This window comes from Caloenas nicobarica, chromosome 3 (assembly GCF_036013445.1).
Source record: "Caloenas nicobarica isolate bCalNic1 chromosome 3, bCalNic1.hap1, whole genome shotgun sequence".
Classification (NCBI taxonomy): Eukaryota; Metazoa; Chordata; class Aves; order Columbiformes; family Columbidae; genus Caloenas; species Caloenas nicobarica.
The window spans coordinates 87,804,683-87,948,243 of record NC_088247.1 but is presented as its reverse complement, the minus strand read 5'-3'; the positions used below and the strand labels follow the sequence as shown (position 1 = coordinate 87,948,243).

Here is a 143,561-nt window from a genome sequence, read left to right as displayed (position 1 = left end):
TCAGAGCAGCAGGAGAAAGAGCTTAAAGAACATGCTAAAGAACTAAAGAGTGAAAAAAATGTGCCCTACTTATTTCTTAGCCAATTTTAACTTGGCGGAACTGGCACACATGCTGTACTGCACATCTGAACCTGTCCTGGAATCTCTTTGTGGACATCACTTCTTAAAGGTAAGGTTTTCTTGTTCACAGCCTCCCTCCTAGTCTTGCAGAGCCACATTTCAGTGATCCCTGAAGTTGTTTCCAGGGCTCAGAGACAGAAAAAAGTGCAGTATTAGGAAGCAAAGAGGAGTCTCATCTGATAGCACTTCATGCCCTTCCTTCTTTCCTTCTGGGTCTGGGCTTCTCCTTTCCATCATATGCAGGTCTTAATCTCCTCTTTTTGTCTCTGGCCTCCACTGCTCAAACCTCTCTTGGCTGTTCTCCCTGCACAGCTGTGGGTTCTTCCATATTTCATGCTAACAGCAAATTTGATCCTGAGATCACTTGCACCAACAGCTTGTTGAAAAGAAAGAAAAGAAGGAAAACAGAGGGTGGGGTGGCTAATAGTTTGTGGGGTAGCTGATAAAAAAGCTTTTAGAACAAGCTTGGATCAAGATTTTCACCAAGAAGGAGAGACAGGTGTCCTGACCGATGACAGGAAACATCTCCTTTCTGTTACTTAAACTAATGATTCGGAAATTCTAGATGGTCTAATTTGTTGTTGGTTTTGCTGTTCAGATGAATGAGAGAAACAGGATGTCTCCAAATATGTTCACAAACCGTTTCAAAGAATGACAGCCAAACCCAAGCCCTCCTAAGGTCCTGCATGTCTATCAGTCAACACGCATTGACAATGGTGCACAGTGGGGTCCTTTGCAAAACCTCATTCCTATCTTAGCAAACCAACAGAGTTCAGCTTCGAGGTGGAAATGGATCTGCAGACAAGGGGAATACTTTGTGTCCCTGAACAGCTCTAAACAGTTCAGCAAAGTAGTCTTGATGTTCCCTGTGCCTTTCAGCATAACTGTTGCTGTCACCTTGGTATTGCCTGAGAGTTTGAAAGAAAAATGAGAGACATTATTTTGCAGAAACCATCTTTGAAAAAGCCACAATGGTTTTCTTGTCATCTTGCAAGTGAGAAAAGAAGTAACTCATTCTTTGGTCTTAAAATTCGAAAATTAAATATGAAAGATAATTTAAGTGCTTGTAAAAAGCCAGATCACAAGGTGTCTTGCCATCATCAGGTACTTCAGTCTTTCATCATTCTAAATGTCTTTTTCAGTTCCAGAAGAACAACAAATTTTACCAAAAATCTAGGAAGCTCCAGATAATCATTGACCATGCCATGTACCTACAAAAAGTACAAGACTGCCATGATCAGCTCTCTGCTATCTGACAGAACTCATTGTACAAACAACCATCGAGGATTTACTGTTTCTCACATACATTCACCTGAAGTACCTGTTTGTGGTCACCTGGATGAATTTTGTTTGCATCCACACAGCTCAAGGGAGGCCCTTTCAGGATGTGTTCTAAACCCCAGCGAGCTTGCCGAGCCCTGCTCCGTGCAGCCCTGCTTCACCCGTAGGTGCAGAGCATCTGCATGTCAGCACACATGTGGCCACACATAGAACACCCCACAGTCACTGAAACCACACCGAGGGCATGAGGAAAACCAGATGGACACCAGACAAGATGGGTCATAACTGCAGGCTCAGGCCCAGACACAAATTCAGGGGACATATCCCTAATGAAACCATGGAAGATGCAGCAGCTACCTCGACAGCAGCAATCAAAGCCCAAGTTTCCATCAGGCTTTTAAAATTGTCAGACCTCCTGTACTAGCCCAGAGACGAAGGCACATTCAGAAGCTATTTATTGCACTTCAGGTACTGTTTTCACTCCATAAAGAAAATAAATGTTTTGGCCGTGAACACAGTCAGTTGTTTGGCTTTTGCTATGCATATGCAGGGAAACTTCCTACTAATGTCTTGCACTGTCATCAAATACCATGAATTTGTTCCTTTCCACTGAGCTAGGCTCAGGCTTGAATTCTCAATTCAGAGACTTTGAACTTGACTCAGGGTAACCTTGTTTTAGCTGAGGTTCACAGCCTCTTAAGGCCACAGAGGGCCAGCCAGAACATCTCGTCTGCCCCTAGGACACAGACTTCAGCAGTTCAAGAGCTGTACTTGGTTTCAGCAAATCTCTGCTGACAGTACCAGGAAGATAGCCCAAGATTTTTGTGTTTTGGAAAAGAGAAGGGAAGATATTTATTAGGTGTTTTTTGCTAATGCAGCTTTGACAGAAGGAGCCACACAAGGACAGAAGTATGGTAAAATCTCCATCGCTCTAGTCCTTACACCACATCTGGGTGAGGACAGACCAGACCATTTCCAGTTGTTCTCCTGGATGTCAATACAGGGCTCAGGACGAGGCCTCTCAAGCCAGCAATTCTGCCATTTCTGGTGCATAGTCATTGGACCACTTCCCTGCCTCTTGCCTCCACCCTCTCCATCCTATCTTTTCCCGCTGGTGAACACACAAGCAAAAAATCGCACCTGAAAAAACATTATTTCTGAAGGCCAGTTACCCACCCCTATTAAAAAAAAACTAAGATCTCTGTGTAATTGCAACCAAGAAGCTGTGTTGTAAAAGCTGGGCTCATTCATAAAGAGGAAGAAATGGGGAAGCTGTATGCAAGGAACAACTCACAGACCACAGCTCCGTTAGCTCTGGCCCTTCAAACACTTCATGGACCTTTGCTTTGGTACCCGTTTATACAGGTTGTTCCCAGGAAACCTACATGGGAGAACAAAGAGAAAGCTGAGATGATCTCCTCTGCTCACAGGCATGAAACAAAGACTACGTGAGGATTTATGAGATACTTTTCTCTTGCTTTCGTCATCTTCAGAGATTCATACAAACTGTCTAGCTAGTATGAATGCTCATGGCCAAATTCCTGTGGGAAAACTTCTTGCTGAGTCAAGCTGGTGTAAAAACAGAAATTCTGTTTTGTGGGAAATTCCAGGACCCTAAATTAATCATAGAAGTCAGAAATCAAAACTTTCTGCAGAATGACATTTTCAGTATTTTTCTTGAATATTTGTAAGAAAAGATAGTCAAGTCTAAGTTGTACAAGCCACAGCTCTGTGAGATGGGTGCCAAGTATAAAACCTTTTGGACATTTCTGTGGTACAATTCCAAAAGCCACACCACACTGCAGTAAACAAGCACAGCATCAAAGACAGTGCTCCTAGCAGCATCAGATCGCTCCGTAGAAAGTGCAGTGTCTGTGCAGGCAACATCTGTAGAAAACGCAGTGTCTGTGCAGGCAACATCTGTGACCTCCCCCTAGCAGACATATCAGGTTGGAAGGAGATTCTCTTCCTTGCAGGGCCATTTGTTGGGCTGTCTTCTGATATCTGTGCAAGGTGAAAGTATGTTTACATTGTGAGTACTTTCTCCTTTCACTGTCATTACCTCTCCCACACACTGTGTGTGTTCCAGTGACGTGCAAAGGAAGTTACAGCTGACATAGGAGAGGGACAGACTTTTAAGAAGTTCCCCAGAGCCGTGAAAGAAAGGCTATTACAAGGAACTGTCTGTGCTTCTTCCAGTGCGGAAGAGTGCATGCACACCCACGTGTCAGCTCCTGAAGCCTGAATTGTGCAATCCTGTGCAGCACCAGTGAGGCTTCGAGCAAACAGTCTCTTACAGCATACGCTGAACTGAGCTCATAAGGCTGAGTAAGGGTGACTTCAACCCTGCATCTGTTCTCTGTATCAAGAAAATGGAGTAATAGTCAGCAGCAGGTGGCTTCGTGATGTGGTGCTCAGAGGATGGACCATTTCCAGCACAGTAGCACATGAGACCACAGCCTCCAAAGCCCAGGCTGTAACTGAGGTGGGAAGAGGGGCAGGAACAGACCAAGGCCTGTGGCTGTTCCTCTGTGCCAGAGCTGCACGGGATTTCTCTAAGTCAAGCCAGAATCAAGCGGAGATTTTATTAAATAAGGCAGTCCCGGAACAAGATTTCTCCAAGTGTCTGGGCACCACAGACAAAAGATGGTTTAACAGAAGAAGGATGTAAGTATTGTTCTGTTAAATCCAGCCAGCACCTCCTGCTTCAATACTGCTCTGTGGCATATTTGTAACAGCAGTATGCCAGCAGAATGCAAACCCAGGTGTTAAGAGTTGCACTACATGGTACCAGAGAACTTTAGTTAGTTTAGGCAGTGAATTTACCAAGAAATGGCTGCAGCACAAAGGAAGTGGTGTGGGGGAGCTCCTCGCTGGCAGACAGAAACAAAAAGCACTGCAAATTCCTAATGGGAATCAGAGGACAGAAGGGCTGCAAGGTATATAGATGGAGCACATAAAAAATAAGAAGCAGAACCTAGGAAACCAGTAGCTGGATTATTCCTGAGTTGGAGCATGAAATACCTGTCTTGTAAAGGTGCTGTATCCTTCACACAGCTCACACACCAGGAGAGCAACCTGGGGCCTCTTCAGTGGGCTATAAGAGGAAAAAACACAACTACAAGAAGGAATTTCAAATTGCAGATATTGCTGTCAAAGTGCTGCAGGGTTACAATCACAAGCCCTGATTCACACTTGCTATGTGTTCCTCCCAGGTCCCTGCCCCTGCTCCACCTCCAGACCTGGTTAACTCAAAGGTCCGCTCACAAATTGCTCCTTCCAGGACTAGGGCCAGAGTTGTACAAGCAAATTTGGTTTTGGGGAGTGACTTTTAGTGAGGTTTAAAAGGTCTGGAAAAGAGGTGTGAAACTTCCTAAAAGCTTCATCATTCTCACTAATTCCCCTAGACAGGAGAATCAAAGGCCAAGTGTCTTGATAATATCCGTCCTTCTTTATTGCCAGACCAGGAACCAGAAACGGCAGCATGACACAGAGGTGAGAGTGACCCGTGGCTGCAAGGTTACAGGGAGCACTGAATACCCAGGAAGATTTCACAGAGCTATTTCTAAGGGGGTTCTAGCAGCAATACCCTGCCAAACTGAAATCAGGCAATATTAAGAGAATAAGAGGCTGGGAGGAATATACTAGAATGACAATTATGTGGTGCAAAGGACTAGGACTAGGCCAATTTGACATTTTTGCTCTCTTTAAATACATTGGGAATAGTTTGGGCATAAGTGAGACTCCAGCGGACTCCAGCCTGATGCATAGGAGTGAATTCTCATCAATACAACCACCTGAAAACAGACCATTATAGAAGTTTCTTAGCTCAACTACCAAACCTTACGAGGAGGAGAAATGAAAAAGAGCAGGCTTGGCAACACACTGCGAGACTCTCTCCAGGTCTTCTACTGCAAGAGCCAGTCTTTAGGACAAGCAGAGTTTACACCAGCAAGGGTTCATCCGCATGGTGGAATTAACTTGCACGGTTTACAATTCAGTCCCACTCTCCAGTTAGCTGACTTTGCAGAAAAGCAGCTGTGCCTCACAGGCAACTCTCCGTGCTTTTGAGGGCTTATCCCACAGCCCCAAGTGCTGTGCAGAAAATGGTATGGCTCTACGAACCTTTTCCCAGGGAACCCTTGGGAGGAGAGATGTCTGTCTGACCCAGGGCAATGGAGGGATTATAGGAAGACCCTGGAGGATTTAGCAGCACTGGAGAGGGGCCAGCCTGCACCCCAGTTGCAGAGCAGTTATGTCAGCAGCCTTGGGGTTGCACTGTAGCCCATATCCTGGGCTGGCCAGCCAGCTCAAGGCAAAAAGCATCCCTGATTTATAGGGATGTGGGTGTGGATAAGACAGAAGCTATCAGCAACACTGGAGTTATAATCTTATTAACCCTGCAGTGAAGGCGGGCAGGGTGACTCCAAAAGAGAAACAGGGCAGCCAGACTTGTAGTTCTGGTCCAGTGGTAGCCATCCCACTCCCATTCCCTTCACTCCACGCACCCAGCAGTCCCAGTGCCACCTGCACAAGATGAGGGGAGGACATGGCTTTCCTTTCAGTCTCCAGGGCATGGGATCTCAGCAGCAGGACCTCCTCCCCCCATCCACACTGCAGCCATTCATCCTTCCTCCACCCCGAGACCCTGCAGCTGGGCCCAGAGCACGCAGCCAGAAATGGGAGCTGTCAGTGCAATCACTGTGTCTTTCACAACCTCCTATTACTGCAGATTTAGTTTATTTTCTCTGTGTGCCAACATATGTGGACACATGCTCTGTTTCTGTACATGCACCTATGTGTCATGTTACCCACCTCCTAAAGCACTGGGGAAAGTCAGGCCTGTGAAAAGGTGATGTCCATGTTTTGGCAGCTTCATGTTTTGTGGTCGCTCTGTGTATCAGATGGGCATAGGAAATTCCTGCTGGACTCTGGCAACAAGTTTCTCCCTTGGCTAATTTTTAATGGCAAAGGTTTTGTAATCACAACTTGAGCCTGAGGAGCAGGAATTCCTGAGGGGTAATTGGCTTTGCCGGTCTGTTGGACACACTCAGCCTTGATCTCTTCAATTAGTGTATGCATATACCTCTTCTCACACTGACAGGCCAGTGAGGACAAGCCTGACGGCTCCATGGATGGGTGCGTGTCTTCAAGCAGCACAACTGCCCTGGTAGCTAATGCAGCGCACAAGACATGGGGCAAGGCTAGCAAGCAACACCAGCCTCAGCTTGGTGGCAGCCACTTCATGAAAAAGATCAGACAGGAAAGGACCTGTGGGACAGGAGGACAAACGAAGCGGGCCACCAGTTGGTCCTCTTCTACCAGTTCACTCAGGTTGCTGACCACAAAATTCTCCACCTGCCGCCAGACAAGGCACCTCCTTCTCCTTGTCAGCAAGGCCTTCTCCACACATAAAACTGGTCAGTCACTGTAGCAAACCCTCCCAATGGAGACTCAGCATCCACTGGCAAAAAGTCTGCACATGCCAGGGTGGCTTATCCCAGATGAATTCGCTGCCAGCAGAGCAGCACATCGTCTTAAGACTCTTGCCAGCATAGCTGTACAGATGGGAGGAACAGGATGACTTTTCCGTTCCTTAATTAATGAGGTTATGCAAGCAAAAAATTGTTGGGAATGCACCAGGCTGATGAACCCTTAGTGCTGCCTTGTCAGCATGCAGCATTTAAAGGATTTGTATGACATCGAAGTGTGCTTTGAAGCCCCTCCGTGGGACTAGAGAGGGCTACACATAGGCACAAATCTTCAGGCCCAACATGTGTTACACCAGATTACAGGCACAACAAATGAGGTCAGGACACACATGCACCATCCTCCTCACCACACCTCAAGCCTTCATCATGGTCTGACCAGCACGTTCCTTCACACATCACCCATCCGCATCTGTCCCACTCATATCCCACCTGTCCCATGTGCTGCACTTCATCCTCTCAACCTCCTCCCCACGGTAAACACACTACTACCACCTTCCCCGCTCCAGCCCTCAGGTTTGCCACCATTTCCCGGCTTGCCCCCTGGAGCTGCCGCCCCTCTGCCAGCAGCCGGAGGGTTGTGCCCCGGCTCTGCTGTCCCCAGAGTTGACCGCAGACAACTTTCACTCCCTCATCTCCTCTAATTGCGGTCAGCAGCCCCCGGGCTGGGGGAACTCATAAATACCGCGGACTTGTGAGGGAGTCTTCCAGCCAGTAATTGACTAAACTTTCCAGATGCACTTCCAGCAAGAAATTAAAAAGCAATGTGACCCTTGTCAAGGGCACAGGCACCCCCCGCAACGCAAACACCCTGTCCCAGGAAAGCCCTGTCCCCGCAGACATGGGGCTGGTGGGGCCAGCAGGAGCCACAGTGGCAGGAGGCATTAGGGAGGGGGCCGTAAATCAGGCCTCTCCTGGCCCCTGCTCCCCCAGACCCTTATCAGCACTACTCGGCATGGTGGGCGCTACAGGAGGGATGTGAGCAGGACAGGCACAGCCGCCAGGGGAGATAAGGGCCCACCAGGGCAGACCCCACTCCCCTGGGAGCGTCCAGACCCTGCAGGCACATGGGCCTCGCTGGTGGTCGCCCATCCAGCACCTCTGGGGCAGAGGACCTAGCTGTGCATGGAGGTTCCCAGCGCAAATGTGCCTCTTCCTCCTCCCTGCTCTCGGCCCCTGGCAGCACCGGGTGGCCTCACAGTCCAGCTCTTCCCTCTGCTATAACAGGCTGCCGTTCGCAGGCCCAGTGCCTTAACTCTGTCAGGCTGTCACTTCCCTGTACCATCTCCCCTTTGTCACAAAAGAAACAGCCTTGGGTCTTAATGAAAGATAAACAAGTCAGGAGCTTTACATTCAGAGAGCGAAATGGTGTGCACCTCTGGCAAGGCACCCCCTTTCCCTCTGAGTTACAGAGGGCCTGTCTTGCCAGGGGCCATCCCAGCTGCACAACCCTTTCCCCCAGCACCCCAGTGACGCCATCCCTTTCCAGACGAGCTTCTGGTCCCTCCAGCAACGCTGCGATGGGAGAGGAGGCGTAGCAGAGTCTATCTCCCGCTGGAGGCCTGGCTCTCGACTCAGGCTCCAAAAAACATGGCACCACCCAGCAGAGCTGCCAGCTCGCTGGGCTCTGCGGGAGGCCAAGGAATCGGGACAACACGGGGTGCAGTGCAGAGAGACGTGGGACAGAACCCCGGTGGGGAAGTGCAGGGGAAGGCAAGAGGTCCTGGGCAGGGCTGCCTGTGACCAGCAGGGCCTGGAGAGGTGCAGGGCCAGGGCCCAAGGGACCAGAGGAGGCTTTGAGAGGGAAACGTGTCCTTTGTGTGCGGGGCTCCTTCGGCCCCTCGCTCCCCCAGCATGATTACCCCCCGGAGAAAAAATGATGGTGTCCATCTGCAGGGCTTGCAGGCAGGGGAGGGGGATCCAGTCTGAGGGAGGGTGTCCTCCAGCACTGGCATGGGGTGGAGAGGCAAAACCATGTGTGCTGCGGCTCACTCATGGGCAGCCATGGCTGGTGGCTGGGAAGCAGAGGCGAGGGTCAGCGCAGGGAGAGCAGCCAAGAGGTCCCTGCGAGGCAGGACGGGGCTCTCTGGAGAGGGCACGGAGGGAAGTGCCTGGGGAGTGCCAGTGATTCACAGCATTGCGGGCAGGCACAGATAAGTGGTTGAAAGGTCTCTTGCCCTGCTAATCCTGCTTCCCTCCGATAGCTTTAAATCCATCACTTAAAAATTCAGTGTTTCTCTGTTGGAGAGCTGGGTGGCCTACAGGATGAATGAAGCTCTTCACCCCTGGGGCAGCAGGGAGACTCCAGAAAACAGGGCCAGGAAGGTGCTGGCATGTTAGCACGTAGCTGTGTTATAATTTACACACATACGCCATACGCTTACTCCCATTAGCATCTTGGCTTGGAAGGCACCCAGTCTCCTTTCACCCCTGAAGGAATGGGCCTCATTAGAAAGCACTCGGAGGCCTGCGTGGCTATATTTGCCTGCAAAATAGAGGCAGCTACGCCAAGACCAAAGGCAAGCCTTGAACATCAGACTCACTCTCCTTTGATGGAGTTAGAAAGATGGCACTTTTCACGGCGAGCAATCTGAAGCTGGCCATTTTCCCTGAGGGGACGCAGCACACAAAGACATCCCTGCTATAATTTCAGTGACCTCAGGTGGCATGCAATAGGGATCATTTGAGTTTGCATATTTAAAACAATGCTTATGAGAGATTGCCCAAGGGTCCAGTAAAGATCAATTAGCTGGTAGGAGAGAAGTCTGTAACTGAATGGCTAGTCCACACAAGCCAGGACCTTGAGGGCAATTAAAATGTGTTTGAGTCCATGCTTAAGTATGGTTTTATTATTGTCACTAGCATTATTCATGCTGAGTGTGACAAATGTTGTACCCCTCCTGAACTCCTCTAGGAAAGATGTGACCATTTCAGAAGCCCCAAATAAGCCTCAGAGGGAGGTGAGATCCTCAAGGGTCGAACCAGCACTCCCAGCTACACAGGAGTGCTTTGTCTTCAGGTGGACTTCAGGTCTCCAAGCAGCTTTGTCGTGGTTGAGATGGACAAACAACACAGCTTACCCAGTCTCCCACCACTCTGGAAGGCCACAGCCCCACACCATCCCCTCCTGTCCTTTCCCACCATGTCTTTATCATCTTCACTCAATGACTGCTGTAAAGCCAGTTCCCTGCAGGCAGGCCCAGCGCAGGGTCCCAGATGGAGGGCTGGAGGGGGAGGAGGGGTGCTGAGTCTGTATATTCTTCCAGATCTCCCCCTGCGCACTCCTCCACGCAGAAATATCCATGCTCCTATCAGCGGTTTTGGAGCTGACGTCCATTGTGACGCAGGTAATGTGCCGCAGGGGCTGCAAGGAATGTTCTCCCCTGGGCTGGGCTCCTGGACCCTGCCCACTCCAGCTGAGGAGACCTCACACTCGCCCCATCGCTGTTGCCCACAGGACGCTGCTGGGTCATGTTGGCTCGCTGAAGGTCAGGCCTGGTGACATGGTGGAGCAACATTGATTTAGACTAACCCAGAGAGCTGCCCTTTTAAATTCTGCTCCCTGGCTCCCAGCAGCCAGTGTTTTCCTTACTTTGGGCTGTTAAAAGGCCAGACTGATGAAAGCCCTTGCATGCCCTCTTGATCAGCATTTCCAAGCGCTGAAACCAGGACTGCGAGTGTTGAAAGCGCTGGAGCTGGAGCCCACTCCCTGACTGGCGCCTCCATCGTGTTGTCACAAGGGGGACTTGGATCACATACAGGAGCGATGGATTGTATGCAGTAGTAGCGCCAGGCAAGGAACAAGACCCCCAGGGAATGACCTTAAAGGCAGGGTCACCGTCACACCAGCATATACCTACTGTGGAAAGGTGTTTCCAGAGACCCTGTCTCCTTCCCTGTCCTGATTTGACCACATGGGAACCTTTGCAGTAGTAAGAAGTGTGACCAGGCACCGTGGGGCGAGGACAAAGGGAGTTCACATAGTGAATGCCTAAAGCAAGGTGCTGAAATATTGTCATGCCTTGATGCACAGGGTCAGTGCTCTCTGACTAGCTGAAGAGCTAAATTCGCTCATCAGCGCCAAGATATAGCCTCAGGTCAAATGCAATCTCCACCACAGTGAGAGAAGCAGCCTCTGCCCCTCTTTAAACTCCTTCTTTTCTTCCCTCCTTCCTTCCCTCCTTCCTTCCCCAGCATACCCTTCACTCTGTCCCCAGAGCTCTTCCCTGTCTTGCATTGGCAGTCACAGGAGGGGACGAACAGGGGACGGGACACAAGGGAGAGCTCTGCTTATCTCTCCCAGAGGGAATTTTTCACCTCCACTCCGTTCTGCTCAGCTGCCCAGGAGGCAGCCCTGTCGCCAGAGGCAGCGTCTGGCCTGCTGTGTTGACAAAGTCACAAGAGATGTGGACTGCACATGGAGATCAAGGCAGGGCTGACACAGAATTTAAGCTCATTCCCACTGCTCTGCTCATCAGAGGAAGGAGGTGGGTGGGGGGTGGAAAGGGGAGAAGGGTTGTCTTTTGCACTGCACTGAGAGCCAGGAGCAAACTTTGGCTCCTCTGTTCCCCCTGCCCAGCTTCTCTCACTCACACTTCCCTGCCTGATCCCAGCTGGAGTCAGCACAGGGTTGACAGCCAGAGGCATCACTCCCTGACCTTCCCAGACAGGACAGAACATTTTTTCCTCATATGCAAGTAGTTCCCATATCAAACACACCAAGTTTTTGCTCCCAGACTCAACAGTGAAGCAGGCTCTTCTGGACTGGCCTCCACAGCGCAAGTTGTCTCCTTCCTACTCCTCTCTTCTCCTCTCCTCTCCATCTGGATGATTCCTCATTCAGATGCTTATCTGCCGAATTTGGCATCAACCCTTAGATCTGAGCAGTCTGCCCACGATCCTGCTGCACCCCTGTTTGCAAAGAATCCTGATGATGTACACTGTAACTGCCTGGCACAGGAGGGCAAGTTAGCATTTGCCTGGCAGTTTTCACACACACCGCTCAACCGACTGTGAGTGCCCATCCGTGCCTCTGTTTAGCACAGAGTTCACTTGCCAGGAGGGGTTTGTTCAAGTCAGGAGGCTGGGACCAGAACTATTGCCAACACCTCCAGCAGCAAGAGCAAAGCCCTGCTCCAAGTGCCCCCTCCCTGCATCATCCCAGACATCCAGGCTCTTTTGCCTCCCCCTCACAACCCCCCCAGCTCCTCTCAACACCTGCTCCTTCCATTCCCCAATCTGCCCTTACGACTCACTTCAGCTAGGTGGGAAGCTCAGGTGTATTTTCCCCTCTTTAGCACACTCAGAAAAAGCCTCCTGATTGCATTGCGGTGCTCCCAGCCACTTTGTGCTCTGGGTGCTGGGGCCTGATAAGAGGTCAGAGGAGCCTGGTGGTTCCCCAGGACTGAGCACACATCCTTAACCCTGAATGACCGCACTGGGAGCGAGTCAGTATCAGGCCCAGGGTAGCTGGCCTTACAAAGCTCATTCATCACGCTTTGCAGAAAAGTGTTGTGGAGTGTTGTCTTTGCTGCTTTGGCAGGTGGAATAAGTTAGCAATAGCACCTCAGTGCTGGTGCAACAGTGGTCATGCTTCCCAGTATGGAAATACTGCTTTTAAACAAGCACCCCAAACCCTTACGTGTCTCAATTCCACTGTGAGGCTGGCAATAATAAAGGCCAGCTTAGCCTGAAATAGCTGGATTTTAATGGTGCTCAACTCCCACTGAGGACAATAGTGAATCCCACGCCCGAGGGGCAGCAGAAGCGGTGGTGGAGAACTGGCTGGAAGCACTGCCGGGAGCCCCAGACACGCAGCGGTGTGGCTGCAGGACTGCTCACCAGGAGAGAACGAGTAGGACTTCCCCTTCCCTGACACACCGCCTCCACCTTTGTGCTGCCAAAACAAAGAGGTTTGGGTGTGATCCTATTCTGTGCCCAGCAGCAGCTTCGGTGGTTGCGTGCACAACGTGCCCGCTCCCAGTGCTGCTCATGGAGGAGGAGGGCGTCTGTGCCCTGGGCACGTTCCTCGGCCCCTGAGGCACCATGCTTCTTCCTCTCCAAAGTACACATGCCTGCACCACCGCACCCTTGCTGGAGAGTTTTCCATGCTGCAAGCCAGGTTGGATGAGGAAAACCAGGCTCTTCCCAAGGTGCCCAGTCACCTCCTAACACAAAATCATGGAGCAATTGATGCAGACGAGCACGTAGGGCAGTGGGAGGGACAGTGTGTGCTGTCCCAGCCTGACTAAAAGAGCTTATAGTTTGCAGCCAAACCTGGCTTGACCTCATCCAGGGTTGCCCCAGGGAGCCGAACTCTTCTTGTCCAGTTTTCCTTTTCTCACTTTCTTGTTTTGACCTTTATAGCAATATCCAAGTAAATCCTTTGGGCTAGAAATCAAGGGGCTGCAGTTTTCCTTAGTGGTCAGTGGATGTCAAGAACAAGGAGAGACACATCCTAATTCACTCTGCCACATCAGGCAGCACATATAGGTTCCAGGATCCCACCACCAAAAACTAGAGGGAGGGTCACATCTGTATGATGCAGGGCATTAGGTGTCAGAAGGAAAAAAGGAGCACGGAAGGAGAAATCCCCTGATGCTACACACAAACGTGTCTGCAACTAAAAGTCACTACCAGAGCAAACGGTGAAGACCCCAGGCCAGAAGGAACAGAGTTACAATAGTGTCTCTATGCAGTTTCGCTCCCATGTCAAGAAGAGAAGCCTGTGGTAAGCAAGCTGTCAAAGCCTGCCAGAGCCAAGCTATACAGTCATATTAGTTGCCAGGAGCAGAGTCTTTGGGCTATTCCGTTTATGATTTTTATTTTTTTTAAAGCTTAACTTTGCTTTTTCCAAACTCCAGTCTCTGGCAATCATTCTGGACAGCGTGGTAACTGTGTGCTAAGTTTGGCCTGAAAGTATATAATCCTAATGAGAATAGAAAGACTTGACTTTGTCCGGGAGCTCCTGCTAGGCTTCAAAGGATCCAGGACTTACCAAGCGGTTTTGAAACCCATCCATGACTTCTGTCCCACTTTCTGATTGCTGCTTAGGAGGGAAGGCTGTGTGCACGCCTGTGAAGGGGCACGGGGCTGGAAGAAGAAAGCAGGGAATGTTCAAAGGGAGAAGGGTGGGAGAGGCAGGGGTCTGCACACAGTGGGGGACGGGCTGGGGGGCTTTGTGTGCCAAGAGGGGACCAGGAGGAGCAGGAGGGATGTGCACAAGTTTTATTACTGTTGCTGAAGAGGGTGCAGATGGCATGGTGGAGATGAAGGGCTGAGAGAGGAAGGGGAGATTCCCATTAGTGTCCAAGAGGGAGAGCAGGGCAATAGAGGAGCAGGGCTGGGTGTTGAGGGAGGTGAACAGACAGAAGGTGGCTAGAAAAGACAGTCTAGGAGCATGCGTTAGCCTGCGTGGATGACCACATGCGTGCTGAGTTGGGGGTCCCATTTCTTCATCTGCTAAACCCCTGGACCTTGTAATGCTGTAAACACCTGCCCCAAAGGAAAGTGCTTACTAGGGCTGGAGAGGCTCCAGGAGAGCAGGCTCTCTCATCACAAACACCTTCCACCTTACACTGGTTTTGCCGCGTATGTCAGAAGGGAACAAATATGTGTTTGTTTCAGCAGGGACACTGCTCTGTGCACAGATAAGTAGGGGGTGAAAATGTCCACAGCCACTACCAGCAAAACACAGAGGCCCTTGAAACTTTTAGAGGGTTTCCCTCCACCACCACCCTGGCAGAGAAGAGGAATGCTGTGTGCTTTAGCAGAGAGGCCATGAACAATGAAAAACTAACACTGCCATACGGTTGTTAGTACTAGCTCAGCATATCACATGAACTGAGGCAAAGGGGAAACTGGAGACTTGGGAATGCAAGTCCAATCTAGACACTGAAGAGAAAACAGCAGAGCCCCTCTGTGTATCCCTCCTTTCTTGTTAGATCTAAGATTGCCCAAGTTAGGGCTGCACACGGACATGCTGCTGATGGAGCTCTCTACAGGCAAAAGCCTGATGCTACACCAACAAGTATGTATGCCACATCGTTAATGTAAAGGGCAGCTATCACCCCCATAGGCACCACTGGCACTTCAATGCCTGATTTCTCATGGGTTAATAAGCATCTGGCCATCCCGTTGCTGGAGTGCCTCACATGGAAAGCCAACTGCAATGCATTTAGCAGATGGCAGAGATGCTCACCTGCCTGCCAGCTGCTTCCTGCTGCTCTGCCGACTTGCTTCATCGCTCCCTCCTTGTGAACATCAGCCTTTTCGACACCAGTCAGCAGCAGTCATAGCTGTTACTTAATGACTTACTTCACAGCAGCTGCTTGCCCAGAAATACAGGGGCAACAGCCTGTCTTCCCTGTGGGTCCCAGGCTGCATCCCTGGGGAAGACCCAGCCCCATCACTCACTCCCCACCTCCTGGCAGCAGCGAGGTGGGTGGCAGCATCTCATCCCACGCACAAGTGCTGCTGCAGTCAGTGCTCAGAGCTGGCGAGGCCAGGGCGTACCTTCGGTCTGTACCCCAGATTGTAGCACCCCAGCCCTTTTAGCAGCCCCAAGAGTGCATACACACATGCACACACACAGAGCACACAGGCTGGGCCCAAGCAGAGCCTCCGATGCAGACGTGCTCTCCTTCCCAGCAGTCATAGACAATGGAAATGGTCTTATTGAAAAAGCTGTAGACAGAATGAATCACAGCCTCCTGCAGCCCTAGTCTCTGGGATCTTCCCAAAGAGACGAGGTTGGCAAAAAGCAGCTAGCCCATCGCCCAGAGCTACTTTCTAGCTTCATGCAGCACCAGGAGGAAACACCCTGCTCGCCACTCTGGGGACCAGGCTCACCCCAGGAAAGGAGTGGAAAGGAAAAGCGCTCCAGCAAGATGGTGAAGAAGCCCCAGGTCCATAGCGGTGCCTGCCAGGGAACAGCATTTCTGGAGTCACAGCCCATGCAAGGAGCGTTAAACATTGAGGGATGCAGGCAAAATCAATGTTGTAGCAGCGAGAGAAAACAGAACTCCACCAAGGAAAGCATCTCCAACGTTCTCCCCAGGACATGGAGGTGACTGCATCTTGCTCTGGGCTGGTCTGCTCTGTCCTAGAAAATGTAAGAACTAGCACCTATTTGACTTGTCTTTCTCAGTCCTGGTTTCAATTGCTTGTAACTTGCCACTTTCACCACTTGGGCTGACATTTTCCAGACCAGGCGTCTGCCTTAGCCTGTTAAAAGAAAAAGAAGGAGGGTGAAAAAAAAAAAGACCCACACACATTTAGAGACTTTTATCATTTTCAGAATACAAGGAAGAAAAAGAGATTATTCTGCCCATGCTAAAAAAAGTCAGTGCTTACAAGTGGTTAACTTCGAGTTTATAGTCTAAAGCAAGAACTTGAAATTAGGCAAGAATATGTCTCTGCTGTCCCCAAGAAAAATATCCCTGAATTTTGATCCAGTTATGAGCTCGATACACAGAACTGATTTGGCAGAGTTGGTGGCTCCATGTTGCAAAGTTTCTGCCCGAAGTGAGCGTGCTGTTTGTCCACATGTACCTCCCAAGTGCCGAACCAAACTGGTCCTACACTGGAACATCTGCATCTCTCCATGTCCATGTGTTCGGGTGGAGAGCGTTGATGGACATTACACTTTCTCTACAGAACATAAGCATTTAACTTGTAAAATCTTGCTGAATCACCCAGTCCCAATTGCCACACATAACTGAAAACACTTTCCAGGCCTGCCCTAACTTCATTCGCTTCACACACTGTTTGATTTCTGCCATAACCAAGACTGTGTCCCACAAAGAGCTCTGGTTTCCTTCCCTAGAGACGCCTAATTTACATCCACCAATCCTGTGATCCATTCAAGTCAGAAAAACCCATAGAAAAAATAGAACATGATGATATAACTATAGTATCTGATTGCCTTACGCACCAGGGAGTTAAATCCTAGATGCAAAGGCAAACTTACTGCCGTCGTTTCCTCACTGGGGAGGTTTGACAATACTGCTATGTAGACTCTTACAGCACCTTCACCTCTGCTAGTCCTAAGCAATGTTGATCCTGCCTCTGATTCTTTTACCTTGCACCCAGGAGGGGAATCAAGGTATTTTGAAGCTTCTCTCAGGGCATTATGCTTTCGGGTAGTCATGGCAGAGCAGGGAGCACAGCCTGCAGATATCCTCTCCTAGAAGATCTGGCCGTACCACAGCAAGCCCAGACACCCTTGGCGCTCCTCAGCTCTACAGAGGGAAGCTGGCTAAAGGAAGGCCACGGCACTTTTTGCCACGGGCTACTGAGCTGCATCTTTAAGCTTATTTGGAGGTCCAGTTTTCCAGATTCAGCTGTCACATCAGTGGTCCGGAAAGCAGAAAGCAGAGTAAACCACAGTGTAAAACCACATAGCACCCTTCATACCAGGACCCCTGGGCACTTTGTGAGTTCAGTTTTACCTCTCAACAGACCAGAAAAGCTGGGTAATAATTATTACTTTTTCCTATTGCAGAGAAGAAAACAGACACTGAACATGAGGCAAATTTCGCACAGAAAACGGATAAGCCATATGCAGATTTATGAGAAGAACCCAGGTGTCCTGACTCCCTTCTCCCTGCTCTGATCATGACAGTGAGCTGGAATAGCAAATGCCGCTTACAGAAAATAATAACACAGGGCTGTTGTCTTAGAGAAATGTTGCACCCTCTGATTTTAGCCTAAACATTTGTGCCCATGTCTTCCTTATTCTGCTAAATATTTATTCATAGCTATGCCTAGCCACACTGATATTGACGGGTATAGCAAAGAGAGATGGAGGTGAAAAGAATCATGACCCAAAGTGATGGGTATTCATGGAGTGGGAGATGGAATAGGAATATTTTCCTCTCCTGCATTCTTTATTAGGATGGCAAGGTTTGTATGGAGAGTAGTGGGGTTTTCTAATTAGACCAACTGATGTATTTGGGAAAAGACAGACAAGGTGTCAGGAGCTTGAGCTCTTCTTCAGGTCTGAAAGAGACACATCAAACCTCAAGCTAAGTACAGACTGCAAACAAGCATTCCAAGTTTAACTTCAGTGTGTCAATCAGCTAGCTGTTTTGAAGGAAAGGGGGTTGTTAGTGCATCCACAGTAGTAGGAAATATTAGCAAGGGAGAGGGGTAAAGGCTATTAGTTTCCATGTAGTAAGTAGAGGCAGAAGTTCTTGATGGGGGAATAGCAAGGAATTAGTGGAAGAGTGGAAATCTGGGGATAATTGTAAAACCAGTATTGGTGCTGCATCCTTGGTTTCTAGCATCCATTAAAGCCTCACATTTTTATTCTCTTCCCATCTTTTGAAAGTGTTTCCTAGTTTCGCCATAAGGATCAGGATCAAGTCTGTGATACCATGGCTGCTTGTTCTGTGAACAGGTCTCTCCTGCCTTTGTCAGCCTGTTCCTGTCATGTACTAATGACCCATGTGAGTTCATTCATGGCACAGGAGTGGTTTGGTCTCCCCCTCAGTTTCCTTGAACACACACGGCATGCTGGAGGACGTGTGCCACATTCTGCACGCCACTGCAATGGCTTTGGGACATCTTAGTGATTTTATCCTCTGTTACTCAGAGTCTGACTCCAGTGTGACAATGCCTTGTTGTGCCATGTAAAATCCCCAGCATGAACTGTTTCTTCCTAGCCTGAGTTAACACTAACACCATCCAATGCTTCATCCCTCTCTTTTGATGACTGCTCTCCTCTGTGTATGTCTTCTGCTGAGATCTGGCACAGGACTGGGATCTCCCTGCAATGCAAGCCTTGCACTGTGCTGACTGCCCAGCCTCTCTGCAAGGGTTACAAGTGGTCATCCCGAGGCAGACAGCACTATCTCATCCTCAGCCTGCCCCGAGTGCTGGGGGTTGCCATCACAGCAATCACACTTTGTTACACTGGACGCTGTAAATCTGGATGACTGTCTAGGAGGCGTGGGACAATTTCTGAGGATGAAAGAGGTGGGACCAGAAGAGCCTTCCCTCCAGCCTGGGGGACATGGCCTGAAAAATACTCTTTGCTGAGTCCCCATCACATAATTCATTGCAGAGTAATTTCTTCCTGCTGCATCTCGCCCCGTTTTAGACATCCCTCTTTTGACTCTCTCATCCCTCTCTCTCTTTCAATCCCTGCTGTTTGTTCTATGAAACTATTCATCAGATAATTCCCACGGATGGCTCCCAGGCATCAGTTCACTCATGAACAGCTCTGTGTAAGTCTGCTTGAAATACCAGCTACTCTGAGTGGACGGGCAAGTGCCATGGGATCCTTCTGCCCCTTGACATGAGGGGAATCCTTTGGATGGTGCAGATGTGCTCAACTACAAATTCCAAAACGGTTTCCTGAGGCTGCTCTCTCTGATGTTCATGTCCCTTTGGAGCACAGGGAATGCTCAAGGTGGAATGACCACGTCCAAAAGGAGCTTGCTAAATTAATAGCTACAGATCAGCTTAACCAGACGTACAAACAGCTCTGGGAAGTATTGACAGCAGGACCAGCATTAGCCAGCTGTCCAGCAGGCTTTTACAAAGTTTCCATGTCCCTGCTAAATTAAAGGAGTGTAGAGGTTGATACATCCCTATCCACTGCTTGCTCTATCCTTTTTCCATGCTTTCCTCTGTGAGCAAAAACCAACCAAAGCTTTTTCTTGGGTGCATCCCCAACACCACAGCTGAACCCTTCTCCAGCTGAGATCATGTTGGAAAGCATTTCTCAGGGTGATGGACTGAAGAGGGACTTAAAAGAAAACAACCAAAGCCACTCAATTAGAGTTTGCGGCTTAGAAGGCCCTTTATCTAATGAAAAAGAAAAATGTATTAAAGCCCTCTGATAATTTACAAAGTGCTTAAAAGTTTAAAGGAGAATTGGGCTTTTATCTCAACTATCAGATAGCATGAGGCACGCAAAGGCCGCGCACAAGGCAGCCCCAGGGTGCAGTCACTTCATTGCAGAGAGCTTGAGCTTCCAACCATGGATCTGATCCCAGTCACTGAAATTAATAGGCAGACTCTCAGGCTCTCATGGACTAGTAGCCAGGCCAGTCTGACATGTCCCCTTGGCTCAGATGTGCAGTCACGTAACTCTCGCTTAGGAAGTCCTTGGGCGTCCTCACTTAGTGGTGCCTGACAGCTCCTGTGGTGAGATGGGCTGGATGTCCCGGATGCCTTTGAGTGAACATCCTGGCATTGAGGGCTTCTCCCACCACACCAATGGCCAGTGCTTACTTAATGAATGTGTATGGTGTGCTGAGCATGCCCTAAGCAATGTATAGTTGGCCCAAGTGCTCTCAGAACCTTGCCCGACCTGTTTTTATTTGAGCTGGTATTTCAAGCAGCCAGTTATTATCTGGGTGGTTGAGGCCATCATTCATTATTCTCCTGGTAGACTTTTTCTGTCTTCCCAGCTCTCTTTCTGCTCATTATCCACTTTGGCCACCGCTGACAATGGTGTCCCAGCAGGCTGAGACCACCATCGAACAATGGAGGGAGGAACATGTGTGGGACACAGATCGTGCCCTGGAGCTGGCCCTGGATACTGGAACTCCCTCCTGCAGGAAACAGGGACTCTCAGGCTCACGTCGAAATGCCAAGCTCAGCACTGCCTTCACATAAAGGAAATGAGTTGCCCTTTGAGCAACAGGGCTAACAAAGCCCAGGGTTCCTGGGGAAAAGCGGGTGTCCTTTGTCCCTAGATGCCTTCTCTTCACCCTTTGCATTAACCCTTCCCCTACAATGTGCAAGAGACAATAGCAGTGTGCATAATCTAGAGCTAGATACCTGCTGGTGGGCAGGTCATGTTCACATGTGGTGATGGTGTGGCCAGCTGATGTATAACAGAAGGTACAACAGCTGGGTTCTCTCTCTCTTTCCCACAGAAATCACTGGTTTGCATCATTTCATCTACTCTGGCAGTCACCAAGTTAGTGGTTTTTAAACTTCTACTGCTCTTTCAGATGTGGTTGAAACTGGGTGACATGTTGCAGAGCTACTTGAAGAGGGAAGGATGGACAGCCAAACAGGCATTGTTTCCTTTGGAGAATGAGTTTTAAAAATATCCTGCAAACAAACAAGACTTTCTTCCTTTGTGCTGACCCTCAGTTAAAGCGTGTACTTCACCCAGCAGAAACTCCCAGCCTCATTCATCCTAGCATGCAGACAGAGCCACCTGGGCAGGCCCATCCTTACTTGACCAAACTCTTCACTCTCTCATGAGTGAACGAATCAAAAACTCCACCTTGTATCTGCTTTGCTGGCAGCCCATAAGAGGATCAAAATGTTTCCAAAGAAACGTATTTTGCGAATCATTTGCCAAATACTCAACTTGTTTCAAAGGGCCTTTTTGCAGACTTTCAAGGCCAAGTTGAAGATGAAGCTCACCTCTGGAGATTCTGGTGGATCACTCAGGGAGATAGGGCTTTGTCAAGTAGCTAAAGCTCTGGTCTGAGGGTCAGAAGACCTGAGTCCCCTTCCCAGCTCTCTCCAGGAACTTCTGCATTATCTTAGACAAACAATTTGGGTTTTATTATTTTCTCTCTCAGGATTTGTCCATCTACTTCACATAAACTGTTCTCTCTTTGGGGTGGAGGCTGACATTAGTGAAGATTTGTTTCATATTTCCAGAATGGGGATCTGAACTTGACAGGTGGGCCACTGCAACACTAATAGCACAAGATGATAGATCAGGACTTCGCAAGCCTTCATTTCTGGAGAAATATCTGAGAAAAAAAAGTACATAATGTATCTCTAATAGAATATATACATATATATATGCACATATATAATGCTCACATTTATAAAGACCCCAATAAAAAAGGATGGGAATTGATTTATTTAAACCTTAAGAAGTCTCTCTTTGAAAATGTTTGGAAGTGTTTAGTCAGGTCACTGGTACTGACAACATGCACGGGACATGGGAAACTACTAGCAATTGGTGAGATGTGCCACATAGCCAGGCCTGTCTGACACCTTCCATGAAGCCAGGTGAGGCTTCCTCCAGGTGTCACCGACTGTCAGTACTCAGTAGCCAACAGCTCCCATCTGCTGGAGAGGCTTTTGTCTGTACATCAGACACGGGGCCTCTGCGGTGCTGAGCGTGGGAGCCACTACGAGATGGAAGCATTCAAAACACCTCAGGACTTGTGAAGCATCAGAAGAACATTTTTGAGGGTTGTGCTGTGGTTTGTCCTTTGGTTTAGGACACCACCAGAACCGGCCAAGAATACTTTAGCATGCCAAAGTTCTCATTTGCATGGCTGACATGCTAACATCCTCATTCTTACCTTGCATGTCTGTCAACTGTAAGCAAAGTATCTATTAATTGTGTCTGACTGAATTTCAGCTGTTCTTTTTAAAGGTCATTGATTAAGGTTTAGACAATAGGTCAAGAAGAGGCTGAATCCCTGTGAAGAACATGCAAGGCATTCTCCGGTGTCACTGATTTTAATAAGGAAGAGTTCAATATACTCCTGTTTAGAAGGCCCAAATACTTTGAAGGTTTCTGTTTGAATGGAAATTGGAATTCACCTTGGCTGCACTCTCACCTTCTGTGTGCTCACCTCCCTGGTCTCACCTCCAGCCAAGGACTTTTACTGTGGGGCACATCTGCAAGAATAGCAAGGGATGCTGTTAGCTTTTTGTGGGAAATCCTGTTTCCAGTAGGTACCTCTTTCCAAGAGTGAGGCTCATCCTCCAAGGTCAGCAACAAGAGGTGGTGCACGAGACTCAACATCCAAGACCATAAATGAGGTGATAAACATGTCTAAAGAAAGTGATGTTAACTCTCATTTTGAAGCATTGAGGATTTGCAAGAAATAAACTGCTGAGAGTTCATCAGGAGGCAAGACATAAATGTATCACTTGAGATGACAAATAATCAGTCATAAACTCTTGGGCTGCTTAAAAACATGACCAAGGCTGAACTGTCCCAGATACATGATTGGAAGTGTTACTCACTTGGTTGCAGGCGTGACTCCTCAGGTCCACACAGCAACCAGAAACTCAGCCAAGATCTCACCAAGTTGGTTTTAGCTGCCAACTCTGAGGCCCCTTGGCTTAGTTGAGTCTTCTGTGCAATACCTGCTTCCTGCCCTGTCCCTTGGCAAAGTCCCACTCATTACAGCTCACCACCAGCAGCAGATGGAAAATATCCACGGCAAGAAGAAATACCAGCTCTGGTTGGTTCCTTACCCCTCAGTACACTCTGAAATCGGTGAGCTGTGCTGGCTCCCTGTCCCAGAGAGCGCTGACATCTCTCCTTTTCTTTTTTTTTTTAATTACCTCACATAAGGAGTGGAAAATTCTGCGAGGGAATTAAGCTCCTGGGAACGCTGGTGGGCGCCGAGCTGTGAATAACCTCTCACTCACCTGAGCCACAAGAAATGCATTACTGAGAGAAGCAGGGCAGACTCGTGCCACCATGGGACAGGGGCATAGATGCCCGATCATAATCACTCCGTGCCTCAGATGCCATAAAAAACAATACCCTGTGCATTGTATTTATTACATATCTTGATAAGAGCCCCAAGCAGCAACCAGGGCCAGAGTCTGCGCCACGTTACAACTTTGCAGCAGCTCCAGACACAAGGCACAACTAGGCACCATTTTCACTCCCTGGTAGAGTATCTCATGGAGCAGCGTGCTAAAATTTCCTAAGCGCTGTGCGTCTCTGGCACATCAACATGAACAAATACCGTGTGCCGAACGCACCCAAGCAGGGAAGCTGTGCATTATTGCAATGGCTACAATCACAGCTTCATATCTCCAGCGTGATAACAGACGTACCGTTTCTTTTACGCAAACTGCGCCAGGTAGAGCCAAGCAGCCTGCAGCGTGGCATTGCTGGCATTCTAGGAATGGCTCCGCTGCTCTGCTGCCAAGACACGCCGCCCACAGCATGTCCCAGCACGGTGGCATGCAGACGGAGAGCTACAACCACAGGGAAACGTCTTCCTGCAGCAACATGGGGTGCCTCTCAGGGCTGGCTAGGAGCATGTTTTGGGGGGATACCACGAAGCCCTGCTGGAGAAGGCCAGCGGCCGGGCGGCTGTGGAGCATCTCCAGAAAGATCCAGCACCACCCAGGGTGGCTGTTGCGTATATAAAACAGCTAGTAAAGCTGGTTATCATCCAGGCAACTCCTGCATTAGGTGTCAATGGCCATGTGGAGGATTCCCAAAAACAGTATACATGCCAGCTTTGCTGCTCAAGGAGAGGAATGTGAAGTAGGAACTCAGCAGTTGGGCTTTGTTGGTCCTTTAGCAGACATCTAGCAACAAACACAGAGCAAAGCTGTATTCAAAAGGCACTTAAGCATGTGTGGATTAAAGTTAAGCATGTGTTTGTGTGCTGTCCTAGATCATATCCATTGCAGTCTCAGGGCCAGTGTCTGGGGACACTTTGTTGGCAGAAGCTGTCTTCTGATACAAAATGCCACCTACTGAGAACAGGCTTTCACTGGAGTCTCCATACCTAATGGGAAGACATACCGAACCACTATGCAGAGACAGGGAATTACCCCTCTAGGTGTTGAGCCTCCGAGCATTTTTGTTCATGCGCACCAGGGAAAAAAAAAAAAAGCTTGTACCAGCTGCGTTGTGCTCCCAGGTTTTTATGAAGGAGCCTAGAAGGCACATAAAAGAGGAGGAGACGGACTCACACCTCTGCCTGATGAGGACACATCCTTCCATTCCTCAGGGTGAGAATAGACCGCAGTGTATTTATTTGCAACCAAAAGCATGAGAGGCAGGTAGGCCTCAGTGAAAACTCATCTGAGGAAATTGTTAACATGCATTACAAGAACCAGGGGCATCAAATGAAAGCTGCAAGCAAAACAAGCGGTAGGAGGTGTCCGTTTACACAACAGATAGTTACACTGTGGATATCTTTGCCGCAGGATTCTCTGGGTACTAGAAGTTTACAGGGTTTCAAAAAACAGCAACACGAACACATGGAAAAAAAACCAACGCACACACAAAAACGCCACCTCAACAACCATACTAGGTCTGCCTCAGAAAGTCCCCAAAGTACAAACTGAGGGAGGCTGGGGAACGTTTGGGAGACTTATGACTATACATTTGCCTTCAAATTATGCTCTTTGTTGTGCATGCACTATCAGCCACCGTTGGAGACAGGCTGCTGGGCTCCAGGAACCCTTGGTGTGACACAGCACAGCTGTTCCTCCCCTGTGCACAGGCACTTTTTTGCTTGGTGGGGGCAGAAAGGAGCAGCAGACTCCCAGTGGTCAGTGCCAGAGGGAACACCCAAGCCTCCATCCCATAGCTGATTGTGCTTGATCAGGGATAGATATTTTGCTCAAAATGAGATTGCGCAGAGGCTCAAATCCAGGCATGTCTCGAGCCATTTCCCTAGGCACAAACACTAGCATGCACCCCTCATATTCCAGCTCTGAAAAATGCAAGTTTCAGTCTGAAAATCACATTTCACACACAAAAAAAATGGAAATTTGACACAGCACACTCTCTGCCAGAATAGCTGAAATATTGTGGCTTTGTCCCAACACAGACTGAGAGCTAATTAGGAAGCTGTAAAAGTCGTTCCCAAACAGAACCACTTTCCTCTGGTTATCTACCATGGCAGTCTCACTCCAGAAATACACAAATATGTCAAAAAAAGACAAGGACGTGTATCAGCAATTCATAAATCTGGAATAGAATGGCACGGTCTGTTTTACACAGAAGTAAGAGCATGGCCATGGTTAGAAGTTGAAGCTCTGAAAAGTGCTCGAGCTCTCTTTTTCCAATGCCACGATAGGAAATGCCAAAGGCCAAGGGAATGGGCAATGCTGTGGGGAAGCCGGCGAAGGGTCTGGGCTCCCCTCCCCATGTCAGCAGCAGAAGGAAATGTCACTGATTAAAAAGCACTCCAGAAAGAGAGTAAAGCATGATTCTAACACAGTAACGACAATCCCAGGCATTGAAAAGCACAAATCAAGCTCAAAAAACTTCTTGAGCTTTGTTTAAAAATAAAAAAAGTAAAATCCAGCATGGTTAAGGCGAAGCTTCCATGTCTGCCACTGAGTCTTTAAGTCTCCAGAGTTCACAGTCGCACACTTTTCTTGGTGACTCTTTGGGCTGGATTTTTGTTTGTTTGTTTGTTTTTTAAAAATGTGAAAAATAAACTGATTTAGGTTTTTTTAGATTTAGTTTTTGCCATGGCCATTTTGAAATCCTTGCTGTTAAATGCAAAGCAGCTTCTGCCTAAGTAAGAATTTGGCCTAAATATTTACCCTAAAAAGATTTCCAAAAATAGCAAGGTCAAAGAAGAATAGGGCCAAGGATCCATCCATGACTATCAACACTAGAATAAAATTTTTTAAAAATAGAAGAAAAACTTGATAATGTCTCTTTAAAAAAAAAATCAGCAGTAGTACGAAAACAGTGGGGCCAAATTTTCTGGATTAATTGGTGAGAAAATCCACCCAAGTCAGGAGGCTTATGAGCAGAATAGCTTGCAGTGTTAGGACAACTAAGAAACAAAGATGTTAGCTGGTTTTGCAACACAGAAAAAAAACCCCAAAAAACCAAAAAACAAACTTACAAGGAGCTGCTTCTCTGTGTGGAAAGTTCCTGACATTGGAACTAATTACTGAATGATTAAGCTACTAACTTATTAGGGGTTATTTACATTGTTTACAAGCATGTGACTAATTACACAATGAAGATACCGAAACATAATCACCTAATAACAGCATATGGTTGTGGCATAGATGAACTGGGTGAGCGGGGAGATCCTGCCCAAGTGCCGCCAGCAAGCCTAGGCCCGCCCTGCTCATGGGGCACTTGGAGCTCCTTCCCCATCTCCCACCAGCAGCAAGCCCAGAAGAGGCAAAAAATATTTCCAGGGACACTTGCTTTAGAGGGACCACGGCCTGGAGGGAAAGTGAGGAGAGCTGCATGTACATCCTCGCAGGGAAACACGGGCGAGAGGCCTCCCAAAAAATATTTTAGTGATGCTTCTCATGGGGGAACTGGCTTCTCCTTATACAGCTTTTATATTCAGGTTACACATCTTTACTTACTATGTAAAATGACGTTAAATTAACAAATTGACTTCTTAGAATATCATGTCTCACATTTCAGACAGGCTTCCCCTAACCACTTTGCCATTTAAAAACAAAAAGGCTGACATGGACCTGACGTAACCAAAACTGATGTCTCAGGCTAAAGGGTGGTCTCAAGGATGGTAAGAAGAAACAGTGCTGCTGAAGGCCTAGCTCCACGCTGATATCAAGTTATGGCACAGAAGCTCTGCAAATGTAAGATATTCCCTTCATAGAAAACCCACATGCGGGAGGAACATCCATCAGGAGCTCACACTGTTGTGAGCAATTCTAGCCCTGCTGAGCTGAATCTCCTGTGCACGGCAGAATGCCCGGGGCACCCAGCCCCGCGGTCCGGCCAGGGCTCCCACATGGACTGGATTTTCAGATGCCCTTACAGGGACAGGGACACCTCAGCACAGCCAGGCAAGGGGAATGTGAGGCTGGATGTTTACCCACCAGTGGCCAAGAAAGCCAGAGACCCCAGGGAGCTGTTTGTTAACCTCCACAGCAGCGATGCCTTGGATAAGGTTCCTCCAGAAGAAAGTGCTTTGTGGGCAGTGGCAAATCAGCCCGACTTATAATATCACTTATGAATATATGCCGCCTCCTAGATGCCATCCTGTCTGATGCCGTTGTGGCATCTGGACATATTAGAAAGCTGCCTGGCATCCCCTGCAGTGCCCTGCAGATCGGTAGCGCCTGGCTGTGGCACCCTCACCCCCTGTGCCTCCAGCACTGGGGTCCAAAGCTCTGACCCCTCACAGACCGATATGCTCCCAGTCACAAAGCATAGCGGTGGCAGAGCCACAGACATGGCTATCTGAAGGCACTTGCAAGGAGCTCGGTTTGCTGCCAGACTAATATCTGTTCTCAGTGGTGCTTTTTCCATTCCTCTTCCTCACCCAAATATTTTTGCTGTGGTTTGAAGGCACTGTGATGCAGAGGGCAAGAGTGAATTGCACCTAGAATGGAAACTGGAACTCTAACAGCACCTCTTAATTTTGGGTACGGCATACCCAGAAGGACCCAGGACATTCTGGGGGGGAATCACCCACTGCATTACTGGAAGTGCTGGACAGTCACACATGGAGCACTCTCATCATGACACAGGGAGAGGCAGAAGGAGAAGAGCCCTTGTCCTGTCTGGGTATTTTTTGTTCCATGACAGTGTTCAGAAAGGGCATGAATGTTTCATTGGTGGGGCAGACAGGCAAGAAGGACGTAGATTAACTCCAACACCAGTTTCTGCAGGCAAGCTGGTGGCAGCACCACTGTGATCTATAGCTGCCTGTGCCTGCAAGCTCTTCATGCCACTCTTATTCCAGCCACCCCAATGCCAACCATTAGCTCCAGCTTCTCATCCACTGACAGCTTCATCCCAGCCTCATGCCTCCGAAGCTGCCAGGGATTTATAGCCTGAAGCCCAGGGAGCAGCCACAGCTCCTGCTCTTTGGCCTGGCTCTTTTGGCACAAACGCAAACTGAAGCTCCAGTAGGAACTACACTGTCTCTGAAGGAACTGCGGGGAAATCCCATCCTGACTCTGAACCCGTGAGGGAGAGGCAAAGGACCTAGGTCCCTGAGTTACCCTCTCATCTTCTCTCCCCTCCTGCCCTAAACAGGATGGTCAAGAGGGAACATGCTGATTTATTAAAGCAGCTCTCATGCTGAAAAGAGGCCCTCCGTGCAGGAGTGCTGAGCTCAGCAGAAATTGGGTATCTCCCACGAGCAGTGGGACAGGGAAATTTGTGTCAGCTGAGGAGTGACCCTGCTGCAAGGCATCCAGCTGTTTCCCTTCCCGCCTGGGTCTGAGACAGCGCCAGCCTGCCCGTTTCCCTCCCCCAAAACCAACGGTCGCATTTGTCACATTGGCCTACATAGTTAGGTGTCACGTAGCCAGCAGCCCATACGGGAAGATCTTACATAACTCTGATAAATGGGACAAGGTCAACACCAAGCCCGAGCTCCCCTTGCAGAAGACCCCACACCCACTGGTCCTCCCAGCCCTCCCACAGCATGGGGGGGCTGCCAGGGATGGGGAGAAGCAGGGGCTGCCCGGGACCCCCAGCTGCTCTGTCCGCAGGCAGATCAAAGAGCACTGCTGATATGTACTAGAAGAAATTCCTGGTAGGATTTGAAGGGCTGGAATTTGACATCATTGGTTGGTAACTAGCGATGCCAGATCAGGTGAGACAGTTTAGTGAAACCGCAGGTGTGGCCCTTTGTCTGTGCCCAGCGCCCAGCATGGTGGAAAAGTTTTACCTGGGTTACCTCACATCCCCTGCCCGTGCTGATTCAGGCTCCCCTCTCTATTTTTAAATAAGGCCTTCAGTGTCACCCAGCTGGGAAAATTACTGTGCACCTCCAGAAATAGATGCTATACCTTATGCCTGCTTTGCCCTGTCCCAGGGGAGTCCCTTACAGGTGATACCATTTAGCAGTGATTAGCACTGCTGCTTCATGCAAAGGCATTTCTGCAGCGTCTGCTCTGAGACTGTGCAAAACCTGCATTTATGGGAAACACTGTGAAAGAAGCAAAAAGGGGTTGAGTTGCAGGACACCACAGCAGGCAGAGGTGAGGGAGTGGGGCTGTGTTTTGCATTTTCATGGAAAAGAGGAGGGAGGATAAAAACCACAAGCTGGGGAGGGGGGTTGGAGAGGCTGGATGCTGCAGGCAGCACTGGGAGGGGTCAACAGCCGGCCAGAGCTGGGCCACAGTTTGGGAGCAGTGGCCTCAGGAACAGATACCAGCTGGGGAGGACAGATGTGGAGAGGAGCCTGCCCTGTGCAACAGGGAGAGAAGAGGCAGGGGGCAGAGGCGCTCAAATTAGGATGGGTTTTGTGACAGCGTGGGTTTTCCTTAAAGCCTCTGCTTTCACTGACAAAAGAAATTTTTCAGGGCTTGTCCAAAAAAGAAAGGCAGTTTCTAGTCTTGGTGGTGTCAGAGAAAAGCTTAGAGTTGTGTCCCAAGAGGAATTTTAAGGGTAAGCAGTTGGAAGTGGGGGAGGAGGGAAAGGGCTGTTAAATAGGGATGCTTTTCTTTACTGTTATTTTTTCTTACTCTGTCAATTTGTTGCGCACTTCAGTCCGGCCGTGTGGGATTTTAAGGGCCAGTACGCAGGGTGGCTGCTCTCTGTTTTACTCCTGCCTTGCTGGAAAATGCAACAGGGCTGCAGCACTGCTCTGGCTACCCAGCCCTTGCTGCTCCAGGAGGGACTGGCCCTGCAGCAAGCCCATCTCCCTTTCCTCTCCTACATCCCCATGTCCTCCTCATTTCAGAGAGCGCTGCCTCCTTTATGCAAAGCCCCTTTCATACCCCCATGCATTGGCCTGTCATGCTCTGCAGAGAGCCCAGGAAGCATCGAAGCAAGCCTGCAGTGCAGTGCCGGCTTCGTGACCCAGCGCCACCAACCCTGACCCGTCTAGGGACACAGGGCCAGCTACAGGTGTCCATCACCTGGAGCAGGCAGCCGGCGAGCAGTGTTTGCATCACGTGCTGGAGAAGGAAAACCACAGAGTCAGCCAGAGGCCAAAAACAACAGCCGGGAGAGGAGGAATTCATTAAGAGAAAAGGCAAGGGAAGCAAAGCTTGTTTGTGTAAGGGCAGAGCCAGCAGCAAGCCATCCTGCAACCCGCAGCCACAGAGGGTCAGAGCTGGAGCCGTGCCCACCCAGCCACCCCCATGCTGGCTGTCTCCTCAGCTGAGCTGTCCCAGCAAGAGGTGTTTGGGGACCCTCCTTCCCCCTCCCAGTGGGGCTGGGGGGGTCTGGCATAGGGGTTTCACCAAGCTTGATGCTTTCAGCCCCCAGCAGCATCATTTTTTGCTGCTTTTGGGACACTTGGGTAGCAGTGGCCCCTGGGGTCAGCGGGTGTTTTTTTGGAGCCCAAGACCCTGCGGGGGGGCACACCCCTGGTCCTCGTGGCTCCCTGGCTTAGCATCCCCTCCGGCATGCAGGCCAGCGAGTTCCCAGCAAAAGAGTTGGAACCGACTTCAAAAGGATTTACAGCAAGCAACCTTTCTATCTCTTGATCCTCTCAGCTGTACACTGGATTAGGGGCTGGCTGAAGCCTGGAGTCCCCAGTCTGGGGCTCATTCCCCTCCTCGGTCTCCGGGGATGCACCAGGGACCTGCATGTTCCCAAGTCCCAAATTCACTGTTTCCCGTGCTGACCTGGCAGTCAGCAAGGGTGACGTTCTGTCCGGCATCAGTGGCGTTTCCTGGACACTGGCTAGTGGGGGCACAGGAGCCCTCCCGAGGACATGGCATGGGTTTGCCCACTGCAACACCATCCAGCAAAACTCAGTAAGGCCACGGTGTCTCCTGCATCTCAGGATTCTACTGTAGGGCTGCCCCGGGCAGAGAGAACCCTGTATTCAAGAGGAGGGAATGCTGAATTATCCCAAACCCTGACTTCCCCAATTGCATTTGCCAAGGCAGCCATCCCCACAAAACTTGCATCGCTCTGGGGCTGAGCCAGTCTGATTTTTTAACTGGGCCTGCCTCTCCCTGGGAAATGTATTGGGTCCTTCCATAGCATGCCCATGCCATGGGGCTGACACATCCCCTCAGGTCCCAGGGAGAAGGGAATGGTGCTGGAGTAACACCACGAGGACTCAGAGGAAGGATAATTTCCCACTATGGAGGGAAGAGTGGGTGAGGAGAGAAGAAACACTTCAGGGGCTGCAAATCTTAACGAAAAGACTAAGCTTTCAAAATGGAATAGGAAAAGGAAAGCTGGGGGGTGGAGCTGTTTTGTATTTTTCCAATGTGCAAAAGTGCTAGTCCGCATTTTTGAATCATGAAAGCAGGGAAAGTTTTTGAAAGAGAGGAAAATTCTTCTGGATCAGCCTAGGGTAGCAGAAGAGTGGTTTGAGCTCAGCATTACTAACTTCCATTTGCTCTGCAGGACAGGTTAGTGTGATATAAAGTTTGTCTTTGAAAAGAATGTCCAAACTTTTTCCGATAGGTGAGGATGAGAACAGAGGTGGAGTCACTTCTCTAAGGAGATGAGGATGGGAAACTGCTCAAGCAAAGTTCATACTGGAAAAGTGGAGAGGTTTAGCAATCACCAGAAAAAAAACATAGCCAGCATAGCGGACAGGGTTATTGCAGGGCAGGACACCAGGGCTCCTCCGAAGTGGAGAAGAAGGGCTGATGGGCAGCACTGGGGCAGCAGAGCAAGGATCTGGACACCAGGGTCTGGAAGCAGCATTGCTGTGCTCAAAGCCCATTTTTGCCACTGACACCCCGCATGGCTTTCTGTAAATCTACTTTGTGGCCCAGCTTACTGGTTTAAAACACAGGGGGAAAAAAAGTGGGGTGACTTCAAAGAGGTGGTGGAGGTGTCAGCCGTTACCATCATGTGTTTTGAGAGCCACCGAGAAAGGGAGAGGACTCCAATCTGCCAGTGCAAATGATGGATCCACGAGGATCTACAACGATGAGCTTGTTCACTGAGCCTTCAGCCCCCATCACACTCTCCCCACAGCTGGGGCAGCCAGTGCTGGGAGGTGCTGGGCAATCACTGGACAGAGCCGCTGCTGCTGCCACTACCACTTCAGTTTGTTTGTTTTCCTTAATCCGAAGTGGCAGCATCTCTGACATGGCAGCAGCATGATTAAGATGATCCAGCATTGCTGTCACAAGCATGTAATTACAGGTTTCCTGTGTCACTCCTGCTGGGAGGTCAGTGACTTGCTCTCCCTCACTCCGGCAGCGGGAGGGGATGGCCGCCAGCTCCCAGTCTGCCTCTTAAACCCCTGCCCAGCTCTGGCCCCCATCTCCAGCCTCGATCTCCAGCTTCCACAGCCCTGGCAAGGGGTGGGCAGGCTGTCGTAAACAGCCAGGCTGGGGAGGGACAGCAGGCTGAGAGCGGTCAGGGAGACCCAGAGCAAAGAGGAGGTGGATGGGGAATACTGGAGAGATGCGGGTTTGTAAGGGAGACCACAGAAGATTCCCTTCTTGCCAGCACTCAATACCCTTGTGTTTGCCCACGAGGCTATGAAGCAAAGTGGCCTATGTGGAGGTAGCTTGACAGCTGTCAAGAAGGGGCCTGGCTTTCAAGAGGGGGGGTCTAGTGGTTTTTGGGAGGCTGTCCTTCAGACCCCACAGGGGATCTGGCTTTTCAGGGGCAACCCTGGTCCCAGGGAGAGGGGAAGCTCTCCTCATGAGCACAGGGGACTGCCAGGGGCCAGTATAAGGGCTACACTGCCCATGGATGCAGAAAAGCGGAAATTATGGCTTGTTTCCCTTCCCACAACCCTTTTAAGACATAACATAACACATCTGGGTCCATCCTGAGAGATCTAGGCAAGCTTTCCCATCCCCTACATCCACATATCTCTGCCTACAATTATATGAAGAATGGGAACCTTGCCACAGCCTGCCCCAGGCTCTGCCAAAAGGGGCTGCAAAATCATTTAGGACTCCCCCAAGGAATTATCTTGCTCCTCAACACCCATGTTTCCCTTGCAGCTAGCAGGCTGGTCAGGGATTCACAGAGGGACTGCTCTCACCAGATCGGTTTCTGAAGCTGTTGCACATGGGATTATCTGCAAATCACAGCAGAGAAGGACCCGCTGCTGGCCTGTCAGAACAAGACAAGGTTTTGTGCTGCATTTGCTCCTGGAGAAGTCAGAGTTTCCTCAAGCTCTGTTTGTTTAGTGACCCCCACGTAAGGGAATCCATCACATAGGCTCCTTTATTAACACTGGCAATCATCTGTAACCAGCTGTTGCCCAGCTGTCAGAGCTGGTATTGCATGGGAATCCCTGCACAGAGAGCCATATCTCCTCATACTTACAGACCTAGGCTCCAAAAGAGACTTAAAGAAGAGGGAGGATATGGCATCAGCTTGCTTAGTGGAGTTACTGGTACAGGCAGATGCACTAGATCTTAGCTCCTACTCACACAGCAAACTGCAGCCCAGCTGTACCCCAGGGTGGCCTTGTCCCTACAGAGCCCAATGTCAGTGCTCATCCTTGGCAGGAGCAAAGCACTTCTGTCTGTGAGGATCTGCCACATGATCACTGGTCCTTAGCCCCAGCAAATCTTGGCCCTTTCCAAAGCACCACATGCTGCTGTGTTTATATGGGGGCCAAAGTCTAGATTTCAGATGTTCAGGTCAAAACGGATTGACATCTCATACGTAAAGCAAGCTGTGAAACTGAGTCTCAGTTCTTCCCTTACTGATCCCAGCTATTTGCATCTAGCAAGATGTAACTTCCAGAAGGGCATCCAGTTTCAAGCCAAAGATATCAAGAAATAGAGAAGCCACTGTCACCTACAACACAGTGCCCCAGTGAAGAGTTGCCTTCACCATTTAAAAACTTCTGCCTTTTTCCTAGTTTGGATCTGCCTGGTGGAAACTGTACATGAGTTGTGTTCTACACCTAACACAGTTACCAAGAGCTACAGTCTTGAAGAACTGCTATATAAACATACATGGAAGCAGACAGCAAGGACTTTTGTAGCCTTCCTCTAGTCGACATTGCATCAGAAAATACATAAGCCCTGTCTATAATGCGTGTTGTAAGCAGGGGCACTATCTAGAACCCCAAAGACAGACAGGGAGGGTTTCCTAATCCATGCCAGCAGTCATCCCAGCCACATGCCGTTGCTCAGTCAAGGTTTTCTCTGAAACAGAAAACAAGAGAGCATGGAGGTCCTTCAAGTGAAGGCTCCCAGGAGCAGCCTCGCATCACAAAAAGCTCCAGCTAATACAGGGGCTTAGGGGTCGCTGTGTGGTTTAGCTGTAGGGAGCCTTCTTGAAGGGGCAGCACAAAGCTAGCAGTGGGAGTGCAGAGGCAAGCTGGGGGAGGCACAAGGCAGCTGTGCCGATCCTGCCAACCACCCTTCCCACTTCCTTCACAGGGAGCAAAGGGGAATGCTGCAGCATGCTGGCCTGTGGTGAGGATTACTGCCGAAATCCTCAGTGCATGCCCTATGTCGCTGCTCTGTGCACCGATACAGCCCTCTGCACAAACGAGGCCTCCACACAATAAGCATCTATCTTGCTCCTGACCACTTGCACAGCCAGTCCCTGAACCTCTCACCATCTCTTTCCTGCACTCCCAATTCACATGACACAACATCTCTGTGTTTCTGAGTGTGCTCAGGGTGATTCACAGGCGGACGCACCATGACCTATTTTAGCACGAGGCCAGGGAGGAGCTCTGCCTGCCACGACAGAGGTACTGCTGCTTTCTAAAACATTTTCCAGGAAGAAAACCCTTCACCTTGCCAAGGGCAGTGTCATGCCAGCTGTGCCGCTGCAGGGTTAGCAGTGACTGACACGTGCAGCGTCCCCTCCCAAGATGAGGGAGCCAATCTTTTCCCTCGAGCTGCTGCTCAGGGAACATGTCCCATAGCAGATGAGACCCAGAGTACAAAGCCCAGAAGTGTTGCTTCTGGAGGGGAATGGGACACTGGTCTATATCGAATCAGTGGAGGGGACAGCAAATTTGCACACAATGCAGGTAACTTTGAAAGCAGAGCAAAAGACATCCTTTAAACATCAGGCAGGGAAGAGGCAGGCAGCTATTTGTCACCTGCAGGACTACTGGACTGGGTGGGACCACCACGGCCATCTGTCCCAGTCCCTACAACTACAGGCTGATCCAGAGAGATCACAAGGACATTCACCCCCACCCCCTCCATCGCCCACATCACAAAATATGTCATTGTTCTCCTCTGCAGTTCACAGGAACATTTCCTGGTGCCCTGGGAAAGCAGATCACACCACACACTACAAAGGTTGAAAAATTGTTCCTGGCAATCTGATTTGGACGAAAATACTTTCCTGACACCAAACCTGGCATTTCCTTAAGGCTAAAGCGCCTGCATTAGGCACATCAGATAGGCCTTGGAGGAGTTTCTGTGTGCCACTAAAATCACCAGGACACCCTACCACATCTTGTTTCCAGCTGTTGGCAGTGTCCAGTGTATCAGGGCAAAAAATAAACCTTTTTAACTTCTTTTCAGCATTCTTTTGAAACTTATCAAAAGGAAAAAAGCTTTGCCGGTGGGTTTATATGGGCAACCTGAGATAGGGATTCATATAGCAGAATTGTGTGTATTAACCAGGATTAATTAGTGCACTGCACCAAATCGAACTGAGATAATTTTTCATGTCCCCTTTGGCAATACCACCAACTGGAACATCCAAAACTCCATATTGTGAGCTTTGTTCCTCCAGTCCAGAACCCCATCGTCCTGTCATCTGATTCCCTCCATAAATTCAGCAATCCTGCCAATGAATTATTCAGTTGTCCTAGGTCTTATCCATCAGGTGCTACCCCCACATAACACCAAGATCATGAAGAATGGGAAGAGGGACAAAAAGTGAGACAGTTTGCTTTCTCCATAGCTAGAGACAACCCTATAGCACATCCCAGAAGAGCTCCCCAAAGTGCTTGTGCTCTTCTAGCTAAGATACAGAATGCCATGGGGAAGGACAAGAGATTCAAACACTTGATATGAATTTTGTATTAAGACTGTTGAACTTGTACCATTTAAAGCTCACGGTCACTGAGATTTCTACAGAACACCATTTTTCACTTCTTTCTTATTTTTCTGTTTGTGTAACCCACACGTGTAACTGGTGTGGGAAGTACTAACAGGACATGACTCAGAAATACATACAAGCATATCCCTTTATATTTATGCAAGTAAATTCCCAAGAATTTGCAGCTGAGGATGGCTGCATTACACTGAATGTAACAGGTACTTGTAAAAAACACCCTCAGGGCCTCTCAGCTCATGTAAATGACACTTCTTTGGACACCCTGGAGCCTTCTACCATGGTGGGAAACAGACATATTTACTGAGGCATTGGCCTGTGATGGAGGACCCAACACAGCAAGTCCTACCACTTTCTACTAGCAAAAGCAAGGCACATTTCTGTGATGTTCCTTCTCCACAAAGGGGTGTACAGCCCAACGAAAACACCATCCCCCCATTAAAAAGCAACCTTTTTCCTAGGAAGCAGAATATGCCACAGAGGACGGGTGTTCATCACCTCTCTCAACAAGCTGATGGAGGCTGGTATGTTTTGGAGCGTGAGGTGAGAACATGATCATACTCCCTAGCTGACCCTGCAGCAGGGAGTCAAGCCCAGCCTCGCCTGTGATGGCTCTGCTGATCTTTATCTGCTAGAAATGCGATGAATCTGTTCAGAGCTGGATCTGGTGGGGAACCTGCAATACATGAAAGCTCAGCAAGGGGAAAAGAGAGGCGGATGAATGATTGGTTGGGCCTACCAGAGAAGAGCCACCCCACAGCTCAGACAGAAGGGGACTGAGACTGTGAGCTCTGCAGGAGAGCAGGGGAGAACTGCAAGTCAGTCGAGGAAAAGCAAAGCTCCTTTGTGCTCCTTTGGGACACTTCTTGGAGTTCATTACCAGCAGGCCATGGCCAGCTGCTGAAAGAGACAGACCCCAAATGACAACAAAAGGCAGAGGTTCTGGGAGTTCTGAAACAAAGATCACCACAAAAGAACTAAGGCAGGACAAATATTGCCGCAAAGACATAGGAATGGCACTGAAGAAGCTGACCCTGCCACCAAGCTGTGCAGAACAGCACCAAGTCTTTAGGCCATTTCTACATGTGAGTATCATTCCTTCTTGATGTCTGATTGCCAAGGTCAGAGCTCCAGAGAAAAGCAGAACTTCTGAAAACCAATACACAAGCGTGGTGGAACAAGCATGAAGCAAATATTTGATTGCAACACTTAACACTTCTATCAGGAATTCCAGAGAACTCCAGTGTCCTTCATGACAAGAACCAGTTAAACTTTGCATCCTTGCAACAAAGGCGTTCCCATTTTACTGACCAGGAAACTGAAGCACCAGTAGATTCCAACCAATGTTTCTCAGTGTGGAAGCCTAAAATCAGATGTCTAAAAAGCTTGCAGGCATGTTAGAAAGGGTCTCTGACTTCCCAAGATGCTTCATGTCCCCTCTGTTGCTAAATAAATAATGACCTACTTCACCGTTCATGATCACAAACCTCTCCATAAAGGTGGCAGATTATTATTATTACTGGTAAGATGGCCCAATTCAATCACTCCATTCTTCTAATTAATTCCAAGGCTCCCAATGCCATTTCCAGCTGATAAGACAGAGGAGAAGGCTGTCATATAATTTGCTTAACATATCCCCAAGTTTTCAGTTACCTCTTGCACAGATTTTTTTTTCCAACCTGAAGGCAGCAGAGTCATGCATGACTATGTGGGGCCATTTGATCCTATCACTTTCAGACAAACGCCCCCCTGGAAATCAAGCATTAGCAAGTCCAAGCAAGAAAAATCTGTGTCCCAAGACTGTGGATGACTGTAGTAGAGATCTGTACTAACATGTTCTTCCCAGGCCAAAAGAGAAATCACATCTTTTTACTGTAAGCTAACTTTATCCACACTTCTGGTTTGGATCACTGAACCAGATGTTTGAACAAATCTTCCCACTGCTCCTCTTATGGCAGGACAGCAAGTAGCTTATATGACAGGGTAGATACTATTTTGTTAGATAAAAGTACATGGATTTTTGAACATCAAAAAAGTGAGCCTTCATCACTTACAATGCAAGTAGGAGCTCCTGTCCAGGAAAATACTAATCTTAACACTTTCCCAGTCTGTATTAAATTAGTAGCATTCGTATGCAGCACTTCAGGCCATTTACAAGGGGCATTTCCTGCAATTAAAAACATATGTCCCATAAATGGCCCAGTTCTGCCTAAGTTTGCTTTCCTAGAGCAGCTGGCCATTCCCGAGAATACAAAGGAGAATATTTAAGCAAGTGTAGTGTTTGCTGATACCCAGAGCTGGCTGGGAAATAGAAATCCTTTCCAGCGAGAAAGAAAACAATAGTTACTGAGGTTTTTTTTAAGGAAAATACTAGACTGAAAAATAAAAAATGCTGGTTTTATTAGCATTCTACAAAAATCATGATTCACAAAAAGCAAAACAAAAACTTCTGGCTTCCTGGCTGCCCATCTGGTAGGGACTTATTTCATTTCTGGTGCAGGTGAGCTGTCAAAAACTTAGCGGGGCAACTTCCCATCTCCTACCTTCTTGCACCTCTGACTGTTCAGCTGCGTATCTGATTTCTGGACATGAGGGGAAGGCTGGGTGGCTGAGAGCTGCACAGAAAGGCAACTTCTGCTAGTTGGCCTATAGTGCTTTCAGCAATTTTATTTTCTCCTCACAGAAAAAAAGCCAAGGATACTTCAGTTTGATTTTCCCAATGGAAATCTGCAATTTTCTTACAGAAACTGCTGAGTTAGTGAAAAGGGCATTTTCCATCGGAGAATTATTCTGATGGAAAATTTTCCAACTAGCTTTATTAATACCCTTGACATTGTTTTGTCACTCCTCCTATTTGTGTATCAGTGTCTGGCCAGTAAACCAAATTTCCAGCCAGGACTTTCATAGTTATTATTCCCAGAGGGCCATCATGTAATTCTTGGAGTACACTAGACCTGAGATTTATTACAGTAACTGCTCTGGTGCCACACGTTAGGCAACCTGGACATGTATTTCAGTACTCTCTTTCCAGCCAAGAAGGCTTGGATAGCCTGTGTGCTAAGCCCATCTCCTCATCCTTTCATCAGATGCCTCAGTTAGGCCTGGCTTGCTCTCAGTTCTACATTGCATCAGGGTACCCATTATCTGCCAGGTGCTTGCGCTACCAGTCACTACGTATTCCCACCACGCTACTGGAGCAGGAAATACCCCAGAAAACCTCCCCTCTCCCTAACCAGGCTGTTACTGCTAACACTGAAGCCAGCATTTGACATTTGCAACCAGGGTAAATTGTTTCCTCTTGAGATAAGCTGTGGTTAAACCGCTGACCTCCCAAGACGACACGTGGAGCTTTTCTCTGGGCGTGAGCACAGTGCTGCAGACCGATGCCAGCGAGCCCCAAGCACAGGTCTTTGCAGTATCTTACCCTGACGGCTGGCTTTCACCATCAGTGTTTCATGAGGAAGTGCTGCAAGCTAATTTTACAAGCAGAGTTTCACTTTCTGATAATTCAAAGTTCTTTGCTTCATCTGGAGCCTTGGTACATCATGTGGATCAACATTACTTCTGTCCTTTGTGCACTCATCTATTTAAGGAGTGTAATAGTGTCAATATATTGGGCAAGACCCCTTGGTAATAACTGCCTAGCCCCAGAAAGGAAGATAATTGTGACATATCTTGTAGTTGAGGTGCCTTGAGAATAGCCTCAAGCGTAACTAGTGATTTATGAAAATCATGTGCAAATCCCAGAGCACAAGGCTGAGCCTCTGCAAAATTCACTTTTCCCTCATTTGCTGACCAGCTATTCTTGACAACCGCATCAATATCCCTGCAGACATCCCTAGTTGTCACTTCCATTAACCCATATATTGTCTGCATAGCTCTGCATGTTAAAAATGCTTAGCATATAACTGGTCCATGGCCCTCCACCAGAACATGGGTGTGGAAGCTATCCTAGTGATGGCCTGTTATACTGGAGTCAAACCTTGCGTGCGTTATTCACAGGGTATTTTTTTGCCATTGGCCAGAATCCCCACCTGGCTGATAGGTTTTGCTGAGTCAAACCTAGGCAAAGGATACCCATCTTTATTCATGCTGACTGGAAAACCACCACAAAATGGAAAGCCCCCTCTTTCCTCCCTGTTGCCACCATCTCCTCCCTTGGTAAACCCTGAGAGGCATCCCAGGTCCTGCGCATGTTGTAGTTCTGCCCCTACACATGTTGTCATGTAGATGGGTCCTCAGGACCACAGTGGAATAAAAAACATGTTTCTCTTTGAAGTAAAGCTTTTTCTTATTAATGTTTTCAGTTCTGATATTCTCCTGAAAGACTTGGACCTCGAAGGGGTGACTGTCCCCCAAACAGGGAACAATAAAAGTTTTGTTTCAGGCTGTTTGATGCTGTTGCAATGCCCTGTCTTCTGAAGTAGCTGTATCCTTTGACACAGCAGTTCCTAGTGCACGTTTTAAGGACAAATCAGCCTCAGTTAATAACCGTTTTTCTATTGCTTCATTTTACATACCACACTCTAACCGCTCCCTTGACACAGCATTTAAACTCTCTCCAAACTGGCAATACACTAGTAATTTCCTTAACCCCCCCAACCCATATTTAGAAATTGTTTCATTTTCCTCAGTTTTTAAATGCATTTTTCAGGAGCACAAATGCATTGCTATCACAAGTGCTTTTATGGAGAGAGGATTTGGGAAAACTTCCACCACCTTGGCAAGCATTTCGCCCACTGGTTTGACAGAAGCTGCTAGTCTGTGGTTTCCTCTTTAGTTTTTTAGCAGTCACTGTATTCCTAGATTATAATCCCACTCTGGTCACCATTTTTGTTTTTCTTTCCTTCTCAGACATAACACGATGACCCACACAGTCACAGATGAGTGCTTACTGAGTATACACAGCAGCTTCTCCCACTACAACTTGGCCATGAGCATGGAGCAAACATTGCTTTCTGCTTCAGCGCTTCAGCCTGTCTTCTTAACCACTTATTTGCTCCCTGGAGGCTGTTTAGTTTAGACACATAAAGAGCTGGTTTGATTATAGATCCTCCCAAGAATATCTGCAAACTGATCTCAGGCACCTGGTGATCTCCCTGTCAGGCGCTGGTCTCATGCCGGTGAATCCTCGCTGGGTGGAGTTCAGAAACCCAGGTTGTTGTATGTATGTGGTCAGCGGTGTCGGGGCCTCGCTGCAGCACACAAATAGCTCACACCACTGCCAGCACGTGTCTCTGCTTGCAGCTTCAGGCCTTCAGCCTCCCTTCTCCATAAGGGATGGTGTGATGCCTTTGCTTTCCTGCCTGGGGCCGCGGGCAGTGCAGGCTGGCTCACACCTCCCCTGCCCTTCTCCAGAAGCATCTACCCTAGCCCTGACCCACCTCAGCTCGGGGTCAGCCCCCACCTTCCTCCAGCACAGCATCAGTGCAGTGACCACCTGGTGAAACCGGATGCTGTCTCCCAGCTCCAACCATTGCATTTATTTCCTTGGTCTCCCCTCACTACTACTCCCCTAAACACCGCTACTGCCAAAACCGCTGGAGCCCCTCTGTAGCCCTCATTGCTGCCACCCTCTCCGAGTGCATCTCACACCAGGCTGGACTGTCTCCCCAGACCAGCACTGTGCTCACTACCACTGTACCTGTCAGGGCACTGGCCACTGGCCATTGGGCTCCATCCGCGGCAGCTCAGCTGCAGGGGTGTAGTGTGACCCCTTCCCAGAGCCTGGAAGGACAGGTATCCCTCTCCTCTCATCTCTACTGTGCTGACAGGGAAAGGGGAGCATGGAGACAGGCACCACATAGCCCTCAGGGGGACTCGCTCTCCCTGTGTGGACATAGCAGCCAGCTGCCAGGGTGGGTATTAGTGAGTGCCCTATAATCCCTGTGCCATGAGGGATCTCTCCTGGCAGCGCAGGAGAGGGGCGGGGGTGCCCTGTGGTGCTTGCTTACTCTGTGGGCACTGTTGCTGCTCATGGTCACTGCATATTGTTTAGCAAGAAAATGTCCTGTGTGCATCACCTCTGAAAGGCATGATGGGGAGGGGAAAAAAGGAGTCCCATGTATGTGAGGGGAGGGAGCGAGACAGAAGGACAGTCCACTCATCCACAGGTACAATCCAGGCACTCAAGTGGGGAAAGGCATTTTTCGCATCTCCCTTCTGGCACCACAGCATATTCTGGCAGAGCTGCGGAAATTCACCTGTGATGTTACATCATTGGGGCCTGGCATAAAAACGTGAAAAGGAAGAGGCTTCACCAGGCACCCAGACGCTGGCTGTGGGCACAACAGCATGATTGTGAAGGTACTGAGGTAGCCGTGAGTCACAGGTACAGCGTCACGTCAGATAGGGGATACCAGCTTGTATCACCATCCCCTCCCAGTCAGGTTTCAGAAGGAGGTGCTGCCTGGCTCCTGCTAGTGGCATTTTCCATGTGAACTTGGCAGAGCTGGCGATGCCCTGGATTAGCTTCCTCTGTGGAAGATAGGGAAAGCCAGGTGATACTTGGGGTCATGCCAGCCTGATCCTCATGCAAAAAAAAAAGACCTGTTTTTTTCCAGGCTCTGCCGCTTTCTCTCACATGCATGAGAACTGTGTTGCCCAGACGGGCTGGCCTAGGAGGGCAGGGGAGAGACGGAAAAGCCCGCAACTGCTTTTGGCAGATATTCTATCTAGGCTGGCCTGATGCTACAGCAGTGAGGGGCATTGCAGGAGCCCCATGATGCAGACCGAAAAGCAGGCACCATAACTGGTTATGTTCTGGGGCTCATCCTTCCTCCCTGACGTGTTCCCACTCCCCCTGCCTTGCTCGAGCACCATGCAGACACCAAACCTCACAACAGCTGCAAACCCTCACTGCTTGTACAGAAAACAACAGGCCAGCAACCCCCCTCTGTTTTCTTTTAGCTTAAATATTACAAATGTCAAAGAAAATATGAGGAATTACTTTGGCCTGAAGTTCAGGACAGACAACAGCAAATGTCAGGCCATGGGCAGTTTTAAGGTGATTGTCTTACAGTATACCCTATTGAAGAGTGTCAGTGTCCTGCTTCAGGAGAGGAGTGTTGCCGCCTTTCCAAAGGCACCAGGCTAAGCATCAGATCTGCAAAGTCGCAAGGCAGGCGGTCTAACATGGCGTGGAGCTCCAAGTCAAAGAGGAAGGTATTCAGGAATACCTAGGGGAGAGGGGCTGCACATAAGGACTGAGCTATCACAGGCCTTGAGGGGCTGTGGGACAGGGGCAGAGCTGGGGCCCATGGCTGGACTAGCCGGGGCGGCGGGACAGGAGGGAGGAGAGAGGCTTTGGGCTGGATGAGCTGCAGGTAGGAATGAAAGACGTGAGCTGGGCTGTACAGATGACAATTCTATAGTCACCATCTGCAATACACCCGGCTCTTGCCTCTGCCCTTGGTCTATTCACCCCTAATGAGCCACAGTTGTTTATTTGTTTGCAGCGATTTCAAACCCAAGAGTAAAACTGGAGTTGCCCAGAGCAGTGCTACTGTCCACACACCAGCTGACCTCACGCATGTATATGCTGGGGAGGTATGCAAACCATACAGTAACAACCCAGGATGTGCAGCTTTAAACTCCAGCTATAGGTGTTGCGTCAGGTTATGTAAAGTTCAGTTGCATCACACGCTGTTGCACAAGGTAGCCTGTGCCTGACGGCAGTGTGCCAAACCCTACTTCATTCATCGATCGGGTCTCATCAGTAGCAGCAAGATGGTCAGGAGAGAGGTGTCTGCTCCTCGGGGTACCCCAGTGTGGGAACGGCCTCTCCCAGCTTGCCACACCCTCCCAAAACGTGCCAGGGGAGCCGCCACCCACGTCTCTGTTGTGGTTGGCACAACAACAGCACGAGAGCACAGCCAGTGAACGAGGTACGAGCCACCCAGGTGGCCTCCCCTTGCTCAGAGCCAAGACTGCATCTCCTTGGAGAGACCCTTTGCTGCCAGTGCTTCATGGGAAGCTCTGCCAGACAAAATGTGACATTTCAGAGCCCAGCACCCACCTCACCAACAGTGTCCTCCTGAGACACCTCGTGCAGGTGGTTTTGGCCAGCCCAGCACAGCACTGACCCTGGCTGGTGCGGCTCCCCCGCTGTACATATGCCTCCAGGATTTGCAGAAAGCATCTGCAGATCAGCCAGGGCTGGGACACCGCACCAGGGGATGGGAATGGCCTGGCCAAAGCTGGTGGAAATCAGAGACCACCAGGAGCACACTTGAAGCCCAAATGGGGTTTGCGTCCATCTCCAGGGAGGCCCCAGCCCCCACCCCCTCCAAAGTCCTGTGCAACACCCCTCTCCGGACGTGCTGGCCACCCGTGGTGGCAGGCTCAATGGCATTCAGTGGATTCATCTCCATTGTGTGAAATGCTGCCTCCTTGCCAAACTCCTCTTGCTACTCTCCTCTGCTAAAAGCGCAATCCCGCGATGACCCACTCCAGGGTGTGGCATTACAAGCAGTGGCCCATCCACGAGGCTGAACTGGGTGAAAGCCCTACGGCATGGGAGGGTCTCCTCTGGGAGGGGTGGGAGGGGGACCTACCTGTGCAGAGAGGTGCTCTGTCCCCCTCCAGTGGCAGAGGCCTTCAGAAACCAGCTACCAGGCTTCACTTGCCCAGCTCACCCAGCCACAGCCACCTCACGCTTTCCACAGCAGAGTGTGGGCATTGGGGACCATGAGGTAGTGCCATGTGTGCTGGCCATGGTGGGCTCCAAAGCCACCAAGGCATCTTGCTGAGAAAAATCAACATCAAAGAAGACACCCTGGCAAAAGTTCTAGTAGCCTGGGAGATTCTAGCCAGCGCAGCCCAATCTTGTGCAGACCTCGCCCTCAGCACAGCCATACGGAGCTTCATGGCTCCTATATTCAGTTAAGGAAAACACAGGTTTTGTCTTCTGTTTCTTCCCTTCCCAAGATACTATTGCTAGAAATGGAGGAAGAGAATGCCCAGTACCTCTGTATTCAGACTTACAAATTTGGTCTTGCATTTGCCATGCCTGCAATTTCCTCACGGAGCTGTAGTTAAGCAGGGACCCGGACTGTTTGACTGCAAGCCTATCTGCCTCCATAGTCCATGTCCCTCCACAAGGGAACAACCCACCTTTTGTGGAAGACCCCAAGAGAGCCAGGACAACAGGGATCCACCTAGGTTATGGCATGGAGATACTCAGGCCATTTTCCTAGAGCAGTTGCTGGTATGTGGATGACACAGCACAGGTAGGCACGAACCCAAGCCCCCTGCAGACCCAATCACCTTCAGGCAGCAGGAACATCCTCCAAGCTGGGCATGAACTTGGCATGGGGAGGATGGAGGTGAGAGGTCTGGGAAGATAAGGGAGCCCAATAAGCTGGCACATCTAGTGTTTTCCCTCTGTGCAATGGCAAGAAGAAAACACATCCACACCCTCATGACTGATTTTACCACCAAGATACTGTACACTAGCTGCAGCGGGAGCACACATCAAGGAAGACAGTCGCAACCAAGCCACAGCCCAACTCACCAACAGCTAATTGCTCCCTTCAGGAAGGCCCCCAGCAGCCACAAGCTGGCTTCATCAGGCTAGCTCAGGCTGTTGAGTAGGAGGAAGGTTTAATATCAGTCGGTTATTGGTGAACATTCTAGGATGTGAAGGCAGGTTGGGCTGGAGGAGGGCATGGGGAATTTGTTGGACCTACTGTGACCTCTACTGGCTTGGTCTGAAATTGGTGTGCTGGTTAGCCTGGTGTTGCCAAAGCATGGTGGGAGCTGGTCCCCCTACTGTGGGCCTCCCAGGAGCTCCCAGCTGCCTCCAGCACATGCTTCACTCTCACTCCTGGTGCAAGCATAATGCAACTCCCTCAGCTCCTCTGGAAAGAAAAATCAGCCTCTAATCCTCACAACATCCTACTGCAGTCACTGGTCTTGGCAAATTTAAGCTGTAATCTCCTCAGAAAGCTATGTGGGGTCAGGGAGTGCCACACTGAGACAGGAGGTTTCCATGGAGTGGTGGTGTTCTGCTCCAAGGGCGTCTGGTGATTCAAGGGCTCCCACCCCACCCAGGCCTCCGCTATCCTGCCGCCAGTGTGTCCGCTGTTAGGTCTATGCTATGGAAGGGACCCTCTCAGGTGGTTGCAAATGATGCCCTGAATAACTGTGACCATGAGAGGTCCTAGGGCACCTTTCATGAGGATGCGATTATAAATGCCAGGATCTGGGCTGAAGTCATTTAAGGATTTGCTCTCCCAATTGCTCATCTCCAGTAGTACATAAGGGGCTGAGTTAGGACACCCAAGACCTTCAGCCCCTTGACACACCAGGTGCTGAGCCATCTGCTATGCGCTCCTCCTTTTGTCCCAAATCAGTCACCAGACAAGTGCTTGCTTAGGTCTCCTATGAACAAGCCTTGGAGAGGACATCCCACCAAGGTGAGCAGGACACCTCACCCCTTTCAGAGCTGCCATCCCAAGGTTGGCTCTGAGTCCTTTATCTCCAAGAATAAAGCTGGTTTAAAAGTTTCCTGCCTCTCCCAAGCCTGGCTGCTTGTTCCTGAACCCATGCTGCAATGTATTGTCCTCTCAGGGGCATATCTATGACAATTTGCCTTGGCAGCAAAGCTGCTTATGAAGTTCCTGCACAGTAGCTTGTCCTTCCCCTCATCCCCAGCAGTGCCACTACATCACTGTACATGCCTACAGAGAGAGCTCGTTCACTGAAATGGTTTGGGTTAAAAAAAAAAAAAAAACCTTCTAAAATGAAGGCAAGTTTTGTGCCCCTTTGTAATCCCCTCCATGGTCCAGTTTGTAGATGACAGCAGCAGCAAAACCGAAGGCACAGTAAACCTCAGTGCAGGGGCTGGAGTGAATGCTTTGGGACAGAAACCTCAGCCCATCTTTGCTGCCAGGCAAACCAAAGCATCGAACCCCACCCTTGGGCTTTCAGGACCTCAAAAGAAGTTGTTGCATCACTTCTCTCTAGCTCAAGGTTTTGATCTTTTCTATGCAGTCAGAGAGCAGGAAGCTTTCTTTTTTAAAGGAAATATGAGCTTTCAGTTTAATCCTGTGTTTTAGGAATGCCCGGGTCTTAATCCAAGCCTGGAGTTTGAACTGTTTTAAATAGATGTTGTGTGACACTTCAGAGCTCATTGCATTTAATTGGTGACCTAGAGTCTGTTCCCACTGCTTTGAATGAAGTTTTAGGCTATAGTTTGATGAAAAACACTAAAACACACTCACCCACGTACTCCACTCCAGCCTCTACATATAAAAAGAAATACAAAGGGAGAGAAAGAGAGGCAAAATCATCAGCAAACCAGTAGGGTACTGAACCTCACTTTGAAAATCAAAACCAGAAACTCATTGGTGGTGACACATTAAAGTATCACAAGCTGCTGCCATAAAAGACACCACAGAACTAGTCTTGATGGAGTGTTTGTGCTTCTTTTCCTATGCAAGCTACTGCCTCTGCAGCAACACAATTTTTTCTGGTAGAAGAACTTTTCCAGTAGTTTCATGTTTTAGCACAATTCCTCCTGCAGCACTGAACAAGACTGAATGCTCATACAGCTTCAATGGAGTTTGCACTCATCTGACCCCTCTTGTAATCCAAATACTCTTCATCACAGCGAGCACACCTTCCTCTGGGCTGTTTGTTCCTGCTAAACACAGGACAGATTCTCACCAATGCTGCAATATGTACTGAACAAACATTGTGTGGTGATTTAAAAATAAAATCTGATGAAATGAAAAACTGAGACATTTCAAACCTCCTAGAAGACATTCCTGGGTTACAGGGATGTCTTTGGAAAAGCTGAGACACACAGACAAATGACATAACACTTCCCTATCAGCCAAACTTTGTCCCTACCCATCAGACTGCTTTTCTCCTTTATGATGTATAGTATGGACTTGTGAACTTGACCTTATTGTGATGCTTTAGTAAGAGCCTAGCCTTTCTTTAGCAAAGGGGATTGTCCGCATAGATGAGGTGAAGTGGTTGGTACACCTGCAGATAGCTGACAGTATCACAGCAGAAAGTATTGACAGCAATTAATAAATGATGGTGAAAGCCACAAGGCAGAAGGCTACATTATTACCCTTACGATTGTATTTTTCATGCAAAACCACCTAGAAGATTCAAACTCTCATCTTTAGGCCCAATGTGCAAGGTTGACACATATTTTCAAAAAGCTAAGGTCTGCCTCAAGCAGCACATGAACTGAGGCAGCCAGACAAATGAAGAGCACAGAGAGGGGCAACAAAATGATAGAGGGAGTTCCAGAGGGAGTTCCCATCTCAGGGGTAGCTGAATTCTCCAAACCGAGTCAGTGTTGGTCTGGACGAAAACTCGTACCATCGAGAGAGTTATGATGGTTGTGACTGTGAGAAAAACTATCCTGCAATATCACTCTCGACCTCACAGAAGCAAAGCCCTCTGAGTCCATGAGGCAGGGTGGAGTGAAGCAAGATAACTTAAGGAAAAAGAGACTCAAACACTCCCAAAACAAGAAGCTGAATAACAAGCAAAGAGTGACTGAACAGGAAGGCAGTTGTGGGCTATGCTGTGGGCTGTAGGCTGAGTCCCCAAAGCTGGAAAGTTCCTTTTCAGTGTCCATATAAATATTTCTGTAAGTTATTTTTAAGTGTGTGTTTTGAAACTGAAATATATTTAGACTAGTTAAATGAAAATGTGGTTTACAGAAGGCTGTTTCTTCAGAAATTTCCCACGCTGGAGAGTCTGCTCGGCCATGCTTGCCCTGTGCCAGGGCTGCCCGCTCCTGTGTGCAACTTCGCAGGCTGGCACCATGCGGGCAGCGGTGGTAGCGTGGGGCAGAAGCAGGGGCATCTCTCTCATCGGGGAGGACATGACAGCCACGCAGCAGCCCCAGCGATGGCACAGGACGGCTGGCAGCCTGTGCCACGTTTCCACGCTGCTTTCTGATCCCGGCGTGCGAGAGTGGGGCAAGATGCGGTGCAGCACACGAGAGAGGGGAAGGCCCAAGGAGGAAATCCTGGATCTGGAGAAATCTCACTTTCTCCTTCCTGTGAGCCACAGCTGGGTGACTTTCCCAGGGCACAGCAGGGGTCACAACAATAGTCCCTTCCCGATGAAATAGGATTCTGGGGTACTTATCACATGTGGTCTGATCCCAGAGCACTTGCCACAGAATCAGGATGGTTTTTTGGCCAGGCTCCAGCCTGGCTTGAGCAGCCAGCACCCTTTTGTAGAAGCTAGGGATCAAAAAAGTTCATGAGATGGACAGAAGAGTCCATCTGCCTGGTCAGCGGAGACTGCGACCTAGGACCATGGCATGCCATGTTCTGCCTCTCTGCTTCCTTGAAGGAGTTTCAATGGCCTGCAAACTTATTTTTCCTTGCACATCCCAAGCCATTCTGCAATGCTGCTGCATACGCAGGGACAGTTTTCTGTCCCATCCCAGAGAGAACTACTTTGCAGTGGATGGTAAAGTCCACCTATCTGTGTTTAAGGCTGAAGGAGAAACACAATTATTTATGCACTAGTTCACATAAAATAATGCTGGGAGTGACACCACATAGAAAAATGCTTTTTCTTCCATTTTGCTGACTTGCATTATCTGTCCATCTCATGAGCAAAATTCTCACAAGCTTTCCCGTGGATTTCAGCTGGCTGAGTTGATTTAGGAAAAAGCTTTTGAAGCTTCTCAACTCCAGCCTGCACAGTTGGATTGCTTTTCGGGGGAGTTCTGGGAAGTGCACATCCAACAAAACCTCTTTCCAGGACTCTGATTTTCTTTTCCAGCTTTTATAGATAGTCCAGCTGGAACAGCAGCATCGTGTATGCTATAGTTTAGAAATCTGACCTAGTTCCTTTAATCCGCACTAGCCACGGGAGCTCTCAGAGGGCTCAGAAACAGTGCACAGTCTCGCCAGGTCACTTGCAACAGGCTTTAAAGAAACAGTTTCATCCAAGAGTAAAAACATCCTTTGACGGATATTAAATTAACCAAAAACAGGGGGCAGGGGGACTTTGAGCTTAAGCAACGGCAAACTTCAAATGAGTCTAGTTTCTTCTGCAGACGAACGAAAGCTAAAATCTCCGCAATGCAGCCTGCATCACCCATCAGAGCTCCTTGCAGGGGAATTCCACAAAACAGAGTGAGAGATGTATCTATTAAATACAAATGCAGGATTAACAAGTACTGACCCAATGGCAGGACCCCAATCAAGCTGCTGAAATGAAATACAAAGCTTACAGTAAGTCTCGGATTCCCTGTTTGCTGCGCTGCAGATCCCCAATGCTGGAGGGGCAACACTCCCCAATTGGTAGGCTGCCATCTGTGGAAAGGCTGCTGAGGAGGATGGCAAGACTGCCAAAATGTTATTAAATCCCAAACAAAAGTGATGTTGCTGCTTTCTGCCCCTCCCCCAGCACTATCCTTAGAGGTCCAGAAGTCACCTCACTGAACACGATTTCTCCTCCCAAAGTCATCAGCCAAGTGTTTTGATGTTCCTTTTATTCCTTTTATTTTTCCCTAACACAAGGGTTTCTCTTTTTTATTGTTTTTTTCCCAAGTGAGGGATTACTCCTCATAATACAAGAATGCTGAGAAACCCACTTCTAGACATCCTTCTCTTAGTATAAGCAGAGGTTTTTATAAACTATATTCACCATCTGTTTGGAGTCTGGTCTCTTCCTACGATGATAGGTGCCGCTTAAAAAGTCAGAGGAGGAGCAGACCTGCTCTCCTTCTAGTTGAAGCCAAAGACAACACTTCTTATCCTAAATCACCCTCATCTTTTCCCTGTCTCATTATAGAATTGCTTTTCCCAGGCTCCCAGCCATTCTCAATAGCAGCGCCCCAGCCCCCTCTTGTTTCTTTTTTACCAGAGCTGGAGACTATATTCCCTTCCCATGAGAAAATGCCATCATAATATTTGCTCCTTTTAATTTTTTTCCCTTCCATCCCACTCCCATTTTTGTTTTCTTTTGACCCCAGTGGTGCACTGAGAAGAGCCATGCCCACTGATACCGAGCCTCCTGGCCAAGCAGCTACAGCTCATTTAAAACACAGTCCTGTGAACTAATGGTTTGACCGCTCCCTTTCTGTGCACCTTCCCCCAGCTTAGTTTGCTTCTCTGGACCTCAGGGTCCAGATGTTCCCACCACCCTCCTCACGCCTTCTTCAGAGCAGAGATAACACTGTCCCAGGGAGGAAACCTCTGGGCCTCATCAGTGATGTTGAAAATGCATTTTGGATGCAGTCTTCATCTTGCAAAGTATCCCAACAGCAGCAACATACTTGTCTCATTGCTTTGATCAGGCCGGTCAAGGAGAATATCAAGCATACAAAAAGAACATTTTCTAAGATCGGCTATGAAAATTTAAGAGGTGGCCGCTGCCTGCCCGGTGCCAAAATTCCTCTTCCTACTCTGTGCAGGGAAACATTTGCAGGATCACTGGAGTTTTGTTTTGCTTGTTTTTAGGCAATGGGAATTTCACGTTGGTTCCCAGGATTCACATACAGCTGAAGGGGTTTTCTGAAACAAAACCCATCCTCCATTGCAACCTGCAGAAAGATGGGTCCAAAGGGCATTCTGACTGCATAAAAGAAGAAACATCATAATAATAGTAATAATTTGAGTTATGAGAACATTCAGGGTAAGACAGGCAAACAGAAAGAAATAAAGGCAAGTTTTGGAAAGGTGTAAAGACGCTGCTGCTGTAGAGCTAATCCTGCCTTTGGATCCCCAGTGTCAGGGGAAAACCACCTCTGGATACAAGTCACCACACAGCCTCGCTGTATGGGTTCGCACACCTCCACCTGTAAAACATCTTCATTTGGCTGTGGTGAAGGGGAACCCCAGCACCGCCGTGCACGGCTGGACCCCGCAGAGGCAGCGAGCCTGTCGGGCACCCGGTGCACAATTTTCCCCACCTCCCTCTTTTTCAAAGGCTCCTTTCTTATCATCCACCCCCCCACCCCAGCTCCCCATTTCCACACGTTACTAGCATTCAAGGCAAATATTTCTCCCAGCCCCTTCAGTCTGGTCTTCCCCCTCTGGCTTTTAGGGGGCCCCTTTATCAGACAAGATCACGGCAAGCCGGGCAAACATTACCTCAGGGGCACTGTGAATCGGGGCTGCGGGCGTGAATAGGCCCCACACATTCTCTCCAGCCTTTTCCCTTTCCTATAGCAACCAAGTTGGGAGCAGGCAGGTCACACAGCCCCTCTGTTGTGTGGAGAGCCTTTCCCGGGGCCGGGGGGGCAGCCATTTGGCTGCCCCGTCTGGGAGCAGGTCGCAGGGGGACGGGGCCCAGGGGGCAGCGCTCAGTCCCGCACAAATATGGCGGGGGGTGCTCCGAATCCCTGCTCAGGGCCTGGCCAGCACCTTGCACTCTCTTCCCAATTAACTGAAGCTGTATTTTCTGGTGGGAACGGGGAGCCGCTTGGCTCCATCCCCATCTTTCCTGCCCTTCTGAGAGGGGAAAGGAAAGCAGCATAACAACCTCCCACCCCTGCCCCATGTCATCCACAGATTCCAAAGGAGAGCACCAGGCAAGGGGGAAAGAAGGAGCAGGAGGCAGATCTTTCCACCAAGAGAGGCTCCTTCATGAGTCTTGGAAAGGGACCCTCTGCCAGCAGATCCAAGCCCCTACATGCTGTGTGCAGGGCAGGGGCTGCTGCTCTGGAGGGATTCTCTAAGGCGGCATCACAAACCACGGCATTCTGCCTGCCTCTCCACACCAAGCCCCAGCTCTCCCTGATGGAGTCAGGTGTGGAAGCCCCTTCTGAGGCCCTCAGCCTTGACACAGCGACACCAAGGCAGGGGACATCTTCCCATGCCACCGGGATTTGTCATGGCAGTGTCTGCAGGCTGGTGTGAGCTGTGCCTCTCACCAAATCTCAGAGGATAATGTGGACCTAGTTTCAGTGGTCCTCACGTCCTTCACCAGGCGTGAAAACCAGTTCCTTCACAGTAGACAGAAGGCTTTCTGCAGCCCTGTGCATGGACTCTCCTGCTCTTTTCTCCATCACAGGGCTCTGTGCAGTTTCTTCCCAGAAACACAGTGTTTAGCTAAAGGTGTCAAAGGGCCATCTGAGGTCTCACTCTTGACCTCCCACAGGTCACCTCCCTCCAAGCACACTTGCCACTCTGAGCATGGAGGTAGGGTTTCAACATGGTGACACAAAATGACCGGCTGTCACCTGGTTCCATGGAACCCCACATCTGGGTGCCCTCAGGGACCCCGGACAAGGCACACAGCCTGGCACCGGCAGCGTGAGCAGGAACAGCACCCATCGGCAGCCTGGGAATGGGAGGTCATCTGCGTTTTCACAGGGGAAAGGGGAGAGGATGCCAGTTTGGCCCTGTGAAGCTTTACCTTGCAAAATATTTATGATCCGATGTGACAGGGCTAGTCACTGGCAAAACTATATGCGCAACAGCAGCCTCCCTGTGGCTCCACACGTAAGGAACAAGCACAGCTGTGCCGGGTCAAAGCAAGCATCCATCTAGCCAAGAGCTCTGTCTCCAACACTGGCTGATAGCAGATGCCTGAGAGAGAAGAGAAGAAGAGCAGGCCAACAGTGATATTGCCTCCACATGCTCTCCCAGGCTGACTGTGGCTCAGGACTTCCTGGGTCAGAGGCTGTCTCCATATCTAACGGTCCTTGAGGGACTTTTTCTCCATCAGTCTGACCAGTCATCTTCAGGAGTCAGAGATTTTTAGCACCCACCACATCCTGGTGCTTACCCAAGGGTTGTGTGAAGGACTAACTCCCTTTGCTTTTGTGCTCTACATGATACTGCCTACCCCAGCATCTCAAATAAACCAAAAATAACATTAATTGGGTAATTCTCCTTTATGGAAGCATGATGGTGTCTGGGATATCAGAGCAAATCCTTTGCCTCCAGGCTTTTGTTAAGAGACTGGATACACTCACCCAGTAACGGGCTGCACAGGCAGGTGAGCTCAGTCCAGTGCCCTTTCCATCATACCCAGGTGTGGGGGGGGCTTGCTGCCTTTCTGTGACAGAGCTGCGGCTCCTGGGGCTGATATTGTGCTGAGCTGTATGGCACAACTTGTGCCTCTGCCAGGGAGCCCTTCCTGGAACTCCTGCTGCATATAACTGGCATCACAACTTTGACCATATTTTTGTCACTTTTACTCTGCCCTCCTGTTCTGTCTTCTGTAGCCCTCCTCCAGGAGCCATTTCAGCAACTGACACGGCTGACCTCTTGCAGAGGACAGCCATGGATGGCTGCAGTCCCTTCTGTGAGCTCAGCTTGGCCCATCAGAGAGCTCCCAGGTCTAAAAACAGAGACACTGAACAGGACTTCGTTTTCCAGGATAGAAAGTAGGATAGATCCTGGAGGTGTAGATGTGAAAGGGATCCTGCTCAGGCATCACCAGCATCATTTTGGAGATATTAGTCTAAGCCTCTCTGAAAACACCATAGGAAGCATCTCCCATTGCACTCTTAGGCTGCTCCAGCATTAACTAGCCTGACAGTTAGAAAGTTTTTCCTAATATCATACCTCAAATATTCATGGACACTTACGCGTGCTAAGCCTCATCCCATCTGGAGCTTTTTCAGGACCTGTGGCTTTACTGGTAAGTATAGAGGGGAAACTGTCAATTTGAATTCTCATCTGCTTCCAAAATGAGTGTGTTGCGGTCATTTTACTAACATTTTTTTATGTCACAGTAGCAGCCACAAGGCACTATGAATGGTACAGAGAGCAAGGGAAGCATGGTCTTCCCAAAACCCTGTGTGATTCATGGAGAATTAGAACAATGACAAAAGGTGGGTAGCAGGGAGCAGCACGCCAGGAAAGCGATAGCGATGGTGACTAATATCCTGAAATCCAGGAGTTGTTTTGGCTCTCCTACCCACGCCTGAGACCCTCCGTCACTCTTGTGGTTTCACAGTCATATATTCCACTTTCTAAAAAAGCTTTCACTCTCCCCCAAAGGCTTGTGCAAGGCCCACCCAAACAACGGAAGAAACTCACTGACCAGACGAAAACTGATTGCACCCACAGTGCTGACACACACACTGAACGACCCAGCCGGGAACGGAGCATGAGTATTTTCCTCCACTCTTGGGCTCTTGGGAACTTCACAGCTCAGCAACGGTATGGAAACAACTACACCAGAGAAGCACATTTTTAAGTGGATAGCACCCCTTCACCATGTTGCTATGTCCTCTGCCAAGATATAACTGGGTCTATCCTGGGATCTTTTGGGATGAAGATAAAACATCTGCCACCTTCTGCTGGTTCAAGGGTAGGGAAATCCCTCCTTGCCCTGGCCTCTCTCTTGCTCTGTGACAAGAAGTCAGCCCCCATCCCAACACCCATGACCATTCCCACCACACAGCACAGCCTGCACTGCCCAGGCAATGGAGAAAAACAGCCCTCTGCTCATGCACCAAAGACACTGCTGGCCTTGTCACAAGGAATAGGCTGGGGAAGAGCAAAGGCAGGCTGTCAGTTGCAGGAACCATTTGCAGAGCCCATGACCTGCTCTTCATGGGCCTCTGAGGGATTCAGGAAAGAAGGGACATAAGAAGGAGCAGGTCGTGTGCAGACAATGTGGTCTGGTACACCCCAGGCTGGAAACCATCATCCAAGCTCCACCAGATGACGTTGTGGGGTACGGCAGCCCCACATGCACGGTAAGCTACCAGATGTTACACCAAGCATGAGATGCAAATTGGCACAGTAATACCCTCCAGCATCACCTCAACCCACTCCAGAGACAGCCACTGCCCCAATCCAGGGTCACTGCACCACACATCCAAGCTGGAACCACATGACACCCCTGGGGAAGGGTTCGTGCTGGTTCCCAACCCCTGGCAAGGCTGGCAATCAGCTCCAAGAGGGGCTGACCACCACCACAGCATCGATAGCCTCAGCACGCAGAGCCACCCACATTCCTTCCGCCGGACTGCAGGGCAGAAAATCAGGCACTGCCTGGCAACCAGCTGTGTAATTTGGGGTTAGGATCCTGGCCAAGTTGGTGGGTTCGGTGCATTGGCCGTCCTGCAGGCAGGGCTGGCTGCATTCACAGCACAGCAGGGTAGACATGCCCCTTAACAGGTCCTCAGCCTCAGCCAGGGAAGGCTCTTGCCACTCTTTCCATCAAAAACCCCTGCCCTTGAGAAAGGAGCTTGGTGGAGAAGGCAGCTTCCAGCACTGGCCAAGAGGATCTTGTAGCAGGCTCTTTGCCTCCTCAAAACTCAAAGGCTCAGCAAAGGAAAGTATCAGGAGCCCCGAACTGTCAGATGATGCTCCATCCTTACACAGAGGTGGTATCAGTCATAGCTTTTGCCCTGAGGCCCACAGAAACTTTGAACATCCTTGCATCATTCTCAGCCTTTGCCCCTTCACCAGGTATTCCCATGGAGGAGAAAACACGGATTTGTGACTCCCTCCTCTGCATGCAACAGGCAAGTCCCTCCTTGCCTCAGTCTGCCACTGGAGTCAGGGCTGATGGGTGACTGCCCCCTTCTTCTGGGAAGATGGGAAAAGAAAGCTGCTAAGGGCTGTGTAGGCATCAGTCCTCGTGCTTCCCAATGGAGAGCAGGTTAACATGTAGTTCGTGTGTCATATTTGCAGTTTAATTAAAATCAAAGACAGGCAGGAGACTAGCAGGGATGTGTTGGCTAAGGGCCACTTATCCGGCCAGCCTCATGTGTGCAAAGCCTCCATTTGAGGCATCTCTGACTCTCCAGGGACACATCCTCTGCTCCAGGACAGTGGGCAGAGCCCTCTCATTCCAGCCACCTCCTGCCCCCCAGCCTTGCAATTGCCTGTGAATTAAAAGGAGCTATTCTTGCTACTTCTTTTTAATCCCAGAAGTTCCCACAAAGGCGCTTCTACCAAAAAAAGAAAAAATAATTTATGCTAACAGGAGCCTTCAGCAAGGCACCCACCTTTCTCTTCCTGCCTCATTGCCACCCACTTAATTCGGCAAGAGCAGTGGGTGGCATTTACAGAATATCTCCCTGCTGAGAAGCAAAAGCACCAGGAAGGTGGCCCAGCTACCAGAGTGGGAAATGCAGTGGTCTGTGAGCACTTGGCCTCGAATCGAAGTGGTTTATTTCTGGTAACTCAGCCACAGCAGCTTCCAGTAACGCTCATAAAGCTCCTTTCCGCTAAGGAGATGGTGGCTTCCAAGAGCCATTGCAGCTACTGTTCCAGTTTGGCTTTCTTTAAAGCATGCTGGTGGTGGGCTGAAGTCAATAAGGGAGCTGAGGCTCCCCAAGATCCCACAAGGGGGACACCAGAGATTTCCTAACAGAACCCGTGAGGCACTGTTTACACTATGAGTGGTGACGAGCCAACCTCATGTGGTCTGGCCAGCATCCATGCGTTTGAAGAATGAGAGGACAGGATGGCTTACGAAGATTGCCTGTTCCTGTCGTTCGTAAGATCTGCCTTATCCAGGCAGGGATTCCCAAATACCTGTTCTGAACAGGTTGCTTACATCACCTCACTTCCACCAAGACCAAGATGGGGCAGTCTTAGCTGGGAACAGCTGTGGCTTTGCCTTACATCTGCTCTAGACCTAATGATGTCTTGCATCTGCACTGTCCCATGACGAAGCTTGAATGTTGCCTGAAAGACATCTCATGGGGAAGCTGCAGGAACAAAACCACAGCTCATCAAAGCCCATCCTTGCCCAGAGCTGTTATACAACCAGATCCAGTGACTCCATGCTGTAAAGATGCCACCAGAGTTGCACCAAGATGGAATGAAGATGAAGAGGGCATGATCCAGCCAACAACCACAAACCCTTCTCTTGCCATGCCAGACCCAATCACAGATTGCTAGCCTGTTTCTCACCAAACAGAAACAGAAGGTCTCATCTATCATGGTGTCCTGCCTTCCTATCACACTGGAAAACAGTATCAGGGTCACAGAGCACCAGGTCCAGCAATGCAACTCTGTGCAAAGCCTAACCTCTGCTCCCCATGGCACCCCTTGCTCTGTGTGGGCTTTCTCCTGCCTTCATGCATCCAGTTCCTCATCATTGCCACAGCCAGGCAGTCAACCCTGAGAATCTGACACTGACCAAAGTCCCTGGAGATCCTGGCTCCAGTGGCTAAAAAGTACCACCTGGGGCACTTTATAAAGCAATTGGCTAATGCTGCTTGTTGGTCATTAAAAATATTACATGTGTTCTGCACTTCATTGTTCAGCTGGGTTCGAGGGTTGCACAACTACCCCTTTTATCTGCCTGGAGTTTGGCCTCTTTGGATTTCAGCCTGTGCTTCCTTCACCCAAGACTAAAAGCTGTGACACACCAAAGCCTTTCTGGGTTTCTTTACACCATTCATTCCACTACCATATTGCCCTGACTCCCTCTTCAAGCTACCGACCAGACCACAGTGCTCCCTTGCTTGAGGCCATGCACTTTTCAAATTGCTCCCTGTTTTGTCTCCTGTTCTGTCATTTTGGGGCTCAGAGCTGATCACGAGGCTCTGAACAGGGATGCAGCACCAAGACAGAGAATGATGGAGCAGTGAGGAAAGAAAAATCTTCCGCCCACAGAGAGCATGCTTGATTGGTACATGTAACTGCCTGAGCAGTATCCCTTCTGTGTTAACAGACACACACACGCAAACACACCAGACACGCACATACGTACCCAAGCACCACCATTTAACACCAGCATGCCGTTCCAGAACCCAGGGCAAGGGATGTTCCCCTGAACTTCCAGATGCTGCTTCCCATTTATCCCCTCTCCCAGGGACTCCCCGAATGTTAAAGAAGCGCTTGCTTCCACCCATCTTCCAACCCAAAAACCAGGGCGGGAGCATCAAGCAGGTTGTCCCAGGAGATCCCATCTCCAGCCTGGGCAGGCAAGCACTGCTGGTTCAGTGGGGCCATTGCTAGCAAGAGGAGGAGTCTCATTCCCAGCTGATGTGGAAATGACGAGGATCAGCTGGAAGCCCGTGCCCACCCCCTCTGCTGCTGTAGGCTGTGCTCTGGCCTTTCCTTGGGGTAGTCATTTTAATGACCAAGCATGTCTCTGAATTTCCTGCCAAGTTTCAGTCACAGGGATGGAGAGAAAGAGAAATACATGCAATGAAGGGGAAAGGGGAGCGAGGCAAAGGGAAGGAGAGATATGTTATCTTCAGCACGTCAGCTGGGGAGAGAAGGGCCTTAGCAAATGAAGGCAAGCAAAGCAATGTGTACTAGCAATGGGTGGCTTCTTCCCCAGGCCAGCCAAGCACCAAAGCTGGGCAGGAAGGCAAGGTGCTGCAGCAAGGGAGAAACACAGCCAAAGAGCAAAGAGCCCTAGTGGGGAAGGCAGAGGAAGAGACGGAAAAGGGGAATAAGGTTGTAAGCATCTCCATCCTCCCCACAGATTCCTGGTAATCAGGAGTATCTAGGAGCCTTCAGGCTCTAGACAAAAGAATTAGTGAGGATGAAGAGCCAGTGGAGACCAGGTGGCCAGGGCAATTTGGATGATTATTTCCCAATACTGCACATTTGCAAGGAGCTTGCTGATCACCAAAGCACATAAACACAAGAGCCCTGTTGTGCATCCAGGTACCGCTGTCCCTCTCTCTGGGAAGCCGAGCCACTACAACACATGGCCCTAATACATAACATTTTCCATCTGAGGCATGTTCCCTCCCTGCCTGTACCTCTGCCTCACCACTCCATGAAGGCAAACACCAGCAGGGACATAGCCATGCTCTGCATGCCCCAGCAGTGTGCCGAGACTGTGGGCATGCTCATCCTTTCAGTGCCTTGGCCATTGCCCACCCTGGACCAGGATCTCCCCTCCGTCTGCCAGGGGCTCTGGGCAAGTCAGGCTGGCCGAGGCTCCTCAGTGAGGAACCTGAAGCTTCTTCTGCTCATGCCTCTCCACCTCTCCGATCCATTTATGCTGCTGCCACCAAGCCGCATGAGTTTGGGCTCTGGGCAAAGAGGTCTTGAACTCAACCTGTTCTCCCGCAGTGACTAAATTCCCCCAGGATATGCTGGAAGTGCCTCCCCAGGTCAGCTGTGTTTGACACTGTGAGTTCTTGCCAAGCCAGGACTCAAGTGCAACCCAGCCTGGGCTCCTACAACCCACCTGCCTCCCTGTGGGACCCCATGTCACTGGCCTCCAGTAACCCCAGTGCAGCAAGTTTTGGAGAAGGGAAACAAATGGAGAAGGGGGGAAAAATGGAGAAGGCAGGGGGGAGAATGGGTTAAAAATTGGGAAAGTGTTAAAAAGAGAAGAGCTGATAGCATCTCCAGTGTCACTTCTCTATGCAGACTTGGGTTCCTTCTGCCCTCAGTTCTGCAAAGAGTGACAGATGCTATGAATTGATATAAATTAAATTTTTAAATTATTGTTACTTATAACATAATTGATATTAATAAACATTGGCGTCTGAGGACAGGAGAAAAGCCTCACAGCAGATCCAGAAGAGAATGAAGTTAAGGAAAGGAAGAGAAACTCTCTCCCTCCCCACATTACATAGAAGGAGAGTTATGCTTCCCTCTGTTCCCCTGGTTTTCTTTAACCCACAGCACAAGACTCCTCTCAAAAGCCCGCCAAAGCTGCTGAGTCTTGACCCACTGGGCCAAGGCATCTCACACTCAGCTCTTCCAATGAACATCTTCCCCATCCTGAGCTCTGCAAGCTCTGCTTCACAGGTGGATACACCACACCTGCACTCCCTGCACCACGCACAGCCCCCGGACCACTGTTCCCCATCACTCTGCGGCCCCTCTGGCATCTCCTGAAGAGCACTGTGGCATCAAGATGGAGCTGGTGTCCTGGGCTTCCCCTTGTCCCCCAGGGAGCCACCACACTGAGTCCTCCCTCGCGGCAGTGCTGAGCTGGCCTGGAAACCACTGCAAGTGGCCAAGGAGAGGAAATTAATTCCCAGGCCCCTCCGCCATGAAGCCTGAGAAGCTAATCAGGGAATTTTATTAAAAACTAATAACAGTGATAAAAAGGGAGAAAAGTAAGCCGCCCTGGAAGCCGTTCAACCACGAGCACAGGGAGCTGAGGAGGCCCTTTCAAATGCAAACACGAGCGAGCCTCCTCCGGGCCAAGCAACACTCGGGGCGGCAGGTTGCAGATATCAGCCATGCCGAGGTCCAGCGCCAGATCACTTCTGATCAAAACCAGCCCCCGCTGGCTCTGCTGGGAATGAAACACATCCCCTCACTGCCTTCTGCCAAGATCAGTTCTCGCCTGGACAGCAATGAATGAAAGCATTTCACAGAAGCTGGCAGTGCCTCTTCCCAGCAGTTCTCCTCTCTGCAGTGGGAATTCCCCAGCAGCGCCTGGGGTTTTACTCAGGTCCTGCTCTGTGGGCAGCCCAGAGCTCTCCCTGAATCCGGTGATGTGGCAGGACCAGGATCATCTCAAAAGCCTGTTTTATTTTTTTATTTTTTAATAGTATTTACAAACAAAGCATCACTCAGGGGCTCAGAGTGCACACCTGCGGCTCTTCCTGATATCACAGAAATCAGGTTGGGCAGGGTCTCATGTCCCTGGAGGTACCTGCACTTTGTAATGGTGTTTCCGAACCTCTTCCTCCCCAGTACCCCCTTCACCACCACTATTAGGAAGGGTGAGGAGGTGGAAAAGTCCCACTGATTTCCCTCTAGCCCATTCTCCATCTGGGGAGCCAAAGTGCGACTGAGACCCATGAACAGTCCTGTCAACTTCCACCCATGCAAAGCCAGGGAGAAGTTAGCCCCTTCCTAGGTACAAGGTCCCATGGACTCAGAAACAGTCCCTGAAGTCCAACCTCTCCATCTGTGCAGTGCCTCTTCTCCCTGCAGCTGTCCTGCTTCATCTCTGGATATCACAGCTCTCCTGCACTAGTTACTAGCCTCCACCTATCTCTGATTTGGGCTGCTCTCTGGCAGTTTCCTATCATCTTTTTGGCACCTTTCAATGCTCAACTTGAGGGGAGGGCTCCCCTGATTTATCCTTCACACTCTGGCAGGTGTCCTCCAGGTCACAGTGGAAGGAGTGCTCCAGCACAACCCTCACGTCTCTTCACACTGCAGTCCTTCATCCCGATGACACTCATATTTTGCATCTCTCACAGGAGATGTGTTGTTTCAGCAAAGCATGTTGCTCCACTTTCCATCACACCTGGAGTACATCACCCCACCAGTGAAATCCTCTAGGCAGAAAAAGGCAATTCAGCATGCCCCAGTGTAGGGATGGTACCTTCGGCATTAGCCCTTGGGTTGGTCCTGTCTTAATGTGGTTTTGCCCTGTCTGTTCCCTCCCTGGCAGCTAATGGACAAAATGGGAATTTCATACAAGAGAAGCCACTATGGCAGAAGATCATCTCTAGGCAGGATGATGTGCTCCTCCAGGGATGACTTTCTCACCCCAGGAGTGAGAGACATGCAGGCAAGAAGCAGGTGGTGAGGGGGGAGCTCAGGGAGAGAAGCAGCAAAGCCACCACAGGGAGCAGAACTACCTCAGAAAGGGACACCACCATGGACTGTGAGTGGCTGGAGCCTCCAGAGCTCAGTCTGCCGCATGTCAGAGCCACAGCTGTGGCTGGACCATCACCATTGTACTGTTTGGCTGGGACATCCCAGACAAGGTGATGCTGTGGCCATTGGAGATGGAAACCACTTTCCTTTGTCCAGTTAGTGCACATTGTCCTTCACGCTGATCCTGCCCCTCCAGCCCCTTTTCTCTGCACATAGCTGTCCCATAGTGCTCACCAGCAGCAGGGCCAGACTGGCTCCCAGGAGCAAAAGGTACCTTCCAGCCAAGTCCTCCTATGCCTGGCCATGATGGGGTTCGCCAGCCTGAGTCACTCCTCAAACAAACAGCCGGCAACCCACCCCCCTGCAAACACAGCTGGTGCTGGGGCAGAGCGCAACAGCTTGTCACATCGGGTGCCTCATGTACAAACTTGCCTGCAAGCAGAAGAAAGAGGCAGGGAAACCATCAGATTAAAAGAAACCACAAAGCCTGTCTCTGCGTCTCCCCATCCCCACCACCTCTGGACAGGATCGATAGGAAACCAAACATCCTGTACACACAGAGCGTATCGTGCGGCGGGGACGGGAGCTTATCACCCATTTCCTCTGTGAGCCTCCCTGCACCACCCCGGGCTCAGCCCCGCTCACAGCTCCACGTAAGGAGAGATGCAAACAAGCTGCCAGCTCACACTGAACTCTTTGCTACGCATGCGGCCTCCCCAGAGCAGCTTTCCTTCCCTTCCCCTCCTTGGGGCACAGTGAAAGCAAGAGAAAGTGCTGCTCCTCTGCTCTAGGGGGGAGGAAGGAAAAGCTGCAGCCCCCACCATTGCAAACCCAGGTGCCTTCCCAGGGGTTTGTTCCCCTCACAGCAGCCCCCAGCTCCTTTCCAGCAGGGCAAAGCATCGCTCCAGCCTCTAGGCTCGTCCTTCTCCGCAGCCCCAGGGGTGTCCCGGAGCAACCCATGGAGTGACACCACAAAGAGGGGGTGCAGACATTTAGGGCAAGGGGGTTAACAGCCACAGAAGGCCACAAACACCTGAACAAGGGGAAACTGGCACCAGCTTCTGGTCTTCAGGTCTTGGCCGCTATCGATGAGGCTCTCCCTTGCAGTCTGTTTTCCTTTGGGCCAAGCCTCACATTTTTAATGTTGCAATCCCAGCACGAGTCTATTGCTACTTCTGTTATTTCCACCATGTGGTTCATTACACAGCTGGATGTCTTGAAGGTAAAAAGCAGTTATCGTGGCTAAATCGACTATATTGCTGCATGCTGCATCAGAGCTCAGAGTTTTCATCTGGAGGGAGAAGTGAAGTGACAGAGGTCACTGCACTGCTTCTGTTAGGTTAAACGTCAATCTTTCTCAGGCTCTCCTGGAAAATCGGTCACCTGGGAGCTGCAAAGCACCTCCAAGAAGGCCTGGACAAGGCAGAGGAAGGCTGAGAGGGGAGCAGAGAGCTCACCCACAGACCTGGAGTGCATCTCAGGCACTGAGATTGAATAAACTCCATGAGCAAGTTCTCCCTTTGCCCAAGGACACCCTCCAAAGAGAAAACATATGCATAGCTAGGTCCTGGAGGAGATGCTGCATCAAAAGCCACGAGCTAATCCTTTGCCTTCACCTGCACACAGAGGAGATAATTACACCTTTCACTGAAAGCCCACCATGTTTCCCCTTCCATCTGCAGCCCACTGTGCCTGGCTAGAAGGGGCCAAGGTAGGGATGCTGAAGTGGCTGCCCCAGTCCCCTTGGGCTCTTTGTGCCCCTCCGCACTGCTCCTGGGCTCCAGGAGATCATTATCAGCCACAAGTGACCCCTAGATTAGGTCTCACCACCCACCAGGCATCCCCCATCCATTACGAGCCTCCTCCCTCCTCAGGGGCAACGTGGCTTTCCGGACCCCCCTGCACGTTCGTCAGGGATGCCAGGACACACAAGGGGTAGCAGGAGCCCTAACCAATAGCCCATGATGCTCTAATCCTGGGATTAGCCAAAGTTCAGAGGTTAATTACAAGGGTGTGGAGAGGAAGAAGGGGAAAACGGGGACTATGGGAAGACCAAAACGACTCCTCCACCTAAGCAGCAAGCCTGGATGCAGGTTGGCTGCAGTTTCTGAAAGATGGCATGAAGGAGGCAATACTCTGGGAGAACGTGGTCTCCCACCTGGTGCTGGAGGGGCTGGTCCCCCCGAATTCCTGACCCACCTCTGAGCCACCGAGCACCTCCAGGCCATAGCTTATAAAACTAGCACAGCCCTTCCCACAGAGGAGTGCAAAAACTAAACTCACTGGAGACTGTACACGGCTCTAATACAACCCAGGCCATGCAGGAACATAAAATGGGGACGTGCGGGACAGATATTTCGGGGGGGGGGGTGGGCAGCAGGATTTACAAATCTTCCCACCCAGACTGATTTCTGAGACATCTCTGCGGCAGAGAGAGGCATCATGCAAAGAGACCTGAATGAGCTCCCAAGTGGGAAGCGGCATAAACGCTTCAACCTCAGCTCATTATCAGAAAACATTGCTAATTTGCTCCAGCACAACCCTACTAAGTGCGGTTTTTCTGGCTTCCAGGCCGTGAGGTAGCTATCTCCCTAGGACATCGCTCTTGGATTATGTAGCTTTACTCACCCATGGAGAGCTGCCTGGGTGCCTGGCGTGCAGAGACAGCCCTGAGCCACCTGCCAAGCCCTGCTGATTGCAAAGGGACAAGAGGGACGGCGGAAGGTCCCTCCCCAGCCAGGGTCTCCACGCAGCAGCCCCCGGGGACTCAGTGCTGTTGGCCCACCAACAGGTTCCTGGCATGCCCCTCGCCCGCCCCATCACTGCCACCATCCCCAGGGCTTCCCTGGGGGATGTCATTAGTCAGAAACTGCAGCATATGACCGCACATCTGGAAAGAGTTAGATGACGAGAGCCTCTGCCAGCTGTCTTCGTTTAGGTTTGTTCATACTTGGAAGCGCTCTGCAGCGTGATCTGTAAAATAAAAAGTTGCGCTGATTGACACAAGCCGAGGGTTTCCTCTGAGGCGCTCCCTGCCCCCTTTGCCTCCGCCTGGGACACCAACATTAGTACTTATTACATCCCAGAGACCGGCCGCATATGACGGAGGAGGCTGTGTCAGAATAACGATGGTGCAGCAGTTAACCATCGCCTTTCTTCCTGCCAGAGCACGGCTGGCTCCAGCAGGGACAGGGACCCCAGGGCAATGTCACCCCTGGCCGACACCGGGACAGCGCCGGTGACACCAACAAGCCTTGCCGCCCAAGGGGCACCCAGTGGGGCTTCAGTGAGACTGTGCTGGGGCCCACCCTTTCAAGACTTAACCCCACACCGAGTGCTGCAGCACAGAGGGGATCCCACAGGCTCTGGGGCAGCCAGTTCTTTCCCCATCCCACTTCTGTACATGAAGTTCCTCCAGCCCCCTTCCCAGGCCCCAGCGACCCCCTGAGCTCATGTGTTTTGTTCTGCTGGCAGAGGGAGAGGGAGGAGAGCCCCCCACAGCAGTGGCCAGGGGGGTCTGGCCTTCCTCCAGCCCTTCCCTCAGACCTCCACATGTTGGACTGGGGCAGCCGGGCAGCTCGTGCTGCCTCTGCTCAAAGGAAAGAAATAGGGAAGGGAACATGGATTTTGTAGGGCACATGGTAACACGGCACCGAGCATGCTGACAGTGGTGAATTAGTGAGGATGTGCACCCTGCCATGACCACACCTCAGGCATCCCTCACCTTTGAGTTCAGCCTAAATATCCCAGATACCTGCAACACCACCAAGCTCAGGAAGGCCTGCAGAGCTCACTAGAAAAGCAGACAGGAAGCTCAGGGTCCTCCATTTTCCACACCACACACCAGTTTCCCATCTGAAGCTGTTTCTTCAGCCTTGTCTCTGGGTGCAGTAGAGATTAACAAGGTCTGAGGTCAACCAAAGAAGACTATCAGGAGAGCAGTGTCTAAGCTTCACCGAATCTTCACGGATTTGTCAATACACTTGGGATCAGCTGTTCCCAGTCTGATAATCCAAGTCCCACATACGCAGCCAGGGACTGCCGGGAAAACAGTTGATCTGTTTTAGAATCGCCCCAAGGCTGGATCCTTCCCACAAAAGATGAAGCAGGACAGGAGCAGCCAGCTGCTGACATAGAGTCCTTCCCAAGATAAAGGATGCTGCTATGCAGGGAGGTGGAGAGAGTGGTGGGAAGGTGTGATGCTGGGAGATTACATACCCCCGCAAGAGATCCATGTGCTTGCACAGCCATGCACAGCCTCCCTCAGCTTCTGTATGGCACGTGTGACCTGCTCAAAAGCAGCATGAGGGGCTCGCAACTGAGCAGGGGCAATCTTGCCTGTGTGACACATGATCCCTCAAAGAGGCTGCCAAAGCTGAGCCTCAGCCAAGGGATTGGGTTCCTAAGGACATGTCTTCAATTAATGTCTTTTCATCCCCATTTTGTTTAAAATTGGGGTTGACCTGCTTCTAAACAGATGTGTTGGCATAGCCAAAATATTTGCCTTTCTGCTGGCTGCTTGTTTGGCATCCATGCCTGGCTGATGCTGAAATATTCTTTCCTCTCATGCACAGCAAGTGAAAAGCAGCTCAGGGGGTGCGGTGGGCACCCTCCTTTCAAATACCCAGAGAGTCAAATTCAGCCAGGTCCCTGCTGCCATCATGTCTCATCTGCGACCCCATCATCTCCCACGCCAGCTCCATGCTGTGGAAGCATGGGAAATGTGAAAGGAGTTTCTCCCCTGGGAAATGCAGGGGAAAAGGGTCCAGCACTGGGTGGAGTGGGCAGGAGGCTGGGGAACGGACATCCACAGTGTGGACAGAGCAGCAAGCAAAGCCCTCCCACAGCCCCTGCACCCAGCTCACGCCAACAGCACCCAGAGAAGCAAACCCTCCATCAAAGGGGTTGCAGTGGCCCCAACCAGGATGTCATAGCCACAGTCACCCAGGGGTTTTTCATGCACGCGCTCAGCAGAGCAGCAGTGTCAGGGCTTGTCCAGCCCATGGAGGGAGATGGCTTCAGAGACACCCCAAACTGCAGGAAGAAGAATGCACTTGGGCAAAAGACACCACACGAGGGGGTGCAGGACACCCAACACCCTCTGCCCCTGTGCTCACTGTGTGGATGGACCCCACAAAACACAGAAAAGCCCCTCAGGGACTTTCACCCACTCAGGGACATTCTCATCCCTGGCTTGTCCAGAAATGTGTCCTTGTAGACAATTTCCAGCTGCCTGCGAGGAGGCTTCTCTGCACGCAAACCCTTGCGCTGGGTGCTGGGAAATCCCCCCCCTCACAGCCAAGACCCAGCCCCGTGATTCAGAGGCCGGGTGGCTGGAGGGACAGTTTACGGGCAGTTGCTGATGGAGGCGTACAGCCGCGCCGCTAGCTCTGCTGCGTGCCCCGGGAAGGAGCCGGGCTGCGCGGCGTGCAGACGCCCTGTGACTCAGAGCAGCCTCGCCAGCTCGGCGTCAGGCTCCGGCTGCAGCTGGGGAGCTCGCCAGCATCACGGACGCGGGGGAAACCTCTGCCTGTCTTGTGCTTTCCTTAAGAGGCGTAAGGAATAGCAGCATCGCGCTGCCCTCTCCTTCTTCTTCCCCATGCAGACACAGACCCGTTCGTGCTGGTGGAAAAAACACAGTCAGTTTTGGGGTTGGGAATGGGGCTGCCTCTGCAGATTTCAGCCTCCCGGCAGGCTTTTGCCACCTGCAGAGTCAAACACATCCCCCTGCCCTCACAAGTGCTCTCACCAAAGCTCCCAGAGCCTGACACGCCAGCTTGACTCTGCAACAAGCTAATAACCAGTGGAGAGAGCATGAAACCAACTGCTCTGGCTCAGCAGCCAGATTCACCCCTACTCAGTCATGCACCTGGACACACATCCATGATGCGGACAACCGTTTACGCCAAGATTTTAAGGCTACAAAGATCCCTCGCACATCCTCTGGACCTGAGCCTGAGAGGCCATGGTGGAAGGAAGACATTTCAGCATTGCAAGCTCCTGTGCCTTTTGCCAAGTAATAACCCAGCAGGAAGAAATGCTGCTATCGGTTCACCCCAACCCCAGTTTGAGCCATCCCTGCCTCCTTCCACTCTTTTTCTTCCCTTTCCCATTTCCAAGTCTCTCTTTCCTCGCTCATCACTGCCAGGGTCCAGATAGTCGGAGTAGACCTGGATACTAAAAAATAAAACACACCAGTCAAGTCAATCCCTGGATGTCATCAGCAGCTATTTGGGTCTCATTCAGGTGCATATTCTTGCTGGTGGCTTACACAGCCACCAAGCCCTCATACCTATGACCACAGCCCCACAAGATGAAGTGTCATGATCCTGAGGAAGAGAGACATTTTTACACTGGCTGCTTGACAAATTGAGACTGAAGTAAAATTCACCGCTGAGCCAGCAGCCCACAGCTCAGTGCCTCAGAGATGTGGCAAGCCATAGAGAGTCTTTACCCAAAAAAGGAAGGTCAGGAGCTGGCCTGGGAACATGTCTCTTGCTATGCTCTCACGGAGGATTTCTGTGTTTGAGTGCCAACTTTTTGGACCCAGGTGTTTCTAAGCTTCACTTGATCTCTGTAGGCTTCACTGTTTCTGCTACACTATTTTGTCTTACATCCTTTCCCTGAAACAGGACCCAGTCTCAGCTGTTCTTGTCCTCCAGCAGCAGACCTGAGTGGACCAGATAGCCCAGTGCTGCACCTCGGAGACAAGCGAGTTAGTTTCAATAGCAGTTTAGATGTCAAATTCCCTGTGGGTCTGGCTTGCAGTGCCCTCCAGCTGGAGGTCTGCTCTAGACCTGATATTCAGGCTCTCAGCCACCCTGGAGTTTCTTGCAGCTCACAAAGACTCGGCACTGGGGACCTGCATTTGGCAGGGGATGAATCTAAACAATAAAAGGTGAGAGTCACTGGTAAGAAAAAAGCAGTGGGTGGTGGGACGTGCTGGTTGAAGACAGTTGGTATATGTGGTCAAGCTGGTCAGAAGTGCAGAGCCAGAGGGTTAGCACAGTCCACCTCAAAGGGACACAGCACAGCACCAAACTCCTCCTTGCTGCTCCAGCCGCACAGCAGCCCAGTACCATCAAGGTTTTGAAAGTCAGGTAGGATGGTAGGCCAACATAAAACAAGGCCTGGCAGCTGTATCACGGACACCTATGGTAGCTCTGGCTACAGAAACACCATGTCAGATCAGACCATCATTCTGGCTGCAACTCCTGTTTGTGCTAATAGTAGGGAGCACATTCACATGGCAGAGAGGAGGTGTTGGTAACCTGGGATCACTCATGGACAGAAGTCCTTAGATGACAGCAAACATGCAAGGCTCCAGCCCCATGAAGGAGAGGAGTCAACGCGGGGTTCATCCCCGTGTCAGGATGTCCACAGAGCTCCCTGCCCTTTCCCTTCACTTAGGTCTTGCCTCTTCTCCTCTGCCTGTGAAAGGTCAAGTGGAGAGGACAGTGGTGCAGCAGCCTCGGTCACAGTACATACCCCAGCAACACCCTGCAGCCTCCTAGCTACTCTGTCTAAATGCCACAGGCTATAAAATGAGTTTCCACCAGTGCTTGGGGGATCGTGGCTTCACCAGGTAGAGGCTCTGCCTCTCCGGTCCTCCCAGTCCAACGTGTCAGGAGACCAGTCATGTCCTCCTTGCTCTCCAGCCCTTAAGTGTGCAAGTGCGAAGGACTGAGGTGTAAAGGCGTAAAGGACACCTCTGCTAATCCCACGGCTGGGCCAGCACCGACTCCTTCAACAGATGGGCCTTCAAAGAAAGGGCCACAGACCCCAGGAATATCCAGTTTCTCACGTGCACTTCAGATCACTGTGCACTCTCTCCAGAGCCCACCAGCAAAGACATGGGCATGTTGTGAATGTGCCCTGCAGCTGCGCATCTGTGACCCAGCTGCTCACATCTGGCAGCACTGGCAGCATCCAGAGCTTCCCGAGGGGAGACGAATTGCCAGCCCATGTGTGCTGCATGGGTTTTTCCTCTGGCTCTAAGCAAGGACCTGGTGGCCCTCTCCCAGCCTTTGAGGCGGGAGCTGGCTGGTCCCCTGTGGCGGAACCCCCTCAGCAGGGCTTTGTGTCTGGATGCCACCACACGGGAGTGTCCAGGGAGGAGGGAGGATGGTGGCCAGGCCTTGCCTGTCTCCTGGTCACCACCAGTTCTGCCTCGTCATGGTGCCCCAGACAGGTTGACCTCCGTGGGTGCTTCCCCCTGAACACCCACCAGGATGAATTCCTTCCCTCTTAGCAGAAATGTCTCATGATGCAACGAGACTTCCCTTGTTTCCTCAATACCTGAGATTTAGGGCTTTGATTGCCCAACACTCGTCTGATGGGCTTGAAGGGAGGAGGAGGGAGGTTGAGCTGGTGTCCTCAGAACTGATGAGTATCATCCCAAAACAGCCTCAAGCATGTCATGAAGGTCTGCCCGAGTCATTCTCCATTGAACTCAACACACTCATAGAGTAAACATCCCAGTCTTCAACCCAGCAATGTCAGATGTTGAATGTCCCATCTGTCTGCTCATGTATGCTACTTATCTATTACTAGAGAGCACTTACGTCTTCATCACAGCATCAGAGTGGGATTGTACTTTTCCAGTCTGTTGTGAGTCAGTGCTGAGCAAGTGGGGACATGTGGATTGTGTCCAAGGACGGTGTGCCATGCATACACACATCTGGTGGAGTAATTAGATGCATGGCCACACTCTAACCTCAGCCTTCCTCTATGATCCCACACTTGACCTGGAAGCCAGAGACTGAGGGAATAGTCCAACCTCACTGACCCCAGGTGGAGTCCTCTGATTTGAGGACATCGCTGGGGTGAGAGGTGCGCTTATGTTCACTTCAGCCCTCACTACCCAGTGTCTCATAGGCAGTGCAAATGGCAGTGAGATGATGGGAGGGGAAGGATGCTGGCAAGGCTCTCAGTTTGCAAGGCCCAGCACCACACCCTGCGGTGCGTGTCCCCAGGGTGCGTGTTCCCAGCCCAGACCCCTCCTGTCACTCCCCCCGGACCCTCAGCTCAGTGGTTGGTGGGGCAGGGCGTCTCCAGTGGGAGCAGCCAGCAGGGAGCACAGGCATGCTCAGCTATGGGAAACGAGGCCCCATTCCTCAGGAGTCCCATCCCAGACAGGCAGAGACAACATCCGCAAAAATTTGCTCTTTATTTGTAAAAGACCGTTTCTCTTTTCTTTACCTTTCCATAACCCCCATCTCTCTCTCTCTACCTCTGACAGCACTCCTACCTGTACTCCCAAGAAGGAGGCTATGATAACAGCAGATCTGGATAATATCTCTTCTCTGATGCCCAGAAAGCCTTTGGTATGTTTGCTGAGAGCCGTCTCCGGGTAGTCACAGCTCAGGCAGGCTGAGACATGGGGGAGGTTTTCCGCTACCCGGAGCTCCGATGGGGAGGACAAGAATTCTCCAGGCTGGGTGAGGTGTGAGCATCACCACCCCAGGCCCCTGCAGATAAACTCCATGGGAGAGACGGGGTGCAGCTGCCGGGAAGCAGGGAGTGAGGCCGCCCATCTTGGCACAGGAGTCCTTCCCAATGAGGAATGGCTGTAGCCTAAGAAATGCAAAGTTTTCCCATATTTCCCTACCAGTGTGTTTTCTACTCTACCTCGCTTAACATCAGACCTCAGGGAACATGCAAGGAGCAGGACCACCACAGGCAGCAGTGGGGCAAACCCACATACCCTCTAGCAGGGCCACCATCACCCACCCATTCACACCACTGAATGCTCCTCCCCGGGAGCTAAAATGCCACTGATTTTCTGCAGGCAGGGCAGCTGCAGGGCCATGGGATGGATGCTGCCTCCTCCCCAGTTCTGCCAACAGGAAGGTCAGGCAAACCCAAATCTGTGAACAGCCCACATCCATTTTGAAAAATCCCTTCATCAACATAACAAATCTTTCCTGACAACATATCTCAAGGACACCTGTGCTCTCGTGCTCCATATCAAAGCTAAGGCCAGGTTGGGCTAGCAAAACCTGCTTGGCTATTATGGCCTAGTGCAGCCAGGGACTTTTGGTTTGGGGGTTCCACACTCTTGTCTTTCAGGAGCTCTTTAACACACCAAACACAAAAGCAGAGAGCTGCTCAACCTCTGCTCTCCACAGAGGAAGCAGGAGTGAGTGTTTGCAGACTGATTTTAAAGAAGACAAGCCTCCCCCAGCCCAGCCCTCAGCCCTGCCCTTCACTCATAGCCAGGGAAGGGGCTGGCCAGCCCCAGATGTCTCCACCCCAGCTTACCTCGCCAGATGTTGGCCATTAACAGGGACCAGCATGAGGCAGGGCTGGCCTCTGGGAGCTGCCTCCATGCGCTGTTAGCGATACGTGTGTGTGAGCAAGAGCGTGCATGTGCAAGCCAGCGTGCGTGTTTGCAAGCGTGTCTCCAAGGGCTGCCGTAGCGTAGCAGCTCCTTTGGCCTGCTGCCAGAGGTGAAACATCTTCCTCGCACACGCACGCTCTTGGCTTTTTGCTCACCCTTGCCCCCTCGCTGTTTTGCAAAGTCCCGGACCCAGCTGACTCAACAGCTGAACTATCTGGAGGCCTGGAGCTGGAGGTCTCCCTCCTCCTTGGCCTCACGTCCAGCACATGCTGCTTTCCCAGTGTGTGGAGGTACCAGCTTCTGATGCTGCTGCCAGCATCCCCATTCAGTTCGCTCGCTCTTGTCAGCCCAGCTCAGCCTCACAAACTCAAAAAGTCCAGCTTTCTGATTCATCTGCTGCGGGTCCTGAGGAAAATGAGTCCTCAGCTTTTGTTTTGTGAGGATGGAGTGGGATCTGTTTATTGCAGGCAAGCAAGGAAGTAATTTTTTTCTCGTGTATGCCAATAGCGGAAAACAATTTCAAAGGGAAAGGAGTGGGTTTGGATCTGGCCTCAGGCAAAAGTTGAATGAACCCAGACCAGAATCAAAGTCAAACAAAACTTCTGGGTGGCTTGTCCCTTATACTGATAAGTCTTGACCCACGTTCTCTGCCACCACAATCAGAAAAACACTCTCTGTTATGGATAGGGCTACAGCCTATGAAACCTGGCTCCTTGTCCCCTCTCCTGGCCACTCAACCTCACTCCCTCCCACTGCTAGGACATGACTTCAGAAAATCTGCCTCCCTAGGGCCTGCTTCATCCATTAGCTCAATTCCTCTCCCAGAGCTGGACAGCGATCCCTGAAGTTCTGCTCCAGTTGTTTGGCATAGTGGAAGAGCTCTTGTTCCACCCACTAAACCCAGCGGGGGCTGTGGAGGCACATGGGGATAAAGCAAAAAGTGGGGCTGGCTTCAACCATCCACATCACCTCTTATAAACAAGGATACAGGATCCTCAGTTCATGCCCAGGTCAATATCAGCTGGGATGTGAGGTCAGGTACACCTCAGAAGGATGGAGGAAAAGCCTTTGACCCACAGTGAATCTACAGTAGCATTGTTTCTAACATACGGTTTTTTCCTCTCAAGGCTTTGTCTGCTCTTAAGGTCTTCACCATTTGGCATTTACACGTTGCAGCACAGGTCCCCAGCAGATGCACCCTGGGTGCATCAGATGCTGGGTGGTTGTTTAGTAAGATGAGCAGACACTTGTTGCCTTTCTTGCTGCAGGACCCACAGCAACCATTGCTCCCACAGTTTAGCTCTGAGGAGCAGCACCTCGGAAGTGGCTGATAGACCACTGATAGCTTCAGCATTTCCACAGCTTTCTTGGCTATAGTGGGTCAGTGATCCTAGGGGTGGCCCCAGCTCCCACAGGGGTCTCTGCATACAGCAAAAAAAACCAGCAGAAAGCACAGAGCCATGGACAAGGTATTTATGAAAAGCTGTGTTGCTAAGCAGACATGCAGCTGGGATTCACACCAGTTGAAGTCTCCTTCATTCCCTCTTGGCTCTGTTCCCAGATATAATGAGTTATACTCAAGGAGCTGAAGGGTCCTGCTGCCAGATCTGTGTCCAACAGAATAGGCGTGGGGGTGATCCATGGTCATGTAACCCCCCCGCCTAGGACTGGAAATGTCTTCATTGACTTCACTGGGTGCATTTCACTGCTCTCCAGAACCCTGTAGAGCAACTCACTGACATCATTCCTCTGGCCAGGCTTGGCAGAGGTGGTGGGGACGAGGCCCACAACAGCCAGCAGGACGGGGATGGTCTGCATGGTTTCCATATGTTAGTTCTTTCTCGGGACTCTATCTTTGCTGTTCAAAAGCCTCAAGTGCCCTCTTTAGCTCACCAGTGCAACAACTGTGACTGCTGCTGTGCATGCAATTTCAACAGATCCACAGCCAGACACCTGGTTAAGAGGGCAATCAACTGGAAATCCTTTAGCTGCTTCTGCTATAGGCAAAGGGAAATGAGTCATCCACATAGAGCCCCTCCTTTCTGTTGAGTTGGCTATGACACGTAAGATGTTCACCGCTGCTGGAACACTTTCAACAAGTCACAGCAGGATTTTGAACTGTAGACACATCTGTGCTTCCCCAAAGGTACCTGGACAGTGGACAAGTAGGACATACAGGCACATGCCCAGGGATGAGCAGAGGGGAAGGGGAGAGAAGGAAGGACAGCTGGAGAAGTACAACAGCAGAGCCCCGCTCCAAAAATGATCAGTAAAGAAAGAATAATGGTTGCCACTATTAATTAACATCATTACATCCCAACACTTGAGGTCCACAGCATCTGCAAAGCAGACTGGGGGTCACAAGAAGCTTCCTCCCAGTAACATTTCTTTCCAAAAGGAAGTTAGAAGAGCACTGGTTTGACTTTATCTGGAGCCAAATGCACACACCAAACAACAGTGCCCACAAACAGCCAATGAGAGTGGTTCTGCATCTCAGGACTCCAAAGACAGAGAAAAATAAAGGCTACAAGTAAAACAACAAAAAGGATAAACATAACCTGTCCTAATGACTGAGAGAACTAGCTCCTTAAATAGATTAACAAATCAATGTGTGTGCACAGTATCACCGAGCAAGATGTGTTTGAAATGAGGAGAGATTTCACTGCGATTCCTTAACTGAGAAGGTGAAGACTTCCACGCACAGTCTTGGTCAGGATGCTATGAACAGGGCTTCACTTTCTCATGAAAAATACCACTGGACTCCTCATTGATGAAGAGGAAGATCATAGGTCTGTTATCGCAGCTGAAAGATAGCACTTCCTACAGCCTAGTTTCTCCTGGCACTAGGATATGCCATTGGGTTCAGCAAGGGAAAGTGCCAATTCTTGAATCATCAGGACTTCCTGCTCACTCCACAATGACTCAGAAGATATCTTTCTAACACCTATGCACTTCTTGTTTCCCTTTTAACCATGCTGTTCATATTAGATATGGGTAGCCAGGCAGAAAATATTACACAGCCTGGTTTCTGTTACCTGGTGTGTCAAACTAACGCTCTTGTTTTTTCTCTTGCATGTACTAGTAGGCAAAACGCTTATGGGTAACTTTGCAGTGCATTTTTTTCTCTATGAGATTCAGCTGATACAAGATTAATTCTGCTGCAGATTCTTTTCTGAGAAGACCACTGACATGTCTGTACTAGATCTTATCTGATATTTCTCAGTAAGCTTTCTTTTTCTATTAGAAAAATATCAATTTACTGGAAATGAACCTTTCAGTGGAAACTTATCAGGGCTGACAGATCACACAGTTCAAGCTTAGGTACTCAAGAAAGATGTGGGAGACCCAGATTCATGATCTGCATCAAATGGACCGGAGAGACTGAATCATTACGCTATCCTGGTTTCTCTGAGAGGATGAGGGCTGTGCTCAAATCCCTCACCTAATCAACACTGAATCCCTGACACAATATGAAACATCTCCTTGGGAAGAGAGAGAGCACCTCCGCACAGAAATTTTCAGAATGGGGAAAATGTCTGGACACTACAGATTGAGATCTCAGTCCCTGCTTCAATCCAAGCAAACATTTGAGCAGCTCTCACTTGCAGCATCTTCAAAATACATTGCACCGCGTTGTCCACAGTGCTCTGGGTCGCCACTGTGCTCATTATTACTGCAGCAATCCTCGCCTGCCACATCTGGCCTGAAGCACTGTTCGTGTCCTGTCACTCGGGGGGTCAGTGAGGATGGCTGAGCCACTCCCAAAGCACAGACCCAGACGTTAAAGAGCTGAAGCAAAGCGTTGAACCCCTGCAAAGATCAGGCAGGTGCCCACTACAAGGGTAGTAAATGGTGACCACAGATGTTGAAAACTGTCTGGGTAGCCAGCTGATGAGCCACTTCATTGCTGAGAAAACTGGGACCTAAATCTCCTACAAAATTCCCACCAGCACCCCAAAAAGCAGATGGGGTTTCAGGTGCTTCAGGCTGCCTGCTGGAGGCCTTTATCCTCACACGGCCTGGACAGTCCCTGTAGGCAGCACCCAGTGACCCTAAGCAAGTATTTTACCTCATCATCCCCCCAGATCCCATTGCCTAAGCAGGTCTCTAAGCTGGCAAGAAGCTGGCATCTCCAGGAAGACTGAAAAACAAGATAGACAGGAGCAAATAAAAGCCACACTGCACACCCAGTCTTCTTCTTTCCATCAGAAAGCACATGGTATTGGTCCACAAGCCACATCCTGGTCATTCAGCTTTCAGTGTTCACCCAACAGGCCAAGAACTAAAGAATCACCCCCTGGCTTTTACCAGGGAAGGATGCACAGGCAACAAAGCTCAGACTTCATGTCCTTTTTCTCTACCAACCTACACCTGTTGGTGTAAGAGGCCACCTCTGGAGCTGGACACCAGCTGTGGGTTTGTTTTGCATGGGGGAACCTGTTTCTGCTCACAGCAGGGCCCCAGCGCCTCTGCCTGCCTGCAGCAGCCGCGCGGTCAGGCACGTGTTTGCCATTCTGCAGGAAACTTAGCTATCAGAAGAGCTTTGCAAGCTGCTCCAGGCTGCTCCGTGGCAAAGCCACTTCCTGGAGGAAGGAATTCCCCATCTACTAGCTGGCTGCCATAGGCTAAACAGGGCTGTACCTGACCGGAGCTCCGCCTGCTCTTCCTCCCCACTCCTGAGTTCTAGCCCTCGCCCAACCGGGGAGCAATCCCTCACTGCCCTGTTTGTGGGGCAGCAGCTCCTGGGCTGCAGGACCATGCCTCCTGACTGCAGAAAGGCTCAGTGCAAGGCAACTATCCCGGCCCTGCCCTCCCCAGCCACCCCCATCCCTCTCCAAAAGCCCTGCTGGCAGAGTGCCTCCTGGCTCCTGAGAAAGCATCCCCTCGGGTGCTTTTCCTAATTAGTGGTTTCCTTCTCTTTCTCTTATGTCGCTGTTTTGCTTCCTAGCTCATATTTTATAAGGCTGGTTTTTAATAGGCCGTGCAGGCTGCCAGAGCTGAGTCTACCTTCAAACCTCCACTACTGGGAGAAAATGTCCTGTCTGCAAACGAGAGGATAGGCATGGCTTTGTGTCTGGATGTAGGCAGGGCCAATGAGCCCACCCAGAGGCGAGTAGGAGCTCTAATCTTTGAAGCTTCATGCTTTCAACAATTTGAGTAGTGCCCAAGTATCAGAGTGATGGGCACTGTAGCCCAAAGAAGACAATCTCGGGGTGGTTTCTAACATGCACTCCTGGGACCTGCTAATCCATGGTGTAGTGCATGTGATGGGCAGGTGAGATCTTCATGGACTGTAAACACCTTGAACATTACCTTCCCATCGTGTCTATGTCCTCCTTCTCCAAGGAATCACCAGCTGGGACAGGCAATAGATTAACCCCAAAACAGCACTGCCTGAAACACAGACAGATTCTATTGCTGTATGCCCCAGCTGCTGAGGAAGGAGTGACTGGACACTGGTAATCTGCCAGTACATGAAAAACACAGAGAAGGAGTGTTCTTCCTTCAGTGGGCCAGGCTTAGAAGACAGAGGCTGGCAAATGCAGCATGCTCCACTCCCGCTGTCTTGGTCATTTGTGTCCCTGTCCTGCCCTTGAGAACATACCCGGCCTCCCCTGAAAGCCAGGACACTGCTGTCTCCGATGCTCCTTTGGCCCTTTCTTCCCACGCAGGGACTTGTGGGGTGGTCTGGGCATCAGAGGCAATGTACTGAAGCTGAACACGCATCTCACAGCAGAGGCAATTTGGCCTGGCAGCATCATTCTCCTTGCCCTGAGAGCAAGTCCTGACTCTGGTAAGGTTCTCAAAGCAGCAGGACTTCCATCTACCCAGCTAAGCCTCCGCTTGTCTGAACAGCCAAACTCCACAACTGGGGAGCAGGCAGAGATGGAGGCACATGGCTACAGCTGATCAAAGCCACTAGTTATTCTCCAAGAGGAAGCCCAGGCTGAACTCTGTGGTGGCAGCTGCAGTCCCAGTCACTGGAGGCAGACTGCAGTGAGGAGAAATCTGAAAAAGCCACACACAAGCACAGATAAAATCTTTCTCCCTCCTTGCAGCAGACTATCTCTCTTGCCAGCTGCTCAGCTCCTCACCTCTAAATCCCTACAAGCTCCTGGGCATGAGCAAATTCGCAAGTTATCAAACGTCACCTGCCTCTTTGTTCAGATCCAAACAGGGGAGCTGTCATCTCTCCTCGCTCCCGGCTCTCACCCTCATCACAGTCCCATTGCTGTTTGGAAGGTTTCTCCTCTCTGAGGAGCCCACACACAGTGTGACTACTGAACCCCACACGTGGCTGGCAAGTCATGAGGGGCTGTTTGTGCTCTCGCTCCAATTTGCAGAACCAGCCAACATACCATGAATTACCAGTGTCAGATATCACAGGCACATCACCAGCTGGATTTTCCATTCAGAGGAGAGGTATTGGTTCAACAAACGGCATCAAGTGCCTTCCGAGTGTAAGAATGAGGGGTGACTGTCAGAGAAGGGTCAGGGTTTGATGCCCTGCATCCATCCCTCCTCCTCACTCACGTGTGAGCTGAGGATGGTTGCTCTGAAGTGCATGCCTTTCACTGCCTGTGGGTGAATATGCAGGCAGTCTACCTCTGAGCCTTTGATCCTATTTGCATACAAATGTCCACAGAGATAAGGGGCAAAGGAGGGAGACAGAGGCAGGATTGTTTCTAGAGAGAATGGTGTGCTCTGTGCTTTCCCATAGAGAATCAGGAGCACTGAGTCCCTTCCAAGCCACTGGTCTCCTTGTGTTCTGGAGATGAGCCCCACCACCAAGCCTGGCCACCAGGTCACCAAGAAGGAGCTCTCAACTCAACTCTGTGAATGGCAAAACATTAGCTGCTCCCGAGAGCTGCTGACTGGGAAGAGGGTTTATTTAAGTGTAAATCATTAGTAATTGCTGCATCCACTACAGCAGAGCATAGAGGTTCCAGCTGAAATCACGGTTTGCAGGCACAACATACATACACAGAAGCTCATCCCTGCCATAGAGCTTAGAGTCTAAAACAGAGCAGATGCTGATGCGAAAGGTCACAGAAGGGAACACACCAGAGGCTGTCTCAGTCCAAGCTGAGTGTCTCAGCTACCAGGTAACAAATGTAGGGAGGGAAAAACACTGGGGAGGGAAGTGGGATCTGTAAAAGAAAGCAGGTAAAGTACATGGGAGACTCAAGCAAAGAGATTCACTGACATAAATCCCCAGCACTATGCATTCTTGCAACCAGAAGGCATCCTGATGAAAGCATGCAAAATGCTTGCAGAGAGAAAAACAACTGGGTGTTGCTGTTGTCCTTGGACACATAAGGGTGAAGACATTCAATAAGATGAAGAAGTGACCAGTCCAAACTTCATCAAAGTCAATCATTTCCTTTGCATCATCTGTAATTGCACTAAGCTACCCAACAATTTAGCAAGCCTTACAAAAAGACTGGAAAACTACGTGCATGAGAAGGGAAAGGGAAAAAAAAAAAAAAAAAGATAGCTAACAATATTTTTGGAAAATATGTTGAAATTCGTACTTGTGGTCCCAATCCCATCTCTTAATGGGTAGGAACCATAAAGTGTGGAACAGATTATGTTACAGCTGTCTACTGCAAAGTTCTTGCACCTTCCCCTGAAGCATCTGGCAAAGGCATCAGAGACAACATCAGAGCATCAGAGACAGGATCTGGAATAAATGGATTTTGGGTCTCGCCCATTTTGGCCATTCCAAGGCTCCAGCATTTCCAGAGTCAAGATTGCAATCTCCATATTTGCATATACAAAGTCCTTGCAGACACCAGTAAAGCGAAGCCATTTGAAGTAGCATTGCCAGTGCTTGTGATGGGCTGTGGATCTCATTATACTGTTCCTGTCTTTCCTTAAAGCTCCAGACCCTGATGACAGATGATTAGGCAGAAAACATGTTTTCTACATGAGAGAAGTTTTCAGTCCTGTACACCATGGGGAAAACTACAAAACACAATTCGAAGGCAACTCTAAGGCTCAGAAATCAAGAGGCAAAGAGAGAAAACAAAGAATTTGATCTTTTACGAAAGCTCATTATTTTAAAGTTACGACAAATTTTTGTGGTCTTGAGATATCTGAAACCTTGGGACTTAGAATACTGAATCTAAGGCAATATGAAATGCTTTAAGCTCCCTCACATCTCAGTTCTTGCTAGCTTCTCTCAGTCACAGCTCTTCTGTCTCCCTTCATGCTGCTGACTTTCTAGATTTCATCAGATTTCATCAGACTCATTCATTATGTGAAAACATCCATCTTATAAACGAAAGTTCCTACCCTTCAAAGCTGCCAGGAAAAGCTAGCAATGGAGCCTGAATGTAACCCAAAAGCCCAATATTGCACGCCTGAGAAAAACACCAGTATCTTCTTACACTATTGAGACATTTATGATTTGAGAGGTTTGGGTCTTGGATTGTGTATCTGAACTCCTTCTGCTGGCAACGTTGATCTCCCTACCCCTCGATTTTGAATGGGTCTCTCTTGCCTCCAGCCTCCTGCTATGCCCTCCTAAATTTACTCCACTGCTTCCTAAAAAGGCTAAAAGGCTAAAAAGAACTCCACAGTAGTACAGATTCTGGATGAAAAAGGAGTTTGATGTTCAGATCCTTCTCTCGAACACCAGAGTTTTGGCAGAGGTCAGTCCAGTTTAGGCACTATTGGCATGTCCTTAGTGTGGTCCTGGGCTTTGATCCAGCAAAAGTCACCATCATGCCTGGCTCCCACCCTCCAGCTGAGCTCTCTGTCCCTCCCCCTTGTCCTAAGGCACAGCATCCCCTGGCTCTAGGGAAAGAAAGCAGCTCTCCTCTTCCACCTCCACTCCATTCCTGGCTCCCCAGTCAGGTGAGTAGAGGTAACCAGGAGTTGGTAAAGGTTACCACCAGTTTCCCCAGTGCTGTTGTAATTTGGTTCTTGTTTCTACAGCACAGCACCCTGTTGAGGCTGGGCTTTCAGAGCCCCAAAGGCTTTCTGGCTGAAGTTGGAGGGAGCTGGACCTGAGGGTTAGGGCGTTCACAATTTGCATTGGAAGCAAGTTAGTGCTCAAACCCAGGCTCTGACGCAGGTTTAGCATACAATGTGAACATACCCACATACTACGGTCTTGTCCCAGGGCCAACGTCTTATCGCAGCATCTTGAAGGTGAATCGATGCATCTCCTAACTTCGTGTAACCTGCTCAGCGAGGGGTTTCCAGTGTGTCCCTCACCCCAGTGTGCAGATGTGTGAGATGTGCATCTGTGGCTGCTGCCCACAGGCAGAGCTTTCCAGGAAAGGTGTGTTTTTCCAGCTCTTTCCTGTGCCAGTATTGCCGCCACCTGGAGATGAGAGGAATGAAGGGCTCCCAACCATTTCCCTACCTTCATCCCTCCTCCTTCACTTCAGCTGGAGGGAGACCTGGCAGCCTCCCAGCTCCTGTGGTTACCACGTCCCTTGCGTGCACCCTGTTGCAAGCCCTGCTCTGAGAAGGACAGGGCCCTTATGCTGTTGGTTAAAACACACGTCGTGGGCACCAGGGGAGGCTTTGGTGAAAGAAAGCAACCCCCACTCAGCTCAATCTCCGTGCTGCATCTTCTGGGAGGAGGTAACTTGCCCTGGGCTTTCCTGTCCTTGTTAGCTTAGAATTTAAGTTGCAGATCTGTGCAAATGAATACAGGCTTGTGTGTTCTGCAGATCTGTGTATGTAAAGGAGAAGAGGGTTTCTGCACATATTTTATAGCACTGTCTGGGTACAGAGATGGTAGGGAGCTTATACACTGCATGTGCACGTGCACATTTTCATGTTGTCTGCACGTGTGTGCATGCGTATGTGCATTTCCATATTGTGTCTAATAGGCTCTTTGTTTCTCCAGAGAAGAAGGAAAAGGAAATCCGCATGTAATGAATCCATTTATTTTATGGAGCTCCCCTGGAGAGGGGCAGGGGAGCACAATTTATGCAAGGAAAAAAAACAAAAAAAAAACAGGCAGCTGCTGTTGGGAGGGGGACATCAATCTGGTTTTGATTTTCATTCGTAAGTGGAGGTGGCCACACAAGCCAAGGCTTCGTAAACTCCCTGTAGAGAAGAGTGGCCCATTGGTGTGAGGCTGTCAGAGCCTATCTGGCCATTAGCATCCAGCCGCTCTCCTCTGCATCTGACCAACTCCCGCCCTGTTGTTCTGCCTTCCTAGGACGTGCTTCCCCATGCTGAGGCCTCCCATTAGAAGACAGAGGCAGAGCTGTACTGGGGCACAGGCTGAAGTCTTTGTACTAAAGGGCAAAAATCCCTTTACAGAGCATTTGCAGTTCATATCATAATCCAGCATATACTGTACACTATTGGGAAAAAATAAAACAAACACAAAAAAAAAACCCACAAAAAACCCACACACAAAAAAACTCCACACAAAAAACAAAACAAAACCAAAACAACAACAAAAAAAACCCAACCAAACAAAAAAAGCAGCAGCATGACTTGTATGCTACAGTCCAGTTCCTCTCTGCAATTTATAAAAACACAGGGAATTAGATGGTATGGAAAGACTCCTGGGCTGGAACAAATGGCCTGGAAACAAGATACCACTCATCAGTCTTTTTTCCATACCTGCCATTTTGCATAACTTAATGCAAGTTGTCAGGACTGTGAGTGCAAAGGGACAGTAAAGAGCAGCATAAGAGAAAACTGCACTTAGCACCCTCTAACTCTATGCCTTTCCCATATATCTCATGACTGTCCCATATGACAAGGAAGTTACATTTGGCTTCCTGATGATCTGTCCCTAGCTGTTTGTGACAGGCACAGCTCATATGCAAAGAATCTAGCTCAAAAACTAACGCGGGGTCTGTGTTCTTCACCATCACATCGTGCATGCCCGGTAGAGGTAGGCAGGTAAGTGGACAGCCAGATATATCAATTCAGGAAACAAAGAATTAAAACAAGTATTTTCTGAAAACTGCCCTCACATGCTACCAGCAATTAACTACTGGACAAAGCTAATACATTTTGATTTTAGTTACTCTCTGTAACTCAGGTCCCTACAGAGGACACAGATTTTCTAGATCTCAACATAGAATGATATTTTTAGATGCCTCAGATACATGTTGTCCTTACAGAGAACAGACAGTACTTGCCTGTTGACACTGAACTTTAAAAGATTTTTCCTTGGCAGAATTAAGGCCCAGTGGTGGGTCAGTGAGAAGAATTTGGAAGAAGAGGTGTGGTTCACCTACCACTCCCTAAAATGCACAAACCACCTTGCAGGAGAAGGATTCATTTTGAGAGCTGCAAAAAGGAAGGTGGCTCATCCACACCTAATACCTTTGTTAATTTTCCAGGTAGTCCTTTCTTGGCTTTCTAAGAATTTCCCTTGCTACCAGCTTACAAGATAAGCATGTTTACACTATGCTGCCAGCAATGGAGCCCCTGGCATCACACTGCTCTTGCATTACCAGACATTCTGAACCTCTTGTGCTCTAATATCTGGAAGAGAGGGGAAAAAAAAGGCAAAAAAAAAAAAGCTACTTTAAAGTATATGGCCAAGTATGCATTGAAGTGAAATGCTGACTCCAGAGAAGCAACCACAAGGAATGTTTGCTTCCGAAACCAGTGGGATCAGGGCATCTTCCTAAAGCCAAAAGTGGTAGGTCAACTGGGCCATCAGCTTTCAGGCCAAGAGAAGGAACTGCTTTTACAAGCCACACTGGAAAAAGCTCCTATAACAGAGTCTGACCTGTGGAGCAATGGATCGGGTCACAGTCCTTTCACCAGCAGAAGCTTTCAAGAACAGAGTTGGATCCATTTCACAATTTTGTTTTGAAAGAGACCAAATTGCTCACTAAGTCTCAGAACTACTGGCCCTGTAGCAGAGACTAACAAAGATCAGCTGAAAGCCCTTGAATTTACAGTAAAGTGTCATTATCCACACTTGCCCCTTAAGAACTCTCAGTTCAATGATTTTACTCTGTTTGAGAGACAAGACCGAGAACCAATGACCAAAACACTGTGCAAGCGGGGCATGTAGCTAAAAGTAAACAGATCACTGTAATGCTCTCCTGTTTTACATTTTCCTACCTTGTATATAAACATGGGTATCTTTAGTAGCATTGCAAAGGATATTTAGAATTAGGGAAATGTTGAACTGATCTAGCTCTCCACTTCGTGCATGTTTTCACTTCCACTTATCAAATGCACGTTTCAAACCATCTTATGAAATCTTCGTGGAATGATACTCTATTTATCAAAGTTTTTCAATGGTCCCTTCAGCTACAGCTTGTGCAACTCTTCATTTTAATGTGTTCATCTTCATACAGACCTACAGGGAAGAGTGGCACAATTATGTCCCAGTTATGGTTACATCCCTGAGGAACTCAAAGTTTAAGGCTTGTCCCACACTGCAAAGCTCATCCAGCCAGAGAGGGCTGCTGATATAACTGTGCCAGCAAAAACCCTCATGTAGATGCATTTAAACTGATGCAATCCTATACTGTCCTCATTTTTGTCACTGGGTAAACAAAGGAACGGCCCTAGGCTGGGAAGACAGGAGGCAGTAAACGATGCCCAGCCCAGCAGAAAGACTTTAAGACATACAGAACATATTCCCACTAGGTGGCTCTGCCAATGTAGTTATGCTCTTGATCATTCCATAATTACTCTAAGCTATTATTTCTCAAGCACAATCGCATAGACCACATATAGGTACTCTGTACTTCATGGATGGCTGGCATGCAAAAGCTTATCCTTGCTGTTCTCTTGGAGTTTGAGTTTTGCTTCTAAAAATGCATCACTTGATTGGTCACAAGAAAAACAGGTTCGAAAAATCACTTCACGACTTGCCAAGGTCACGCAGAAAGTCTGTGGTAAAACAGAGAATTGAACCGAGGTGGCCGGCATCCTCAGCTAGTCACCTAAGAACACAGATCAGATGCTGCATTAGAAGGACAGTCTCAAAACATCTACAGAAAATTTATGCCATCATCAGGATGTAACAACCCAGAAAACAGGAAGCAGAATAATCCCGGGAGAAAGGGTGAGCTGCCTTGACTACAGACACAAGGGCATGCTCACATATTATCCTGCATGGCTAGGGACATAGCATGCCAACTATCCCACAACATAACACTGCATACATTCACATGTTATGCTATGATATGACACCTCTTCTCCAAATAGACAGCTCTAAGGATGAGAGGAAATAATTTCCTGCAGTATATCTGAAGATCAAGAGAAGCCTCCATACAACTGGGGTGAGGACTACACAATGGAATTAGACAGCAGCTGTGAGCAAAGAAGGTTCCAGCCTGGCCTCAAGGTGCCCACAAAGGGTACAGTAGATTCTGCTAGTCCTTACACAAAAGCTACACGTCCATTGCTGCTTGTTTGGAAAGCGTCTTAGTATGCAACAGGAAAAGCTGAGAAAAACTCAAAGAACCTAGTCTGGTTCAGCTGATCAAGAACAAAGTCCCTTCTAGCATCACACAACTCAGCATGGCCCTGACTCCTTCCTCTAGGAGGTGACCTCCTTCCAAGAGCTGCTCACCAGGAATTACACCTTTTCAGGCAGCTCTTTGCCGTTCCTACTGACTTGGCCTAGTGAAAGCGACTCCTAATCAAGACTGGTTTAGTAAAGTTCCTGCTAGATCAAAACTGACTTCAGTTGATTCCTGTAGTTTCCAAAAAGCTCCTGCTGATTTGGCTGACTGTCCGAGCTCCAGGAAAACCGCATGTAAGCCATGCATTTGCAGAGGGTAAATTCTCCCCTTCTGGAGTGCGAAAGAGACAGGACCAAAGCCAACAGGAACAGAGTCCATTTGTCTGGGTGGAAGTCACAGAATCATAGAATGTCCTGAGTTGGAAGGGACCCACAAGGATCATCAAGTCCAACTCCTGAATGTTTGCAGCAACCCCTGCTCTAGGGCTGGTGACCCTGAGCAGGACACCAAGACATCCTGGACAGACCGGCATCCTGGGCCTCGGTGACACAAGCCCCCCACCCCTTGGCCACTTTCTTCCTAGCAGTTTTTTATGGGACGCCAGCACATCTTCATGCTGCAGCGACTTGCAGAGAGAACTATCCTTACAAAGAGTTACTCCATCTTGCAAGGGGCCAATAATTTAGTCCTGAAGAGGACACTCAGAAGCACCCTGTACTTTGGAGATGAGCCCAGCAGGACTTTCATGCTCTTTCCTCACCCCTCTCAAGCCCTTGGCAGAACCAGGATTCAAAACAATCGCTTTGATTAGAGGCTTACAGCCACTTAAGCATCTGACTTCCATGCATGGCCCACCTGGCAAGGCAGGCACACCTCCCCCAAACCCACGCTGGGCCCATAACACTTGCAGGCTGTGTGGGCTGCTCTGCTTCAGGGCCGAGGAGTCTGCCACGTTCCCCTCCAGCTGCGTCGTCAGCAGCGTCATGCTGACAGGTTCAAGCCTTGCAGAGAGGGTTGTTTTTATAACCTGCTCTCTTTTAACAAAACTTTCCCAAGCTTATTCCTCTACGTTATAGTCAAGATCACCTGCGGCTCAGTGGGATTTAGACTCTTAAAGGAAAATTGAAAAAAAGAAAAACAAACATACAAAACAAAACAAACAGGAAAGACTGACATACAGTGGCATCCAAGGAAGAAGAAAGCAACTTAGCACTAACCAATCACTCCAAATATTGAGCTCTGCCAACATCCTTCATTCCTGACTGCCAACTCTCCTCCTTTCTCTGTTGTTCCCTGGGCTCACCACAACAAACTCTGTGGATGCTCCTCATACTGACCTGCAGCTCTCCCACTATTCCTGCCCTGGGATGACAACATATTGCCCAGTATCTGTCTTTGAGCCTTGGTCAATAGCCCCTGATGCCACAGTGCTATGCTTGTCTACTCACAAGCTAATCACAACTCAGCTCTGTGATCCCATAACCCATCTCTGCTGGTATGCCTTGGCCTTTGCTTATGACATCTCAAGTGTTCTTGTCCCAGATTCATGGCACAGCTCCTTCCATGCACCTCAGTCTTGACTTGCCACCTCCTTGAGCCCATACAGACAGAAAACAGCAGATGTGGAACATGAGTCGCTCTGCTGTATCAGTCCCAAGGTCTCTGTAGTTCATCTTTCACGCCCAGAAAAAGCTACCAGACAAGTCAGGGGAGAATGTAAAATTCACTTAGTAACCTGTCCATCATCTAAATTTGAACTGGTATTAGTTTAAAAGCCTGAAACATTGTTTATTCTGGCTTTTAATTATGTTATTAATAACTACAGTGACTCTCCACATACTTGCCATTCACATACTGCTCAAGTATATTCTCAGTAATATTGATGAGCACACTCAGTAGTGTTGCTCAGGTCTTTTCCTAAACTAAAAGAATTAAATTAGACCACTTCAAGATATCTGAGCAAATGAGTTCTCTCCCAGTCATGCATTATCTTCTCGCATTCTACAGGGGACTTATCTTGCCATTGAGCTGCCTTTTCAGTAAGCTTAGCTGGGTCTCTCTGAAATTCCTCGCAGTTCCTCTCTAGTCTTGACCAACCTAAATTTGGCTAGTGCTCACATACTAATATTTAAAGCTCCCACAGCGCAAATGAAAAAAACATGCCATAACAAGATTCTAAACAATGCCATTTGCTTTTTGTTTTAAAGTTTTTGCATTGAATTTCATGCTCTTGAATCCACAGCCCTGGAGACCAAAGCCCCTTCTTACCCAAAAGGAGCTGCACAGGCAAGACAAGAATTAGTTTCTTCAAAGTGTGCTGGAGGATCAACTTCTATGTTCCCTAGAGGGTTTAGACTCTGAGGAATATTTAGTCCACAAGTTCTTTGATTAAACTATCAATGAGCACAACAAAAGTCCAATGCCTTTTGAGACAGGGATATTCTCGCCCACTAGGAACTGGACTACAAAAAAACAACTCATTTCACACATGTGCTGCCAAAGAGCTGTCAAATGGGAACAGCTTATTGTGAAATGTTTTTGTCATGAGAATGAATATTCACTCAAGAACAAAACAAAACCTATCAACCTCTCTGACTTTAAAAACAAAAAGCCCTCTGGCCAAGATTTTCAAAGTTGTTCACCACCCTCAGTTGGCTTGAGATCCAGGGTCCAACAAAGTTCAAGAGCTGCTGCCCAGTAGGGCAGGGAATGAGATCCCAAACAGGTGTGGACCAGGTGTGAAAAAGTAGAAGGTTAACACACCCCATCCATCACTGGACAGCACATCTGTAAAAACGGAAATAAACATTAACTCAAGTCAAAGTCTTGTCTGGAGATGAGCAGAATTCTCCCCAGTGGCATCTAAAGAATATCGTGTGGTGAGGACTGCAGCTGAGCTGATTTACTGCTGAACTGTGCTTGTATGGCTGCAAGAGGCTCTCGTTCCCTCACTGCTGAATTGCTTCTTCTCAATACAAGAGACAAAGAGTCCTAGTGCTCTTCTGAATATCGCTCTGGTTCATTTTTCCAGTTGCAAAGCAAATGGTTTGAAGTTTCATTGTCTTGCCAGACTCATAAAAAGAAACTCCCAAGCGCTAGCCAAATTGTGAAGAACAGCATGTTTTATGAAAACCCAATTAAACTCTGGCCATCAGTATCTCACTTTCATCTCTGCCGAGCACTGTCTCAGTTTTCTTGTTGCATGCCAAGCTCATATTCTTCTCCGATTCACTCAGCGAGATTAGTTAGCAGTCTTGTTTTGCTGGTTTTTGGGGGGGCGAAGGCAGAGTCCTTCTTGGTTATATACTAGATCTGCAGGGTACCAGAAACAAGGATCTTTGGGGTCAGGCGGGGAGTTTATTTCCATGTCTCAGATATCAAAATGGGAATTGCTTGTCATTATCACTCACACCAACAGACACTGAATGTCTTTCCCAAGAAGAACTGACGGAAATGAAACAAAATTAAAAGAGAAGGAGCACTGCACTGCAATACACTTTGGAAATCCTCGTCAGTGGAACAGCTCTTTGAGCTGTACAACATGGCAGAGGCCCATGTAGACCCCAAAGTCCAACATACCAGGAGAATTGAAGAGTGTCATAAAAGTACTCTTGTGCTCTTCTTTCCCCAAAGGAAATTACCTCTTCCTTTATCTGTCTCTACCAGATAAGGTAGCCAGCTGTGACTCATATTAGGAAGCCATAAGAAACGCAGGAGTATATTGTGCTTTCACCTGACTAGCAAGGAGGCCAACACTATTATTTTCCAGCAGCCTCCAAGTCTCTTCCAGGTCACTGATTAATGAAAGTGTTCACTAAAAAATGCAAAGCAACAGATTGCAAACCAGAAAGCACATACAGTTAGGGATTGAGTAAAATTCATTTTAATAGACCAACAACCATCACTTAAGCCCATCTGATCAACATGCCAGTCCAGGAAGCAAGCTTGATGATGACTGAAACAAAACAAACAGGGATGTCCTACTGTCTTGTGCTGTTATCACTCTTCTATTGTCTTCTGCTGTCTTCTATTTAGAAGACTGTCTAATAAGACTGTCTCCTATTGTCTACTACTCAGTGTAATTTTGGTGCTAAGTGATAAAAATGTAGTGAGAAGGGCAGTTGCTGCTTTTATTTGTCATTATATTTGAGGCTTTTTGTGCTGAACAATTCCAGTAAATGAAAAAAAAAAAAAACTAGAGACCCAATACATTCTTTCCAGATTTGCAAAATGCAAAGATAAATCGATGTTCAAATAACCATGCTCTGTTGACTGGACAAATCTGCCAGGACTCAGGGTGGTAGCAAACATAGGTGTATACAAGAAGTGTCATGTTCTAAACTTCTAACCAGCTGGAAAACAGCAGCATCACAAAGAAATGCCATTCTGAGAGCTACATCAACAGCACAGTTGCCTAAGTGAGCGCTCTTCTCAGAAATACTTGGAGGAGTTAGATGACTGAAAGCCTCCAGAAGTGAAGGGCTTTGAGGCAAATCCAGCTGATATATGTGTTATATGGTGCCAGCATCATTTCCCTGAATGGCCAGAGAAAAGGGGAAGCATGAAAACAGTCAGTTGGGAATGTATGTGTATGTGGGGGAGGGGAGCAAAGAGAAGGCAAAACTAGCTGAGAACAGGCTCCATTTAAATTACATACAGACCTCACACAAAGCACAGAGAATTGGTCAGTAGATTGAAGCCATCTGGCTGGAGGAGCCATAAGAGGAAAACCCTGCTGGAGATCTCTCCATCACGTCCCATCATGGTCCAACATCAGAGCACAGCACGGGTTTCCCCCATTCCGATCTCATGGAGCTAAATATGGGAAGAGGAGCAAGAGCACTGCAAAGTTCATCATTATGACAGAGCCTCTACTCGTCTCGCAAAGTATAAACCCAGCTGGCACTCTCTCCTGCAGACTATTTCAGTCTTGAATCTATGCCTTGTTAAAAAAATCCCACCTCCCTTAAAGCCCAGGTGTTTGATTCCTGGCTGGAACAGGCTGCAGAGCCTGCTCTGTGCTCAGCCTCATGTCAGTCTTGACAGGAGTGATCACAGGCCGAGCTTGTGGATTCTCCAGCACTCAGAGACAGGGATGTGAAGCTTACAGATGTCCATACTAAATACTTAATGCAGCAGTTTCTACAACCATGCATCAGTTTGCCAGAAGGAAGGACTGCGTATCACTGGTTTTGCCTGCGCTGTCCCAAGGCCTCTCTGGTAAACCTCAGGCTTTGGTGGTAACAAGAGAGAAACTGAGTCGAGGTCCTATGTGCTGCAGCCAACGGCATAAAACCCCAATGCAGACAGCTGGCTCCAGGCTTCCCTGACTCTCCAGTGAAAGACCCCCAGGGCTCTCCTCGTGTCAATGAACCAGAGGACTCCAGGTCTTCTCCTGCTCCTCCTCGCCATTTACAAGCACGTCTGTTGTTGAAGGCAAACTCAGCATTCGTTGCAATGCAGCCTGAGAACAGCTGAAGACACAACATTTTTGTTATAGAAACATATAAACCTATTTTAAAACATTTTATTGTTATGTCCGAGATAAACTGTGTGTCTTCATTTAATGCAAATGAACATTGCTTGTGTTTCAGCACACTGGTACTGAACATTCAACATTGTGGTGATCTTTATGCCAACCATGCCTTACAAATTCTATGTTTTTCATTGTCTGCTTTTCTGAAGTCCCTCCTCCACCTGGCTTGGGAAGAAAAAAAAAAAATTTAAAAAGGCACTTAACAACTGGAAAAATTAAAGCTTTGGAAGATTGCCGGTCCGATTGCCCTGGTCTTGTCACAGAGTTATTGTTCCTTGTGATTCTCTCATGCAGCCCAAATATTAATTGCCAGAGATCAAATCTCAGTGCCAGTGGTTCAGTTGTTTTCCCTCATTATGACTTGCCCATATGGAACATTCCCAAAATATCAGGAGTCATTAATATTTTTTAAACACTGAAAATCTCAGAACTTGACCATTTCTGTATCAGAAGTGATTTTCAGTGATTGCAAAGGCTTCTCCCTCTAACAAATGCCATCAGCGAGGTGTTTCAGGTGTTGTCAACAGATACTGGGTGTAAGAACAGTAGCAGTGAAATTACATAAGGAGAGGGGTGGGGGGAGAAGCAGAACTGAAGTGCTCATGAAAAAGGAAGTTGGATTAATATTCCCAATGGACTTTTCTTGTTTACACTTAGCTTGAAATCTTGGAAGGAAACGTAATGAAAGTATTACTTGGTTATTTTACTTTGAAAAATAACCATATCCGCTGGGAAAATAGGAAAACCTTAAAAATACAAACAAGTTATTTTCAAGTGAGTCGCTCATTCTCCTACCCAAGCGCCATCTCACCCTGCTCTCTTTGCAGGGCTTCCTTCTTGCCATCTCCAGCCACTTTTTCATCCTCTTCCACACTTCAAATTATTAATTTTTGTCCCAGTCTCACTCTCCTCCACCCTCTAAAGCCTATTTCAGAAGCTGGTTGTCACTTCTCCACAGGCTTTTGGGGCGAGCTTTGCTGCTTGGGACGGGGAGGCCTTTCCTGCTGATGAGCATGTGGCCGCTCTCAACCAAGAGCCCCAATTCATGCAGGTGAGATGGAGCCCGCGGGAGCCTCTGAGCCCAAACAGACTTGTGACACCGGACACTCTGCAGAAAGGTTTCCATATCGCGGTGGTTGGGCAGGATAAACTGCATTTTTGGTGCAAGGTGAATAACCGTTAGTTATTTCCTTCTCTTATTCAGACTTCAGGGGGTTTTGTCACTTCTGCTGTTTACAATCAGAAATTTGATTTGAATTATCTAGACATTTTTTATGTAACTATAAAATATTACTGCAGTACGCTCTTTCTAAGCATGGACTAACCAACAGGGTAAACCTGTGAATCCGTGTCTTTCTCGTTACAATCGAGCGTCCCCCAGAACGCTCAGGATTTGTAGCATTTAATATCCACACGTAGCTAATACGTCATTTGAAGTGCTTGCTAAATTTCCTCATTTAAAATCTTGGATGATCAATTGTTGGACATGAATACATTTCTTCTGCTTTTGATCACCCAACATCAAATTACAAGCTATAATAAAAATTCTAGATATTTTGCAACCTACTCATCACCAGATTCAGAAAGTTTCCTAATTTTTCAGGAGGGGGGAAGGGAGGCAGGCTGTTGGATACAAAGTGAACGCTGACCTGCACTGACCCCTTCTGGAAATCACCAAAAATGTACCATTGGAAACAAACCTGTATTGGTTCAGGGGGCGCGTGTGGGAACTATGTGACCTAATAGCTCTTTCCATCTCGATTTCTATGACTTTTAATCATGTTTGGTTGGAACAGGCTCAGACTTCATAAGCTATTTGCACGGGCAAGGCTCTGGAGCAGACATACATGTCATCCATTAGCATCCAACGGACCAGAAAAGGCCCAAAGGACCAGAAAAGTTTCTCTGTAGTTGGAAGAAGAAAATATTAATATGTTATTGGAATTAAGAAAAATAGGAAAATATATTCCATTTTTCAGACAAGAGCAGGACGCAAATTAGCACGAAAAGAAAAATGGAGCCCTGCAGAACATCTACAATGTCTAATTCCAAAGCAGTTCAAACAAGGGATTACCATTTCTTTGAGAGCAGTCCCTAAAAAATCTCTGGAGGCCATAAGCAATTAGGACATAAGTTTCTCATCTAAAATATGATACCTCCTTGCTCCTAACCAGATCCACGCTTGGGAGCGCGGGTTTAACTTTAATTCAAAAGGAAAAGGAGTCATTCTTCAATGACCGGTGACATCCTGTTCCGTTCCTTGGAAACATCCAGTTCTGCCTAAACTGGACCACTCTCCGCTGTGCTGACAAACCACAGACCATGGCTGAACCAACTTACAGAAAGAAAATCACTTTATTTTCTCTTTTGTGTATATAGATATAGTATTCAGGGCTATTTTTTAACCCTGAATACAAGGGCTTGATGAAATAAACACATTCAAAAATTATCTGCAAGAAATCAGAAATATGTCAAATTTCCAAACTTGGAAAGAGATGATGGGCTTCGACTCAAATTGGCACATGCTTTGTTTGTCTCCTTGGGACTTGACGGTCTGCATTGCTAACAGTTGTAGAAAATACTCAGGAGACAGAAAAAACATCTCAGGAGATGAGTAAATTCACTCAACCCAGAAACTGTACGTTTTTAAGAAAGCAACTGTTTTCCTTCTTTGCATTAAATTGTGTCACTTGAATTCCTTTAGAGACAGCATTTGTTTGAAGGTGAGGCAAGCAAGAGGAACACTCGCTGCATCTGAACTATCACCACGCTGCTGGCCTCTATCTGTCCGACCAAAAGCCATCGTGCTGCTTAACTGCATTGAAAGTCCTATGACATGGAAAAGCTGTTGGACAGCCCCTAACCCTCTGTCTACATATCTTCACCATGGCGAGCCAGCCCTGTGCTTACCAGCTGTGGGTTTCTGTCCCATGAAGAGAGTCAGCCCTTTAGTTTTCCCCATCATGAGAGGCAAGGAAGCCAACAGAAGAAATTGCATTCAATTTAAGGCATTGAATAAACTCTCCTGTCAGGTTGTTGCAGCCAAACTCCTTCCACTAGAATAAAACTCTCTATATAAAGAAAACAAAACACAAGCACCTCATAAAAATGTGACATCACTACACCACTGAGCCTAGCAATGCTCCTTCTCCTCATAAGGAAGTTATCCCTAGACTGGATTGCAGTAAATATTTTGTTTGGCTCTTGTGTTTAAGCTTTTGGACAAGCTAAAGATCACCCTGTTTCTAGATATCATTATATAGCATAATACGGCGAGAGAGGAAGAGGTCTCTTCTGGCAAGCCTTCTTGCTCAATTTGTTCTCTGAATAGCTGGGATGGCCCTATTTTCATTGCTTGGCATGGAGCACAAGAGCCTGGACAGGAGCCCTGCCTTCATTCCCACTTCTTTGGAAAGTCCCAGAGTTGAGTGCTCAGATCTGCCACAGACAGAGATTTGCAAACCGGACTGTAACAAGAAGCACATATAACACACAAGACAAAGAGGCTGGAAGACCTCCTGAGACGGGAAGATCAAATTTTATTTTATTTTAAATTTTACGTTTATGTCACAATTTATATTTTACACCACAATTTAGCAAGAAACTCGGGAAAACGTAGATAAGAAGTCAAGTGAGCACTGTTGACTGCTGATGGAATAGAATGGCATGAATGACCATCAACACATTACTTCCAAGGGATTTTATCTCACTCCTTTAGTTTCGCTTCCTGGATTTTTTAAAGAGTTGAAATTACAGAGCAAACAAGCACCTGGGGAAGCCCCATGCTATCGAGTACAGTTCAACTCAACCTGAAGTACGCTCTTCATGACGATACAGCATTACCATCTAAAATGAATGGATGGTTGGTATCTGAAGTCCCAACTGTCTGACAGAACCCACTCAGCTGGCACCTCCAGGCCACCTTCCACCAAAGGCAGGTGGAAGAAGCTAAGAGACGGGGCATGCTAAGAATGACGATGGGAGAAGTGATCTCTCAGCAGCCTACAAGCTGCCTGAGACCTCCCAAAGGCAAGCGATATTAAAAGAAAAATGGAAAGCATCTAAACTGGACCACCTGGTTACAAGGACAAGCTTACAGCCTGGCAACAGGCTGCTTCAAATCTTCACCTGCCACATTACACGAGCCAGTGCAGGCACATGCACTGCCCTCAGCATCCCTGGCAGGTACAGACATGAAACGGGCACATTGCAAACAAGCCCCTTCCCCGCCCCACACAGCTGGGCTGAAACACCCCCTGGCGCAGGAGTCACCCCGGGGCCCGTGCAAACAGAGGAGCCTCTGCGCCACATCGCCGAGGCTAAACCACCCCTTGGGCTTCCTCTCGCAGGGAGAAGACGCTGGGCAGGGGAATAAAACCCCTCGCTTCCTCCCGCTTCTCAGGTGCCAGGGGCGGGGAACTGCCGCGCATCAAAATGGCGCCGGCACAGCCCCCGCCTTCCTGCCGGCGGAAGCGAGAGTGACGGCAGCGCCGGCGACGGGAAGATGGCGGCGCCCAGCCTGCTGCGAGGGGGGTTGCGGCGGTTGTTCACCGGTCTCTTCGGAAACGGTTGGGCCTCGCCGCCCGTCCGAACCCTCCGGGAGGGTGAGTCTGAGGGCGGCCGTGGGCGCCGGGCAGCGCTGGGGCCGGGGCGGCGCCGTGGAGCCTCCGCGGGCTGCCCCGTTGCCTCACCGCGGTCGGGAGACACCGTTGCGTTCGCTGTATTTCACCCTTTCCCCCAAAAAATACTGTTTGATTTAGACTGAATGAGTCTCATTTTGCCTTTTTTGTTATGGTTTGTTGTTTGTTGTTTTTTTTTTTCAGTCGTGGAGGTGACCGAAGGCAACACGACCACAGTAAGTCCCTGCGCCCCCTCCTCAGTCGCTGCCCTTGGTGTCGCGTCTCCCTCCCTCAGCCTCCCGTCGTGTGTCCGTGTCCGCCCCGCCCCGAAAGAAATAAAAGGAGGGCAAAAGCGTCGCTTTTCTGCCTGAAAGACATCCCGGGGTGTGCGGGCAAAACCGAGGTAGGGGTGCACTGCAAGTGCGGGTTGCTAAGCGGAATGGAGGGCTTGGCTGCTGAAGGTTGGCATCGGCACTGTGTTGCTGGTCACCGGTGGCTCCAGTTAGAGCCGCCCGTCAGTGCCAGATCCCTCGCTGCACTCCTGGTAAACTTGGAAGTCCTGACCAGAGGCATTTGGAACCCGAAACACAAGAGGCAGTTCTTCAGATGGGTCAATTCTATGAAGTGGTGACACTTGGTGTTGTCTGGAGTGTGGGCCCGCGCGAAGGAGGTTTGCCCAGTCGCTTTGTCGCTTTGCCCTGGGCCAGCAGCGCGTTGTGACATCGCAGGATGGCTCTGTACCGGCTGTGTGCCGTGCATGTCACTTGCCTTTGATCTGTGTTAATCTGTCTGTTAATCGCTCTGTGTGTGCCACAGTGGCCACAGGTGATGCAAAGCTTGTATCTTGTAATGCACGTGGTAAGAAAAAATCCTCAGTGAAAGGAGTATCGTCGAAGGAAGACCTTAAATACTAAAGGAAAACTGCTCGTGAAAAGTAAACAGAAGTTCTGACGTAACTGATAAAGAAAAGCATTTTCTTAGCTGTGGGTTAAGACAGGAAGGAAGAGGCCAAAGCAGTAGAATTTGCATTTTACTTAAGTAACAGCATCTGATCTGTTGCACTTTATCAAGAGAATTGTCTCTTTTTTTCCTTTTTTCTTTTTTTTTTTAAGCAGAAGCACTGAAATTACTGGGGAAGGAAAGGAGATTGCATTATTCTGCTCATATGACATATGCCAGTAGCAATCTGTGCCTTGGCTGGAGACAGTTAGCACAGATATTTTTGAAAGGTGTAAATACGGTGAGGAGAGTGGAGTACAAATTATTTGCTAATACCTAGGACACAGTGTACTAAACGCTAATCTCTCTCTATATATAAATAATGAGGGGACAGGCTTTTTTGCTTGCTGATGAAACAGACAAAACTTTGTTCATGCCTTTGAAATTCTGAGTTTCCTTCTTGTCATGTTTGTATTAATGGACATTGTCAGGTTTGAAACCTGAATGGAGCAGGTTACTTATATTTTAGATATATATAAAACAGAATATGGCAGTTAGCAAGATTTCCAAAACGCACAGTAAGTATGATGAAAAGTCTCTTTTTCTTCTCTTCAAGTGCCAGACTACTAATCTTTGCCCAGAGACCTGAAGAGAAGAGCTTGCAGGCAGGCCCTGAAGTTGTTTTAACCAAAACAAGGGGAGAGTGTGAACATAACACAACACACAGTGGATTGCTTTACTTGGCACTCAGTCAGTTTCAGAGGGGATGTAAATTATAATCGAGAAGTCCCAATACATTAGCTGAGGCTTGAATTAAAAAAGGTATGCATTGCAGTACCAGAGGTCTCTAGAAAAATAATTCTTCCTGGCCCATTGTAGAAGGATAAGAGAGATTTGGATATTTCTACCATGTAATATCTGACATCCGTCTAGGATTCGTCATTGTCTCTAGATGAGGAAAACCTTGTAACAAATGGTGTAAATTGACCAACTAAAAGGCTGAAACGTTTCTCAACGTATCCTCTGGTCATTCCATTTATCCTACCAACTCTACATCAGTCTTTTCTGGACTCATGTTTCTATGTGTCTGTGCTTTTATCACTATTGAAGGAAGTGTTTGACATGAACCAGATGAATGAATCCCAGAGAAATCTGGATTTCATCAGCATACTGAGAATGTAGTGACCCTATATTCCTTTGTAGTTCTCTAGCAGAAGAATAATAACTGAGTGAGTTAACAATATGAAAGTCCTCGGTAGTTGGGGTATGATTGCCAAATAACATACACTTAAATTTATCTCAAGAAAAATTGATATTGACATGGAAATGAATAAAGATTCAGAATTCTAAGATGGAATTGCAGTCAAAGTACAGTCTGAAGCCAAACTGGCAAGAATCAAGATCAGATACACTGGCTTCCCAGAAAATAACTTTACTAATGAATAGAAAATTATATACTGGCCTTTATTTCATATTCGTAGTTACTTTTTGGTTTTTGTAAAACTGGCTGTTCTACTTGTAGGGGGAGGAGTCTTACTTAAAAATTGACAGTGTTCTATCTCTTTGAGGTACTGAGATGCTTGAACTACAAAATAACTTATCTGTTTCCATTTTGCCATCAGTAGACAAGAAAGACACAAATCCATGATATAAATTAGCTCTGACGGTTCAGCTGGATGCCAGTGTCCCATGCACACTTACAGAAAATGTCATGCTTTTCTCTTCCCAGATTTTCAGGCACAGAACCTGACAGTTCAATCTAAATCAGACAGCTTTTTTCTTAAAAGTAACATAGCATCCCACCCAGGGTTTCTTTTTAAACTCTGGTGCTTGTGCTATTTGATGCTGTCAGCTGGTGTTCAAAATCTGGTTTCAATTTTAATTTGACCAGAGGAAACTTCCAAAATATTTTGGAGAAAAAAAGTCTTAGTTTTATTGTCTTTTCTGTCCATTCAGCTGCAATTTGAGAAAGCTCTTGTTTCTATTCATAAGTCCTCAAAAGAAGACAAGCACGCATGTAGATGGACTTCATATTCCTAATATATCTACATTTAGAAAAACAAATTTCTCAAGTTTTTCCCACACACACCTTCTGCATCTGTTTGCATGTTACTTTTGATAAAACTTGAGTGTTAAATGTCACCACTTTGTAGTGATATAGAAAAGATTATAAAATGATATCCTAAAGGAATTGTTCGGGGAATTAAACTGGATGAAAAAATATTGGTGTGTTTAAATTTCGGAAAAAAAAATATTCCTAATAGCCCTTTATTAAGTTTAACTTTTGCTCAGAATTTCCCCTGTTGCTGATTTATAATCTAGCGAGCCACTGCTTGTTTTGGCCCACAATGTGCATCTGGTATTCTGTGACATTCTCTTATTCCCAGAAAAAATGTGTTTTAAAGCTTTTGGCTAAGGGGCCACTACAATTTCAAGGCATGGTGGTTCAAAGGAGTACTGCAATAGATGGAATTCAGGTGACTATGAGAACTTCACACTGACTGTGAAGTAGTTTACATTTACTAAAACATATACAAGAATTTACGAAATGGTTCTTTATGCCCATTGGATTTGTTCTTTTCCCTATAGTCTGTGTATACCCAAAGTGCTTGGTATATCTTTATATAAGTGGGTTGAATAATGTAGATACTGTTCCCCTTACCTCTGTGCAATACTGGCCAACATGTTGTGGACTTGATGAAAAGTATTTCTCAAGTCACAGGTGCAGGTAGAGGTCCAGGCTATGCCTGATCATGATGTCCTTTGAATTGCTTCCTAGATTGAAGGGAGAAGTATAGAAGATGCTGAGACACCAACTCCTCCAAACCCCTCTGGCCAGTGTCCTATCTGTCGCTGGAACCTGAAGCATAAGTACGATTATGTGGTAAGTTAAATGAAGGAGAGTTCCCTCATCCTCGTAGCTAGGTAAATATTGCTCTCAGATCTACATTCTGTACAACCTACCCTTCTTGTCTTGTGCTGGATGTAGTAAAGATAGTTAACTCCATCTCTGCTTCTCTTGGGTGTAACAAGAGCTTCCTACAAAATAATTGTTTGCCTTTGCTGATGGTGTTCCTGGGGAAAAAGAAGGATAAGCTTGTATCATATAGGAGGTTTGGAATTATACACGTGGCTGTCTGATCTGAGAAGGCCATCTCTTTTGTGCCCAGCTGTCTTTCAGCATTGTACTTACAGGAGAATCAAACTGGAATGCAACATTTAGTCAACTGATTCAGACCTCTTCTAACTCCAGAGAGGCCAAAATATTTTACTAGACCAATTATATGTCTTCAAGCACTACAATTTCTCACTGGGTCATTGTCCACCAAGGTAATAACTGTTTTTTATAACTTGTAAAACTCTGTAGTATGAAGGAGAGGATATGTGTTTACGTCTGATGCAGCAGAAGAAATAGGTTTGATTCAAGCTTTTTGCAGAAAATGCTAACAAGTTTATTAACTAATGAGAGGATTACTAACACTAAATGTAGAAGATGGGACGGAAATCCTGTAATGCTTTAAAACAAAAGTGCAACACTTAAGAACACTTTAGAATAAGTAGCATGAGATAGAAGATGCAGAATGTAACTTTACAAGAGGTCATTCTAACACATTTACAAAAGGACTAAGTGCACCCCTTGCAAGCTAAAAACCCAATACTGGAATTAGAAAAGAAGAAAACCAGACAGGAACATGCTGTTACTAAGATAATGTAACAGAAAACTCAGAATAAGTTAATGTCAATAGGATTAGGGCGAGAGAGATACAGATGCATCTGGAGGAAAAGAAATCTTTGTGAAAAAGAAAGTCCATTAATGAGAGGAGAAGGGCACTGAAAGCCATGTTGGCTGCACGATGACTAAGCTGCTCACATGCAGTTCTAGCGCACACACTAAAGAAAAGTTAATATTTTAATATCTAGGTAGTAATGGCAAACTTGCCTATGTAAAACAACAGGAAAAAACAGGTACAGAAATAACTTAAGCATTGAATTAGTTACAGACCAGCAGTCCTGGATTGTGTGTAGCCCCAAGATCTTAAGGGAATTGGCTAAGCATTACTTCGCTTGCAGGATTTTTTTTAAAGCATGAAGAAAATCTTGAGGAATCATTAAATGGTTTGAAAATGGCAAGTGAAATAGTAAGTCAGTGAGAGAGGAAGGAGAATTACGCTGATGATTACCACTTGGTAAATCAAATGTTACAAATTCCAAGTAAAATGGTATCAACTAGGAATAAAAACAAATAACCTGTTTGATAGGACTAATCATGACTCATGAATTATGAACAACATGAGTACAGAAATACTGCCAGACAAAATACTTGCAATTACTCCAGGCAGGTGAAACAACAGATGTGAGATGTAAATAAAATATCTGTTTAGTGCCTTTCAAAGCCTGTGTTGCAGAAATTAAGTTGTCTGGGATCAGAGTGTTGGCAGTGATTCTGACTCAAGCTGGATGCAACATTAAACAGTGAAATAAGTTTGGGGTGGGGGAGTATTTAGCATTCTGTGGTCTAGTTTCTCAACAATGTGGGAAAGCTGAAAATACAATGCATTCGCAGATGATAATAAATTAGGAGAAATGGCAAACACCATTAAGGTATGGAAAGAACTAGAAAGACAGATAACGTACATTTTGTGTTTGCCATGTTTGAATGCAGCGAATTCTTGCATCGCTTCTTCATGGTTGCTGAATTGTGTTATGATCAAAACATACCAATCACTTGCACTGGAAAATACTTTCTTAAGGTTAATATAGTTGTATGTGACTTGTAAATGTGAGGAAGCAACAGCATCATTAAACTGGGTAGTTCTACGCATTTCCAGAAAGCATTCAATGAGTCACATAATAACAACTCCAGAGAAACTATAAACTGATGCTCAGGGATTAAATGAGCCATGGGAGCGGATTAAATCTTGGAAACTGATATATAGACCAACTTTCTACTGCTGTTTGTGGTAGAAGACACTGTTGTACGTAGAGGTAAAGGCGCTATTGAGAACAAAGAAACAGTTTTAGACAATGTGGTGCTCTAGAGGCTGAGTTCCAGAATGAGAAGTAGGTCCCAACAGACAATGTAAAGCATGAGTTTTAGGTGTGTTTGTAGAGTGAACTAAGGTTATGAGTTTTCTTCCACACTTCCACACAGTTCAGTTTGGTTCTTAGGTCCTGATTTCTACTGTTTGGTGTGGAGGCAAGAAAAAAAACAAATGTGAGGAGAGATTCTGCAGCCATAGTCTTGAGAATCATTGTTGAGATCGTTGGTAAGAAATTGTGGTCCGGAGAGACAAACTAGGAATATGTTCATTCTGGCTGTCATGTAGTTTTTTTAAAGCATGTGCGTCTGGTGTGTGTGTGTGTGTGTGTGTGTGTGTATATATATATATATATATATATATGCAATACTCCTGCTGTAGAGCAGAGGAGAACCTGGACAAAAAGCTAAAGAGAGCAGTATGAACTGGTATTTCAGAATTGTAGCAGGTTCTAAGATTCTTACCTCAGTATTTAGAGGCATTCCTCAGTGGGGCTGATGAGAACTAGGAGAAATTTCTGTTCTGGAGTACACCACCTCTTCTGCTTGGATAAGTCCCTTATAATGTTTGAATGCTTTGTGCCAGTCATGGATTTTCAAGGTTTTACATGTTAAGGGGAATAAAATTTCCCTTTTCCGCACAAAAGCACTCTCTGCTATTTTTCTTTGCTGCAGTGGCCATGAGCAGCAGAATCTTGAAATGCTTTAATAATAAAGTGCAGGCATTTAACTGTGTGGGTAATTAAACAGTGGTACAGTTTACTCACTGGTGGTTAATTGTCCTAAAAGTCTGTAAATTGAGAACAGCTATTTTTGTTAAAGAGATAGCCCAGTTCATACAGCACAACCTATAATCTGTGCTTGGTAAGAGATCAGAATAGATGGATCACAGTGGTTCCTTTGAGATTGATAAGCTGAGATCAGTCAGTTGCACAGAAGGGAAAGTGTGAGCTTTTTTGCTTGGGACGCTTGTAATTGGGCTGAATGAGGCACTATGAAAAGGGAAGTGTTGAATTAGCCCCTGAGGGAGCTGAGTAATATGACCTCATAGGACTTTCCTTTTGTCATGTGCAACTAGCAGAGTCTAAAGTAGCGGCATAATGAGTTACTTTGGCTGTCAGAGAACTGGGGGACCAATGTCTCCCAAGTTATTAATCAACTGAACAGGCATTGTGAGTGCTAGCAGGTCATGATTCTGACCTACCTCAGCTGTGGTGTGGAGGGCTGCAGTTGTTTGTGCCAGTTCAGTCCTTAGTCTCTGCTGAGGCTCAGGATAACAGTGCCTAAGGTATAAATTTCCACAATTTGTGGTCTGCATGCATCTGTCCATTGAAACCGAGACCTCAGTTGATTTTTCTCATATCCATCGGAGATAAAAAATTATTTTGGTCATTGTCGGGATGCAACTGGATTGGAACCTGCAATCCTGTTAAGAAATGCCTGGAGAATGGTGTACAGCACCCCAGAGTAAGAGAGAAGGGAAAAACTAGACTCTTGTGTAACTGGAAATAATTACTGGCAGACTTGTCTGATACAGTCCAGTAGTAATTTGGCTACACAGAACTCTTCTTGTGGTAAATGAAGGTTTTAATGAATTGCATGTAACTAGTCAAGGGTCCTGCTTTTCAAAATGTCTGCAGATATTAAAATGCAGAGATGCCTCTACGTTTTGGTTGCCATCCATTCACAAGAATGTGCTGCGCAGAGTGTTGCATTTAGCAAGTTTATCCAGCTCTTTTAGAGGTGAAGGCTAAACTTGTTTTTCTTTTTCCGCCTTATCCACTTCAAACATCGTTAGTCTGAGTAGGCAGTAAATATGTCATCTTGCTTTGGCAGCAATTAGGGGAAACCAAACTGCGAGCTTTGCCTATTAGCCCTGGATTAATTCAATCCAAGTTGTTTTCATCAAATGCTGCAGATTACAGGGGTGGGAATCTGGGTCCAGCCTCGTGGGAGCTGTCCAGTGATTAAAGCAAATCTGTGGTTACAGGCTTGGCTGTCCACTAGCACAAAATGTGAATTTCATGGAACATGACGGCACCATGAGAACTTGCCAGACACATTTTTTTCTTTGACCGCTCCACATACTTGTTTGCTTCCCTCCGCAGCTGCCCCATAAAGTTGGCTGTACCTGTCTGCTTTCTCCCTGTGGTAAGATGCATCTGTGCAAGTTCTCTGGGAGAGGCACCTGGCCTATTAACTGTGGGGATCTTCAGAAATGGACAAACCGTCTGTCAAGTGTGCAGCATTTTAAGCCAAACACTGTGAGTGTAATTTGGAGCTGCAGCGGCTGGGACATAGATGATTTCAGTTAAGAAATGGCTGCCACACAAGGGTGTTGGTCAGTTGGTGATACTGTTGGTCACAGATGATAACAGAGAACAGATTTTCCTGATTTTTTTTTTCTTTTTTTCTCCTCTCCATAGGGAGAAAAAGAAAGACTTTCTCCTTTTGCTTTCCACCTCCCCTCTTTGCATAGAAACACTTGATAACAAGCCTGTGACTCCATGAGGCGTGGTGGTAATATGAGAAATCACTTGGACCACACATACCCTTCACAAGAGCCTGTGGCCTACTTAAGGTTTCACGGCTGCAAAGGCTGGAACAGCCTCAAACTTGCCATCAGCTCCCCTTTTCCTCTTCCCCACAGAGTAATGCAGCACACTAGTAGAAAAGTCTAGAAAGTTTTTCTCTTTCTAGGCACTTGGAGCTGGACAGCCCTTTTTCACTTTGGGAAATGCTGTGTTTGTGCTAAATGGCAAATTGAGCCGTTGGTGATTTGGCGAACTGGATGGCTAAAGAGGCGGCAAAAAGGGAATGGAGTCTTGCTCTCGTTTCCTGAATCCAATCCAGTGCCTTTCAGGAGTGGCTGAAAGTCAGTGCCCTTGGACTGTTTGGCTGGCCTCTGTCCAGCTTCCACCAACGCAGCTGGCACCAACTGGTCCCCTGGTTACTGTTCCCATTGGCAAGGCCATGCATTAGCTGGGCTGAGGACACTTGGCCTCCGTTTCAACCATAAATGGCCTCTCAGGAGCTTGCTGCTAGTTGCTCAGCTGTGCTTTTTGTGTTCTTTGGATACGACATCGCTCTGTACGGTGGTTAATAAGTCATTTTGTATCAGTGAGAAGTTGCCTAACCTGCCGCGTTTTCGAAGGAGCTGGATCTGAAAATCAGTCTGGACACATTCATTGTAGACAAGTAGAGGTAGAAAGGAAGCCAGAAAAGGGAAGAGGGAAATTGTGTGTCGTGATGATATTAGTGAGGGTAGGATTGGAGGTGGGAAGAGGGAAGGACAAAAACAAACCACAAAAACCCAAAACAAACAACAAACCTCTAAATTTTGACTGCAACACTTGTATGAAAGCATATGTCAGAATCGGTCATTACCAGAAAGCTGTGCTGAATTCCAGCAGCCTCCTTCAGAGCTGAGCTGCTCTTGTGCAGTGAGAGTGGATATATAATTCCTAGATAGCTAGGTTTTATGAATACTCATTTTATATCCACTTGTAACTGCTTGCTTTTGCAAGGGCAGTAAATGAACCTAGGAATGCTCTGGGGACCTCTTTATGAAAGAGCAAAGATAGGGGGATGGGAGCAGGTCTGCAAATCTGTGAAGAACAGGCAGAGTCAGGGTCACCCAATGTGAAAAGTAACAAGCACTCTTTGTTCTTGTGGTTTGCCCTAGACGGGGAGGGGTGTAAAGTGCTGATGTACCCGACTTGGATTCTCCTTCTGTCAGGGTGCGTGCTGGCAGGTCCCTCCAGCCTGCAGGCAGCCTCTGCATGGTCCAGTTACCTCAACTATGAACATGTTTACAACAGTGGTAGAGAAGTAAACTCTCCACCAGCAACAAGTCTATCGAGAGATGGGGAAAAAATAAAGACATGGTCTCCAGAGGCCATTTGGGCCAACTTATGCTCACGTCAGCATGTCAAGGGGACCTGCTTGTATTGGCCTATGGGGTACATTTGCAGTGGTGCTGCGTGTGGAGATGGAGAGCATGTATCTAAATACTGGGCTCTTGTAGTGTGTACAGTTAATGGGACACTTGTGCAACAGCTGCTGCTGCTGTGTTTAAAAAAATTTGTCATCGTAGCTCTGTGATACTATCTGATCCTAAAGATCCCTTTAATTTTGTTTTTATGAAGAATGTTTTAAGTTTCTAGAGCTCTTAATTGGAAAGGTCAACAGCAGTGTAATCTAAATGATTCTTGAATTACAGATGAGCCCTCGGCATGCTCCAAGTGCTCCTTCCATCCAGCATGGCTGTAACAGCCCCAGCTCATAAACGCACAGCCGAAGGACTGAAGGCAATGATTTTTCCTATTAGGTCTTTCTCATCAGCACACATTCTTTTCATTTCTTACACAAAGCTTCTTCGTGCGAGATCTTGGACCATTTTCCTGCTCTCCACCCCTCCAGAGAGACATGAGGGAAGTTCCACCATGGGAAACTGGATAAAAGTTTGAGGAGAAGATAGCAGAGAACAATCCTCCTCTGAGGGAACAAGGAGAGGGCCAGAGGTGATCTAACATATCTGTGACCTTTAGGGTAGCAGCTGTGATGGCATTTCAAGTTGTGTAAACATTGTCCATCTGTACGTCTTGTGTAACTGTGCCTGAGTACCTAGGACACATTATCGTAGCTAGAATCTTGGAGCAAGCAACAGCGAAGTAACAGGGATTGCAGCTGACATCATGTGTTTACACTAGTGAAGTCAGGGGAAGACTCAGACCATCTGAGTGACCTTACTGAGCTAAGCTGGAAGGTGGAGTGACAGCAAGCAAATGCAACTTGTTGTCAGGCTGCAGCCAAAACGCATAGTAAGGAATCATTGGTTTGTTTTGCTTTGTTTTGAGTCCTGTACACAGCATGAGCATCAGCACAACACCTAAGAATCACAGCAGTTAAAGTAGCTGTAGCTCTGATGGTTTTGTCCTTCTCTTGGTCTCTCAGGACGTCTTGCTGCTGAGTCAGTTTATCCGTTCTGATGGAGGGATGCTGCCGCGAAGGATCACAGGGCTCTGTTTGGAGGAGCATAAGAAGATTGCTGTCTGTGTGCAGATGGCTCACCGTGCAGGTACCTAACCTTCTCCTGAGACAACCCCTTACTGGGGGGTACCCACAGAACCCCTTGAGAGGGGTCTCCTGCCCAGTTAGTATAGCTCAGTGAGATGTCATTGTCCAGTCACCCAGCAAAATCATTATGGTCCACATACTGGAACAGGACGATGGACCAGAGACTACTTGTTCCACTTTCTATGTGTCTTGGCTCCTGCCTTGGCAGCAGACACCTGTCCCTGTAGATGAGTCTAATGTTGCAGAAAGATCTGGTAAGTGGCTCAGTTTCTAGTAACTAATGATTAAATACCAGCTTCTGAAATTACTTGATTTAGCATAAGCTTGACCTACTTCATTAATAACATGCACCTGTCTACCGTCTGCTGTGTGGATACTTTTTTGCTTTACCCTGGAAGTGGGACCCAGGTTGACATAGTTGGAGTATAGTGCTGATCTTTATGCCTGTTACCTGAGTTGTATCCAAATTGAATGGACTGAGAATTTTAATAGATTTTCATCCTGAAGATGGAATATGATTGGACACCAGTGCCCTGTGCCCTCTCAGAAAGCATCTTCGATGAGCCCAAGTGGCTGTGTCTTTGTGTATTTCTTCTCTATACCCAGCACAACCTCCTAGCTTTTCTTTGGCTGGCTGCAAGTTCAGCAATAGCTAAAGATAAAATACCCTTTCTACTGTACTTGAGTTTTTGCTGTGACGTCCCAGTAGGGATCTGCGTTGCCTGGCTTACAAGATGAAAGGTAACTTCTGGATGCTATAGAGGCAAGGAGGCACTGTGAAATATTCTCACGCTTTTCTTTTTTCTGTTTCAGGTTTGTTGCCAAACCACAGGCCTCCACTTCCTGAAGGGCATATTCCCAAGAAACCTAAGCTCAACAGGTGCATAGTCTTATCTTTCCACATCTCTTTTTTTCAGGGATAGATTGGAAGAGGAAAAACAGTTCCTTATAACTGGGTAAAACGTGCCTGAAGGAATAAGGCTCATTGAGAGTATTCATAGCGTTTTGGAAAAGGTCTCTCATGCTACTCTCTTGTCAGTCTTTCAAGGACAAACCACATCTCATTCAAACCATTTATCCCCACAGGATTAAACTGCCACACGTTAGATTCTGCCCTCCCATCCTCAGCTGCACTCGCCTCCTCATCACTAACACTTAGTAGAGGCGTCACAGGAATATGCCACAGCATCACAGAGTAGTTAAGGTTGGAAGGGGCATCTGGAGGTCACATAGTCCAAGCCCCTTGCTCAAGCAGGGTCACCTAGAGCAGATTACCCAGGACTATGTCCAATCAGATTTTTAATATCTCCAAGGATGGACCTTCCACAGTTTCTCTGGGCAGCTTGTTCCAGAGAACCAACCCTCATAGTGAAACAATGTTTTCTTATGTTCAAACAATTTCTTGTGTTTGTGCCCATTGCTTCTTGTCTTGTCATTGGGCACCACTGGGAAGAACCTGGCTCCATCCTCTTTATTCCCTTCCTTCAAGTATTGCTAAACATTGATAAGATGCTCCATGAGCTTGCTTTTCTCCAGGCCAAACAGTCCCTTCTCTCTTAGCCTTTTGGTGACCGGGCCCCAACAGCAGGAGGATGCCCTGGAAGTGTTCCAGCAGTGAGTGGGGGGCTGAGCAGCCAGCAAGGGCCCATCACAAGCCTTTTCCCCTCTGCCCCATCCTCGTTTCCCCCAATCAGCGATTTGCCCTCCACCTTCCTGTGCTACAGAGTCTTTTCCCCCTCCCTGGCCTGTGTGGCCCCTGGCCTTTGGTGGGTGAAGAGAAAGCCTGAAGCTGCCTCTTACACTGTGCTGGGCGCTCAGAGGTGCTAATCCCCTGTTTATGACCTCACACTCTGTTTCCATGGCGATGTCAGAGCAGTTTATGAACCTTGCATTAGCAAGCTGTGGGGTTACCAGAGGCCACGGGGCTGTTGCTGGGAGAGTTTAGGCTGCAGGGCTGGGGGCAGCTGAAGACTCCTGCATTTCAGTTCTGCCTGTCTGCAGTGGAGATTTGGGGCAAGCCCTCGGAAATGTCCCTTGGATACTGGCAGGCTGCACACTGGGTATCAGTGGGGATCAAATTAGAGGACTACATTTGATAAAGCCCTGTAGCCATCAGATACTTCAGGTCTGAAAACTACTTCTTTCCTGTATCTTACAAGTCTTTGGGATTCTTTAGTAGCTGTGTTTCTCTAGCAGCTGTGGGGTGGAGCACATTATCTTGTTAGCATTCATGTAGCAACCCTGCATAGCAGGTTGAGACAGGAAATGGCAAATCCTGTGTCTTGCTGGAATCACACCAGGACTCCAGATATAATGTCTTGATTCCTATAAATTGTTCTGTAGACTTTTAGTGAGAACAAAGATACCTCTGGATACATTCTACATGGAAGTAGATGTGTTACACCTCTAAAAAGAGATTTAAATTGGAGATTAATATCCAAGCCCTCCCTATTGCATTGCTGCTCCCTCCCTTCACCACCCTTGTTTTTCTCCTCCCTGCAAGGGAACATAGCAATCAGGGTGGAAGCAGAGTTTGGAAGAAGAGACCAGAGCTGTTGCTGAGAAGATGGAACAGCACTGAAATAGGCAGGCTTTGGGGTCTGGGTAGAGGCAAGATAATGGAATCAAGAAATTGAATTGAAAGTTTTGTTGGTGGGTCTGGAATTTAACAACTGAGTCCCAGAGCCGGGATAGACTGCAGTGGTGCTTTAGGAGTGTTCCTTTGGTCCCTCAGAATATTGTTGTCTTGGCCTGCTGGAAGGGGAAAGATCTGCTTGTGGGAGCCTTGCGACATCTTGGCTGTTGTGGTTCTGTGAGAGTGTTGACTGTGTGTACCCCAACCTGCACTTCCCCCACTGCTCTCTGGACCAGTAGCTGGCACCACCTAAGACAGGAGATATCAGTTGCTTCCTTCCTCTGGACTGAAGGGTATCCACATGCTTAAGACATTCAGCCTGTACTTATTTTGGGAATGAAGACAGAGCTCATACCAAAGGCTTCCCACATAAATGATTTGTCCAAGCTTACCTTGTCTTTGCCTCTGTACTTGTTTGTAAAGCTTTCTGTAAGTCTGTAGTAGTTTAGGAAGCACTCAGTGTGTGAAGGAACCAGGGATTCTGGCACAGCAGCTTGCCTATTGCTGTGCATGGATGTTTGCTAAGGTGAAAGAGGAGTCGCTTGTCTCTGCAGCAGTCTGGTCCTCATTGGTCAGAAAAAAGTAGTCATGCAGAAACAAGCCAGCAAACAAAGAGACAAACTTGTATCAGGGTTGCGAAGTGAGATGGATGGTTCTCACAGGTGGGTTTGTCATATCCGCTATACTGAGAATTTAGTCCATTCCCAGTCACGTGTCCTCTGTTCCTGCTGTCTCCTCCTCGCTCATCTGCACTTACTCTCTTGCCATCAGGATCTTGCATTGCACATGGAAGAAAGCTTTGCAGAAGACACAGTTCCTGCTATACTGTACTAAAATAGGAAGGTGCAAGATGAAAAGAATAGATAGAGCACCATAGAGGCTTGTAGTCTGTCTCAAGACTCTGATAATAAGCTTTGCCCTGCTGAAGGACAGTATTTCTCTCAGAATTTTATCTGCACTTTAGTGTGCTCACCCCTTCTGCCCTGAAATTCCACTTATTGCCCCCCTGTAAGCAGTCAGATGTCTCACTCTTCACTCTGAATTAAGAAATTTTTCACACTTTTAAAGGAGGGACTTCTGAGAAACCAGTATCTGCTGTAGATGTTACCCCACATACTTCTATGAGAATTCGTACCACGTGGGGACAGAAAATCTTACACTGAGCTGAAGAATGTTTTGCTGATGGTAGAGCTCTTGACATTAGACTACACCATCAGCTGCTAGAGTGATAGGACCAAGATGGAAGCCTAAGATAACCTTAGGGGTTGATTCCACTCAGAGCACCTGAGACTGAAGGAGATTCATTGTGGGCAATGTAACTTGAAGTGTGAGGCAGAGCCCAGCACCTCTACTATAATACAGATTTACTTGCTTACTGCGTGGTTTCTCTGTGGATGTTCTGTAGACTCAAGCAGCAATCCCTGCCTGACAGAATTCTGGCAGATTACTTCATCTGGATGAGCAATCCTTTTCCTTTTTCTCCAGTCTTGCAAAGTTGTGGTTGATGCACCGTTTGGCTAGGCTTCTTCCAAGGTTGTGTCACTATTTTTGAGAGCAGCTTCATCTGCTGCCAAAAGAGGGACAAAACAGCCTGATGAAAAACTGCGCTTTGCCCCTGAGATGATGTACAGGCCAGCTGCCTAGGAGGAGCTTTATGGCTGCTGGGCAAAGGTGCTAAGTACATACATAAAGAAGAGCTGAGGAGCTGTGTTAATGTATACTTTTTGAGAGCACCAGAATAATTGATCCTCAGCTTTTCCTTGGCTGAACTTTTGGCTGTCTTGGCCGGAATGTTTGGCCTATGTCATGGTCACCCTATTTAAAGTGAAGTTGCTTCAAATACAAAGTGTCTGGCATGCGCTGGCTATCACCCAGCTGGGATTAAAATGTAGCATGCCACTATATGGCATATGCCAACAGACTGTCTTGTTTTCACAAAGATCAGGAGTGTTGCCCTGCCATTGTTCTAGTGGCCTACTCTGCCCCTCCAGAAGGTACTCTTCTAGTGCTTACTCCATGATGTTTTCCAAAAAGCAGGATCCCTGCCCTATTTTCTGAAGTGGTTTTATTGCCTCCATTGTACAAACTTTGGACATTCCCTCCTACATGCCCCAGATTTCTCTGCAGAGAGGTAAGAATTGCCCTGCTTTGCACTGGCTCACTTGGCAGCTGGCCTTCCCCTGCCCACTGCATTTCCTGATCCTGTTTCTGCTACTGGAATGCAAGAGGAAGAGCAGATCCCAGCTTGTTCCTGGTCATCCAGCTGTGTAACATAATATGAGATCACCCATCCAGGGTGTAATAGAATCATTTTGGTTGGAAGAGACCCTCAGGATCATCGAGTCCAACCATAACCTAACCTAACTCTAGCACTAAACCATGTCCCTAAGAACCTCATCTAAATGCCTTTTAAACACTTCCAGGGATGGTGACTCCACCACTTCCCTGGGCAGCCTGTTCCAATGCCTGACAACCCTTTCCGTGAAGAATTTTTTCTTAATACCCAATCTAAACTTCCCCTGGCACAACTTGAGGCCATTTTTTCTTGTCCTGTCACTTGTTACTTAGGAGAAGAGACCAACACCCTGCATGCTCCAACCTCCTTTCAGGTAGTTGTAGACAGCAATAAGGTCTCCCCTCAACTTCCTTTTCCCTAGGCTAAACAGCCCCAGTTCCCTTAGCTGCTCCTCATCAGACTTGTGCTCCAGGCCCCTCACCAGCTTTGTTGCCCTTCTCTGCACTCTCTCTAATACCTCAATATCCTTCTTATGATAATGGGCCTACAGAATAAAGTATAACATGAAAGTGAAATGCCAGGTTGAGCCAAGCTGTGTGGTCCTGAGGGTGGTAGGAGACGTGTAAGAACACCTTTGGTCAGAATTCAACTGGGGAGCGCTCCACAGCTCTCTTCTACCCCCTGCAATTGGGACACTGTCTCGGTGAGACCACGATGTTTCTCTTTTCTTGGACTTTAGTTCTTTGTCTTTTTGCTTTCTGCCTGATTTGGTTTTGACAGCAATAGCTCATGAATGTTATTGCTTAACTGCTTTACTAGGTATGGGTGCCTTTGAAGAAATATGACCATTGAAGTACCCACATAACCCATAAACTCTTGAATCTACGGTCGTCCCCCTCTCTTCCATACCATTTGCCTGCAGAACTTGGACATGGAACACCAGTGAAGTTTACCCCCTATCAATGCAGAATTACTCCCTACAGTTCATTTTCTCATGTTTGGCCCAGTCTGGGGCTTTCACTATTTCCAAGGGATGATTCCACAGGCAAATTTGTCTTGCAGCCAAGGATTGTTCCCTCATCCTCAGCCTGAATTCTCCTTTTCATGACCTCCTGTGGTTATTTCTGCGTTCGTTTGCGTGCCAGCCTGGCATGCTGCAGTTAAGTGCTGCAGAAACAAAATATTTTTACTAGTCCATGAGGCCAAGGAAGTTCTGAGGGATTTCACTAGCACTGTGCAGAGTGACAGACTGTTCTCATATTCCAGATTCATGTGTGTGTAGGCCACCTCACACGAGAACCATCTGGGAAACAGTGAGGCACAGCTGCAGGTCAAACTATCTTTACTTTCAGGAATGGAAACCTGAATAGCTCAGCAGTTTTCTTTCCAGCATGGAAGTTGTTGCATGGATAGTGTGGACTAACACTCTATCCAGAACAGTCATTCAGTTCAGGCCAGCATCTAGATGCTCTCTTAATATGAGTATAGCACTCATTTTCTCTTGGCAGGTCCAAAATATTGGTTAAAACACAACACTGTGAGGTTGTTCCCTTTCCAAAAGCACTAAGGGATGTCTCAGTTTCTCTGAGTCTGGGCTGTGGCAGCAAGAGGTGCTGTAGATTATGGAGTATTTGATCTGGAGTGCTCAGCTGCCACTCCAATTTCAGCTACCTACTGGAAGACCAGAATTTGGCACAGATAATATCCAAGTCAATCCCTCCTCCATCACCTGAACTGAAGAAGTTGCTTTGTGTTAGGAAAGAGGTGGGTTCCATATGAACTCCTCATGAATTACAAAGTTCTCAGGCTCTGTGGACACCACTTGTCCCTGGGAGCAGAATCTGGTTTCACTGCTATCAGCATTTAACTCCAGCAGCATGTGGTTTCTCTCATCTGCATGGAAACTCTGCTGTGCATAGCATTTGAATTCAAAAGCAAAGATCCAGAGCGGCTGCAGGTGAGCAAAGCCAAGAGGTGTCGTGGGAAGGGATGTGGCAGGGAGGAGCAATCTTGCCAGCACTTTGATCGAGTGCTTCCTGCAGTCTGTAGCCCTCTGCCTTCTGCTCTTTATCCAAACAAAAGCCAGACTGAAAAAGTTCAGTGGGGGTTCAGAAGTTCAGCCTTGAGCTGCACCAACATGGCCTTTGCATGGGCTGTGTGCAGGGCTGCGGGTGCCCCATGGGTAGGTCATTTCCCTTACCCAGCAGGTGCAAGCCCTGTGCTACTCCTAGGTGTTAAGTGGCAGCCTCTGAGTGAGGAGGCTTTGGAGCCCTCCTGCTCACAGAATAAAATCCATGGAAATGGACTTCCACATGCCACAGAGATTTTAGGCAATTGCAATGACTGCAGGTGCCTAACCACAGTTGTTTCCATCCCGTTTATATCTTGCCTTTTCCCATCAGGGAAATCCCACCAAGATTCCCATCACGCTTTATCCAAACTATTATACTCATTTGTGCAGCTGGAATGTAGGTATTCTAGCTGTTGACCAGGATCCTACCATACTCAAGGGAGCAAGCAGAGCCCCAAGGTGAGTTACCAGTCCCCAAGATTGGCAGGTTTGTTCCCCTTTCTCCAGAGTTGAGAGCTCTGCACACTGAGATAGCAGGTTAGGAGACTGTGGACCAGCTGCATTTGGCATCCACATGGAAGCTCTGTCCTGACAACCCTCAGCTGATTGAGAAAATTCAGACCATCTGTGCCAGTGTGTGTGTGTAGGTTATTGTAAAAACTCCCCAAGACAAACTGTGTGGTTGGATACAATGGAAAGTTGGGTGACTTGTCTTGAAAAGGGGGTACACTACCTTACATGGGCAGCAGATTTGCAGAAAAGGCCTGTCTCTAACATGAGTTTTGTGGATTGTTTTTACTGTTAGGAAAAAAAATCTGTGAAACAGTAGGAACTGGGATTAGTCAAAGAGGAAAAGGAACTTCGTAGACTGATTGCTCCCAGGCATCAGGCTTTTGCCACTGCTGAATCAAGGTGGGGAAAAAAAAAAAGAAAAAAGAAAAAAAGGGCAGCAAACAAAATAGGACAAGTTTGAGTTTGGGACAAAGCAAGTATTAAAAGCGCTAAAAGCAAATGTGCTCCAGGAAGGGAAAGCGTCCAAATGTCTGTTTCAGCTAACAATGAAAAGCCCCAGCCTGCAGTCCCCAAAGGAAGCCAAAAGCCTGGACTAGAGTGCTGGATTAGACCTGCTCAAAAGAGAAATAACAAAAGCTTTAAAATCAGGCCATTACTAAATCCTCCTTCCTATGCAGAATTGGGGTGTGCGCTTCCAGCCCCCACACAGAAACAGAGGGATTTCTTAAAAAGCCACTGTCTGTCTAAACCTGCACGCAGCATTGATGTGTATCTCACATTCACTTCTCTTCCAGTGAGATCATTTATTATCACAGGGGCACTTTCCCGTAAGCCTGTGGACACGTGACCAGAACTGCACTTGGCACACTGATGCATTAAAACGATTTGGGATTTTTTTTTTCCTCCTTCGCTGTAAGTGCAGCCTTGCGATATCAAAACTTGTGCTACAGACCTCCTAAGTGCAGAAAGGGGAATGTGAAAAGAAGGACCTTGCCCCATGTGCCCGTCAAATACCCTACAGCTTCTCCCAAAGGAGCTGCCTTGCCACAGTTCTTTGCCAGATTCTCAACTGGGGACCTGCATTTGGACTCTCTGAACTCCCTTTGCGTGTGAAATTAGAGACGGGAGAGTCTCTCCTACTTCCTGTCCTGATGTGGTTATGTAAGGGACTCCACTAATGCACTGCATAACATGAAAGGTCAAAAGGGACTAGTTTAACGCACGCACAGGAGAACAAGTGGCTGGATCTTGCTCTTTGCTGTCTCCCAGATCCCTCCTCCTGTTGCTTCTAGGTGTTTTAACTATCATAAACTCCTCAAAGCAAAAGCAAAGCATTTTGGAAGTGGCTTCATTTCAGTGGCAGGAACCTCCAAATGTGATTCATTTTTCAATTTGTGCTGTTTGGGATTGCTGAGGAAGTGCTAGGAAAATGGGCTGCTGTTATACAGTCTGTAGCTGCCTGGCATAGCAAGCTTTCTTTGTAGTTCTCAGGCATGTGCCAAATGCCTTCAAACAAATGCATTACATGGTCTCTGTCCAAAGTTCTTAATATCTCAAATTTGCACAATGCAAATAAAAGGTAACAAAGCTGTTTGTGGAGAGGATGACTGATTGAGGTTACATTAAGACCATGGGATTACTCAACAGAGGCATGCAAACATCGCTGGACAAAGTTTATCAGTCTGTTCCAAATTCTAATTTGTTGGAGCATTGTTTGTGCAGATTATGCTAGGGTTTTACTTTGGATCTTTATTGTCTGAAAAGACTCCTCTTTCTCTAAGGACTTCTATTCCCCTCTCTACTGGTAGCAAAAGATTTAAAGCCTAACAAAACTCTAGGCCACCCAGCCACAGGGTAGGATTTCCAGTAACTGATTCTGGATCTGAAATCCCCTGCCTGTTTGCAAAGCCAAGTCTAAAACTTCAAATGGTAAAAAGCAGAGGATTTTTGCCAGACATCGCTCTTCACAGAGATTTGCAGTTGTGATGGTAATTCCATTCTAGCACCTCTTGCATTGTAGGTTCTGACTTCCTGCACCAGCAAGCTGCAATAGTATTGTACAGAGAATAGGAAAGCAAATTTTCACATGTGAAAATACAAGACCAGGCCAGAAACCTATCCCATGGAGAAGAAATAACGAATTATACACTGAAAGTAAACAAATCGCTTTTTAGAGACTTATTTCTCAGAGAGTTTAGCCTTTGTAATTAGTTTACCTTATTGAGGCCGGCTGTTGAAATAACACATCCCATACAGGCTGGATGCATTCAGTTTTGGACTTAGTTCCAATGAAAGCATTTGGCACTCCAGTTTAGCTACAGGTGAACAACTTGCCAGCAGCCTGGAGACTACACCTGATCTTTTTCATGAAACTGTAAGTCAGGCTGGTGCCAGTGCTTTCAGTACAGAGGTGCAGCTTATTAGTCCCAAAACAAACAAAAATTCCTTTCTAGTGGTCCCTTCTGAATTGAGGCAGCTCTGTTCACGGTTATTCCTTTTATGAAGAGGCACCTGGGGAGGCAGAGACTGTAGTGCCTGCTTCTGCTTCAGTCGGAACCTCTTCTCAGTGATCAGTCTCAAACTGGAATGCGTTTGTGTTGTTTTGACAGGTATCTGACCCGCTGGTCCATCAAATCTGCAAAGCCCATCTGGAGGAGAGGCCCTAAGTGGTGCAAAAAACCCCTGCCAGTCGGACACCCTTTGCTGAAGGATAATGTCAAATATACACACAAGCTTCTCTGTTTAAACCACTAGTGGCCAGAACTGGCATACTCAGTAAGCACAGCTGTTTTCCACTGTTCTGGGTTGTTTTGCAAGTTTGTCAGTATCTCAACTTTTCTTATCCCAAAACTGTCATTAGTACTCTTTATTTTCTCCAGTGAATGCAATCTGCTCCTCTAGGAGAATATAAGATTCGGCAAAGCAAAGTTCCGTTTGCAGAATGATTTGGAGAAAGCAGGGGGCAAAGACTTTTACCTCAAAGCCAGAAAAAATCTGAAGGCTTTTGTTTCACGGTCCACAACTGGGTTTGGAAAACTATTTTTCCTTCTTTTACCAACAATGAATGGTGAATTCCCCATTAATGTGTGTTTCAACTCAGATTTGCCTTCTTGGCAGTAACAGAAATAGTGAATCACTACTGAAATGAATATTTTTTTGTAATCTGTACTACCCATAATTTGCAGCAGAACACCTGTGGCAGTGGCAGACAGGCATGTGTGTGTCTTACATGTCCCCTTAAGGATTCCTGGCTTGTGCTTCACTCCTGGATCCAGCAAATACAGAATGTTGACATCCTTGACGACTTGGCCTAGTTTTTTGCCCTTGCAAGTACATTTGCCATAAGTCTTCCATGTCAGTGATATGGCTGCTTCCTGGGATAGTTTGGGGCTGATAGATGTGCATAATTTTCCATCTTGTAACTAAAAAGTGGCACCATTTCTCTCCCTGTACGGTACATGTATGCACCTTCCACCTAGTGACCATTGCTACTTGAGAAGTGCTACTTATGGGCCTGGTATAAAAGGCTCACTAAATTTGTCAGAGTCATTATTGCTTTGGCTCCATTTATGTGATATTTATCTGGGGGCTACAAATCAACAACAGGGGTTTTTTGCATATTACTATGGCACTTAACCTTGTACTGCTTTCATCAGAATCATCTGCTAATACCTATCGGCATGGACAGGAATAAAGGGTAAGGATAAACACATATTACCAAAGAAATCGAATTAGATTATAATGATTCTTTTCAGCCTTGCTTTGTGAAATAGAAGCCCTACATCCAGCCCCTTGAGCTGGCCAAGATCTTTTTGGTTTGGGAGACAGAGCCAAGACTTCATTAACTACTGAGATAAAATCTCTGGCTGACCTTCTCTATTTTATGAAGCTTCGAAACCTACAGCCCTTCAGAAAGGAAAAATTTTTCTCTCTTCTATGTACAGAAGGTACTACGTCTTCTAGCCCAAGTAGCTCTGCTCAGTGAGTTTTACTAATGGAGAAGCCACTGGATTAAACCATTGCCTTGAGATGAACCAAAATGAGCATACTTTGCAAAAGACCAGGTGATGCCCACAGTTAATTTTTTTCTGCAGTTTAGTGCCATGTGCTGGAAAGACCCCTCTAATTTTGGTGAAACCTAACATCTGAAAAACAAAACACTCTCTTCAGTGTGCCTTTCTGGAGTTCAGGGTTTAGTAGAGATCTCTTAAAGTGTGCATCAGCTTTCTAGTCTGACTGCAAGGCATGTCATTCACGGGTGACAGCAGGTTTTCATTTGTGTTGTCTCCAAATCAGTTTTTGTGTATGCATGGTGCCTTTGTGATCAGACAGATGGCCTACGTTTGATTTCTGACCTCGGGCTTCACCCATCATGGAAGAAAATGCAATTTGTTCCTATCTAAAGGATCTGCAGTGACACATTACAGGGAATTCAATCTGGAGTTGAGGGAGGATTGCATACTCTGAAGTCCTAGGAGAAGAATCAGGGCCAGAGTCCAGGCACAAAATAATCCTACTCAAAGTGCAGAGGTTTCACACATTTATTAGAACAAGCAATAAACAAAAATATCTGAAGTATAAAATCTAGATGTTCTCAAGTCCTCGTCCCAGATGGGAGAGTCACAGCATGAAGGGCAGATCTAAGTTCTTCTCACCAGTGCCAAAGTAGACATAACCGTATTGCTTGGTCATTGGGACATGGTAGAAGGTCAGTCCCAGCCAGAGCAGGCTCCGCAGCACCACCACAGTGCCTCCCTTCTCTAGCTGGACAGTCCAGGAGCCTGTGCGAGAACATACACAAATGAGTCACTGCAAAGGAGAAAAAGGCAGCATTCCTGGAGCAAGCTGTCCCTGCGCTAAGAGGAGTTCTGCCCGACCAGTTAACAGTGCACAAGGCTGGAGTTTGTGACACCTGGAAAGGGGAAATTCAGGGAGAGCAAAAACCTTGATGCCCTTTCTTCTTTTGTCAGTTCAGCATTACAGGCTGCCTTCATTTGCAGATGTCTGTCTAGTTTCACACAGTAGCATATTCCCATGGCTATGATGCTAATGTCATATGCGTCACAGGAAGGGACTCCTGGAGCTCCAGACTTGTACACTTGATCCCTAGGAGAGAGGCTACAGCTATTCTTGGCTGCTTCTGAGTGGGCAGCAGTTACTCTAAAAAGCTCTGCCACCTACTTGGTCTGGCTAATAGCTACAGACAGCCAAGACTAGTTACAGCAATCCTGCATAGGTATGAAATGTCTTCTTAAAATAAATTCGTAGCATTAGTAGTAGGAAGAAGAAGGTGCTTTCCTGCTCCAGGGAAGACCCATTTGCCTGATGCAGTGACTGGGAAAGAGGAGGAAGAAAAAATGTAAAGCAGAGTATTTCCTATCTCAGAGAAATTTACAGAAAAGGTTAATTCTCTTCAGTCTGTCTTGGCTCCACCATTGAAGAGGATGTACGTTGTAGGGGCAAAGGGATTAGTTTTTGCATTAATTTTGCTTTGGCTCTGCAGAGGAGATTCAAAGCCAGTGTGAAAACATAATTTCTCCTGGATGTGAGGAGCTCTGAGCCACTGAGTATTTGTTTTGCGTCTGACACTACAGCCTGGGAACAATGCCGGAGGGGAGGGGGCTGGAGCATCAGCTTGGATTCAGTGCCAGAGGGCAAGGAGCTCCCAGGAGAAGAAAATACCAGCTTCAGCACCAAAATCAGAAATGCCTAGGGGCTACAATGTAGGGAAGAAGGTTTCTGCTGAATCTCCATCTAAAAGCAAAAGCAGCAAGCCCAAATAAAAGAAAATGCAGTTGGAGCAGTCAGGCTACAACTGGCCTAGAGTCAAGCAGTCAGCCTATCTGCACCCAAAGCCAGAATCTGTCAATTCCACAGTAAGCAGAAAGCCAATAATGTGTTGGCCAGTTAGATGGTATTCATGCTTGTAGATAATTTTAGGCTCATCAGTTTGTGCTATGACTCATGCTTACTCATGTCATGGTTAGCCTGGGGAAGGGCTTCTGTGATTGCTGTCAGCTGCTGGTCCTCCCCCTCCCACTAACTTCTGCCTCGGCCAATTTCAGTCACATCCGACCAAGGGCAGAGGGGCTTTAACACCGCAAGTTCCTACAACAGGTCTCCACAGGACATGGCCCAGGGGTTGACTGCAGCTCCTGAAGCTATTTGTTTGGTCTGCCTGCAGCTGAGAGGAAGCACAAGCTGTTTGGCTGGCCTGGCAGCCAAGAGGCAGCAGCTGGCTGCGCAATCGGTGTTTGCCAAGTTTTGGGCTCTTGCACACTCACTCGCAGTACCTGTTGTCTCTTAGGCAGTTCACAGCAAACTACAGTAGTTGAGGGCTTGACGGAGGAAGGAGGTTGAGGGAAAACGTATATATGGTGGCTGCAGAATCGGAAAGGAACAACACAGTTCAAAGCCATGTAAAACCAGGTGTCAAGAGTTGTGCTGCTCACCTGTTACCTATCTCTTATGTTTGTATTTCTGTACTTTTCAAAAGTTTATTGGACACCATTATTTCCCCTGTCTCCTGTAGTAGCAAGTTCCACAGGTTTGTTATACTGTAATATGCACAATGTAAGTCCTGTGTTATCTTTAATCTGTTACCTTTTAAAGTACCCTCTTCAGTTATGTGCAAACATGGAACTAAATGAACAGCAAGAACAGGTGCCTGACAAACTGACTCTGGCTGCGGGACAGAAGTACAAAAGAGACATTCACAGTCTTTAAAGACTCGGGAGATTTCTGCGCTGGAGAGCTTACTTCGGACTCACTCAGCTCCGTGTTTCCACTGAAGACAAACAGCTGGAATCGCAGTAAAGCAAAACACTACTTAATATAGGGCAGGATCAGTACAGTTGTGTGCCATCTTTTCACCTTCCTTGTGCTGTGACATTCTTTGCACAGGTCCTAGTTAAAACATGAGCTAGTGTCTTTTCAGGCAGTGGCTTCACATACAAGGTAACCCCAGTCTCCCATGCAGTCTCTCCAGCGTCACTCATATGGACACAAACTGGACTGGATCTTTGTCATACCTAGAGTAAAAACACATATTATGGTTCAGCCACTGGGATTACAAATTCTGACTGACTGGGTCTCTTGACAAAATCTGCATATTGTTAAGAAACTTCACTGCTTGGGTAGCATGGAAACCCAGCTAGGGAGCAACTCACTACAAGGCAGATCATCCAGTGGCAGAAACACTACAGCCGTGTGCTGTCAAAGGACAAGCTTTCAGTTTCTTGAACTTTACAAGTTTTTAACATTTACTAGTGGCAGTAGCTAGACTATGCGTAGGGGTGTTGAGCAACAAATGGCAAGCAAATAGGTCTGAATGTAATTGTGACAAATTACTTTTTCCATTTCTCCTTTGAACATTGAACTGACTTTGATTTCAGTGCAGGTTTCTCGCAGCTTGAACTTGCAGAAATGATCTGCAAGCCCTTCATCCAAATACTTGTGGTTCTTGCTGCAGCTTTACACATTGGTTTGCAGGAGGGACTGTAAACTTTTGGAAGAGTTTCTCTGACAAAAAGATAATGGAATGAGAAGCTCTCATCATCTTTGATTTAGGACCAGTGCGCTGAGAAGCAAGTCTGTCAAGAACAGGACTGTGCCTTGCCTTGCTGGGTGATGAAAGCCTTTAGGGATTATCTAGTTTGTAATGCCTCCCAACATACTGGAAGCATCCAGCAGCCTAAGTACATGTGATAGCTTGTATATATATGTAAATGTACACAGATGAACCCTCTGCCCCCAAACTATTTACAAAGAAGAAAAATAAATGCCTGGAGCGTGACAAGTGGGAAAGGCGAGAGGGAAAACAGGGATATTAATGCTCTCAGGAACTATATCTGGATTCAGACTTGTTTTTGTTGGACAAATTCACAGCGAAGGTAGAGTAAATCAAGTTCAACTTGATTAAATCCCCATACCTATGCTCTGAGGCAATACAGTACATGGATCCATGATCTCAGAACATTTACCCAGTGTCACACAGGCTTATCAATCTCTGCAGAGTATTCATCAGCAGTTAACTCTGCTGATCAAAGGAACTTCCCATACGCCTTCACACCTGGCAGAAATGAACAGATGTAATTGAAGACAGCTCCATTCACTTCTATGCTAGATCTGCATTCACTTTTATGCAGTGATGTGCAGCTGCTTCATTTCCCTGCCATCTGTCCAAGCTACAAACTCTCAAATTTGTATTTTCATAAATGTGAGACCTTTGGGGAATTTTAAGTTGTTACACTTTCCAGCTCCTCTCTGACCATTGATTCTGCATCTAGTTCTATGCAAGTACAGAAAATAAAGTTTTGTCAATGCTGCATAAGTCTTCCTGTGAAATGAGGACCTGAACAAAACAAGCAGGTTACTTAAGGGCAATCCCAACCAGACCAACACAACATAGGTTGAGGACAGGAAAAATTATAAGAAACTGCCTGAAACTGTAATGCTATTTTCATTCAGATCCTGTTTTCAGCCAGAATGATGATTAGTCACAGAGCTGCTCTTTATTCTGCGTTGCCAAACAGCAGCAGCAGTGCCACCTTCCGCCTTTTACTAACCAGATAACTGGGGACATTTTTCTAACCCAGCTATCAAAGGTGATATCTTCAGTATAGTTTTCCAGACTGGACTTTTGCAACACACAAAACCCATTCAGAAACTGCATTTGATACACAATGTTGCTGTCTGCTTCCTAAGAAGGCATCACATTAAAGTTCTGGAATCTGTCTGCTTATTCTCATCCTTTTCTTTAAAGGAAGAAATTAGGGCCCATTATCTCAGTACTTATTTTTTTCCATACCTCACCACATTAGCAGCATTTGAGGAAATGGTCCAGAAAACAATATTTGAACTCAGGAGACACGGAGGAAATTGTTCTTGAAAGACTGAAGACAACTGTATTCTCTTCCACCACAGCTCAAATCTCACAATCTTCAAACAACAAGGTGCTTTTTCAGGCCCATCTTTCTTGTAGGAGTTTGAAATAATGATGTCATAAATCACTCTAAAAGTGCTTTAATCAGTAGCTAATGACCAGTATGAAATAATAGCTTAAAATGAATATGCCTTCCTTCCTCCTTCAAGAGAAAGCCTATAAATGCATTTAATAATACAATATAAAAAGGGATGAAGAGAATAATGAAAATTAAATGCTGCTTTTATATTTTTAAATTTTTTTTAACTTCCCTCCTATTGCAAATGGTTCTTGGAGTAAAATCATTGCATAGGTAGATGTAGGCCTGTATGACTATAAAAATGCAGAAGCACGATGCTGAGTTCTAATTCTTTCTAACATTGGCTCAGAATACCCCATGGAAGTCCCTGTGCTCATCATTACCCCTGTGTCAGACAACATGTCTCTTACTGGGAAGCTGAGAAACTCAGAGCATCACTCTTTGAGGTATACCAAGACTCCTAGATAAAAGTTTTCAGGAAAAAAAAAAAAATTATTATTTGCATTGGAGGGAGTACAACTAGGACTAGGAGACAGCAAGTAAAAGCTGGCTTTCCTAGAGTTGAATACTGATTTTAACTTGCATATACATGTGAGCCGTAGCCTGTATTGTTTCCGAATTAGGCAGCAGTTAGCTTCACTCATCACACAAAGCTCGCTGAGGTGCAGGGAACTGGAGGTCATTGCTCTCACACTAGAGATCTCTCACAGTAACACTGCTCTGGTGAGGTTTCCATTCTTCAAAATACTTTTTTTTAAAGAGCAAGTTAATTCTTAAGCTGCACCCAGGAAATCTAAGGATGTCAGGCACTGTCTGTGCTGAAACTATTGCCTGTTGCTGCTCCAGAAGGGAAGGGAGGGAGCTGCTGTGTGGGAGGAAAGAGCATGGGAAAAATATCTGCTGGATGTAGATCTGGAGCTTCCTATTCCCTCTTTGGATCAGGCTGCAGCCTCCACCCTCCAAACACAGGCAGGAATTCTGAGGAGTTCCTTACATCTTTCCCAAACAAGAAAGTGCTTTGAAGATCCTGATGCTCACCCAGTGTTAAACCACTGCCTTTTTAATGGCCCTTCAACAGCTGCCAGGACACCAGGGCTGAATTTCAAAAGTCAACCTCCTTCTCATCTTCTTCTTCCTTTCCAGTCGCCAATAGAAATCCCTGTCTCATTCCCCATGTCTGTCTCAGCTACGGGCTGAATCTTGTAATTCACAGAGGCAATAGGGTGCGTGAGACGTTAGCTTTTAAACAAAAGCCTTTTAAGTGGGCTGTTTGCAGAAGAACTTTCCTGTGGTAACTGGTCCACTTTCAGTATGACCTCTCATAACATTGCTGCTTTGGAGGTGATTCAGCAATGCCTCATTTCAGTGCAAGATTGAGAAGAAACAGCTTTAAGAGCTAGACAGCCTGATACAGAGGCTCCATGTCACAAAAGCTCACAGAGGGTCATAAAAGTGACATTATCAATTGCTCTGCAAAGGAGGAGATGTCTCCAGGGAAAAGCAGCTACAGCATGGTTGCACTTACCATTAACTCAGTGTGTTGTCGCAAGAGCAGGTTATAACGTATCTTGCTGCAGTCAGTCCTGAGTGAGAGTGAAGTACTGAGCTACAGGACAAATATGAGCACCCAGAGAGGGGCAACATAACCGTTTCCCTTTGCAAAAAGCAGCCGCTGCTTGGCCATGTGACCCCAGGCACTTAGCTCTGACAAAGCTACGCTACGCCCATGGAATTTAGGTTCCATTCCACTCCAGCAGAAAATCCTACACTGGGAAGAGCTTCCTACTTCTAATTTGCTGTCTGTAGGGAACAAAGACAAATTGCCAAGCAGTGCAGCGGTAATGAAAGGTCCCTGTGCTCTGGCTTTCAACAAATTTCGCCACACGGACGTTTCACACGCAGCCCACCAGCCATAAGGACACATCCAAATACTCTTATGTGGGCTCAAACTCCTTCGTGCCACTTACTGACTGCAAACTAAATCTCTTTCATTTGCATGACGCGCCACCTGCACCCCACATATTAACATGGTTGTCAATATCTCCAATTCCCCATATAACAATTTAATAATAATTAAATAAAACCACAGACTGGTTGCAGGTTTGGTACTATTTTAAAAAGCCACCAGAGCCAGGAAAGCACAGCTTAAAACCAGTCAGATGCTGCCAAGCAGCTCTCGCTTGGTCCTAATGCCTGCCACCTCTTTGACACACAAATACAACCGTGCCCAAACCTCAAAGTAAAACGATCGTACTTCAGAGGCTTTTTCTCTCCATTATCCTCTCCCATTGGGGATGCCTCTGCAGCATAAATGATTAAGACAGGCCTGGGCCTTTCGCTGACACACAAAATACCTGTTCCTGCTGACAAGGAAGACCCAGGGATCACAATGTTGTCCCAGGTGCACAGTATTCAGGTGCATCCAAGTACTGGGTGAAATTCAGGCCATACTTAGACATCTGACAACAGTGCTGCTTAATCCAGTTGAAGCAGCCTCTGCCCTCAAACTCTTATTCCCGCCCCCCCACCACTCTTCCATCATAGAGACCACAAAAGTTCTTATTTACTGCTCAGTGAATCAGGTCAGGGAAACAATCTAGCTGAAAAATAGTCTAGCCAAAAATAAAGTTATTTTTCCAGCTGGAATCTGGCTACACAGCCAGCAATGCCAACACAAAAGAAAGGACAATACACAGACATAAATGAGCAGCACAGAAGTAATACACATCAAATTACAGCCTCCCTTATAGCCCGGTTAGTTGGCCCTTTAGTCCTAAATCCACCTGATAACTAGAATAGAGCTAGAATCCTTTTTACTTTTCTGTTGTTGTTGTTATTAAGAAAAAGATGCAGACTTTGCACAGAAAGCATCCAGAATAAAGATTTGGAATGGAGCTGTGCGCTAGAGGAAACAGCAAGACCATATGCAATGAAAACTTAAAAGGAGTAGGAAAAACTGATTAAAATCCCTGTTATTTGGATTCTGACAACTGCAATACAGATCACTGTATCTTGGGTCTTCTGTGGTAAATTTAGAAATCTCTCAGAGTGGCAAAGCACCCTCCTTCCGAAGCACAAGTTTATGCTGGATCTCGTCACACTCCATATTTCTTGTTCAGCTAGTCGCTGTGGAAACGTTTTTGGAGCGTGCCAGGAGTCACGTAGCATCTACCTGGGGAGCCGCTGCATTAATCCGTCACCTTCGTGGGCTTCTCTGAGCCCATTGGTTGGTAGGAAGAAAAAGGAGTCTCTCGCCCCTCCCTGCTCGGAATGAAAGACGCTTCCTCTAAATCTTGCTACAGGATTTCAGGCTCAATTCAGCTTCTTTGGGGCTTTTGTCACCAAACAAATGTGATGTCTTTGAAAGAAAGATTAACAGTTTGATGAAAGGATGCAATGGACAGCTTTGTTCTAGCCCGCTTCCCCCTAGAGCTTTCGGTCACTGTCACTTTCTTACCCACGGGAGAATATCTGTCTGACTCTCAGAGGAGATTATGGCCACCTTGTAAGATTTTGCCTCTCCTGATAACAAAGCTCTGGCCACTTTGAGGAGCTGATAATGATGAACAGGGGCTGGATTAGGGGCAAAGAACCTCACATTGATCTCTGAATTCTGAGAGAACACAAAGCAGTCGATGCTGGGATTCAAAACCCACCAAATGCTTAGAGCACATCCAATTCACTCTCCTGCAGGAGGGGCAAGGCTACAAGCCCTGTCAGTCCCCCAGTTGTACTCCTTACCTCATCAAAGTAGCAGGACTAGTTAAAAGGGCTTAGGACCAGGAACAGATGGCACAGATTATAAACTGTCAATATTTTCATACTAAACTAGATACAATTCTAGCCCAAATTATCTGAAGAGTTTACCAGTTTCTGAGAAGACTGTCACACTGAGCATACCACACAGCACAGGGCAGCTGTGTTGATATTCAAGCTAATTCTGAACACTGAAGATGGCTAAGCATCCTCTAGTGCCTGGGATAGCCTGTCTCTGCACAGCACAAGTGCTCTACAAATACACCACAGATCAACTGCAATCAACTACACACAGCCACACACTCCTTCGGCATGCAGAATTTCAATCCATGTGACATTTGTGTACAGTAAAACAAGACAACGCCTGTTGACTCCCTCCCTGCAAAAGTTCTATGGCCAAAGGGGCAGCGAACAGCAAGGGAAAGCTATACGCAGGGCTGGCACCAATGCCAACTGCTGCACAGGAAGAACTGCCGCTCCTGACATGGAGCACCTTCAGAAATAGATCACTCCTAGCAAAAGCTGACCTCGTTCTGACTTCAGTGACACACAGACTGCCTTAGGCTTTCCCCTGCAAGTAATTTTTCATCATTCCCTGGAGAAAGGGTTTGGCCAAGGCTGACTGATGTGGTGATAAAACTACAGTTTCTGGTTCTGAGAGGCTTTACCAGCATTTCCCATCAGTTCAGCAAGAAGTTCATCTCCTTTTCATGTCCAATGAACCAAGAGCTGAAATGGAGACAGGGTCGGCAATGATTTCTTTTACTGAGGAGGAAAAAACTTTAAATACAATCCCTGGAAAGTTGCTATGAAAACTCAGCTTCTGTCCTCATTCTTTCACTGAAGCAGTCAGGAGGGTTAAGAACACCACAGTTCTCTGTTGATGAGCAGCCCTGCTCTGGTGTAAATTCATCCAAGGCCTCTGACTAAACAAGACCCCTGAGGTGATATAAACCTAGGGCCCAAAAGCAGTGAATGCACTGCATTATTACCTATAGACACAAAGCCCAAGGAAAACAGACTCCTTTCCAGAAAGCAAGGCAGGCCATGGATAGCCAGTCAGAAGCTATCTGGCTCTGGAGTCCTCCTGCTGTGCTGGCACATGGGAGGTTCCAGTCTCACCTTGAACTCCTGAGCTGGCAGTGCCCCAGCTGCAGGAGGGACAACATCTTGTGTTGCTCCCAGACAACTCTCTTGGGTCACTGCAGGAGTGGCCTTACAGCCTCTAAAGGCTCCCCAATCCATACATTACTAGCAAAAACAAAGAGTGTCTCTGCTTTTGAATGATGCAGGAGACATGCTTATTTGTTTGTCTATGTCCACTGTATGCCTGTGATCACTAAGGATGCTAAGAAAGCTATTGAAAAGCCCAGTGACCATTCCAAAAATTGCCTAAGCTTGGAAGGGACAGACCCTCTTCTCCATACCTACAGTTCAGGAGGTCAGTATACCACACACAGTCTGGAAACTCAGGCCATACCTTCTCCTCAATTTGATGCTGCTCTTGGTGCTTTTCTTTCTCATTTTACTTTTCTGTGGTTCCCTTTTCTGTGCTCAGCACTGACAATGCTGGCACCATAGTGCGCCCTGCTGGAAGGTAGCAGCTACGGCCATCCTAGAATTATTTCTAGGGATGGCTGACTTCAGTTTTAACAGAGAAATTCAGGTACCAACGCTTTAACTAGTAACCCGTTGAGCCAGCTATTCGGATCAGTTACCACATATGAAAGTGACTGTTCTATGCACATTGATCTGTTTTACTCCTTCTGTACCACTGTGTTATAATGCTTGTCTGTCAAAACCACTTCTATAAATGTCAGGTAACTCCATGGGATACTGTAGCTCAGTTTCACACGTAACAAGCCTAAGGATCACCTCTCTTAACCAGGAACAAGGGCAGCTGTGAGCCTTGCTAGGTATTTTGGTTTACATTTTGGCTACCTCTTTTTATCCTCGCTAACACGAAACTCTCATTCATTATGGCTCTTTTAGTTTGGATTTCAGTGAGACAGCTTGAAAAGCCTTGTCCCCGTGTGGCTCTTGGCAGGCTAAGAAGTAAAGTGCTCTTGCTCTCAGCTTTCACAGGGCTGGGGAGGTGCTGCTTATTGTTAAGCAATGAAAGAGGAGGGCTCAGGTCACATCTGTGAAATGTTAGCGGAGAAGGGAGGCTGGGTGAAAGTAGGTGGCCAGCACAGCACAGCACTTCACTGGATTTTGCAAGGCCACTGGGGAGATAGGCAGCCATTTGTCTTAGAGCCCTGATAACAGGCTGACTTGCTCTCTGCTGGCTAGCTGGGGGTTGTAAATACCTCTGCAGACACAGGCTCTTCAAATGGCTGGAGACGGAGGCTGATAGGGGATTAATCGCCTGGAGGCGGGTCGAAAGGGAGTTAATTAGCTCTGTTAATGCATGGAGATAAAGCAGGTTTGTGTCTCCTGGCCTTCTTCCTTCCAGCACCTTTGGGACAGCCAAGATGGGGCTACCAAAATGGCCCGTGAGAGTGGCCAAAGGAAACTAACTCCCACTTAGAAATGCGACCTCTCCATCTTAAGGGGCCCATTAAGCACCAGCTTTTGCTAAACCACTAAAGAGCGTGCTAATGAAGCTCAGAGGACAGGAGGTTAGTGTTCTAACCCCAGCTACTGTTCAGCAAGCTTACAGAAAGGCTAGTGCCCAAAGTATTCAGCCAAGGAAACAGCCACAGATGCCTTTGTGATGCTGTATAAGGAATGCTCCAAAACCACTGCACATTCAGGTGAAGAAACAGAGCTACAAACTAAATGGCTGTCACTTCCTCCACAGTCAAAATGGTAAAGGAGGCACTTCTCTTCCTCCTCTAGCTGAATCTTGAAACAGCAAGTAGACAAGACTCACTATGATCCATCATGCCACCGTATACCCACTTAGAATGATGCTATAAAATCTCCCAGCATTACAGAGTCAGCAATTACATCTGAGAGGTCTCAGCTCCATGGTTTACCCTCTACAATGGACAGGAATAAGTCAGGAATCTCCTCAGTCCTCTTTTGAGCCCATCATGGTTCAGGAAGCAAAGTCAGCTGTGCTTAGAGTCACTGTCTCAGGAACCCACTGTCACCTTTTTGTTATTGTCACTGACAATAAAAAAGCCCAAGCTAAACATCACGCTCCACAGCTGTTGTCAAGTTTACAGCTAGGCATACCAGGAAATCGTCTGTTCTGAATTCCTACATGCCACTGCCCATTAAACTGAACTCAGCTACTCATGTCTGTGACTAGCATTGGGCTAAAACATAATTCCCAGGAAGACATCCAGCATGATGCTAAGATACTAAGAGACACAGACTCATCTATTGCACTTGCTAGCTGGTGACCATTTCACTGTTCAAACTTGTACCTAATTTTTCATTTTAGTTTTTCTGGCTGTAATTTTCAGCTGCTGGTTACTGCTATACTAAATACATCTTCAGTACCCAATACTTAAACTCCACTGTATTTATACAGTGTAATACAGTCATTCTCATGTTCTTTTCCTTAAGATAAACAGCTTGAACTGTTTATGTCTCTCACCAGTCCTTGAATCATTTTGTGACTCTTTTCTGCAACGCTCCAGTTTTGCAACGTGCAGTAATCCAGTTCTGATTCCACTAACAGAATACGCAAAAGTCAAGTCACCTCCCTGTTCCGATTTGCTACGCCCTTGTTTATAAATCCACAGATTGTATTAGCCTTTTAAGTCTCAGGATCAGACTGGGAGCTGATGTTCAGTGGGTTGTGCATGGATTTCCTTTCCAGAACACATATGCCTTCCAGTCCCTGCTCTTAGATACACGATTTTGCAGGTAGCTACATCAAAATGTACTTTAAGTAAGCTCAGTTTACCAGATCTCTGTAGCCATCTTGCCCTTGTCATAATTTGTCTCTCGGCCAATTCTTTACTTCTAGATCATTTAGAAATAAATTGAAGAATATCAATACTGGCACTGGTCCCAGCTGAAGCCCCTTCTGACTCCTTCCAGAAATACACCCATCCAGTGATTTCTGAATCACAAGTACTAATCAAGATAAGTTTAGGGGAATATTTCTGCAATGCTGGGATTTATTAAAGGTTAGCATTGTAAGTATGCCACAAGTCTCCTGAGATAGTTATTTTGGGATTAACTTATCTGGCTCTGCCATTTTCATTTTTTGATGAACAGAAAAGGTTGCCTTTATCAAATAGTCTGAAAACTGTCTGAAAGAGTATTTTATTTTCTTCATTTGATGTGAGTCAGTATTCTTTCCAAAGTAAACCAGAAAAAAATTATTGAGCATTTCTGCCTCTCCGCATTCTTATCAGCCTTTTACCATTCCCCTTCAGTGAAAGTTTCCAGTACTATGCTTTCTTTTCCTTCAATGTACTTGAAAAAAATCCTCCTTATAGTTGCCATGGATTACTCCAGGTTATCCTGGCTTCCTTTGTCATTTTCTACTCATGATCAACTCCAATTTATGTCAGTCATCAGTTATTCCCAACTTCCTGCATTTCCTTTTATAATGTGTTTTGGGTTTTTTTTTAATTCTAATTCCTACTTTTACTCCACCAGTGACCTGTGGTAGGCTTTTAGCCAAAAGCAGCTATTTCTTGATTGAGACTCATGACTTTTGAATAAATTCTTCTCATAGAAATCTAATTTCCACTCATATTTTTTCCTATCTACATTTTTCTTTCCCTTTGCCTCTGACATACCTCTCCTCCTGCATCAGTTTTTAACAGTGCCCTGTTGGTGTCCCTTATCACCATATCAAAGTGATCTGAGTCAGTAATCTGTAACAAACCTTCAGACTCAAGTTATTGCTTTTCTGAATGGTAGTTTGAAGGTGCCAAAAAGCTGAATTCTCCATCCCCTATTTTGCTCCTTGCCAAGCTTTCTATTCTACATTAGTATAATACCTTAGGCTTTCTCCCATCCCCTTCATTTATCCACACAGAATATAGCATTGCCTGACCATGGTCACAGTAAAATCACCCTTCTCCCTCCATTTTCATTCTCCCCATCATGCCACTGCCTGACAAGTGACTATTATCTCATATCTACATAACATTATGTCATCAAATGAAAATGCCGTAGGCATGCTAGGAATTATTGCTATTTGCTTTGCCATTCCATTATCTACAAGCACATGTAAAACTGCCACAACTCTAGTTCCTGAAACACTACCGCCCAGGGTGCCGAACTCTGTGCAGCAGAAAGAACTACACTGGCAATCTGCCAGCAGCTGAAAGGCTACATCTAATTGTGCATAAAGTTGAGCAGATTGTCTGCTTAGACTAGAGCAAACAAGCTTATCTTTAATGCAGACATATGGCCAGCAAAACCTACAGATCCCAGCATGCAATATTCTGGCCAGCTGGCCATTTGGATCAGAATGAAGCATTACATGATCTGATACTGTGGTGACAGAAGATTAGTATCGCAGCCCCTCCATGTTCAAAACTCATGAGTCAGGCCACTCAAATTAGTGAGTTTGGCTCAGAGACCTGGAGATTTTAAACGGGATAAACCAATTGAATTTGCTTTTAAGACAGAGTTCACATTCTCCCACTTTCCTCTACAATCATTTTTTTTAAGTTTTTTTTTTTAACAAAAGCTAAGTCACACAATCATTTGCCTCTGGGAGCTGAGACACAAAGGAAAGACAGACTCACAGTATGGTTAAGGGAGGAGCAGCAACATATTCTGAACTCTTAAAATGCACAGATAACCTGATAAATAGACACACAGACAGAATCTGGAACCTGCAATCACCACAGATATCACTGGTAAAGATAGGGTGGCAGACAGTTTGATTATAAAACTCCAGGTTTTCCAATCTTGCACTAAACTCTCTGCTTTTACCACTGTTTCCTTTATTCAACCCAGTTTTAACTTCCTTTCTTCCCACCTCTCAGCTGTCATATAAAATCTTCTCTCTGCCTCCAACTTTCCATTCTGTAAGACATCTCTGCTCTCCTATAATGACACACCATACATTTTATGACAGTTACCCCCTTGACAGCCGTCACAGATGTTCAGCCTTCAATTAATAAAGAAAACTATTCTAACAGAGATGTTACTTTTAGGCAGGTTAAAATCAGCCCTTAATCACTCAGTCCTGTTCTTTAGATCTTTAAAGATGCTTGGAGAATTCTAGCCAATGCAGGCTGGGAGCATCACTCAGACGTCTCTCACCCTCAGTCCACTTTTTGTGTATTTGTTGAGGGCAGAGACAATTTTGGCTTCAGTCACAATTCTAGATGCAATAGATTTGGGAAATCCTACTTCTGCTGTGACAATAACTGTTCAAGAGAGGATCTAGCCTGGAAAGGCAAGAAAAGCTTCAGGTCAAAATGAGGGGATTTGCCAGAGCTATGAACAACATGTCAGGAAAACTACAAAGCACTATCTGCCCTGGGTCAGGACCAACACGCACTGGCAGAGTTGAGGGAAGGTAGTCCAAGAACCAGAGTTTGAGTGCCTCGCAACCAGGAGTGAGTGACTTTGGCAGAACCATGCTGATAAAATCAGCAGAAAGCCTGTGTCTGCCCTCTGTTCTTTTTTTTCCCCACATTTTCACAAGCAACCAGTACTTTAGGCAACCTGAATGCTTGTTAAAGGGGGATGGGTCGATCTTTAATGTCAGAGCTCCTATCTGCATGTGATAGAGTGCAATTAGAGAGGCTGCATGCCTTGCAGATCCTGTAACCAGTTCCTGTCTTACTTCCTTCGCCTGACAAGCTCATTCCATCAATCCCCAGGTTCAGTCCAAAAAAGAGCAGGCCAACACAGCCAGAGCTGCACAGGCACCATGATGAATCTTTTCCTCTTCCATTAAGAAGCACTCAGCTGCACTTGAGCTCAGGTAGTCTTTGAGAGGTAACTTTTTTTTGAGGAGACAGAGATTTGCGCTAACAGCAACAGCCTCCAGAGAAGGGGGCAAAGGTTCACACTTACACAGACCCCAGGTTGCCACAGGAAGACAAACGTGACAGGGGCACAGCTGAGCCCCACTTCCAGCTACAAGTCAAATTTGATTTAAAGACTTCCACAAAACTGCCTTATTCATGTCTGACATACAGCATGACCTGCCAGTTGCCTGGTCCCTGGAACTAGATGAGAAACACTGCAGTATGAGATCTGTAACCTTTCCAAGGTGCCATTCTCCATTGCAGCTGAAGGTGGCTAAAACCAGCTCTGCAATGCAAATGAGCCTTCAGGCTCTTAGCCCTTGGAGCCTGTTTTCTAGTGGAAACACAGAAAGCATGGCAGATTTATGTCCTGCTGCAGGGGCTCTGTGGTTTCAGGCCTCACAAAATTAAAAAGTCTCCCCACCACAAACCCTAGGAAAAGAGAGGGGAAAAAATGCAAACAGTAGCCATGGCCAAACTACCATACAAAACTGTAGCAAAGATTTTCTTAGGAGGTATCTAGGACCTAACCCTCTTTGCAATACTCCTTTTTGAGCCAAAAGGGCCAACTCAATGAGCCAGTCTATGTAAAAATGTGCAGTCTTTCCAGATTACACCTCTGGAAAATGACTGCAGCAAGGACACTCCAACTAAGTTGAACAATGCTTTAGATTTTAGTGCTGTTTATGCTCTGAATAGTTAAAAATGTTAAGAATTCAGGCAGGATCTCACTAGGGTCATTCTCAGTTCTTTTTTTGCCAAAGGAAAGGCTGCGATATATATATGTATATGACAAAGTCTGAAAAGCTATTTACAGCATTGGCAATTCACTGTCCTTTCAGCCAATTCCATCTGGCACAGGCCGCCTACTATCCTATCCTGCTACTCCAGGATAGGAATAAAATAACAAACCTAAATTCTGATTGTGTCCCAAGAATCTTTCTAGACAGCAGGATGTGAAAACACTTGGCCCAATCTGAAAAATGCAGCAAATCAGCAAAAAGCAGTTAGAAACAAGTCATTCCCATCTCTTTAGAGAAATACCCTGCCAGAGGAATCCCTGGAAGAGGGTTTAAACACATTTAACAGTTGTCCAGCAGAACCATAGAGATGTGAACTGAAGACGAATTCCAGAATGCACATCTTCCTTTCTCCTTCCACAGTGTGTAATCCTGCTAGAGCAGAGGTTATTCCACACTACAGCATTTCTAACAGTTTATCAAAGGAAGGTTCGAATTCAGCCTCTCAGAGATATCAGCTTAGTGTTAATGAGAGCACATTTAGATAAAGAAGAGCAATACTGGGTGGGAGAAGAGGTGTGAAATACTTCCAACCACATAAATTCCCTCTGTCACTGGTGAGGTTATCTCTCCTGGCAGGGACACCAGCTGTCACAGGCTTTACAGAAGTCAGGATAGATTGTGGCACTCAGGCAGAGGGGGTAACTGCCGGTATGGTCAGAAGACCTGTTTTGAGGATGTGACAGCCCTGGTACACTTACATATTACCATTGTAAGTGTTTATGATCACTTAGAAAAAGGAATTAAGTACAATATTTAGTAAAGGATAAAGTTTCTTTACAGATTCACAGGAGCTCTTCCCCAGCCTACCAACTCCACAGTAACCCACACCTTGTCTCTCAGTGTTTCCCAGGCTACTCAGACTGCTTTTCCCCTCACTGCATCTCTTGATTCTGCTACCTTTACCTTGTGGGACATCGTGTTCCAGAGAGTCTAGAAAGTCAGTGGATGGGTCCAGGTCTGCCTTTTCCAGCAGGGTTTTATTCTTCAGGTTAACAGGCTCAGTAAAATGGAAATAGGAGCTTAACTTTTTTGCCTCTGTCAAAGAAAGACCTACAAGCAGCCGTTAGTGACCATTAATACAGTGAGCTGGGCTAACACACATTATACCATCAAATGTCATTTTGTTTCTTTAACGCCCACTGCACAGGACAGAACCACTATCTTTCTCCAGTGGACCCCATAGCAGAGCAAAGACTTGCCAGAAATGGGTGGCAGTACTCTCTGATGCTGTGCATTGCAGGCCATGCTAACTGCAGTCCCAGGTAAGCAGTGGGCACTGAGTCGATACCAACTCTCTGGGCCCGTTTGGTTACATCTTCTATCTGGATGGAGAATTCACTGCAGCTATAATCACTAAACACTGACATGAACTATACACAGACAAATGAAACTACAGGTTTCATGACTCAGAGCCATTACTGACTTTCCTCCCACCTTCCAGAGTTCAATCATGCACCTGAACATTAGTGGCATTGGATTCTCTCCTCCCTATTCGTCTTACTCAAGGAAAAAATAAACCTGCAATCAAGAGATCAGCTAGAGAAAAAGTCGTCTTAATTTACAGCCTTTATGATCAAAGTACAGTTGAGCCTGATAAAGACAATGAGACTTTACCTTCAAAGTTTCTGTTTTCATGCACAGACCCAAGAGGAGTCTTCACAAATGCTCCCCGGGGGATGATACCAACTGCTCTGTCTATCTGTTCTATCGTAGCTACGAGGCGGGCCTCCTCCTTGATTAGGAGCTTTAAATAAAAACAGGCAAATTTTAAAGGCAGAGCTTTCCTTGTTGTCATTTCTGAAAATAAACTCAAAGTGACAACAGAAAGCACAACAGTCTCATCAGCTTGGATGGCACTAAGAGGAGGATCACAAATCAAATATTTTTCTCATAAGAATGTGGCTAGGAGCAGTCAGTCTATAGACTCACCAGAGAATTAACTGTCCCTCCATCCATCCTTTCCTCCCTCTCAATTAAGCTACTTATGACTTGTCTATTCAGTTTTAAAGAAGGGTACCTGCAGTTCCTATGTAAAGCTTCAGGCACAGCAGTGGGAATCTGTACCAATCATGCATAATAAAACATAAAGGAGAAAGAATATTTCTGGGCTGTGTCTAACCCCAGGAGTAACCAAAGCAAAAGTTCAATCAAGAAGCCATTGCTACACAATGACAGCAAAGAGGAAACTGTGTGTGTTCTGCCTGAGCACAAGTTCAGGCTGCTTGTTGCAGACAAGGAGGAGCCACCACCTGTTCAGTGAGGGGTACCACTGTAGCAAAGAGTTCGGAAGTGGTTTGCTGTATTTACCTCCTTACTGTCTTCTATCAATCCTTCAGCATCTTCTGCATTTATCTCAGGGTTCTCATACTCAAAAGAAGGATCCCCCTGGAAACGGCCCTTCAGCTGCTCAGCCTGCGCAACCATCTCCTTGGTCGCTGGTGGCAGGAGGCTCCACTCCACGCAGTTCAAGCTGCCAGCGACAAGCACAACGCAGGACAACAGGGCTCGATGCAGCCTTGCCAGGCCCCTCAGGGCACAGCGAGGCTCCCACCGGGACAGCTGGGACGCTGCTCCCCCCTAGCCCTCAAACCGGCCTCCCGAGGCCTCCCCGTCCCACCTCCCCAGGGAGGAGCCCGTCCCCTGCACGCAGCTGCGGTGAGGCCCGGCCTCCGCACCTGTAGAGGCGGCTGCGGGGCGCGGCGCGGTCGGGCCCCAGCCCCTCGGCGATGTAGTAGGCGCCGCGCACGCCCTGGATGCAGCCCCAGAACCAGACCCGCTCGAACCGGTAGTCGCGCTGGAGGAGCAGCAGCGAGCTCCCCAGCACCGCTCGCTTCTCCGGGCTCAGCCCCGCGCCGCCGCCGGCCACCAGCTCCAGCCCGGCGGGCAGCGATGCGGCCTCCATGGCGGCTCCGCGTCGCCGTTGCCGGGCAACCGTCGGGCGGGCGCCGCGCCGTGCCGTGCCGTTGCCGCGGAGCTGAGGTCAAAGGTGACAGCGTGCTTCCGCTGGAGGGAACGGCCCGAAACGTCAATCAAAGTCAGCGCCCTGGCAACGGCGGGGGGAGGGGGAAACGGCGCCGCCATGGCAACGGTGGGTCCCGCCTCTCCACTGCCATGGAAACGGCGCCGGTGGGCGCAGGCGGACAATGGCGGCAGGTCGCAGCCGTCGCCGGCCCTGCTGAGCGGCTGGTGCCGGGCCCAAAACCCGTGGGAGGGCGGCCGGCTCGGGCTGAGGGCTCCGCCGGGAAAGCCCCGCGGGAGGCGAGCCCTGGGGCCACCGGAGCTCCGCGACTGAGCAGAGACGGGGCGGCGGCACAGCCGCCGCCTGGGCCCGCGCCTTCCCTTCGCGGGGAGCTGAGGAGAGCAGGGCAGCCGGGGCGAGGAGGCTGCGCGCCGGCCGGGGGGCGGCCGGGGGGGCTTCCTCTGGAGCAAGGAAGGAGAAAGCAGGGCCCGGGAGAGCCCGCGGGCAGCCGCTTCTCAGGCAGATCCGGCTGTAGCAGCCCCATGTAAAGCTCACCTCGTCCTGACACCCAGGGACACTGAGAAGCAGCGCCTCATTGAAAGTGCGGTTAGAGGTGTCTGTCCTGCGCAGGAGTTCCTCAGTTTCAAGGGGCCCAAATCCAAAGGTAAATCCAAAAAGCAGGTGGACATACAATTGTATTGCATCTTAGCTGGAATACCACAAAGAGCTCCATTTTCCTCATTTCTTGTGTGAACAGCAGCACAAAAAAACCCCGAACAAACAAACCAACCACCCCAAACAAAACAAACAAAACCAACCAAAACTCTGAATTGCACCAGTTACAATATCGTTTTTACTGATCTTATCTAGCTCATGTACATCTATAAATACATGACTTATGTATAAATGGCAGCATTTGGATCACTCTTTAGGAGCACATTTTGCTGAATCACGTACAGATAGACTCCACGAAACAGCTCCTGCTCTAAAAATCTTGCAGTCTGGCTTAATACAAAATGCAATAAATAAGTAATGAGATTGTGCAGCTGCCTAGACAAACAGAATTTGTTTGGCATCTTCAGGAAGTTTAAGCCTTTATATGTGTGCATTATATAAATAAATATATGTGTATGCACTTACACTTAAATCCATTGTCACATCATAAATTCTTGGATTTCTCTTTCATCCATTTCCTGTTCACTTCTAAGGAAAACACTGATCCTGGAACCACTGCCTGTAACAGTCGTCACCTGCTTGCCTGTCAAGTGAGACATTTAATGAGCTGCACTGCACACAATCTGACCCATTATTTTTACTTACACTGCACAAAAAGCGACTCCTATTCCTGAAAGTTAACCACCTCTCTTTGATATGAATCAGGCAGAACACACAGGAGTGACCGCAAAATTTTTGTCCATGCTGTCACCTACCACTGTGCCATAGTCTGATATTCTCTGTGGGACTAGGAATTTTCAGGCTTTGTAAACTCGTTTAGTCACCAATGTGTCTAAGAACCGTGTGTTAATATTTTATGTTATGGCTATTATCTGGGCACTAAACAGTAGAACTGCAAAACAAACTCATTTCATATGAGCCAGAGAGGCAATCTGAGGCCATAATTAATTTCTGCCACTGTCAACCACAGCTGGATTCAAACCAGATGCTAACAGCTGAGAGGCTTTTTAGCCTGTTATGGATCTTCTAAACCACCCAGTCTCCAGTCTTTGCCTGTCCTGACTGAAGATTATCAAAAAGGAAATCTATAGCTTAAGGAAATTCTTCCTGGTTCAGTAAAGTCTGGTGGGTAACTGTACTCTGCCTTGCTTTGTCTTGACCCCAATTACTAAACACTGATAAGGATCGGGAAGTAAGTGGTTCTATTATTTAACAAATGAAAGGTCAAAAGCGCTGCTATTCAGCAAGGTCAAAGGTTACCATCACTGTTGCTAAACAGTTTGTAACCGGTTTCTTCCATCCCAGGCTCGAAGAAGGAGCTGCTGGACAGGAGGGAAGGGAGGCAGCAGCAGCACTCAGCCAGCTGCTGGCTGGGTGGCTCTTCTTGGACACCTGCCTCAGGGGGGGAAGGTGTCGTGCCCCAGCAGTGCACAGCAGCTCCTGTCTTTGCCCAGAACAACACACGTACCCTTATAACAGCTTCAGCTCCTCCCAGCTCCACCCCATTAGAGCTGGCATCTTTCTGGGTGAGAAATCGAACTCGGGTTCCCTCACGCTCATCTCAGGGGAGACACTGAAGCTCACAGAACTATTTGCAGCATCAGAGTTAAACATCTTGAAATACATGTAACTTACTGCTGAGTGCACAGGGGCTCCTGTATGCTTGCACATCTTTACAAAACAATTGAAAAGACTTTTAGTGATGTAGTAGGAAATGAGCTCATCTTCCTTCATGTTCTTTAGTGTACCTCATCTCAAGAGAAAGAAAAATAGTTATTAACCTGTGTCACCATTTCTGCTGGTACAGAGTAAGAGGGCTGCAAGACAACTATTGTACTATCCTGGGCATCTGTTAGGCTGACACTGCTCCCAAGTTATACTGCTATTGATCATCCTGATCACTTCTTTGTACAGTGAGGACAGTCTGCAGCTAGTCCTGATGCATCAAGAAATAGATCACACAACTATAGAATAGTTTGGGTTGGAAGGGACCTTCAAAATTCATCTAGTCCAACCTCCCCTGCAATGAGCAGAGACATCTTCACCCAGATCAGGTTGCTCAGAGCCCCGTCCAGCCTGGCCTGGAATGTCTCCAGAGATGGGACATCTACCACCTCTCTGAGCAACCTGCTCTAGTGTTTTACTACCGTCATTGTAAAAAATTTCTTTCTTATGTCTAATCTGAATCTCCCTTCTTTTAGTTTAAAACCATTACCCCTTGTCTTGCCACAACAGGCGCTGCTAAAAATTCTGTCCATCTTTCTTACAGGCCCCTTTTCAGTACTGAAAGGCGGCAACAAGGTCTCCTCGGAGTCTTCTCCAGGTTGAACAACCCCAGCTCTCTCAGCCTTTCCTCACAGGAGAGCTGTTCCAGCCCTCTGATCATCTTGGTGGCCTCCTCTGGCCCTTCTCCAACAAGTCCATGTCTTTCTTGTACTGAGGGCTCCAGAGGTGAATGCAGCATGCCAGGTGGGGTCTCACCAAAGCAGAGAGGCAGAATCACCTCCCTTGACCTGCTGGCCATGCTCATTTTGATGCTGCCCAATATACAATTGGCCTTCTGGGCTGCAAGCGCACATTGCCAGCTCACATCCAATCTGTCATCCAGATAGGGGTTATTCCTCCCAGGCGTGATGAGTATAAACTCATTCCTCCCAGGTGTGTTGAATATAAAGTCTGATTTTCCTCCCAGTTATCTCGAATATAAAGTCTGATTCTCCTCCCAGTTATCTCAAAAGTTCAGACTGTCTCTGGCTTCAGAAGCATTGCAGCTTTGAATCATTTTCATGCATGTAAGTTATTACTGTATAAGGCAAATAAGATAGTAAACAAGAAAGGAAAGTACGGGGGTTTTCTCAATGAGGAAGGTATGATAGATGGCTGCTTGACAGAAGGGGAGGAGATTGTGGATGACAAAGAGTTGAACCAACTTCAAGAACTGCAAAGTGAAGCCTTGAGCTATGCTGAGCATAAAGTGAGGAACTGGAGCCAAGTAACAGTTTAACAGCAACAAAAAAGAAAGGGATGTCCCTACCTGGTATAATACAGGCACTTCCTTCTGTCTTGGACATTGTACTAAACGTGGCAAAACTCTTGGAGTACTACAAACTGTTCAAAGAAAAAGGATGTAGGTCTTTTGGCTTGTCCATTTTCTCCATTGGTGAGACCTGAGCTGGCTGTGAGCAATCACTGGGAGACTTGGAGAAGAAGAGGTGCAGGTGCAACGTGTGCCATGGTCTGTGGTTCTCCATATCTGGAATCCCTGCAGTGGCTTCTCAGTAATAAGACAGCAAGAAATCAGGCTGGTAGTTCAGGGTGGGAATAGCTGTGCTGAGATAAAGGGGAAATCTGCGGGATGACTGTGACAAGCCTTTGCTTCCCTAGAAATTATCTTGGGCATAATCCTGGGCAGGCAATATGCCCAAAAAAAAAGTTGTTGTCCTGCTCAACTTAGGAAAAGACAGGCACAAGAGCCAAATGGCTTTGTTGGTTTTGTGACATGAAGTTTTCTGTGTCTAAGGTTTATTTCATGCTTTTCATCACTCCCCTAATAGCACCTATTCTCTTGACTGCTCTTGGCACCAGGGACAGATAGAGAGTTTACTGGGGTAAGAAGTACCAATGTGCTGATTATATCATCTTGCCTGGGCATCACATGAGTAGCTGTGATCCTTCCAGCTGGCAAGTGAACACACACATCTTTCTTTGTGTTTTTCAGGTACCCAGAGGGGTGATATGCAGCCCTCTAACCCTGCGCCTACTGTGCTGCCAGTCAAGCTGCCGACAGTCTGAGCAGGAAGATGCAGCTGGGGAGCCCTGGGAAAGACAAAACAGCATAGTGAGAAACTGCTATGTAAGTTTAGCCCTGACTGTGGTTAGGCTTCAGGAGGATTTAATACATCAGTGTAGGTATTATCCACATTCCAAGCTGCCCATCATCCTAGTGTCTTGGCACTAGGAGTAAATATATTCACAAATAACAAATACAGGGTTTTTTTAGACATCCTAAGAAGGATAGGCACTGCATGAAAGATTGCCAAATTGTTTTGGTGATTCCCTGGAAGCAGCTTGGTGACAGTGATCCCTGGTCTTTGCAAGTTCAATTCTTAGGACTGGCAAT

General features: G+C 47.7%; 2 protein-coding genes across 3 annotated transcripts; one reads left to right on the top strand and one right to left on the bottom strand.

Moving 5' to 3' along the window:
* The first annotated feature begins 96,644 nt into the window (after positions 1–96,644).
* Positions 96,645–118,678, top strand: MRPS18A (mitochondrial ribosomal protein S18A). Its single transcript, XM_065631270.1, has 6 exons — positions 96,645–96,851; positions 97,071–97,102; positions 100,585–100,689; positions 107,800–107,923; positions 108,736–108,802; positions 117,987–118,678. Exons 1-6 carry the CDS (start codon positions 96,752–96,754, stop codon positions 118,129–118,131), a joined length of 573 nt encoding a protein of 190 aa, XP_065487342.1. The 5' UTR covers positions 96,645–96,751; the 3' UTR covers positions 118,132–118,678.
* Positions 118,679–119,963: 1,285 nt separating this feature from the next.
* On the bottom strand, positions 119,964–138,719 carry RSPH9 (radial spoke head component 9). 2 transcript variants are annotated; one of them, XM_065631268.1, is made up of 5 exons: positions 138,483–138,719; positions 138,115–138,277; positions 137,422–137,551; positions 136,711–136,857; positions 119,964–120,158 (listed from the first exon to the last, which is right to left on the bottom strand). In XM_065631268.1, the coding sequence occupies exons 1-5, from the start codon at positions 138,707–138,709 to the stop codon at positions 119,998–120,000; spliced, it is 828 nt and encodes a 275-aa protein (XP_065487340.1). In that variant the 5' UTR covers positions 138,710–138,719; the 3' UTR covers positions 119,964–119,997. The 2 variants fall into 2 exon arrangements, with proteins under 2 accessions (XP_065487340.1, XP_065487341.1); XM_065631269.1 differs by having other exon boundaries at positions 138,591–138,719.
* Between the last annotated feature and the right edge of the window lie 4,842 nt (positions 138,720–143,561).

Excerpts from the sequence above, each read along its gene's own strand:
- MRPS18A (XM_065631270.1), top strand. The coding sequence starts at position 96,752 with ATGGCGGCGCCCAGCCTGCTGCGAGGGGGGTTGCGGCGGTTGTTCACC. Across the intron at positions 97,103-100,584 it reads CCGAAGGCAACACGACCACA|ATTGAAGGGAGAAGTATAGA; the intron begins GTAAGTCCCTGC and ends ATTGCTTCCTAG. Across the intron at positions 107,924-108,735 it reads GCAGATGGCTCACCGTGCAG|GTTTGTTGCCAAACCACAGG; the intron begins GTACCTAACCTT and ends TTTCTGTTTCAG.
- RSPH9 (XM_065631268.1), bottom strand. The coding sequence starts at position 138,709 with ATGGAGGCCGCATCGCTGCCCGCCGGGCTGGAGCTGGTGGCCGGCGGC. Across the intron at positions 138,278-138,482 it reads CCCCGCAGCCGCCTCTACAG|CTTGAACTGCGTGGAGTGGA; the intron begins GTGCGGAGGCCG and ends TGTCGCTGGCAG. Across the intron at positions 120,159-136,710 it reads GGAACACGATGTCCCACAAG|GCTCCTGGACTGTCCAGCTA; the intron begins GTAAAGGTAGCA and ends GTTCTCGCACAG.